At 37.9% G+C, this 144,179-nt stretch overlaps 2 protein-coding genes across 2 annotated transcripts; both read left to right on the top strand.

Moving 5' to 3' along the window:
• Positions 1-16,913: 16,913 nt before the first annotated feature.
• LOC149802212 (uncharacterized) lies at positions 16,914-31,395 on the top strand. Its single transcript, XM_089956625.1, has 3 exons — positions 16,914-18,493; positions 19,820-19,860; positions 30,637-31,395. The coding sequence occupies exons 1-3, from the start codon at positions 18,470-18,472 to the stop codon at positions 30,902-30,904; spliced, it is 333 nt and encodes a 110-aa protein (XP_089812751.1). The 5' UTR covers positions 16,914-18,469; the 3' UTR covers positions 30,905-31,395.
• Positions 31,396-57,056: 25,661 nt separating this feature from the next.
• LOC149802211 (uncharacterized) lies at positions 57,057-135,841 on the top strand. Its single transcript, XM_089954409.1, has 17 exons — positions 57,057-57,469; positions 64,590-64,669; positions 66,045-66,162; positions 69,553-69,627; positions 70,215-70,303; positions 96,392-96,465; positions 97,903-97,979; positions 98,729-98,812; positions 99,628-99,698; positions 100,721-100,798; positions 102,282-102,342; positions 103,829-103,889; positions 104,214-104,678; positions 105,976-106,097; positions 108,074-108,151; positions 109,310-109,444; positions 134,886-135,841. Exons 1-17 carry the CDS (start codon positions 57,281-57,283, stop codon positions 135,012-135,014), a joined length of 1,986 nt encoding a protein of 661 aa, XP_089810535.1. The 5' UTR covers positions 57,057-57,280; the 3' UTR covers positions 135,015-135,841.
• The last annotated feature ends 8,338 nt before the right edge of the window (positions 135,842-144,179 follow it).

The following is a 144,179-nucleotide window of genomic DNA, read 5'->3' as shown; positions in this document are numbered from 1 at the left end:
GTCACTAATTTTCGAACACTGGAGCCACTCGCAACAATATCGGTAGTACATCGTCCAGGGGTGTGCATATTCTCAGCCCAGAGGAGAGAGTGGTTATTTTCAAAGTAAAAATTCCCTGATTATATCACGTGGTCCTTTGACGTGATATCCTCAGGGTAGGTCCATTCAAATCATGTATTTGCCTGGTCTATTTTCAACCGAACATAGGCATTTTGCCAGCTTTCTAATAGGAAAAATGTGTTTATAGATTAATGCCAAAATACATAATGGCTTATCCCTATTCATTACGAACACCATAACCTTCTGTAAGGTCTGGTGATCATCTCAGCATACTTCAGTTCTTTATTTCTCTTCAGGATTACTTGCTTATCGAGAAAATTATCCAAAATAAACACTGGGCGCGACAGGTATTGTTAACCTGGGGAACAAGACTTACATAATTTTAGGACTAGACTTGTGTAACTGTGGTCCCAGTGTTAACTCCTATAAAAAATACAATGCAGACTAATTCACAAATAAAAAATTACACAGATTATTATTAGTTCATAATATCAGAAATATTAGAGATATTCGAGAATGTCGGGTTGACCGGTCTTGCTTTTGCAATTAAACTATTATTCTCCCTAATTAACTGTAAAATTTACAGAATATTAAAGATTTCAAATTTTTGCACATTTACATTTGGGCAAACACGATTTCAGCAAAGGACCCTACTAAGTGCAAAGAAAACCATGATGAGTGTAATTTACAAAGTACTGTACTGCCTTGCACATGTAGTATTTCGGTGCTCTTTACAAAGCACCATACTATCTGGTTAATATAGCATTTTCAGTGTACTTTACAAAGCACTGTACTGTCTTGTTAATGTAGCATTTTCAGTGTACTTTGCAAAGCACTGTACTGTCTTGTTAATATAACATTTTCACTGTGCTTTACAAAACACTGTACTGTCGTGTTGATATAGCATTTTCAGTGCACATTGCAAAGCACCATGCTGTCTTGTTAATATAGCATTTTCAGTGTACTTTACAAAGCACCATACTGTTTTGTTCATATAGCATTTTCAGTGTACTTTACAAAGCACCGTACTGTCTTGCTAATATAGCATTTTCAGTGTAGTTTACAAAGCACTGTGCTGTCTTGTTAATATAGCATTTCCACTGTACTTTTCAAAACACTGTACTGTCTTGTTAATATAGCATTTTCATTATGCTTTACAAATCACTGTATTGTCTGGTTAATATAGCATTTTCAGTGTACTTTACAAAGCAGTATCCTGTCTTGCCAAACTATTTTCAATGTACTTTACAAAGAACTGTACTGTCTTTCCAAAATAATATTTTCAGTGTACTTAACAAAGAACTGTAATGTCTTGTTAATATAGCATTTTCAATGTAGTTTGCAAAGCACCATACTGTTTCACTAATATTCTGTCTTGCCAGTTTAATATTTTCAGTGTAGTTTACAAATCACTATACTGTCTTGTCAATATAGCATTTTCAGCGTACTCTACAAAGCTATGTACTGTCTCGCCAATATGGTAGTTTCAGTGCAGTTTACAAAGCAATGTACTCTTTGGCCAATGTAGTATTTTCATTGTGGTTTACAAATCACTATACTCTCTTGCCAATGTAATATTTTCAGTGTACTTTACAAAACACTGTACTGTCTTGCCAATGTAGTATTTTCAATTAGTTTACAAAGTACTATACTGTCTTGCCAATGTAGTATTTTCAGTGTAGTTTATAAAGCACTATATTTTCTTGTCTGTGTAGTATTTTCAGTATAGTTTACGAGGCACTATACTGTCTTGCCAATGTAGTATTTTCATTGTGGTTTACAAAGCACTATACTGTCTTGCCAATGTATTATTTTCGTTGTAGCTTACAAAGCACTGTAGCGTGTTGCCAATGTAGCATTTTCATTGAAGTTTACGAAGCACTGTAGTGTAATTTGCAATGAACTGTATTGTTTTGCCAATTTAGCATTTTCAGTTAGTTTACAAAGCACTGTACTGTCTTGCCAATGTAGTATTTTCTGTGTTGTTTACAAAGCACTGTACTGTCTTGCCAATGTAGTATTTTCAGCGTAGTTTACAAAGCACTGTACTGTCTTGTCATTGTAGTATTTTCAGTATAGTTTACGAAGCACTATACTGTCTTGCCAATGTATTATCTTCATTGTGGTTTACAAAGCAGTATACTGTCTTGCTAATGTATTATTTTCATTGTAGCTTACAAAGCACTGTAGTGTCTTGCCAATCTGGTATTTTCAGTGTACTTTGCAAGGAACTGTACTGTCTTGCCAATTTAGCATTTTCAATTAGTTTACAAAGCACTGTACTGTCTTGCCAATGTAGTATTTTCAGAGTACTTTTTACAAGGCATTGTGCTATCATTGATGTGTAGCATTTTCTGGTGGTTTTAGTTATATTTCTTAGTCAGATATTGCTTTGCAGAAACTCTTAAACATTGACATCCAAGAATGTTCTTCGCCTCGAGATATTGGTTAATTCTGTAGGAACTAACTGAATGCATTCCAATTCATATCAATTACGTGATCGTTCTATAATATCGCCGGAAAACGACTCTAAACAAAAAACAGTGTATACTTGTTGAGGAATTACGACTGTTGCTATATTATATTATGTTGGCTCCGAAACGTTTATTGATTTATGTCATTTTTTTTTAATTCAAAACTTTTATAAACGATGAGTCACGGCTTGTCGAACACTAAAGCCGGTATAAATAATGTTGGTAGTATATCCTTCAAGGGTGAGCCAAATTCCCAGATTATGTCACGTGGCCCTTTGTTAGTCTTTCCTCGGGGCGTGTCCATTCAAATCATGCATAGCGTGGCCAATTTTCGACAAAAGAAAGGCATTTTACCAGCTTTATTCTTGATCCGAGAATTGTGTTTATAGATTAATACTAAAATACGTAAAAGCTTATCCCTGCTTATTAAGAACACTGTAATCTTGAGTAAGGCCTGACAATCATATTGTGCAATTCAGTATGGTTCAGTTCTATATTTCTCTTGGGGATTACTGGTTATTGAGAATAACTATTTAAATTCAGGTATTGCTAACCTGGGGACTAGACTTACGTAATTTTACGACCAGACTTACGTAAGTTAGGCCCCAGCGTTAACACAAATATAAGTACAATGCAGACTAAATTACAGATACGTAGACAGAAATTATAATAAAATATTAATATTAGAAATATAATCGTAGCATACATATAAGAGAATATGTCAGATTGAGGGAATACTTTTTAAATTTATATGTAGCATTTTCCTTAATAACAAAATGTTTACCTTTTGTATTTAAAAGTTTGACGGAAAATGAACATATTCATGTCTGAAAATTAAACCATTACTGAATATGGAAGATTGCAAACGTTTGCAAAACCATATATAACAAAAAACGTTTTAACAAACAAAAAGAGCAGGTACTATAAAAATCAAGACGACTGCTCTTTACAAATCACTACTTTCTTTGCCCATGTTGTTTTATCAGAGATATAAAGAAATACCAACAAATTTATTAATCTTTTTAACCGAATGCATGAAAAATTACAAAAACGTTCTTGATAGATAATATAATTAAAAACATACCCGAGAATCGATACTACACAACTGAATTTTTTTGCATATTTCTTGTCATAATTGGCGCAGCTTCAAACTGCGTCTCGACTAATATTTTTTGTCAGACATGTAACTTTAAACATTTGAAAAACGAAAAAAGTGTTGTTAATGTCGATATCAACATGTTCTTGTGTACAACTTTCGTTGAAATGAATAAATCACAGGGATGTGCTTTGGAAAAATATATTTTTATGGTTTTTAATTTTATTTCTTTGTCATCAACGGCCGGGATATAGACTGCAGAAAGCGAATTAAGTGACCATATTTTCGGTTGCAATAATCGCTAGATCGTGAAATGACCCGCAGCCATATTGGAATATGCACGATGGTAAATATTAATGTCCTACGTTTAATGGACCTATCCATAAATATATTAGTAATACAAACCAAACAGTGTTCTGGTTATCATAGGAATTAACAACTGTTGAGTTTGTTCTCTCTCTCTCTCTCTCTCTTGTACAGAAGGAAAGCGATTAAGATCGTAATGAAAATTATTAGTGTCCGCTGTTGCCTAAGGCAGCGTGTCCAGTTGACTAGCAGGGTGAAAACATTCGAAATTTCCCATAGACTTACTGGTCAGTCAAGTGTGAATTCGCCACGTCATAGGAGTGGAGCGGGGCGACCTATAAGTGTTAATTTTATGCGGGGAGGGGGTTGGGCCAAGCACCGCGCCCATGTCCTTAAAGAGTGGAGAAAGGATACAAGTTCAAAAGCAGCGCTTTTGTATCAGTGCCAGAAATGTCTACTTTCTACTATAATTCAATTTTGGGCAAATTCCACAGGCATTTGATGCTCGGATTTGTTTGTTTATTTATGTATTCAACAGCTGAGTAATGGTCAGCTGGTTGTCCGACGGCGTGGCCAAAGCGCAGGTCATAACTTGCGTCATATATTGACGGCAATAAATAGACAGTACTGCATTCATCTATTTCATTCTTGGATTGCGGCCATCCACGTCTGAGCGGAGAGGAAGAAAACAGCGATGGTTTGATTTCCAGACTAAAGGGAAATATGAAACTTCGAGTTCGAACAACCACGGATGATATTGTGTTTCTGTGAATGGCACTGTTTGAATTCACGGTGTAGCATTACTACCACCGTGAACTAACAGTGCTATACACGGAGACCTGATTGTACGCAATACTGGCATCCTTCAGGATAAAATAACCAATGTATTTCAAGGAGTGACGGACGGCTCAAACAGCTGCAAGATATGTTATTTTGTATTTCTTTGGGGTTTTCGACTTTTACCTGTTTCTGATTTGTACCTGCATTCGATTTGCCAGCTTGTACCGTTTCAAACTGACATTTGACTATAAAACGTGGAATCCTTCAAGAAATGAAATTATGCAATGCAGTTGTTGGGGCACATGTACTGCTATAGAAAGCATTCATAGATGGTCCTAATGACGTGCGTTTTGGAGCTTACTGAGGTTTAAAATCGTTCACCGGAAAATGCTTTGCTGGAAGATTAACAATTTCGCATATAAGAACCTCTTCAAAGAGGACGACCTGAGAAATTATTTAAATACTATTGAGCTTTATACGTTATTGTTATTTGTTTGTGACGATTGTTTTGAGTTTTCCAAGAAAAACATAGGTGGAAGATTAATTTGAAGCATTTAGAATTTAAAAACGGAATGTAGGATAAATTTTACAACAAATTGGAATCTGTTGGATTAAATTAAATAATTCAGCTTCGTGTGGAATGTTTTGTTCCTACTATAGTTTTGGCAACAGTAATGAACACTGTTGCTTCCATGTCTAAACGACTTCCATAGACTGTTTCAAATGATATATCAAAAGTGCTACGCGTGGTATGCGTGCTCGTTCTCGTTCTCTCTCTCTCTCTCTCTCTCTCATTGTTCAGTACATTGTTGCATTTTCATATAATTTCAGTAATCTATGTATGTCGATAAAACAAAATAATAGATTGTGTTCATGCTATTACCACCCCACCCCCGGTAGTAATTGATACATTTTGAAAAAGCTGTTGTAATTACTTCACCATTTTTTAAAGTTTAGTTAGTCATATTGTGAAATCTTAGCCTGTTCGTTAGTTTGTCGTTGAAGACATTCATCTATGATACAAAATTAAAACATGATTAGGAAGGACATGATATTTTAACACAGATAAAAAAAATGTAAACTGGTATTATGGAAGTTTCAGTGTTCACTATTTTAAGTCTATATGTTAAACTAGCTACTGAAAACGGCTTACTGCATTTAGGACAGGATTTTTCCAATGATTTTCAAAAGAATCTCTTCGAGACTGGACAATATCTATCTACAAAGACTTTTCAGAGTATGACACCCTCCCTCAATGGATCAAAAGAAATAATTGTTACAACGAGTATTAATCAGAACATTTTGACTTCACAATCAACGTTTAGTTTCATCTAACTGGAATTTGTTAGCTTTGATGGCGACTTATACTTTATGGGTTGGCCAAATCACCAAAGAGGAAATAGCTTCGTGACCATCAGAGTCCTTGCTCTCAACACTTCCGTAGATTGATAAATTTGATGATTTTGAAAACATGAAATGTCTAGTGTAACGTATTTAGCCGAAGTTACCAACTGTTCTTTGCATCAAAAATATTATAGAAAAATTAAAACATTTTAAAAGTACTTATTTGATCAGCGATAAATATTTATATAAAAAAAAGTAGAAAAGCGTCTCAAAATAATTTATTAAAAAAAAACAAAAAGTAACTGTAGTTGTAGCAAAACACCTAGGAAATACTGAGGAGCTTGGAAACTGTTACATCACAATCCTATGCTTTCAAATAGTACATTATACGCTAAATTGTGCATTATTACGAATATGAATTATAATGTAAGTACATGATAATTAACATTGGCATTCGTAACACATGTAGATAATAAATGCTATTATTACAGAAATACATGCTAATAACACGTACATACCTGACAACTATCACACACGTACATGATGGTAATTTGTACGTATTTCTTAATAACACAAAAGTTCATAATAACTATCGAGTATATGCAGGATAACATGTGCGTAGGTCACGTGTACTAAAATTGATCAGTTTTGCGATACATTCTCAGTGTAAGTTTATTGAGTCTTCAATTATGCAAATTTATTGTTTGTATTAACGTGGCCGCCAAACGCTATATGTAAATGTAGGGGTTGAGTGAATTAACTGAGTCACTGTTTTTGTTTTCATGGTTGGCTAGGTATGTAACTTAAAATCAATATAAACTATACTTTCGACATTATTTCATTAACAGCTGGTAAGTGTAGAGCATTGTTGTATTCTTTGTGTGAACCTGTGGTATACAAATAATGTGGTTCACTGTGATCTTTAGCTTAGGTCCATTGTACATGTTTAAAACATTCCAACTGTTTTTTTTTTTTTTTTTTTTTTTTTTTTTGTAAAAAGGTGGTTCGATAAGGTTTTTATTAATTCAAGTAAGTTTTGTTTGAGTCAATTAAAGTTTGTTCAAGAGGCAATTTAATTTTCCCGGTATATTAATGCCATTTGTTTAACAATCATGTAACCGTTAAACAAAGTGACCAAAACCCAAATCAGTTTGTATATGGCTCTCCACTCGTTTGAGCATCTTGAATTGTTGATTTATCAACAAACATGTTCCTGTTACGTATGTGATAGTTATCGTATAAGCTTGCCAGTGGGTTCCCGTGGGTCGGAGGTTCTTCCCTGGATGTTCCTAGGTTCTTCCTCCACCAGTTATATTATGTATAGCCTATCGTGTGATGAAAAATGGCATTAAATCCATCACAACATGTGTGTCTGTGTGATTTGGATTTTTTAACGTAGCTTTAACAATTTTTCAGTCATATCGCTACGATGTCTGCAGTGTGACAGTTTATAGTGATGTCTAGCACTGGGGCATCGTGCCGCAGACATGTAGCATGATGTCCCACCCAGTCACGTTATCTTGACAACAGGCCGACCGGTCCTAACACTGACCTCTTAATGCATAGTGCCAAGCGAGCAACTGTTAGTACCATTTTGTAAGTCGTTGGTATGACTCGGCCGGGGATCGAACCCACGACCTCCCGCATCAGAGGCGGACGCTCTAACCAATATGCCACCGGAGCGGTGTTTCTATTACGTACGCTTGTAATATTTATCGTCTACATGCCAGTTACTTCATGTGCGTGCATGATCTCGTTATCGTGTACATACTTGTTTCTACCATGTACGCAATGCCGGATTACCCATTAAGCAAACTAAGCATTTACTGGGGTGTGTGGGGGTGGGTTCCATCCCAACAAGGGTGCCAGAAAAATTTCAAATTAATTGTTGGTGATACAATTGATTGTTGTTGTTGTGGAGTTTAACACCATTTTTCAGCACACGATAGGCTGGCTATACATGGTATTAATGGTGGAGGAAGAACCGATACAATTGAATGATTTATATATGACCATTTCGACCAGCATGCACGAGTATTTCAATTTGGAATTATGGCATTTTCCCACCGTCTTAGCTTTTAATATTGGGGTTTGTTTCGTTTTCTTAAATCGTAATGGGGGTGGGGTGGGGTGGGGTGGGGGCACGATAGAATTTTCAGTGCTTAGGGCCCTGGAAGGCACGCATGAGATAGTTATCGTGTACATACTTGTGTCTCTCATATACGTATGTGAAAGATGTGATACTTATATAATGTGGGTCTGCGTGTGTGTAACGTGTTTACACAATAACAGTAACATGTGCGTACGTATTCCTGTCACGTACGGATGTTAAAGATAATAAGAAAATACATGCTTGGCCGAATGTTTTCGTGTTAAAATAATTATTCTTGTAAATACATAAATCTGACAGCCATATAAACTTGGTTATTCGTGTGTTTCCACGGTCTAAATTATCGTCATCATTACCTATATAGTATAAAATTTTGTTCCGTTTGATATTTTAACAGTTTCAAAATAAAGTTTATGGCAATAGTGAATCACTATACAGGTGTATCATAGAAATACAGACGATTCTTAGTGTCGTCACAACTATAAACAGACCAATGTATCATAAAAATACCAGATGAAACTTAGTGGTGTCACAACTATATGTTCGTAGACCAGAATATACACGCCAATATTTGCAAGTAATGGTCCATTTCAACACAGTTTATTTAATTTTACCTAAAGACTGGTATATATTTCCATTCTCTTAAACTATTCATTCAAGGCACAAGAACAATTAGTTCATTTAATTTTAAGATCTGTTGTGGAATTATTTTCTTTTTTATTTCTTGTCTTTTTATTGTGTGGAGGGGACGGTACATATCGAACAACGTCAGTAACTCAAGCGAGTTTCACCCATTCCAATTTTTCAAGGATTTAGACTACAAGTAAAAAGGATGTATTTTTCCTAGTAAACAGAATTAGCAGCAGCAACCGTATAGCAACAACAAAACAAAAACAAGAAAAAAACTTTGCAACGGGTTGGGGCATTTTATGTAGAATATACTATTTTATCTTTCTTTTACATATTAAAAAAACCTCGGCTTTTAGAAAGAAACAGTTTTTCAAACAAGAAGACTTTATCTAAATTTATTTTGTGCAGTACGATTTGAGAGTAAGAAGCAGAGTTAAATGTCGGAAAACAAGTCCTATGGAAGCAACTAGAAAATTGATGACAATTTCCATATTAACTATCAGATTTTACTGTCTTGAAATTGTTCTGTGTTTTAAAGTACTGCTGTTAATGGGGCCCCGGGTGGCCGAGTGGTCTAACACGCTCTCCGTTACGGATCACTGCTATCTCACCTCTGCGTGAGTTCGAGTCTCAGATTCAGCCAATGTGGGTATGTGAGAAAGCTTGCCAGTAGCTTCTCGTGGGTAGGTGGTTCATTCCGGGGGTTTCCCCGGGTTCTTCCTCCACTATTAATGCTGGCCGCCATGTATAGCCTATCATGTGCTGAAAAATGGCGTTAAACCCAACAACAACAACAACAACAACAACAATTGCTGTTAAACAAGGCAGTCAGCAAACAGGATACGACCCTGAGCCAGTAATGAGTGCAACTAAAATAGCTGCGTTAGAGTTACAATGATTATCGTTGATGCAGTGATTTTCTTTGGTTGAAATCAAAGATACCCAAAGTTAGTTCGACGTTCACATTTTATTACCCATTAAAATATGCTCTAAATACAAAATAACTAAATTAAGTGTACTGTCCATCAATTGCCTTTGTTTTCAAAAACATAATTACTAATGAGTTGGAACATTTATTTATTTATTAATTTATAAAATAAAAAGGATAAGGACGATTTTTATGGGATTTTGTCCCCAAAGCTTGTTTTTAAACCCCAACATTACATATGAGAAAAAACTCGATATATTTGGCACCAAAATACCTCTATCTTAAAAATATGAAAATATAAAATTAGTGATTTATTTTCAACTGATATAAAAAAAGACATGTTGTGTGATATTGTAATATATGGGGTGGGGGGTTCCCGACATTAAATAAATATTTACCCAAAATCGCAAGAGGTTACATCTATAAATTTTGCTCCAAAGAATCTTAGAAGAAAACGCTCCCATTTTGCTGATAAATCACTGAGATATTCGACTGCGCTCTATGCGAAATTTACCCTTTGGACATATTTTAAATTGTGAAATATATACTTTTGAACATGCTTTCAAAATGGTATATTTTCATGGTATGTATGTATGTATGTATGCGTACGCAATCACGTACGCACTAATTTAGCTAAAATGTACCAACACTTTTCTCATTAATTTTTCTTCAAGGACATTTACTAGTATTTGCAACTTTCTATTTACAGCTTTTCTCCGAAACTAATAGGTTACCATGCAGCTGGTATGCAGTGAATTCAGTAGCTGTGTGTTTTAATGGCATTTTGACCCGAGATTAAATATACATGAGGAACTTTCGTCCACTACTTGGCAGATAAGTATACGTAAAAGGTCTTAGTCTGTAATGAACTTTTGTGTCGTTGGCTTCTCTTTAGAATTTATTGTGCTATTTATGTCGCTATTGTCAAGGACACAATTTATATTGCCCTAGTTTGCTTTACGTTTATTTTCCCTCGGGTGGGTTTCGTCGATATCTCATTGTTCATTTAAACCCAAAGCAGAAAGCTTTGTCCGGAGTTATGTCATTGCTATTGATCAGCAAGAAATAGGTAGCCCAGAAGGCGATTTTTTTTTTCACCAGAAGAATACGGTCATCCGTATTTATTGGTATCGGAATCGGTATATAGCATGTAATACAACCGCGAAGAGCAGTGCCCCTGGTATGTTCTATCCTTTAGTAAAACAAACAGCGCAGATAAGGATCCACATGCGCATTATACAAAAGGCGTACGTGTATATGTATGTATGTATGTATGTATGTATGTATGTATGTATGTATGTATGTATGTATGTATGTATGTATGTATGTATGTATGTAAGTATGTATGTATGTGTGTGTATGTGTGTGTGTGCGTGCGTGCGTGCGTGCATGCATGCATGCATGCATGTATGTATGTATGTATGTAAGCATGCATGCATTCATGTGTGTATGATATATGTTTAAATTTTGCAGAATGTTTATAATATAACATAAAGGAAACGCGTGTAAAAATCGTGAAACCTGGTCTATATCTTTTTGATTTAATGTATGTATACCTTGTGATTAAGTGTATGTATGTCTTGTGCTTTAGTGCAGGTATGTCTTATGATGAAGAGTGTATATGTCTTGTGATTTAGAGTGTGTTTGTCTTATGATTTAGAGTATGTACGTCTTGTGAGTTAGAGTGTGTTTGTCTTATGACTTAGAGTATGTGCGTCATGTGATTTAGTGCAGGTATGTCCTATGATTTCGAGAACGTATGTCTTGTGATTTAGAGTGTGTATGTCTTATAATTTAAAGTGTGTTTCTCTTGTGACTTAGAGTATGTACGTCTTGTGAGATAGTGCAGGTTTGTCTTATGATTTCGACTATGTATGTCTTATGATTTAGAGTGTGTATGTCTTATGACTTAGAGTATATATGTCTTATGACTTAGAGTTTGTATGTCTTATGATTTCGACTATGTATGTCTTATGACTTAGAGTGTGTATATCTTATGACTTAGAGTGTGTATGTCTTATGACTTAGAGTATGTATGTCTTATGATTTAGAGTGTTTATGTCTTATGACTTAGAGTGTGTACGTCTTGTGATTTAGAGTGTGTTTGTCTTATGACTTAGAGTATGTATGTCTTATAATTTAGAGTGTGTTTGTCTTATGATTTCGACTATGCATGTCTTATGATTTAGAGTGTGTATGTCTTATGACTTAGAGTATGTACGTCTTGTGATTTAGTGCAGGTTAGTCTTATGATTTCGACTATGTTTGTCTTATGATTTAGAGTGTGTTTGTCTTATGACTTAGAGTATGTACGTCTTGTGATTTAGTGCAGGTATGTCCTATGATTTCGAGAACGTATGTCTTGTGATTTAGAGTGTGTATGTCTTATAATTTAAAGTGTGTTTCTCTTGTGACTTAGAGTATGTACGTCTTGTGATTTAGTGCAGGTTTGTCTTATGATTTCGACTATGTATGTCTTATGATTTACAATGTGTATGTCTTATGACTTAGAGTGTGTATGTCTTATGACTTAGAGTATATATGTCTTATGACTTAGAGTTTGTGTGTCTTATGATTTCAACTATGTATGTCTTATGATATAAAATGTGTTTGTCTTATGACTTAGAGTATGTACGTCTTGTGATTTAGTGCCGGTTAGTCTTATGATTTCCACTATGAATGTCTTATGATTTAGAGTGTGTATGTCTTATGACTTAGAGTATGTACGTCTTGTGATTTAGTGCAGGTTAGTCTTATGATTTCGACTATGTATGTCTTATGATTTAGAGTGTGTATGTCTTATGACTTAGAGTGTGTTTGTCTTATGACTTAGAGTATGTACGTCTTGTGATTTAGTGCAGGTATGTCCCATGATTTCGAGAACGTATGTCTTGTGATTTAGAGTGTGTATGTCTTATGATTTAGAGTGTGTTTGTCTTATGACTTAGAGTATGTACGTCTTGTGATTTAGTGCAGGTTAGTCTTGTGATTTCGACTATGTATGTCTTATGACTTAGAGTGTGTATATCTTATGACTTAGAGTGTGTATGTCTTATTACTTAGAGTATGTATGTCTTATGATTTCGACTATGTATGTCTTATGATTTAGAGTGTGTATGTCTTATGACTTAGAGTATGTATGTGTTATGATTTAGAGTATGTATGTCTTATGACTTAGAGTGTGTTTGTCTTATGACTTAGAGTATGTACATCTTGTGATTTAGTGCAGGTATGTCCTATGATTTCGAGAACGTATGTCTTGTGATTTAGAGTGTGTATGTCTTATGATTTAGAGTGTGTTTCTCTTATGACTTAGAGTATGTACGTCTTGTGATTTAGTGCAGGTTAGTCTTATCATTTCGACTATGTATGTCTTATGATTTAGAGTGTGTATGTCTTATGACTTAGAGTATGTATGTCTTATGATTTAGAGTGTGTTTGTCTTATGACTTAGAGTATGTACGTCTTGTGATTTAGTGCAGGTTAGTCTTATGATTTCGACTATGTATGTCTTATGATTTAGTGCAGGTATGTCTTATGACTTAGAGTATGCATGTCTTGTGATTTAGTGCAGGTATGTCTTATGACTTGGAGTGTGTTTGTCTTATGACTTAGATTATGTATGTCTTGTGATTTAGAGTGTGTTTGTCTTATGACTTAGAGTATGTATGTCTCGTGTTCTACAGTATGTATGTCTCGTGTTTTACAGCATATATGTCTTATGATTTAGAGTGTGTATGTCTTAAGATTTAGAAAGTATGTCTTGTGATTTAGTCTATGTATGTCTTGTGGCGTAATCTATGCATGCCTTGTGATTTAGTGCAAGTATGTTTTAGTCTTGTTTTTGTTTATGTAATTAATGTGTGCCCATTCTATCCATGCTTTTAATACTTTGTAAGAAGTTAATGGCAAATGAAAGATTTTAATTAAATATAATTATAGGCAAACCGTGACCATAGAGTACCGAAGCAGTAGATGATGCTACTCGCAGCATCGTGAGTTTCGGTCTCGTCCGCTTCAGAGACCATTGTATTGGTTATAGATGTCGTTTCGACCCTTCATTACATTAGTATTCCTTCATTACATTAGTATTCCTTCATGTCATTCGTAACTTCATTACATCAGTATTCCTTCATGTCATTCGTAACTTCGAGGTCATTCTTAAGCATTATACCTGTAATGTAGATATCTACCATTCGAATCACTTCGGCTGTGTGCGAAACAAGAATTGACCGAGAAGTAATTAATTATCAAACTATTGCTTGTTTATTTTTTGGTTATTTGTTTTCTTTTCACCGTAGCATCTCATTTGGTTTTACAGTCAATCCATTCGTAGAAATGGATGCGATGGTCCGAATGGATTAAGGAGATTTTTGTTGGGGTGATTTTTATAGTTATTTTTATTTTTGTTTTGGGACATATATTTCTGGTGAACACAATTTATGATTTTTCCGTAAATTACTGCGCCGACATACATCCGAGGCATATGTTTATCTCGCATGAATCACCGAGGTACTTCCAAATGCCATCAAATATGTAAATTATCTTCTTTGATCGTGCACAACAACTCGCCTAGCGACTAACCGCCCACCGGACAACTCGTCCAAGAGACATCCCCCATATAGACAAAAACTCGCCGATGGGACACTGTCCAGCAACAAACTCGCTGACCGTTGATACTACACCTTAGCCTAAAGCTATTTTTGAGGTCCGCCAGTTTTGTCGGTGATATGTTTTCCTTTGTCTGATAGCCTATGGTAGAGAAACTATACCACCGTTGCATATAGAGAGCCAATAAATGAAATAGATGATAAATAATTTATTGGTCACCCATAATGACCCATCACGCGTCAGATGATTGATATGTTTGCTCTGTTCTATTTTGTTTACATGTCATTCTTTGTCCATCGAGCACCCTTAATAGTAATAGAACGATGTTATCTTAGCCTTTTGGGCCAAATTGTCTTTGAGGTTACAATGAGATATTAAAAACAAAGCGGAAGAATTACGAATGCCATCAGTTTTCTTCTTGCACTAAATATTGTTCTTTATCTATTATTAATTTTGTTTGAATTGGATAATAACCAACATAACGGATTATAAAATATGCATGAACACACACACACACACACACACACACACACACACATCCATATATAAATATATATATATATATATATATATATATATATATATATATATATATATATATATATATATAAGTTAATGTAACAGAAGATAAGAAAAATATCCATGCTTTAATCTCCCAAGCGCTTTCGCATCATTTTTACGGATGCTCTTCAGGTGAATACATCATTCCTTTACACATCTATATACATACTTTATTCTTTTATAACTCTTTACACGATGAAACATTATTAATAAAGTGGAGTGTTAGGTAATTATTTTGCAATGAAGATGCAGCCTTACATTTTGCCATAATAACCACTACAACACGTCCGTTACAACTAGGAACTGATCTTTTCCGCGTTCATATATGTTATATAAGCATAGCCTTTACAAGATATAATTTGAAAGCGAAATTATTAAGTTTACGAAAAGCAATATGCTTGCAATTAATTTTTGCAATGTCCGAATTTACTTTGGGATACTAAAATACATGGAGTAATGTTGGGCTACTAAAATACATGGAGTAGTGCTTGGCTACTAAAATACATGGAGTAATGCTGGGCTACTAAAATACATGGAGTAATGCTTGGCTACTAAAATACATGGAGTAATGCTTGGCTACTAAAATACATGGAGTAATGCTGGGCTACTAAAATACATGGAGTAATGCTGGGCTACTAAAATACATGGAGTAATGCTGGGATACTAAAATACATGGAGTAATGCTGGGCTACTAAAATACATGGAGTAATGCTTGGCTACTAAAATACATGGAGTAATGCTTGGCTACTAAAATACATGGAGTAATGCTTGGCTACTAAAATACATGGAGTAATGCTGGGATACTAAAATACATGGAGTAATGCTTGGCTACTAAAATACATGGAGTAATGCTTGGCTACTAAAATACGTCGGAAAAAAAAGAATCGTCTTATGTCGGTTACATGCTTGACGATTTTAGATGCAGTTTGAACAACAGTTTTTGGGAGAGAAAAAATGATATTCGCAGCAAACAACACGTATCTGTGTTTTTCTATGACATAAGACATACCTCTGCTGTTTTTTTTCCCTATCGTTAGTACATGTATCAATTAACAAAAGAGCGACGCTACACCGTAGTTGGCATATTACCTTATCTTTCTTAAGATGCGTGCTTCATTTTTTTAATAGGGAATGGGATTAATTTTGTGTACGCTACCTTACGATACAATTTCAGGATTTTACAACAATACCCTTCATTGTCCTGGTATAATTCAATGTTGTTATATAACTTGTTTCTTTTTTGTTTTCCTTTTTTTGGACGAATGGATTGAAAGATTCTCGGAATAAAGAAAAAATATTTGCATGTTTGGGGGGAATGATAACTAAAATAGTAGATATCTATACATCATGAGAAAGTTTCGTCTAACCAGCAACCATGGCATACTTCAAAACAGGGCTCTAATCATCTGGTGAAGCTGATGTATTCAATTAAACAATCTTCTTTGACGGTTCGGTATTTTTTCGGTGGTGGTGTTCGCTTGACAGACTTACCAATTTAAAATTATTTGTAATTGGTTAATAAAACAAACTTATTTCATGATATTAATTAGAATCTAAATATCAAGAGAAATAACTTATTATTGCTTATGACAACACAAATGTTAATGGGTTTGTTGATTTTTGTAATCCAAATGTTGTTCTTTTACTGGAATCCAAATTCAGTATTTGCGCAACGCAAAGGGAGGCTATGGTAAAAAAAAAAAATATAACAACACCCCCACCCCAAATCAGACGCTTTTTCTATGCCCTAAAATATATAATTACATGTACGAGTTATAGTAAAAGGAAACCCTCATCTGATTTCAAAAGTATAGAATTATATATATGGAGAGAGAGAGAGAGAGAGAGGGAGGGAGGGAGGGAGGGGTCTGGACGCAGCAGATGGGGAATGGGGGAAAATGCTGGACAGTTTTCACAACTTTTGCTTCAGTTACTGAACACTGCTAATTTTAATTTCTTGTTACAGAGTAAGCTGAATCAATCAATACGAATGGAATCTCCAGTCTGGTACTTTCAGTCAGACTAATTAAGGCACGATTCTGGTGATAACAGTCATTCAAACGTTCATTCATTAGTAATATTCAGCACCCGTATTGGCAGTCAACTAACGGACTAATGCTGGCACGACTGGCAAGGTCATTCAAACATCCATACAGCAGCCATCCAGGAGTCTTATGAATCCTTTTTGACATTGTGTTATTGACAGGCAACTTGCATATTTTACTATTGATTATAATATATCTATATATATATGAAAATTTAAATAGTTGTTTTAAATAACAAAAATGTTATGTTAAGAACTATACATCAATAGAAAGAACATAAATTAAGCTTCTGTCATTCTCTGTTTGTTAGCAAAATGTGTACTATTTTTGTATCATTATGTCTTAATAAAAACCACAAATTTTTTAGTGCCCTATACTGGATCAGATTTTAGTGTGTCTATTATACAAGCAATGTGATGGACACTTAGGTGTAAAATGATACACGAGTGGCCAGACAGGTTTTTTTTCTTTTTTAATCCTCTGTTTATCCGTGGTTAGGTAATAAACACAGACAATTGGTAGAAATAGCACAAAAATCGAGATATTTATTAAACTCCGAGGTATTTTTCTGCAATTAAACCAGTCAATATGCAATATTTTTATATTCCTGAAATATTTTCAAATGAAAATAAAGCAGTAGACTCAAGAAGTCAGTTTAACAATAGAATTTTCGGTCTGAGAATTCGCATCTCTGTATTACCCGGAAACATAGCAGCAACTATGACGAACAGTCAGTGTAATACGGACTAGTCCTTAATATGGTCAGCATTCTGTGTCATAAGGGAAGAAATTGTTTGTAACATGTGATAGGTTAATAGGATGTATGCTGATCAGGTGATACTGCCATTCTTTACCTCATTTCCGTTGCTGTTAATCGTATATCCCTCAAATTTACCTGACAACCACTATTTTCAGTCTGACTATACAAAGCATTGTAACTGACTCTACTGCTGCATTAACCAGGAGCGTGTCATACACAAACGCTACCTCTCAGTACTCCGATCCTTTGTGTACCTCACAAAAGCGACGAGTGAAATATTTTCTTATTGAATAGCCGGTCTTGCCGGCGTGACAAATGCATCCCGCATATTGTCCATCGCACAGTACGGCACAAAATTACCTTCCACCAGACATAAATTTCCCTTATTTCGATAAGGAACTCTAGGGAAGCCATCTTGAAACTACCTGGCTCACCTGTCTCACTTTGGCGGGACATTTCCGCTACATCCCCAACATGGAAGAAATACATTTAATGGACGACCGACCCGATAAGCAAGATGATGTGAAAATCAACAAGAACGTGGTACCGGGAGTTGTAGGTGGAGCGATAATCAACTAGAAGGTGGTATAGTGTGTCGCAAATGATTGTGTCGCTGCAATTGGCACTGGTAGAATTCACTGATGCCTTGATTCATTTTTCTCAGTGAATTTTCAGTTCCAAACTCGGTGAGCAAAAGTCATCAAAAATCCAGCGCAATCGATTCATTATACTCCAGGGATCCCATTCGTTTACAGTAATAAAAGATGTCAGCAACGACCTCGGTACAGGTAAGTAGCCATGTCGGAACTTTGACTGCATATGATATATCGTCGTTGGGTTATTGAAAGAGGAATCTGATGTGTGGGACTATCATAGAGTGCATAATAAGTCCATGTTATGAAGTCACATCTAATGTTTTCTACATGTAATGACGGTTGCATGTTTCAGATTTTTATTTCAAGTTATCGATACAACAGTTCATTTTAATTTTATACCTGCGAAATGGGATATTTACCTATTCTAGTTTTTCATGACATCTGGGTGATTGCATTATAATGATCCACTTACTACTGTTATACGATTGTCTAGGCGAGACACAGACAGATCATTTGTTTGTATGTACTCTGATAAACCAATATTTAGCTGGGTCGCTCGCAGCAGGGCCAACCTTATGCCGATTGGATCGATATTACCCAATCTGGCCCCGCACTCACAGGGTTAGTAATTTTTACAAATATATCTTCAGAGAGAAAGTAATTTTAAAGCGATGGAAAACAATTTAAGTTCAATATCATATAAAACTTGTTTAATAGTTTATTTCCAAATGCCGTGCTCACAGGGAGGCCCGCGCGATAATCCAAGGGGCCCCGCCAAAACGATCCAAATCGGGCCCCGCGTTTGCTAAGGCCTGTACTGGCTCGCAGAATTTTTTTTTTTTGGGGGGGGGTGGGGGTGGAGGGGGCGAACATGTAGTGATCAGCTATTCATTTTTACGGATGTAGGCCAAAACATGTTTAGAGGTGAAATTGGGGCGCCCATCAATACAGTGAATAATGTTAAAACCTATTGACTCTTTGGAACTTCACACACATGCACACACACGCTCGCGCGCACGCACGAACGCACCCCCCCCCCCCATCCATACACTGTTAATTCCGATTTGAGGAACCATCCATGGAAAAGTATGTCTGCCGTGTTTTAGTTCAACTGTCAACAGCACTTCCTTACCAGTCATTAGTTTGTTCAGCTGTCAACAACACTCAGTTAACAACCATATTAATATTTTTACTTAAATTTAATTGATCTAGAAACCCACAATGTCTCTTCCATACGCACTGAATGTTGCCTTGGTGGACGTCTATACAGAGAAAATCTGTTCATAAAGAGAAACGTATATGAATCCTGTTTCAAACATTTGACTTGCATAACCTTTATATAAAGTAGTCGTGTCCATTAAGGATGAAAATGTGTGCTTTCCTGAGTGTCCTTTATAGACAGGTCACATCAATCTTTAGTATACATACATATCATCATTTCATGTTGTCGATATATTTTTATTCTTCAAAACATCTCAACTCTTTTTAATGCATTAATATGGTTTACATTATTTTTAGGAGGAGGATCCACAAAACGGCAGAGATTTATTTCAGGCAATGTAAGTATGAAAGCTGGAGTCAGCTCAATACGATTGTTTTGAAAGTTTATGAGATCTTCTCTTCACTTTCTATGATAAATATTTGGCGAAGCTGTTGTATGATATTTGGTCAAGTAGGTGGTAAGCCGGTTAAGCGAGTTGGAGAGAAACCTGTTTGGTACTGAACACATCTTATCCATCTGAAAATATTCGGTGCGAAAAGGCAACACGTAACCTCGGTAGGAATATGCTTTTGTACGTGTTTTTATTTAATTTGCATGGCCGTGTTTAATTTTTACTTAGAAGTGTAAGTTTAAGTTCTTTAAAGCGTAAACGTCTAATAGGAAGTTAGCGGTAGTCGGTGCTGAACAAACATTGTCAGAGCCGGATCAAATTATCAGATTACAAATAAAAACGTTAACAAGGAAATACATGCACAAACAGGTTACATTACAGAACTGGAGTTTAAGTCAATGCAAATATATAAGTGAGAAGAAAAAAAACAAAAACAACCTAGGAACAGCTGTGCTGTCAAAATGCATCCGGAAGAACTGACATGTACCATATATATTCGCGTGACAAAAGTAAGATTTATATGACTTATTCGTGTTCTGTACACTCTGATGCGTGCGACATAAAATCACATCTACTGTTGCATACTAAAATACATAATAGGTTGTACACTGATAGTTCTCTTTATGATCCCAATTATAAATAAACTCGGATCTGCCGATGCATAAAGCTGTGCTGTTCGTAGTTGGGAATTCTCGTTATACAAAGGCCAATGCGATACATGCATACGTCTACAAGGGAGGAAATTAATGGGGGAAAATTCATAGTTATAATTCTATAAGGAGTCATTCGTCTAAACCAGAGGTGGGCAAACTTTCCAGTGCAAGTGCCGCATACACAAATTTACACCTTGTCGCGGGCCGCATAGTTCATTAAGTAAAATAATTAATATTTGAAATAGCAAAAACAAAAGGTTTTTCTAAATAACATCTAATTCATTTTTAGTTGTTAATATGTTATTAATATTTGAAAACTTAAACTTCAAAAGAAGCACATTTATTTGATAAACAGAGTAACATAAACAGAGTCAGTGCGAATGATGACTTGTTCCTAGGCCGCATGAAAACCCTTGGCGGGCCGCATGAAAGCCTTTGGCAGGCCTAATGCGGCCCGCGGGCCGTAGTTTGCCCACCCCTGGTCTAAACCAAAACGACATACGTTTTCAATTTAATATATAAACAAATCTACCAGAGTCAAAATAAGCCCGTTCCTTTTCCTCAAAACTTGTAACAGATGAGATGCGGTACTGTTGGTTTGATACTGTTTTTTATTGCATCGCTTGCATAAGGGCATGGTGAATTGTCTCATCTGCATAAGCAAAGTAAGTTGTATAGCTGACATAAGCTTGGTAAATTGTCCCGCCTAAATAAGCATAGCGATTCGTATCGACTGCATACGCATTGTGAGTTGTATCGACTGTATATCCATGGTGAGTTGTATCGACTGCTTTAGCGTGGTGTGTTGTATAGACTATATAAGTATGTTAAATTGTATCGACTACATAAGCACGGTGAGTTGTATCAACTGTATAAACATGGTGAGTTGTATCGACTACATAAGCACGGTGAGTTGAATCAACTGAATAAGTATGCTGGGTTGTATCAACCGCAAAAGCAGGGTAAGTTGTATCGACTGCTTTAGCGTGGTGTGTTGTATCGACTATATAAGTATGTTAAATTGTATCGACTACATAAGCACGGTGAGTTGTATCGACTGTATGAGCATGGTGAGTTGTATCGACTGTATGAGCATGGTGAGTTTTAGCGACTGCATAAGCATGGTGAGTTGAATCAACTGAATAAGTATGCTGGGTTGTATCAACCGCAAAAGCAGGGTAAGTTGTATCGACTGCTTTAGCGTGGTGTGTTGTATCGACTATATAAGTATGTTAAATTGTATCGACTACATAAGCACGGTGAGTTGTATCAACTGTATAAACATGGTGAGTTGTATCGACTGCATAAGCATGGTGAGTTGAATCAACTGAATAAGCATGTTGGGTTGAATCAACTGAATAAGCATGATGAGTTTAATCAACTGAATAAGTATGCTGGGTTGTATCAACCGCAAAAGCAGGGTAAGTTGTATCGACTGCGATGTCATGGTAGGTTGTCCTGTGTTGACAACGTTGTTGTCGTGAAATGTCGATTTTTTTTGCATAAAAAAAACAATAAAGTTTTGGTGAGTCACATACGGGATAAGGGCTATATATGTGGATGGCAGGTCTTACCCAACTTAAATCTTTACAATCTAAATTCAAAAATAGAAATAATAATATCCTTCCTTTTGTTATTAAATATAATCCAAGTTTGCCTAATATAGGTAAGATTATCAGTAAATATTGGGATTTATTAAAATTATCATGTAAAGCAAGTGTTAAATCGCTACCCGAAAGCAAATCCACACTTGCCTATAAAAGGATTAAAAATCTTAAGGATTTCCTAATTAATTCTAAACTAGAAAAAAAATCAGATAAAAAGGGATCATCACCTAACTGTAATAGACCTAGATGTTAGCACTGTTCTTTTATTAATGAAGATACTTATTTCAGTAGCAATAATACGAAAGAAACGTTTAATATGCATCGTGATACTCATTGTTCATAATCAAATGTTATTTATTTGATCACATGCAAAAAATGTTACATCCAATATATTGGACAAAGCAGTCAACAAATATTTAAACGTATGAACCAATATAATCAGGCATAAAAAGTAATATCGATCAATCATTTTCATCTCATGTTGCCGCACATATTAACATGAGCTCCCATACTATGCAAGATTTCTCCTTTCAACCTATTGTTCTAGCTGATTCTGAGATCGAACGTATGCTAAAGGAAACCTATTGGATTCACCGTCTTAATGCGGTATATCCAAAAGGTCTAAATTCCAAAACTATATACGACATTCATTAATCAAACATTTTTTTCTTTAATTATGTTCCCTATTTACAATTAGTTAAGAATATTTTTGTATTATTCTAATTTACAGAATAACTTAACTAGTGAAAGTATGAACTAATATCATAAAAAATGTTTACTAATTCTTTAAAAATGAAAGGGGATTTTAAAATTAATTCTCAATATATTATGATTAATTATTTTTAAAATAATTATTTATTTTATGATTATAAGTAGTATGCACGCCATAATTTTTTATCATATAATTTGAGTTCTGATGAAATATTGAGCACTCGTCAATATATTATTTTGTAAAAATGTGCATTATACATAATATAGTTTCATGCTCTCTCATTTATCAGTGTTTGAATTTGCAGAGGGACACATTTCTGTTTCGCCAAAGTGAGCAGAGATGCCTTGTGCTTGTATGAACAATGTAAATAACTTCTCCTATGTTTGTGGTGAAGTGACGTTTGCATCACAAAAGCGCAGTATAACCAATATGGCTAAGAAAGCTTTTCACCTTTATTTGACTGTAAAACTGGAGATCAGGACAAGAGGTGGGACCAACACATATTTTGCAACACTTGTGCAACAAATCTTCGCCAGTGGTTGAACAGAAAAACGAAATCTCTGCCTTTTGCAATGCCCATGATTTGGAAGAAGCAAACAGATCACATCAGCTATTGTTTCTTCTGCATGGTGCCTCTAGTTGGGAAATTGTGAAAAGAAGAAAAAGTGGACTCTGCATTATCCAAACATTCAATCAGCTATATATCCAGTACCCCACCCAGAAGGATTGCCTGTTCCTAGTGCACCAAAATCATTCTCACTTGAGTCAAGCGAGGAAGAGGAAGAGGATGAAACTTCTAGTCCTGAACCATCAATGTCACATGACCCGCATTTTCTCCCGGGGCCCCGAGTGGCCGAGTGGTCTAAAGCGCTCTCCGTTACGGATCACTGCCATCTCACCTCTGCGTGGGTTCGAGTCTCGGATTCGGCTAATGTGGGTATGTGAGAAAGTTTGCCAGTAGCTTCTCGTGGGTCGGTGGTTCTTTCCGGGGTTTTCCCGGGTTCTTCCTCCACCATTAATACTGGCCGCCATGTATAGCCTATCGTGTGCTGAAAAATGGCGTTAAATCCTACAACAACAACAACAACAACATTTTGTCCCATCCTCCTCCTCTGAACCCCATCTCATAACACAAGGTGAACTGAATGACCGTATCAGGGATTTGGAACTATCCAAGAGTAAAGCAAAGTGTTTGGCTCTAGACTACAGCAGTGGAATCGCCTGGCAGGTGATGTTAGGGTTTCTATGTTCCGTGACCGTCAAAAGGATCTTGTCCCATTCTTCATAGAAGGTGATCTTGTAGCCAGCAACAACGTAGATGGTGTGATGGCAGCTCATAACATCGTTCATGATCCAGATGATGGAGACTGTTCGTTGATTCATCGAAGACTAGTCTTAAATCTGTTTTGCTGCATAATGGCAATGTTTTGTGCCATCAATTCCAATTGGTCATGCAGTTCATATGAAGGAAACATATGAAAATATGAAACAACTTTTGAGGTGCATAAACTATGACCAACATCAGTGGTAGCTTTGTGGCGATTTGAAGGTTCTTGCTCTCTTGCTTGGTCTGCAGAATGGATACACAAAGTACTGCTATTTTCTCTGCTAATGGAATAGTCATGCGAGAGATTCCCACTACATCAAGAGAGATTGGCCACTCCGACAGTCAGTGGAGCCTGGAAGGAAAAGTGTTCAGCATCCACCACTTGTTGAATCATGGAAGATTTTGTTACCACCCTTGCAGATCGAGCTGGGTCTGATGAAGACCTTTATCAAGATCATGGACAAAACTCAAGCAGCTTTCAAGTACCGCCGTGAAAAATTTCCAATGTTAAGTATAGCTAAGATAAAGGAATGTGTCTGTTTTGGTCCACAGATTTGCGAACTTTTCTGAGATGATAAATATGACCGTACACTGCTAGGCAAGCCCTCCAATTAGTGGTAACAGACTTTCTCCGAAAAACAAGACAAGAGAGTTGGTGGAAAACCTCCTCAAGGCATACAAATGCCTTGGTGCAACGTGTCACTAAAGATACATTTTTTGCACTCTCATCTAGATTTTTTTCCACCGAATTGTGGAGCAGTGAGCGACGAGCACGACAAGAGATGCTCCAATTAATGAATACAAGAGACAATCCAAGAAGCGCCGAGTATACACCGAATAATTACTAAACTATGTACTTATATATACATAATAGTACTTTTGCCTTTTGTTTCGTAATAAATTTTATTTATATAACCCTTTTGATGTTTTTAAAGTGTTACATAAATAGGACAGGTGAAATATTATCATGTAAGGCAACCGTAAACACATGAAAAGACCTAAGTTTACAATTTATGATTAAAACTCTACTATCTACACAATATATGTTAACGTAAAATGTTAAAACTAAAATATCTTGGAAATAGTAACCAATTAGTTGTTTTAATTGTCATTTTTGAATTAGCACATCAAAATCCATAATAAATAGTACATTTTATCTCTGAAGCAGACGACTTCTAAAACTTGAAGACCAGCATTATTATTATTACTAGACTGGTCACATGACAATATATTCCTTTAGGACTTGTACTTAGTGTGAAAATCTGGCAAGCTAAAGAACAAGTCAAACATTCGTCCACGGTGGCAGCGGAAATAGTTTTGTTGGTTAAAATTTTCTATTTTATTTTGTATTCTTCTGTTTCCTTAAATTCTACACTGATTATATTCATTGAAAGTTGCATTTGATATCAGTTTAGACAGATCGTCTGCGACACATTTGCTCATGCGCTTGACCTTCGGGAATGACGTAGGAGATGAAGGGTTCAAACAGCAGTAGGTTTTACAATTTATGCACTCAATTTGTTCGTTACACTATTTATTTTGTCCCAGTGATATAAAATGAGCATCGGTTTATATTTAATTTGTTCGATTTTACAGCATTTCTTTTAGTACATTAATTTATAATGTTTTATCTTTAGCAAAGTTTGGAACACAGATTTTGTTTTACATTGACTCAATACCTAAAAGAATTATTTAAGTCAACCACCAAAACAATGATACATTTTATTTCAACTTGTTTATCCTTGGCTTTCATCATGACTTTCAGACAATGTTGATTTCTCGTTCTCGTTAATTTTTATTTCAGCTGCGGCTATTTGTAAATTCATGTGTACGTTTTCCAAGTTATTCTCCAGGTTCATCTCTATACTCTCGGTATTTTTTTTTATTTGCAAAGTTATTTGTAAAGCAGTCTATTATTTCTTCTTTGTTTCTTTCATGGCAATCTTCTCTGCCACAAAACTACACACGCAAACAAGTAAATTTTAGGGGTACTTGCAAATAAAAAGAAGGTGGCCGAAACCATATTTTCTTTGTATTGACTTATTATCAGCTTGAATTACTGCTGCAAGAAAACAGAAGTATAATTTGACTATTACAAATGTATTTGAAAATAAATAGTACAAATACATGTAGTCAAGGAAGTGTTAAAATGATCATTGATCATTGCAAACATTCTCAAAGAACTAACGTAATTAACGGAGAAAGCAAAATAGAGAATACATAAATAAATATACCAACGAATACATAAAACAAAGGTTTCAGAATCAAGCGAATTTCAAACCAGTTCAAATTTTAGAATGTAGAATTTTACTTGGAATGAAAGAAAATATAAAACCATATACGACGCTGCGAATAATCGATGTACCAGCCATACACGTTTACAAAAGATGACTAAAATGTACAAAGCATGAAGATGATTGTCAAGATGAACTAGATATTGATTATTCAATGTCATGTTCATCTCTTGAGTTATCTAACTAAGCTCAACAATGAAAATATGGTGAATAGTCAAATGCAGAGAATACGAAAGTCACTGAAAATGGGTCATAAATCGACAAATACATTAAGGAGAAGAGATAGAAGAACAAAATCCAAAAATAAGGTTATTTAAGGTGGTCAGCTTAATCATTCGTGATAATCTAATTCAGATATGTTACTCACTTTCTTGTTGATTCCGTTGACTTCACTACTTCATACACCAGTTACATGTTATAATTTTGATTGTTGTCATAATACAAGTATCGAGCATAAAACACCCTAAAAAGGCAGCCGGTATAAAATCCCAGGGGAAACAGAAATGCATGTATTTCACCAGCAAGTAATAAATGTAGAAACTTTGCTTGATCGTTAACTAGCAAGTAAAAGAAGTAGAAACTATATTTTTGACTAGCAAATAATAGAAGTAGAACTTTGATTGATGTTTGACACAAAACATCTGAAAAATGGAGAGCTTCTTGCTGCAGAACGCAGATTACTTATACTGCAAGAAGAAAGAGAATTACGAGTACATAAAAACCTCAATAATTAGGTAATTATACTGAACTGGATTACAACATTTATCATCAGGTAATAGTCTTGAGCTGCATTAAAACCTTGATTATCAGTTAATGCTGTTCGGTTCGATTAAAACCTTGATTATCAGGTAATGTTGTTCGGTTCGATTAAAACCTTGATTATCAGTTAATGCTGTTCGGTTCGATTAAAACCTTGATTATCATGTAATGCTGTTCGGTTCGATTAAAACCTTGATTATCATGTAATGCTGCTCGGTTCGATTAAAACCTTGATTATCAGGTAATGTTGTTCGGTTCGATTAAAACCTTGATTATCATGTAATGCTGTTCGGTTCGATTAAAACCTTGATTATCAGGTAATGCTGTTCGGTTCGATTAAAACTTTGATTATTAGATAATGCTGTTCGGTTCGATTAAAACCTTGATTATCAGGTAATGTTGTTCGGTTCGATTAAAACTTTGATTATTAGATAATGCTGTTCGGTTCGATTAAAACCTTGATTATCATGTAATGCTGTTCGGTTTGATTAAAACCTTGATTATCAGGTAATGTTGTTCGGTTCGATTAAAACCTTGATTATCAGGTAATGCTGTTCGGTTCGATTAAAACTTTGATTATTAGATAATGCTGTTCGGTTCGATTAAAACTTTGATTATCAGGTAATGCTGTTCGGTTCGATTAAAACCTTGATTATCAGGTAATGCTGTTCGGTTCGATTAAAACCTTGATTATCATGTAATGCTGTTCGGTTCGATTAAAACCTTGATTATCAGGTAATGCTGTTCGGTTCGATTAAAACCTTGATTGTCATGTAATGCTGTTCGGTTCGATTAAAACCTTGATTATCAGGTAATGCTGTTCGGTTCGATTCATCATTGGCGACTCAAACTCGAGAGACCATGCGAATAGCGTCCTTGGGGTGTTGTCTGTCTCTGGGGTGTTGGCATCGTCTGATGTGGCTGTGCAGGCCTATACGCGAGTGACAGTCGGTTCGATTAAAACCTTGATTATCAGGTAATAGTAATGAGTTGCAATACAACATTAATCATGAGGTAGTAGTGTTGAGTTGCATTAAAACATGGATCAACAGTTAATTATATTCAGCTGAATTAAAACCGTGATCATGTAAAAATACTGAGTTGTCTTGAAACATTGTTAATTAGATAATAGTAGTACTGAGTCGGATTAAAACCCTGATCATCAGGTACTAGTACTGAGTCGGATTAAAACCGTGATCATCAGGTAATAGTATTGAGTTAGATTAAAGCCGTGATCATCAGGTACTAGTACTGAGTCGGATTAAAACATTGATCTCCAGGTAAAAGTATTGAGTTAGATTAAAACCATGATCATTAGGTACTAGTACTGAGTCGGATTAAAACCGTGATCATCAGGTAATAGTATTGAGTTACATTAAAACCGTGATCATCAGGTACTAGTACTGAGTCGGATTAAAACCATGATCATCAGGTAAAAGTATTGATTATGATTTAAACATCGATCTTCAGGTAAAAGTATTGAGTTCGATTACAACATTGATCATCAGATAATAGAGTTGAGTTGGTATGAGACATCGATCTTCAGGTAAAAGTATTGATTTGGATTGAAACATCGATCTTCAGGTAAAAGTACTGAGTTGGATTAAAACATTGATCATCAGATAATAGAGCTGAGTTGGATTAAAGCATTGCTGTTAAGGTAAAAGTATTGATTTGGATTAAAACATCGATCTTCAGGTAAAAGTATTGATTTTGATGAAAACATTGATCATCAGATAATAGAGTTGAGTATTCAGATGACAGTGTATGTGTCTGAAAGCAAATATGAAGCCTATATATTGATTTCAATCAAACTTTGTAATGATTTCCAGCGCAAAATCATTTGCTACTGCGCAATATATTTTTATTTCTGTACATTTGTGTGTAATGCTTTAGTACCTAGAGAAATAAACAGTCACTAGAAAACGATAAGTTGTAAATGGGCGGGGGGCGTTTGGGGGTTGAGGTTTTTTAAATATTAATTTCATTGTTTTCTTTATTTATTTCAAATTTTAAATGTTAAAATTGTCACAAACCAATTAAGCAGCTTAGCAGTCAGATAGCAGTAATATATGTATAGGAGTTCCAAAGCACAAATGAATGCAACGTAATAGGATCTATTGGCCATGCATAATTTGCTGTGCCAATGGTTCAATAAATTTGATAGATCAGCAAAATAAAAATGGTATAAAATATCTATTTGTGTTTTAGAACCCAGGTATCTATTCTTTCTAGTGATGCAAGTCGATGTTAACTTTTACTGGTACGATACCTTACCTCCCCCCCCCCCTTCGTCTTTGTGGTACGGCAATAAATGTCTTAATGGGACGGCGTACCTTACCCTGCCGGATAAAATTCATCACTAAATACTACTCGGTAAGTCATTTCAGGTCTGGTCTGGTATTTTAAGATAGACAGAAGAGTTTTGATTAACTTGGTTGATACAAAGTATGATGCCATAACATGTTTTGAACATGTCCAACGTACTCGTCAAAAGCCGCTAGGACTAGTTCCTACTACCAAAGTGGGATAGAGTACCTAAAAATACATTGCTTGGGCCATGTAAGGTAAAGCCTCCATGTATGGATATTTTCCCATTACATGACTGCCGTTATAACTGTGGGTAATCTGAGTATATTATTATTTGTCATAACAACTACCTGACAAAATAAATCTGGAACATAGCACTTTTCAAATTTTCGTCAAATTAAACATCGATACATATTTTAAAACATATATTGTACTTTTTGCCTCTATACTCACTGTGATCTATTACACTTCATTGCCTTTGTGCACCAAACATTGTAAGTTAGCATTTTCAGAGACTCAGGCTACCACTTTTCTTAAATATCATTCATTGGTTAACCTTGCTTTATGAAATTTGGCGTTTTGATATTTTAAAATTGTATGAAAATTAAATTGATTTGTCTCAAAGCTTTTTAATTTAAATTTTATTTCTATAATAGCTAAATTTATAAATTTTCTTTCTCTTTTTCTCCCACGTTGAACAGATTTTCAGACAGAAATCGTCTAATAAGGAAAAATCTTGACTGCTTTGAAAATTCCTATAACGAAGGAAGATATGAAAAGTTTAATCTTGTGGCTTTAAACATACCTGATCCAAATATTGTACTTGCTGAGCATCTACGTAACACAATTTCTGACAGATCTTAAACTCTTAATTCGCCACAAAAAATATTAATTAATCAGAGCTGAAATTCGCATGCACATATGCGAATTTGACCTAAATTAGACTCTAAAATTTTGACCTTGACCTAAATTAGGCACTAAAAATTTGACCTGATAGGAATCGCATCACAATTACTACTTTTGGGTCAGTACCCGCTAATGTAGTTCCTATCTATTTCAGAGTATATTTCCTGTATTTTCTGATGAAGATCACAAGCTTAGATGTAGGCATATTACAGTGTGTTTATGTGTGTATCTTGGCAACGGTGTACAGCGAAACATCAGATAGTAATGATGACCCGGAAGTAAAACATGTGAAACATACAGTTCACCTATCCCAAAAATCGAAAATAATTTATGACAAGAGCTTCTTTGTGGATTCGCGTATGAAGATACTTTTGGTTGAAATGATTTTGGGGATATGGAAAGACTGGAAATTTCAATACTGAACAGAAGTATAGAAAATGTAACGGAATATAATTGCGTACTTGTATAGAAACGCTTTGTGTCGATTTTAGCACTGATTACGAACGAAATCGCAATAAGGTACGATTATTATCGAATATTTAACCCTGAAACTATCAGATCTATCGCAGTAATAGTAAATGTATCATTATTTTCATCAAAATTTCATGGCTAAAGTAATACAAAGTGAAGCTGTCCCCGACGGTGAATGGTTTATGTAGTCAGTGCCGTTTTCAAAACGCCATGCCGGTATTGCATTCTAAAGGAATTTACTCAGATTGGTAAAGAATGAAACCCTTACAGGTTATCTCCCATGTACACTGGTGCTTAGAATTCTCAAGTGCGTACGTAAACAGTACGGTAGATCCCAGTAAATAACGTGTATGTGTGGGTGAATGCGTGTGGATATGTACCTCACTCACTTTAATTATCAAATCTACGGTGAAAAGTTCAGGTTTTCATCACCGGAAAACAAGATTCGATTTTTTGTTTTACCTTCCCCAGTTTGATGCCGGAGTGACTAGGGGTTAAAGATTCTTATCCAGAATGACACGCGTAGAGCAATTTACGTTTTGATACAGTAAATGAAAACTTCTACGTTCAGAATTATGATGCGGTCAAAACTAGAAAGAAAATCCATAGTAATAAAAGAAAATAACATCATGGCTAGAAAGGTAAGAGAAAAAACCTTTAGCTATGTCACGTGAACCTTGGTGGAATAAATGTATTTGCTATAGATTTAGAAAAGTATACATTTTGTAATTGTCTGCTTCACATTTATTTATTTATTTATTGTTTATTTATTTATCTATTTAGTCACATTTTAATGACAACCAATCAAGTGGCGATACAAGACTGTGATCTTCAGCTGATCAGAAACTCTAATCAATGTATAATGCCTACCTGAGAATAAAGCAACGATTGTTGTTAAAATAATACCTTAGTAAATACATTCGTGGTAGTTTTTGTGTATGTATTCAGAATGCATTCAAATCATATGCGGTAAATTGAACTCCAATACTTAAGAACCTGTTATGTGTGCAGAGGTTTCCAGCTGCTCCGCGTTTTATTCGCTTATAACGAATACCTTTTTTGCGAGAAACCACGTGAGTGAGGACACTTCTATATACTGTCACCATATGCGCTTAAGTTCATTGAGATCGTTATTCGTACTGTGTATACTTTCAGGTGAGCAATCAAAATATAGATCTGCCGGTGTATCACGTGACTAGACATCTGAATCTAACCTGTTCGAAGTTCAATATGCGTTATTCACACGATATTATGTTGTTGTTGTTTGATGTTAACGCCATTTTTCAATTCATGATAAGCTATGCAAAACGGCCAGTGTGACTGGTGGCTGAACCCCACCCCCCCCACCCCAGGAAGAGCCACCAACACAAGGGAAGCCACTGGCAAGCTTTCTCACAAGCCCACATTGGCTAAGCCCGAGACTCGAACCCACGCTGACAGAGGAGAGATGGCAGTGATCGGTGAAGTCGAGCGCGTGAGACCATTCGGCCTCCTGTGGCCAACACTATGTATTAATCGTAATTATATAACGACATATTGTAATAAGGATTCTTTGAAGTTTAAAGTACATGTTAGCCAGACAGGTTTGTTTCCGAACCGACCATAAATGGTTTACAGTGATGCTATGCCAGGCGAATTGATGCTAAGAAAAAAAGTGTGTGGGGGGAGGGGTTTACGTTACTTTTACATTATAACTGGGTACACTATATCCAGGAAATAAGTGCCTTTAACGAGGACACACTGACGCAGCTGACCAGAGCTCCACTTTGATTATGAATCTAACACACTACAAACTGAGCTGCCCTCTATGAAGAAAGTAAAATAATTCAGTTTGCCTACATTTATTTCATGCTTTCGGCACAGCCCCTATGAAGAAAGCAAAAGACTTTTGTTTGCCTAGACCTGTTTCATGCTTTAGTCACAGCCCCCTATGAATAAAGCATAATAATTTTGCCTAATTGTGTTTAAAATTTTTGGCACAGCCCCCATGAAGAAAGTAAAAGAATTTTGCTTGCCTATACGTGTTTAATGATTTCTGCAGAGCCCCCTATGAAGAAAGTAAAATAATTTTGTTTGCCTACACGTGTTTCATGCTTTCGGCACAGACCCCTATGAATAAAGCAAAAGAATTTTGTTTGCCTAATTGTGTTTCAAATTTCTGGCACAGCCCCCTATGAAGAAAGTAAAATAATTTTGATTGCCTACACGTGTTTTATGATTTCTACAGAGCCCCCTATGAAGAAAGTAAAATAATTTTGTTTGCCTACACATGTTTCAGGCTTTCGGCACAGCCCCTATGAAGAAAGTAAAATAAATTTTGTTTGCCTGCATCTCTTTCATTTTTTTCGGCACAGACCCCTAAAAAAGAAAGCAAAAGAATTTTGTTTGCCTAATTGTGTTTCAAACGTTTGGCACAGCCCCCCTAAAAAAGAAAGTAAAATAATTTTGATTGCCTACACGTGTTTCATGCTTTCGGCACAGACCCCTATGAAGAAAGCAAAAGACTTTTGTTTGCCTAGACGTGTTTCCTGCTTTCGACACAGCCCCCTTCGAAGAAAGCAAACGAATTTTGTTTGCCTTAATTGTGTTTCAAACATTTGGCACAGCTCCCTATGAAAAAGTAAAATAATTTTGTTTGCCCACACGTGTTTCATGCTTTCGGCACAGCCCCTATGAAGGAAGTAAAATAATTTTGTTTGCCCACACGTGTTTCATGCTTTCGGCACAGCCCCCTATGAAGAAAGCAAAAGACTTTTGTTTGCCTAAACGTGTTTCCTGCTTTCGGAACAGCCCCCTTTGAAGAAAGCAAAATAATTTTGTTTGCCTAATTGTGTTTCAAACGTTTGGCACAGCTCCCTATGAAGAAAGTAAACGAATTTTGTTTGCCTACACGTGTTTCATTCTTTCGGCACAGCCCCCTATTAAGATAGTATTTTTTTGTTGTTGTCTACATCTGTTTCATGCTTTCGGCACAGCTCCCTAGGAAGAAAGTAAAATAATTTTGTTTGCCTACACGTGCTTCATACTTTCGGCGCAGCCCCATTTGAAGAAAGCAAAAGAATTGTGTGTGCTTAATTGTGTTTCAAATGTTTGGCACAGTCCCCTATGAAGAATGTAAGATGATTTTGTTTGCCTACACGTGTTTCATGATTTATGTAGAGCCCCCTATGAAGAAAGTAAAATAATTTTGTTTGCCTACACGTGTTTCTTGCTTTCGGCACAGCCCCTATGAAGAAAGTAAAATAATTTTGTTTGCCTACACGTGTCTCATGATTTATTTAGAGCCCCCTATGAAGAAAGTAAAATAATTTTGTTTGCCCACACGTGTTTCATGCTTTCGGCACAGCCCCCTATGAAGAAAGCAAAAGAATTTGTTTGCCTGATTGTGTTTTAAACTTTCTGCACAGCTCCCTATGAAGAAAGTAAAAGAATTTTGTTTGCCTACACGTGTTTCATGATTTATGTAGAGCCCCCTATGAAGAAGTAAAATAATTTTGTTTGCCTACATGTGTTCATGCTTTCGGCACAGTCCCCTGTGAAGAAAGTGAAAGGATTTTGTTTGCCTACATCAGTTTCATGCTTTCGGCACAGCCCCTATGAAGGAAGTAAAAGAATTGTATGTCTACATCTGTTTCATGCATTCGGCACAGGAACAGAAGCAGGTTTGTAGAACCGATGCAATCGCATTTTAGGGCCTTACCTAGTGATAAATCACGGTAGCCAACCCCTGGGTGATCCGATGGTAGGATTAAGATTCACACGCTTTTCTTTAATTCCGGTCAACTAACCGTTGAGTATTTTTGATACTGCCTTTACTGGTAGCTTCGTACGACATGAAAGAGGGTTCATCGAATCTTCTCTACATCCCCGTGTAGACCATTGAGCATGTACACTGATATGTAAAAAAGTCATTGCTGGTGATACAAGGAATGAATAACACATTTTACAATTATGTTTAATATTATCATACCAACGGAGTGGACATTATTATATCACGTGTATTAACGGGGTTCTAGTATGCTGAGTTCTAAATATTGGTGACTGGTTATTTTATTACAGTCATTGTATGGAAATGAAAGTCAGAAATGTATTGTGCAGAGACAGACAAACAGAGAGTGAGACAGAGAGATGCATTATTCATATTATCTGGAAAAGAAGACATGAACGTGGAAATAAAATGCAATTTCTGTGAGAGAAATTTTGTGAACAGAAATGGCAATTTCTTAAGAAAAATGCCAGTATTCAAAATTTCAATGGCTTTAAACGTATTAGGTCTTGGGCAAGATGTTCTAGAAATACATTTTCATCTTTATTTCCACACAGTGGACAAAAAAGATAAAACGATATTCCGTATTTAAATCATAACAGAGTTTACATATTCTATTTTCATGTGGAATTGGTGGAATTATCCATTTTCCAATTTCATGACAAAATGCCTCATGCTCACCAATATGTCCTGAAAGGTCTAGTTCTACGTCGCTCGCAATTGGCGCGTGTCGTACACGAGAAAATGCGAAATTATCGGACATCGATTCTTTCCTTTCCGGTACACCGCAATGTCGTTGGATAAAAAGGAATAGCGCCCAAGATCTGGAGAATTAGCGGATTTAGTTTTAGCTACAGAAGAAGTCAGGATATCATTTTCATGACTGAAATAAAAAAGATAGGATGAAATTAAAGTAGCAATCAATGCTATCGTTTGACAATCTATCCCTGCGGTGAAAGGCACAAAGACATGATTGAAAAAATCGATGATGCTCTCTTAACTTCATGTCAACGATGGGTATTTTCAAAAATACGTTATAGATTAATATTAATCGCCTTTTTGAAGAAATTTTGATACCTGGAATTAATAAGAGGGAATGACAACAAAAATCACTAGAGATTCGTTTTTATAGCAGATGCTATATTAAAATCCGCATATAGTTCTAGCTGCAAAATGCGAAAACTCGAAAATATAGATAACACAACAAATTTCAATAATATATTTTAACAGCACGCCTTACATTTTTAAAAATTATACATTTGTGCTCCTTAAACTTGACATTTTTTTTTATTTTTTGGACTAATGTCAACTCTTTTTTTCAGATGTGGAATAAACACTTGTGCGAAACCCTTTGTTTAGATTAAACACTATATCTAAATTCTTGTTGGTATTCTTGATAATGTTATATGCAATATTTGGGAGGCCGCCGCTGTTATGCTGTCCTGCTTTTACGTGGCTCAATGGTTTGCTTGCTGGACTCGCGACCGAAAGTTGTGTTGGCACCCCATGACTCCGTTCCAGCAGATGATGGTGAAGAGTTGGAGGTGTCACCGTTTTTCGTTTCTAAAGGTCATCGTTTGTGATTTATGTATCCCCCGTCCTCCCAATTTTGGATTTCATATGGGTTTTTTTTGTTTGTTTTTTTTTAAATTTCCCTTTGTCAGGGTTGTTCTTTGTTTCGTTTCGCCATATTTTTCGAGTTGTCACTGCATGCGGGTTCTTAGTTGCACTTCATTTCAACTCGGTACGTAGGTCAGTTTCCATTCTCGGGTCATTACTTGAAAACACTAGTGCTTGTGATTGTATTCTTTCCTTGAACCTTACATGCATGAAACTTAGGATCGTACTCGTTTTCCCTTTGCGAAAGTTCAGGGTGAAAGTGTCCGCTCCCATCCCCATTTTGTTATCGTTATTATTTTGAAGTGACTTGCCATAGACATTAAAGAACGGTGTGGTCCTGTTTGTGTGTATTGTGTTGTAACTGTATGGTTTCCTGTATGGACTGGCACTATCTAGATCATATCTTAAGAGTTTTGGGTTAATTATCTAATTTTCAGTAGTCGCATGGTAGATTTGGTAAATACTCCCTGGGGAGTTGTATTGTCTGTAATTGGATAGTTGTGTAGTGGTTTTTCCGAAAGGTTCGGATTCGAATCCTATCATTAGACCGACCGGGGCTTCTGGTGGCAGTGTGTTCTAATGCGCTCGCCTTTACAGATCACTGACATCTTACCTCTGTTCGCGTGTGCTCTGACTGGGCCAGCGTGAGTATGTGAGAAAGCTTGCCAGTAGCTTTCCGATTAGCGGTTCTTACAAATGTTTTTCCTGGTTCTTCCTCCACCATATATACTGACTGATATGTATAGCCTATCATGTGCTGAAAAATGGTGCTAAGCCCACACAACAAATCGTCGGATCAGCCTGGCTTGGGGCGTCGTTGGACAAGGCATTTTACTCCAATGACCTCGGTATTAAATAATCTACCTGTATTGCTATGCCGTTAATCACCAGCCTAAATCTTTAGGACCATATGAGGATACATGTACCCTAGCTCTGGTCCGAAACCAAACGCGACATAATATGCCATGCGTGGCAATTATACATCTACCCTAGCTCTGGTCCGAAATCAAACACGACATTATATGCTATGCGTGGCAATTATACATTTACCCTACCTCTGGTCCGAAATCAAACATGACATTATATGCCATGCGTGGCAATTATACATCTACCCTAGCTCTGGTCCGAAATCAAACACGACATTATATGCCATGCGTGGCAATTATACATCTACCCTAGCTCTGGTCCGAAATCAAACGTGAGTAGTTAAGTGGGATACTATACGTACAATGGGAATTAGCATTACGGAGACCCCTGGGACAATATACGTACAATGGAAATTTAACATGGCGAAAAATCGTGGGTCAATATACGTACAATGGAAATTTAACATGGAGAAAAACGCTGGGCCACTTTAGGGACAATGGGAATTTAACATAGAGTTTGGGTCTGTCTAGGGACAAGGGAAATTAACATGGGGAATAGAGTTTGGGCTTTTGGGATTTTTTTTTTTTTTTTTTTTTTAAAGTTTTTTTAAATTTAAATTTAAATTTAAATTTAAATTTTAAAGAAAGGGGTAGGCAATGGAAAGGCTATCTCTTTTCGAGAAATATGGCTGGCCCTGAAAAGGGCCTTTGGGTTTATGTTAATGTATTCATTAACATAAATGGTACCGCATTGGTTTTCTTCTTGTCCTTAGGCTACGTCTCACTGTTGGTCCGTAAATCAGCACTCTTTTCAGGCATCCTTGTCTTTCTACGTAGATCCTACGTATCCACAGGCTGGTGTTTGTCCTGTGGACAACGGCCCACTTGGATCGGACATACATGGGTATGTCCGTCCGGAACATCATGGAAGACACAAGCGTAGAAGATTGCACATCGGTCCACATCCTGAAGCGACGAGAACAGGTGAATCAATGCACTGAACTGCGCTTATTTATAGGTAGAGGCAGGATTGAAACGGATTGAGTTCATTCACCAATCCAAACACGCGTTGCAAAATTCAGTCAGCCCGCATCCAATCCGAAGAGAGTAGTCTGTGACGTCAGTTGGTCTATATAGATTCGCTAGCGCTTGTGTGCAGTCAATCTATGCGACAGTGATTCAACAAGACGGAAACTCAGAAAACGATCCATTGGGGTGCACCAGCAGGGGAGACTGCCCAAGGGAACCCGGACTTACTTTCAGAAGAGGTACATTGGGATTTTGTGGATTTTCTTACCTCGCAAGAATTTGTTCCGGAACCTTCGTTACCTTCTTCATTACCGCAAGTGGAGAATTTTAGACAGAGACAGAAAGAAGAATTGGAGAAATTTATGCAACGACAAAAGGAAGCGGAACAAGCTTTTCTCCTACAGCAACAGCAACAGCAACAAGAAGAGGTAAGAAAAAAACAACAGCAACAACAGCAAGAAGAAGTAGCAGCAAAGAAACAAGAGGGTGAAAATCAAACGGCTACGGTACTGTTGGACATTTGAGCGGAGTTAAGAAGTCTGAAACAAATGTATCAGACTTCTTTATCACGACCGAAGAGAATACGACCTTCCCGAGCTAAACACGCCAACCCTGTGACTAAGCCTGTCGTACCATCCTTAGTGATTTCAACCCAATCATCAGAAGTAGGCCTTGGCCGTGGCTAAGGCTTAAGGCAGTTAAAGTTGATTGGTTAAACTCACTCCTACACCATAAAGAAAAAAGGCCCTTTTCAGGGCCACCCACATTTCTCGAAAAGAAATACAATTTCAATTTGCCAATAACTAAAATAAACCCACCCATTTTACCCTTATAGTACGTGTCTGTGTATGAGTGCGTGAGTGTAGCTTCTTATTTTAAAATCAAAACTCAAAGACACTTACCTTATATCATTCATGTATTCTGTTATCCATTTTTTACAATCCAATTCACAATTCACCACAGAACACTTTAAAAAGTTCGTACACTTCTTCTTTTTCATTATTTAGTCTCTCTGTTTTTTGAATTTCTTTACCGTTTTTTCCTCATTTTCTTCCCTTCTTCTTTTCTTCTCCTGTTTCTTTGCCTCTTTTAAATAGAATTGTCTTCTTTCTTCCTCTTCTTCCTCTGAAGAATCCCTCTCTTCTTTTGAAGAATCCTTCTTTTCTTCTGACTCCTCTTGTTTCTTTTTTGGGCAATCTGGAGACCAATGTCCTTTTTCTTTACAATAATAACAGGTATCTTGACTTTTGTCTTTTTTAGCCCCTGTTTTTGTTCTTTTTTGACGGTCTGGACACTCTGAAGACCAATGCCCTTTCTTCTGACAGATATAGCAAGTATCTTGACTTTTATCTCGAAAGGAAGGAGAGTAGTCTGTCGGCTGGTCTGAAGAGAATTTTCTAATGACCCCTCGCAAAGCTCTGACGAAACGTTCCATCTGGGTAGTCTCTTCCATCGTTGTGCTCAGCTTGAGAGTGAAATGAATAGTGAAAGGACAAGACACACACCCTTTTTATATACGCTGGTTTGCCAAGACTATAAATTAGTCTATGGTGTTTAAACTTGAGTCATTTGACGTTTTGCACTCAAGATGAAACGATCCCATTCATTCGAGAAGAAAGAAGAAGGAGAAGAAAGTAAGAGGCAGAAACGTGATCTATCGCCTCGTACCAGGGCTGAAATCTTGGCACAGATTAATGCCAGTGATTTTGAAGAGGACATGAGTGAACCAGAATTTGAAACCTCTAAACCAAGTTCGTCACCCTTAGTCAACCCTGAAAAATACTATTCCATTCGAGAGACGGAAAAGCGCTCCTCTAGAAAATTTAGAACCACGGCTTACACCTACACGGTGAAGTTTAAAGATTTCAAGGCCGACGTACCCTTGGAGAAAGCAGAAGGGTTCATCACCGAGATGTGGGATTCTTTGCTCACCTCACTCAAGCGACAATGTCAACCCAAAGACGATCGCTTGACACTATCCATAGATCACGACGGTTTGAAATCCCCTGTTTGGATCGAGTTTAGCAGACCCGCAGAACTGACCCCTTCCAAAGTCATGGACAAGATTCAACACGTACAACAATCTAATGACCAGTTTGACATCACCGATGGTAAAGCCACACTGAAAATGACCCACGTCTCTCTTCCTCAAGGGACAGGACGCAAAAAGATGTTATTGGTGAACGAGCTTCGCAGCATTAAGCGTAGTCTTGTCCAAATTCACAATCCTCATGACCAGATGTGTTTAGCCCGTGCCATCGTGGTGGGACGAACCTATGCCAACAAGAACGACACGAGAGAATGGAAAAGAACCTGGAACACTATTCAACGATCCGATCGAGCCAAACAACGAAACGAAGCAGAACTCCTGTTGCAACAAGCTGGCCTGTCCAAAGACACACCCTGTGGCATTCCTGAGATGCAAAAATTGCAAGATGCCCTAGCTCCACGCTACACCTTGAAAGTGCACCCTCAAGAAATGCGCGGGTCTCTGTTGTTTCGAGGCCAGGATTTTAAGGACGGAAAATACATTCATGTTTATCATCACGATGACCATTTCGATACCATTACCAGTATCACCGGATTCCTGGGATACGGTTATTATTGTGAGAAATGTGATTATGGTTATAACAATCGAGAGCAACACAAGCATTGTGGATTGAAATGCCCAGGATGTTTGGCCTCTCCACCCTGTCTGAGCGAAAAACCAGTGCCTTGTTCGACTTGTCTGCGCACGTTTGTCAGCCCTGCCTGTTACCAGCAACATTTGAAAACACAAGGTTCACAGAAGAAATGTGCTTGTCAACTCCTGAGATTGTGCCCTACGTGTGGACAAGGCATACTTACCAACAATGCCAAGGCACACGTATGTCGAGGAAAGAAAAAATGTCACATTTGTCACCACATCGTGGACTTGGAACACGAATGTTACGTGCAAAAATACCAACCCCCACCAGAGAAAGAGGACGGTCACAAGAAGAAAGGCAATTTCATCTTTTTCGATTTCGAATGCATGCAAGAGACTGGCATTCACATCCCTAATTTCTGCGTGGCTCATCGAGCGTGCGAGAAGTGCATTCAAGAACCTATCTTCAGTCATTGCCCTCAATGCAGCAAGATTCCTGGAGGACGTGAAAAAATCTTTCGGGGACCAAACACGTTAGCCGATTTTGCCCAATGGGTCTTAGACCCCATCGACAAGACGTGGAGCCAAGAGGACATCGAACGTTACGGAGATTGTCATCGTCATGCCACGGTGATGGCTCACAATTTCTCCGGATACGATGGACAGTTTCTTTTGAGGTACTATACGGAACATGGCACCGAACGTCCTAAAGTGATTTTGAACGGAGCCAAAATCATTTTCATGCAAGTGGGACAAGTACAGTTTAAAGATTCGATGACTTACTTGGCCATGCCTTTGAGCCGAATGCCTAAAACGTTTGGAATGACAGAAATGGCTAAAGGGTACTTTCCACACTTTTTCAATACGGAAGCCAATCAACATGCTGTTCTACCCCATTTGCCTGAGGCTCACTATTACGACCCCGACAACATGCGTACCGAACAACGAGAAGCTTTCTACGCTTGGCACCAAGCTCACGCCTCGGACCCTTTCGACTTTCAGGAAGAAATGTTAAAGTATTGTCGTTCCGACGTGGACATTTTACGGCGTTGCTGTGGAAAATTTCGAGAACTGTTCATGGAAAACGGAGGGGTCGATCCTTTGAAAGTAACTTGCACCATTGCCAAAGCGTGTTCCTTAGTGTACCGCCAAAGATTCATGCCTGAAAACACCGTGGCTGTCATCAGTCCTCAAACGACCCACTATGTCAAGCGTCAATACTCGGTCAAAGCCCTACGTTGGTTACATTACTTGTGCGACAAGGAAGACAAGTGGATTCAGCATGCCCGCAACGGAGGAGGCGAAAAGACCATCGGAACGTATTCGGTAGATGGCTGGGACTTAGAAAACCCCAAGATCGTGTACGAGTTTAACGGTTGCTTATTTCACGGATGTCCCGTCTGTTACCCTGACCGTGACACTAAAAATCAATTTTTGCAACGAACCATGGAAGACTTGTACCAGAACACTTGTCAGCGACGCCTAAAGTTAGAACAGCAAGGATACCAAGTGGTGGAAATGTGGGAACACGAGTACGATCACCGTTTGAAAACCGATCCCGAGTTTAAAAGCCTCGTGGAAACTTACCAGTTCATGGACCCGCTGAACCCGAGGGATAGTTTGTACGGAGGAAGGACCAATGCCACCTGTTTGCTGTACCAAGCCGACGAAGAGAAAGAAGAAGAAATCAAATACTTGGACGTGTGTTCGCTGTATCCCTACGTGTGCAAATATTGTCGCTTTCCTGTAGGGCACCCGCAATTGTTCACGGAACACATCGACCTGAAAAACATTCGACAATACGAAGGCTTGATCAAGTGTAAAGTTTTGCCTCCCACGAACCTATACCATCCCGTCTTACCTCACCATTGTCAAGGCAAACTGATGTTTCCATTGTGCCGTACTTGTGCCGAAACGTGCAACCAGGACCAACCTTGCCATCACAGCCAGGAAGAACGTGCCTATACGGGAACCTGGGTCAGCGTGGAATTGTTCAAAGCTCTGGACATGGGATACGAACTGTTAGAAGTGTACGAAATTTGCCACTTTCCCAAGACACAAGAGTACCACAAGGGTGACCCTACTCAGAAAGGCATTTTCGCCGACTACGTGGATGCCTTTTTGAAACTGAAACAAGAAGCCAGCGGCTATCCTTCCTGGTGTCACATTCCCGAAGACCAAATACAATTCAAAGAGAAATACTACGCACAAGAAGGCATCTCTTTAGACCACATCGAAAAAAACGAAGGCAGGCGATCGTTTGCCAAAGTGATGTTAAATTGCTTGTGGGGTAAAATGGCACAACGCCCGTCTTTACCCAAGACGGAATATTTGACAGAACCTTCCCGCTACTTCCAGATGATTCACGACAAAACCAAATACATGAAACACGTGGACGTCGTTCGAGAGGATTTGATCTTGGTCAATTACGAAGAAGATCTGGACTTTGTACAAGACGACCCTTTTGGAAATGTCATCATTGCGGCTTACGTGACAGCTCATGCTCGCTTAAAATTGTACGAAGCTTTAGAACTGTTAGAAGAACGCGTCCTGTACTTTGACACGGACAGTTGCATTTACATCCATCACCCGATTCAACAGCACCCTGACATCGAAGGAGACCGTTTAGGAGCCTGGACAGACGAGCATCCCGACGACATGATTCTAAGTTTCGTCAGTGGTGGTCCCAAAAATTACGGCTACGAATACCGGGACAAACAAGGAGAAGTGCACACGACGTGCAAAGTGAAAGGACTGACTCTGAATCATCGTACCAGTCGAGTGGTCAACTTTGGGGTATTGAAAGAAGCCTTGCAATCGGGAGAGGATGGAAACTTTAAAGTGACCACCTATCAACCGAACAAGATTGTACGTTTACCCACTCACCACATCGTCAGTCGACCCTTGGAAAAAGTCTATCAAATTGTATACCAGAAGCGAGTGCGACTTCCCAATCACTTCACCTTACCGTACGGTCACGTCGGTATTGGTCTGTCTATGAAAAGGAACCCTAGGCAAGATCGATAGTTCATTGTTCATTGAAGTAACTTACCATGTCGTTGACGAAGAAGAAACCAGATTGGTTAGGAGTCAAATGTTGGACATCACCGAGACCAGGGTTTTGAGGCTTGGACACAAGAGGTGGCCCAGTATGCACGAGAGTTATTTAAGGAAAAAAGTTACTTTGCAACCTGTGTTAGTGACGGTGCCAGAAGAACCCGTCACCCAGGACAGGACTGTCGTGGACAGGCCTGAAAGACCCTTTCGGGAGGACACTTGTTTGACCTTACCCCTACTATAGAACTGGTTAGAACTTTACCCAAAACATGTTGTACAGACACTTGTGTTTATTCCACGTTCATGGTTATCATGTGCCTTTTATTCTTGTACTTAAGCCTTTGGCTTTTATGCATTTTTGTCTTTCGTATTCATGTTTGAAACATTCAATAAACGTGTTCTGAAAAAGTATATAAACTCTTGTCTTGTTTGTTTTTCGTGTCACAAGTGACATTTCTCATACAATGGCTACCTCTGCTGTCTCTGCTCCCTCTTCCTCTACTGTCAAAGTCATCGACGAACACTTAGATCGTGCCAGTTGGGAGGCTTTGTATCTTCGCCATCCCTTTAACATGCTCATTGCTGGACCTAGCGGTTCAGGCAAAACCGAATTCGTCAAACGTTTGATCGAACATAAACATCATTTGATCGATCGACCCCCTCAACGAATCGTGTGGTGTTACAAAGAGTGGCAATCGGCGTACAGCCTCTTGCGAGAAAGTCAAGGCGATTCCATCGTGTTTGTGGAAGGTATTCCTAAAGAAGACGACGGCATCGTCTCTGACTCTCGTCAAACCCATTTGGTCATTTTCGACGACATGTTAGGAGAAGACGAAGAAGAAATTAAACTGTGGTTCACGCGCAAAGGGCATCACCGTAATGCCAGTGTCGTTTACATCACCCAAAATTTGTTTCAACAAAGTAAGGCCCATCGCACCATCAGTCTCAATGCGCATTACGTGGTCTTGTTTAAAAGCCCTCGAGATAAATCGCAAGTGCAAGTCTTAGCCAAACAGTTAGGAACGCCTTGGCTGACTCAGGCGTACGACGATGCCACTCAAACTCCACACGCCTATTTACTCGTCGATTTGAAACCTACGACTCCCGAGGATTTGCGATTTCGTACCCACTTGTTTCACCACTGGTGCCAAGACGGAGGGCCTGTCCTGTACACGTCTCCGTCCTCGACTTCATTTCACTCCCCATAAAAAAATCTATAAAAACCTCAGACCCTTTTTCGTCTGTCTCACTCTCAGTGCGAACATGACGTCCCTTCAGTCGCATCTTCCCGTCAAATTGATTCGTGCCTTGTATGGCATCAGTCGAGAAAAAGATCCACAAACACGAGCTCGTGTCTTAGAACCTAGTCTCAAAGAAGTCTTACGATGGTTCACGGTGACGGCACGTCAATTACTCCAAGGAATCATTCAGATTCCTCATCAAACCAAACGCTTTTTCGATCGAAACAAAGTCGCTTTGGTCCAACTGGCCGATCCCCGCATCGACACTCAAACCAAAAAACAAATCATTTTGAGACCTGGAGGGAGCGGTACTCTAGGAGGGGTCATCATTCGCTCACTCTTAAGATGGGATCCTAATGCCCCCAAAGTTATACCCAAGACAAAAGTCCAACGAAGCCCCAAGAAGAAAAAGACCAGGTCCCCAAGGAGAACTTCTCCAGTGGCAGGACCCTCCTCTGACCAGACACCACCCCGGAAAAAGAAAAGAAGCCCCCAGAAAAAGAAAAGTCCACAGAAAACTAGTCGCAAGAGAGGCACTTCGGCCAGGACGCAACCTTACACTCGAAAAACCACGACCTGCCACAGCGGTGACTGCGTCTCCGGCAGCTTCACGTTTGTCCACTTCTCCGTTAATGACACCCAGAACTGAACAGTACTTGGAGACGTTGATCACACCAAGAACTTCTCAGTTGATGACCCCCAAAAGAACTTCCCCAGTGGCAGGACCTTCCAATTTAGTGGCAGTGGCTGCTGCTCACAAAGTACCTTCTCCCAAAATCAAAGTTCAAGAAAGATCGGGCATGTTACAAAGTTTACTGGATTTGTCCAAGCAAGAACTGGCTCGATTTAGTCCGTTGCGTACCCCTGCACGACGTGTCATGCCTGTCCTCAAACTGATACGACGTAAAGACAATCAGTGGCGACGCGTTCCAGTATAAAAAAGGCCTGTGACCAAGTCGGGTATCAGTGTTTTTTCGGTGCTCCTGAAGACTCAAAGATGTCACCCTCCAGAAAACCCCAAGGAAAGAAAAGGAAAGGACTGCCACCACGTTTAGGCAAACATGGGGACATGTTATCTGTCCTGTCCAAAGCTTCTCCACCCCTACGAAAAAAACTCATTCAAACGGCCTCCAAAGAGGTCATCGATACCGTGTGCGAATGTTGTTTGAACGTTTTGAAAGGCACGATCCCTTTGTCCAAACACCAGAAACAATGCTTAAGCAAACATCGTCACGTTCTTCGCCAAATGGTTCGAAAGAAAATTCCCATTCGTCAAAAAAAGAAGATGTTAGTGCAACGTGGAGGTATTTTACCTCTCTTGTTAGGCCCCATACTGAAAGGAGTCTTGGGAACCATGTTGGGAGGACTGGTGGGAGCAAGATAAAAAGGCCTTCGGAAGTCCCAAGATCTCAGAATCGACCCCTGACAACCCCATGAAAGGACGAAAACTAGCTTTAGTGCCTTACAAACGATGGATGGAATACCATCGGTGGCAAGAACAACGCACCCCGCATTTACCTCCCAATCCCCATTTGAGCGAGATGTCCCAGTTACAACACGAATTGCAGTCCTTGATGGATCGCCAAGATTTGTCAGAAACAGAAAAATCGCAAAAGTACGGTCAACTCTTGCAACGACTGCAACTCTTTCACCAGAAAGCTTTAGACGAAACAGCTCTACCCACTCTGAAAGATTTTAAGACCTTGATGAAAAGTCCAGCACCATCACCAGTACCACCACCACTACCAGTGACCAAGACAGAAAAAGGAGAAGAAGAAGAAGAAGAAGAAGGGTTTCAAACTCCACCAGAAAAAGTACGCAAGTTAACAACACCACCTACCTCCAGAATTGGATGGATTAAAAAGATGATGGCCACCCCTTCTTCCTCACAAGAGAAAAAGAAAGTGAAGACAGAAGTGAAGACAGAAGTGAAACAAGAACCGATATCCCCCGCTCAGACATCCTTCTCCTCTTCGACGCCTATTGCTGGCCGCACACGCAAAGCATTGCAATCCAAGAAAATACCCCAAGAGAAAAAGAGTAGCATCCTCCAAGAGTGGGTGTCTTATTAACACACCAACCAACACAAAAAAATGGAAAAAGTCTTAGCCAGCATTTACTACGATCCCTCGCATCCTGCAGGTTACGCAGGAGTTCAAAAATTGTATCGTGCTGCCAAAACTCGACTGAAAAGTCTCCGTTTACCTCAAGTGAAACGATGGTTACAAGAACAAGCTACCTACACTTTACACAAACCCATTCGACGCAAGTTTGCCAGAAGTCGCACCCGAGTGGAAGGCATCGATCATCAATGGCAAGCCGATTTAGCCGATGTCTCTCATTTGGCCAGCTACAATCGTGGCTACAAATATTTGTTTTGTGTCATCGACGTCTTTTCCAAATTTGCCTGGGTCGTGCCCTTGACTTCCAAATCGAGCAGCGAGTTAGTGCGAGCCCTGCAACGAGTGTTGAAACAAAGCGGTCGTCACCCTCTTCGATGGCAAACGGACAAAGGTACCGAATTTCTGAACCAAGCTTTCCAAAAAGAATTAAAGAAACGTGACATTCATTTTTTTGCCACCGAGAATCCCGAAACCAAAGCCAGCATCGTGGAACGTTTTCAACGCACTTTGAAAGAACGCATGTGGAAATATTGTACGCATCACCACACTCTGAAGTACATCGACATCTTACCGCACCTGGTGCAAGCGTACAACCAATCTTACCATCGAAGCATCGGACGTGCCCCGCAAGACGTGACTCCCGAGAACGAAGTGTTGGTGTTTGAGCGCCTGTTTGGTGCATCCCCGACGAGGGCTGTCCCCAAGAAAAGTGGAGAGTTGGCCGTAGGAGATTGGGTGCGCATTGGCAAAACCAAACGCACTTTCGACAAAGGTTACTTACCTAACTGGACGACCGAATTGTTTCGCGTCACTGGACGAGTGCATGGCCGTCATCCTGCCGTCTATAAATTGGAAGACATGAACGGAGAAGTGCTCAAAGGAACGTTTTATTTGCCCGAGTTACAACGTGTGACCAAAAAAGAAGACGACGTGTACGACATCGAAAGCATTCTCGAACACAGAACCCGTAAAGTGGGCAAACGACGTGTCAAAGAAGTCAAAGTACGTTGGAAAGGATATCCACCCAGTTTTGATTCTTGGATCGACGCTTCGCAAGTCATCGACTATAAAAAGAAGTGACCATCATGCCTTTTCACACAGCAGACGCAGCTACGTCGACCACTCCTCCTTCCCCTAGTTCTTCTGTGCAAGATTTACAAAAACAACCCTTGTGGGTGTGGTGTGGAGAACGTGTGCCTAAAACGCAAATCGTCTTTTTCTGCCAAATCTTCGTGGTGTATTGTGTCATCGGGGCAGCCATCGCCAATTTGAGTTTGCAACAAGGAGACAAACAATTGTGGACCATTTTATTGAGCAGTTGCATCGGTTACCTACTTCCTAATCCCTCCCTGAAATTCACCTCGAACGGGAACCCCGGGAACCTTGTGTCCAGTGCCAGTGCCAGTCACCACTTCAATCACAACCAGAACCCCATTTTAGACGGAGACACGCCCCTGACGTCCAGTAACCCCTCGGACAGCCACAGAACTCTGGAATTATGAGTCACCAAAACCAATTTTACTTAACTTTACCCAGTGACAGTTCCATGGAGGTGTTTCCCAAGAACACGTTGTGCTGTTACACCGCCAAATTACCTCAGGCCATCCAGTTAGATCACAAAGCCCATTGGGAAGTGGCTTTAGTAGAAATGATTCACCCGACGCAAGTCCTCAATGTCCTTCCCAATCAAAATTTTTTTGATGTGGAAGTTCATGACGAGCAAATGCAACAGTGGATGGACAGCAATGTCAAATATGACAAGAAAACCCGTACACAAAAGTACACCACCTATCACTTGTTCATTCCCTCAGGCTATTATTTTAGTGGTCAACATTTGGTCAGCACCATAACCTCCAGGTTTAATGTCGTGTTTCTGAAAGCTTTGGAGCATGTCAACAAAAATGTCACCATGGAGTACCACAAAGCAGCTCGTCGCTTCTTGATGAAATTTGAATGAAGTAAAATCGTGTCCATTTTATTTTGTCCTGAATTGTTTGACATGTTGGGCGGAGACATGGACATGAGAAAGGCCATGCTCAAGAAAAACGAATTACCCATCGTTTACGACAACGAGTCTTTTAGCAAGTTATTACGTGCCCCGGTAGAACTGAACCAAGGGCTGAATTTGATGTTCGTGTATTCCGATGTGGTGGAGTACAACGTGGTGGGACACACCTCCGTACCGTTACTGCGTGTCATTCCTTTCAAAGTGGATTCTGCCACGAACACTGACGAGGAAGGTGGAAACACTTACCACGTCCACCGCGAATTTGTCCATCCTCACTATTTGCCTGTCAGTAAGTCGTATTTGGACACGGTCAACATTGCTATAAAAGGAGATCTGGGACAAAATATTCCATTCACCAAAGGAAAAGTCACGGTGAAACTCCATTTTCGAAAACGGTTCTCTCACGACTCGTAAGTAAGTCATGTATCCAGTGTACCGAGGGGTTGCTCGACAGCGAGGACACGGTTTAGTAGACATGTTAAAATCGGCCTTTCGTTCGGTGGCCCCGGTGTTGAAACCGATGGTGACACGCGGATTGCACGCCTTGAAAGATGCGGCACTGACGCAAGGCAAAGAATTTCTCCAAAATGTCATCATCGACAAACAAAACTCTAAAGAAGCCTTCATGAGGGCAGGCAAAAATGTCTTGCTGCAAACGGGCAAAGACATTTTAGGCCAACGAGAAACACCTATAAATGCCCTGCACGCTACCGAGTCAGGCATTCAGCAAGGACAAGGCAGAAAGAGACGACGAAGAAAACACCCTTTCACCAGACTTCAAGCGAGAAAGGCCAAGAAAAGAAGAACCGTTCGAGACTTAGACGTTTTCGATTATTGAGAAAAGAGACAAAAAAATGATGCACCGAGAATCTTGCGCTTGTTCCAAGACGGAACTGGATCTGTTTGCCATGCCCCCTACCATGATGACCATGCAAGAATCCCAGTGGGTGGAATTTCACCCCGTCTCCTCACTGACCGATTCCGCTCCCATCGAGTTTGAAATCAAAGGACAGCCCGAAGATTACATCGATCTGAATAGCAGTTACTTGTACCTGAAAGTCAAAATTCTAGATAAGACTGGAGGTGCTATAGACGATGAAGCAGTAGCTCCCGTCAACAATTTCATGCATTCCTTGTTCAGTGGAGTGGACTTGTACTTGAATAACAAACTGGTCAGTAGCAGCATGGATACTTACCCTTATCGTGCCTACCTGGAAAATCTCTTGATGCACGGAATAGATGCCAAGAACACTCATCTCAATGCCTGTGTGGTATGGGAAGCTGACGAACCTACCAAGTTTGAAATATTGGAAACTGATGAAAAGAAAGACAACAATGATGGATTTGTAGAACGAAGAAAGAGAATCACGGGAGCCGACACAAGTTTAGAACTGATGGATCGTTTGCATTTGGACATGTGGTTGCAAGAAAAGTATTTGCTGAACGGGGTGGATGTCCGCCTGAGACTGAATCGTAGCAGTGCCGCTTTCCATTTGATGGCTGATAGTGACGGTTACAAAACCAAAATCCTAGAAGCCAGACTCTACGTACGCCGTGTGGAAGTGTTACCTAAAGTGGGAAACGACATCAGTCAGACGTTGAGCAGAACGACCGCCAAGTATCCCATACGACGCGTGGAAGTGAAAACCTTCACCATTCCCAAGGGACAGCGATCCATGATCGAAGATCATCTGTTCCAAGGACAGTTACCCAAACGTTTGATCGTTGGTATCGTCGAGAATACAGCCTTCAACGGAGCTGCCGAAAAAAATCCTTTCTACTTTCAACACTTTGGCGTGTCCAAAATCGAAGTCAGTCGCGATGGCAAGACCTTGTGTACCCGACCTTTCGAACCTGACTTTACCAAGAAGAATTACTTGAGATCGTACTTGTCCCTGTACAAAGCCACCTGACAGTTAGGAACCAATACCAGCCACGGTATTACGTACGAGGATTATGCAGGAGGCTACGCTTTGTGGGCTTTCGATTTCACTCCAGACCAAGGCAGCGACGAGGGACATTTCCACCCTATAAAATCCGGCCAGATTCGTGTGGAAATTCAGTTTAAAGACCGAGACCCTGATGAAACGGTGAACGTCATCCTGTATGCAGAATTCGATAATACCATAGAAATCAACAGTTTGAGAGAAGTCATCCTAGATTACTAGAAACCATGGAAGACTGTTATCCCTCTTTACCTAGTGGATAAACTTTTAGTGTTGGATTATTGTTAAAAAATGTTAGAGTTCTTGTTGTTTAGTGTTAAGTGATTTTTGAACAAAAAATGTTGTGTTTTGAAAAAAATTGTTTGATGTTATATTGTTGGATTATTGTTAAAAATGTTAGAGTTGTTGTTTAGTGTTAAGTGATTTTTGAATAAAAAATGTTGTGTTTTGAAAAAAAAATGCCTTTGTCTTTTGTTTAGCTATAAGAATGTTGGATTGATGCTCTTTCATTTCTTACTATCCCTCTCATGACACTCACTAAACGTTGCGACTCAAAAACCGTGTGGGGGATGTTTTCCTTCACGTCCGCGCTTTAACTTTAAGAACCGGGTTGTTTCCAGTCTAACCATCCATTGTCGACTCATCCTCCTAAGACGATGTGCTCCAAACTAGCTAAACTCAACGAAGCCTACGTGAATTTGCATAGGGTCAGACACAGTCTGATACCGAAGCCAGAAGAAATAGAGAATGTGCGAATGTTAAAAATCGCTGAAGACCTGATAGAAGAGCTCTTCAGAGAAGAAATGAACAGGGAAAAAGAAGAATGGACAGAGAAGTACAGACTTCAGAGACAGCAGCAACAACAACAACAAGAGCAGCAGCAGCAGCAACCTGAACCTGACAGAGGCTTTGTCGATTGCCGTATCGACACCAAAGAGTTCTTCTTTTCTTTCCGAAGAAGCAGACCTATCGCCAGAAAGTCTATCCTCAGAGGACATCGCATTCTTAGAAACTAAAAAAAGAATGCCATAGCAAACAAAAAAAACCCAGCCCTTTTCAGGGCTACCCCAATACTCTAGAAAAGAAATAACGATCGATTTGCCAATGTGTGTAGGTAGAGTAGTGTGAAAATAAACACTAACTCTTTTTTAAAAAATGTGAGGGTATGTGTTTGTGTGTTAGTAAGTGCTTAAGTAAGTTGGTATGAATAGTATATTAAAATCATGTTTTTTTTGTGTTTGAGGTGTATATTTGGAGTTAGATTGGATTGCTTTGCGTATGTGGATAGTCTAATGAAGTGATTTATAAAAAATTTTAAAATAGTGATGGGTAGCATAAAAAAGTGAGTGAGTGTTTCTTTTAGGTCCGCGCGTTGTTGTTTTTGGTCATGATGTAGGTAACATCAATTTTATGTTTTTTAGGGGGATGTTTTCCTTCACGTCCGCGCTTTCACTATAAATTGAAACTCGCTGGGCAGTCTAGCTACCCTTGTTGATTGATCAACATCAAAAATGAACACGAGACTGTCTAAACTGTTGGAACTTCATGTGCATCTGGAATATGCCAGGCGCCTGTTGAATGAACTGGCCGCGGAAGCCATTGTGGAGGAGGGAAGGATAAGAGAGGAGGAGGAAAGAAGAAAAAAAGAAGAGGAGGAGAGAAGATATAAAGAAGAAGAAGAAGAGGAAAGAAGATACAAAGAGGAGGAGAGAAGAAACAAAGAAGAGGAGGAGGAGAAGGAAAAGAAGAGAAGAAGAATAAATTTCAGAATCCCAGAGAGCGAAAATTGGGATTCTGAAGCGACATATCCTGCCTCTGCTCTCTCCCCCAAAAAAGTAAAAAGTAACTGGGGGATAAGATGTGTATGTGGCGCCAGGCCTGGAAGGTGCCACCATTAACCAGGTGTCCATGAAGTTCCAAAAAAACAGCCCTTTTCAGGGCTACCCAATACTCTAGAAAAGAAATAACCATCAATTTGCCAATGTGTAGGTAGAGTAGTGTGAATATAAACACTAACTCTTTTCTAAGATAGTGTGAGGGTATGTGTTTGTGTGTTGGTGCTTGTAAGAGCTAAGGTATGTTTGTGTGAATAGTAGATTATGGGTTTCTTTATTGTTTCTTAGCGTATGTGGAGAGTATAGTTTGGGTTTTGTAACCGCTCACGTACGATTGTGTGGATAGTAGATTATGGATTTTGTTTATTGTTTCTTAGCGTATGTGGAGAGTATAGTTTGGGTTTTGTAACCGCTCACGTACGATTGTGTGGATAGTAGATTATGGATTTGTTTATTGTTTCTTAGCGTATGTGTTTGAGTGTTTGTGTTTGTGTGTTTGTGTTTGTACCCGCTCACGTACGATTGTGTGGATAGTAGATTATGGATTTGTTTATTGTTTCTTAGCGTATGTGAAGAGTATAGTTTGGGTTTTGTAAGCGCTCACGTACGATTGTGAGGATAGTAGATTATGGATTTTGTTTATTGTTTCTTAGCGTATGTGTTTGTGTGTTTGTGTTTGTGTGTTTGTGTTTGTACCCGCTCACGTACGATTGTGTGGATAGTAGATTATGGATTTGTTTATTGTTTCTTAGCGTATGTGGAGAGTATAGTTTGGGTTTTATTATATGAAATGAAAAAGTAGGGGATGTTTTTCTTCACGTCCGCGCGTTGTTTGGTCATGATCTAGGTAAGATCATATTTACGTTTTAGGGGGATGTTTTCCTTCACGTACGCGCTTTAAGTATAAGAACCCACAGTATTCGTCGTTCAAACCATTCTGCAAAGAATAAAAAAGAAGATGGCTTCTAACCAAATGGACAAAATACAAACATTACAAGACGTTTTAGACAACTTAGGAATGATGGAGCAGATGTTGATAAGACTGGTTGAAGACCATTATTCCTATAGTCCCCATCGTGTAAAGATGGAAATTAATAACTTAAAAAAGGTAAAGGACAAGATTAGTGGTGTCATGAAAGAGATAAAGGAGGAGAAGGAGGATGAAGAGGAAAGAATAAGAATAAGCAAATGGAACGAAAAGATTGAAAAAGAAGAAGAAAATGAGAAGAGGAAGAAAGAAGAGGAGGAAGAGAAGAAGAAAGAAGAGCAGGAGAAAAAAAAGAAAGAAAAGAAGAGAAAGAGTGTTGGAGATAAAATAAGAACTTGGTGGAGAAAAAGAAGAAACTAGAAGCAGAAGAAAACCCAAAGGCCCTTTTCAGGGCCAGCCATAAGAGATAGCCTTTCCATTGCCTACCCCTTTTTTTAAAATTTAAATTTAAATTTAAATTTAAATTTAAATTTAAAAAAACTTTTTAAAAAAAAAAAAAAAAAAAAATCCCAAAAGCCCAAACTCTATTCCCCATGTTAATTTCCCTTGTCCCTAGACAGACACAAACTCTATGTTAAATTCCCATTGTCCCTAAAGTGGCCCAGCGTTTTTCTCCATGTTAAATTTCCATTGTACGTATATTGTCCCACGATTTTTCTCCATGTTAAATCCCCTTGTACGTATATTGACCCACGATTTTTCGCCATGTTAAATTTCCATTGTACGTATATTGTCCCAGGGGTCTCCGTAATGCTAATTCCCATTGTACGTATAGTATCCCACTTAACTACTAACGTGACATTATATGCCATGCGTGGCAATTATACATCTACCCTAGCTCTGGTCCGAAATCAAACACGACATTATATGCCATGCGTGGCAATTATACATCTACCCTAGCTCTGGTCCGAAATCAAACACGACATTATATGCCATGCGTGGCAATTATACATCTACCCTAGCTCTGGTCCGAAATCAAACACGACATTATATGCCATGCGTGGCAATTATACATCTACCCTAGCTCTGGTCCGAAATCAAACACGACATTATATGCCATGCGTGGCAATTATACATCTACCCTAGCTCTGGTCCGAAATCAAACACGACATTATATGCCATGCGTGGCAATTATACATCTACCCTAGCTCTGGTCCGAAATCAAACACGACATTATATGCTATGCGTGGCAATTATACATTTACCCTAGCTCTGGTCCGAAATCAAACACGACATTATATGCCATGCGTGGCAATTATACATCTACCCTAGCTCTGGTCCGAAATAAAACGTGACATTATATGCCATGCGTGGCAATTATACATCTACCCTAGCTCTGGTCCGAAATAAAACGTGACATTATATGCCATGCGTGGCAATTATACATCTACCCTAGCTCTGGTCCGAAATCAAACGCGACATTATATGCCATGCGTGGCAATTATGGCGTATTCTTATTTTGTCTTAAAGGTTTTGATTAGATCGAAAGAAAACAGGTGTTTCAATTAAAACGTTATTGTATCAAAATACTTCGAAATGTATTGAAGGTAAAAACTATTTTTATATCCCATTATCCCATTTTAAAAAAAAACATATCCAAGTCGAACAAGAATAGCCATATCGCCCACATACCAAAATTAAATAAATTTGGGGATATCCAAACAATAATACATCAGCCGGCATTAAATTAAAGCTTTCAGAAATATTGAAAGAAGTTTTCTAGCGCAGGACGAAAAATATTGAAAACAATACTGAATTTAGAACCAGTACAAAAATGTCTGTTCAACACACATACTTCTCTTGCCCAAGGGTAGCTGGCTTAACGGATCGACTTTTTTCATCCATGGCCAAGTAAAATATATTGGGTCAATTAATCGTTCTATACAAAAAGTTCATATAGAGAGGTCCCAGGGCGATACTGAATCAAGCACCTTTTCTTTTCCATGGCCTATTTCTTGCTAATAAAGCTTTTTAATGGACTTTGAATTTCCTTAGCCCAATGAAGATTCGTAAATTGTTTTTTATAAAGAGGTACAATTTACGGCAAACGGTAATATTTCTTTTTCTTTAGTTTCAAATATGTCGCCTAATAAGAGAGAATCACAAAACATCTCACAAATTTGGAATTTTACTGTGATCACGGAAGACATATAATGATATAATGTTTTTACATTTTGTATGTACAAGATGTGACCCCTACACCAACTTTCGCTGGAATCTCGTGTATCTATCAGTTAATTCCATTTATTTTTAAACAGTGACGAATAGCAGATATTCCACGGATTTAGCAGTCTAATTTAAAATGACATCTCCAACATTACGGAGATCTGACACAATCCGATACAAAAGTTAATGTTCTGTTTTATAGCTGGAGTTCACTGTCCACTTGTTTGTAGCAGCCTATCAGATTATGCGTTCAATTTCTTGGTTTGGGAGAGTTGTATTGAGCAAAGATATGCTCCAAATAACGCTTTAACTGGAAGCACTCGAAAAAATACTGTCTTTTTATTGATGAATTAAAATATAAACAGAACATGATTTCGTGTTTGTAACAGCCATATCTACTTAAAACGGATCTTCGATTTTAATCAGACTGTCAGATTTAGTATCATTTGCTATGGAGCTGTATTTGTCTTCCATTTTATTCCCTTGTTAAGCACGCATTTCCCGATGTGTATATACACCCGATCAAAGAAAACTATGAACGTTGTATTGAACAATTCAGATAATGAAAAGTTAAAAATATCTTATTTCAAGTAACGTACTTCACCTTGAATACACTGGTAAAGGGACTAATTTGAGTTTCTTTTAATTCCACACTTATCGATACTTTCTAGTATTTGCTTATCTCCGGTGTAATCTGATCCACACACAGATAATAAGAATGGAAAGCTATCGAAAATTGTCCGGAGAAAACAGAACATATATTAGCAAGAAAGACAGCAGCCAAGCAAATCAAAAGCTATAGCAAGCAACGGAGAGAAGAAGAGTTTTCCTGTAACTAAATTCTACGGTTCCAAAGTTAGACCAACATCTCTTTACAGGCCACGTTCTCCAGATAGGGATCAACCAGTAGCCCACCAGAGACCTCGTCCGCAACTGGGGTCATGCGCAAGCGCAAAATCCAAAGATAGGATATCACTAGACCCTTTAGGGAGTTACAGCATCCAGGGACAGAAATATAGCTCAGTGGATTGGCTGCGGTCGCATAGGTTGTGGGCAATGATATTAGCAGGAAAGTTTGCTCCGAGGCTGTCTGCTTCATCATCCGCTGAAGACTCGCCAATCAAAAATCAACACCGGCTCGTGCACAGCACGACGACGAAAGACGTGGTGCAAAAAATGCAGAAATTGATGCAGAGGAAGAAGCATGTTATTCGAATACGGAAATTACAGGAAGACAAAACTAAGGTTAGTCCTTTGCCTCTCTCTCTCTCTCTCTCTCTCTTTCTCTCTCTCTCTCCAGTGTATTTAGAAAAATAACTAAATATAGCTATTAATATATCTGACGGGTACTGCATATTCAACAGAAAAATATAGCTATAAATATATCTAATGGGTACTGCATAATTCAACAGAAAACGCAACAAAATAGACACACATACATCTAATGGTTATTGCATAATTCAACCGAAAACATGATACAGACTCAAATCAAGTGACTGTAATTAAATGTTTGCACAATACATATACTTCACTTGTAATATTTGAAAGCATGTTATTGGCAATGTTGCTATTGATTTATTTTTAATTTTTCTAAATCCTGATAGTGTAATTCATTCATAGGGCTTCTTAAGTTTTGAATTGCATATTTTCATGCCGTTATGTATTGTATTGCATTTCTTCAAATTATCTTAAACTCTTCGGAAAACGGAGGAATACAATCAATCAATCAATCAATCAACAATGATAAAATATATTCTTCTACAGTTTCTTCTTGTTTATGTATGCATTTATTCATCAATAATATTCTGTCATTAAAAGTACTGCAACGTATCTTTTTCCCGTTTTTAACCAAGTAATACTGAAATTACTATGGTACAGAGTTATATAAATTACCATTTAACAGATTTACGGAAATTAATATGGAACATATTTATGTAAATTAATACTGTACAGATATGCGGAAATTACTATGGTACAGATTTATGTAAATTACCATTTAACAGATTTACGGAAATTACTATGGTACAATTTGACGTAAATTAATATTGTACAGATATGCGGAAATTACTATGGTACAGATTGATGTAAATTACTTTTGTACAGATCCAAGAAAATTACTGTAGTACGGATTGATGAAAATTATTATTGTACAGATTTGCGGAAATTACTCTGGTACAGATTTATATAAATTACTATAGTACATATTTGTTCCACGAGGCTGTAAATTAGTTCCAAACAGACCAGCTGTTTTCATTCATTTGCAGAATGTTGAAGTTAAACACCTATCGTCATTTTTGGTATGATGATGCTGGCAGACCGAGGTCAATGTAAATAATTTCAGGCATAATTTTGAACAGAGAATATTTTTATATTTTGCTCTAACCGTAGTTTATCCACTCTTTGTTCTCGGATCTGTGCTGTTATTATCGTGCCTCTATACCGCGTATTTTGTATTTTCCTTTTCTGGTTCATATCGTATTCTCGACGGTAGCTATGTATTCGTGCGTGCGCGTGTGTGTCTGTGTGCTACATGTATTGAGCACAGATCATATATTATTATTAGGGTGTGGGTATGTATCTACTACATATACTGAGCACAGGGACACAATCAAATGTAATGTAAGTGTTTTTGCTCTATCTTTCCGACATGGAAAAAAAATCTGACCATAACCTATTGAAGATAAAGAGGTCACACCCAATGACAAGCCTTTCATTTGAATTGTAACTGAGCAATTTGTCATGAATCAGCTCTTTATCGTAATGTATACTGTGCAATTCACTCTCCAATTTCACGACAGTATCAATCAAGCCTTGACATACACTACAGAGTATATATTCGCGTTTAAGTCACATTCAACTGTAAACGGCACCTACCTTGATTTGCCGTTGCATAATGCTCCAGCAGATCTGGACCTATGCAGATTGATCATACTGATTAGTAGAACAAATAACACAGACCGCCATCTGCTGGTGCATAGTACGGCGGCATATCAGGGTTTACGTTGATTGCAGTTGGATCTGACTGATGTCCGGGTATATACGATTTTTTTTCTGCCCACAGGTTGACCAATTTGTTTATTGCTGTGTCAGCAACACAAGTTGGCAATTGCGTTAACGTGCCTTGCCCTGATCTACTTTTGTCCGATGGTAGGATTCGAACCCGCACCCTTTCGATCGTCAGTTCGGTATGCTAACTAATGATCCACCGCGTCTTGTGTAACCAGTTTGTAGTGTACAGTGCGTGTTTTCAAAAGTGAAAATTGTTGTGTACAGTGCGTGTTTTCAAAAGTGAAAATTGTTGTGTACAGTGCGTGTTTTCAAAAGTGAAAATTGTTGTGTACAGTGCGTGTTTTCAAAAAGGTTAATATGGTACCTACTTCTATTTTACTGAAAATAAGAAAATTTGCATATAATACAAAGTTCACTATCAATAATATTCAAATTGAAAATTAAAACCATGTCACTTTTGAAATATGTGGTTTCCATCTGGTGATAATTTAATACAATTTTCCTCAAAGGTAAATAGTTTCGTAAACGTATTTATTTGCATAGTCGATTGGCATACTAGCAATACAAGGGACGTCGGTCAATACTTTTATGTTAAATAATCTTTTTTTGACATGTTTCCCAAATACTAATGACAATCACGATCGTTTGTCTTCTGAACTTTCAATAGCATATGTTTCTTGTCCTGACTTTCTCATGAGTGTGTTTAATATCTGAGGCTGCAGAACGTTAACCTACTTTATCTGTTTCTTATTATTTATTAACATTCTGAAATGGAACTACTCGCATATATTGCCCTTGTAAATTCCCGCACCTTCCCCACTCCTGATTCCGACCCCGACGACCCAATTCCGAAACACCCGGACTGTGGCACACGAGTTGTAACTCAAATTCAGTTATATATGTCCTGTGCCTTCCTGCTAAGAATGCTTGTACAAAGTTTGGTCAAATATATCTATAAAATGTAACTGTAATTGCATTCTTTCAAACAATATTTTACCCTAATTCCTTCACAGGATGACAAGGCGAATTTCCTCTCAGGGGTTTAGTAGGAGTCGCCTTTTGCGCGGGGGATAAAAGCAAATTACAATTTCTTCAATAGCTACGTGGTTTTGAATTAACTTTTTGTATTAATTCCATTAATATTGATTGGTCTTTACGTGATTTGGAAGAAAAAAAAGAAGAAAAAAAAAAAACAACAAGAAGCTGACATAAAAATGACTTGTAGACACGCATCTGATTGCAGCTTAGGGCATTTATGATTGGAAAGCAGGTTAGTAGAGGAGGGGCTTAAGATCAAGTGGAGCATTCCATAAATTCCAGATTCTTAACAATATGTCACAATGGCTTCATTAAAATTATGTAATTCAACACAATTCAATGAATATTTGAATTCGAGTTGTTAGTGTTGTCAGATTGACTGCATCTCTCTCTCTCTCTCTCTCTCTCTCTCTCAAACCCCCCCCCCACACACATTTTCTACAATTCAATAATCTTTTCGGCACAAGGGTATGGGGTCAGTGTCAATTGTAGTGTGCTTGTTTATGGTGTGTGATTGCATTCGGTGTGTTCAATCATTATCCTTAGCCCGATATGAAAATTCCCAACTTCATAGTTTCCTAAATATTTTCGTTTAAGCCTGGAGAATCTGAGACATAAGTATTTTCATACCTTATCAGGGCGAATATTTATCTGAAAAACGAAGGCGCTACTAAAGGTGTATATTGTCACAGAAGTTGAAGGTCTAAATGGATAAACGACGAATGAATGTCGTCAAAGAAATATATAACGACTTCTTATATGCTAATACCAGGTTCATAGACAGTGCAAAAATGCTAGGGGATCACGGTCGATGCCATATATAATGAATTTAAAAAGAAACTGATTATTAAACTAATTATTCATAATTCAAGCGAACTATACAAATAAAATAATTACTAGCGAATCAATGGTCAGATATTCCTAATTTACTTCAATCACTCCATGATTATTGTATTAATTATCTAAGTGAGGTGTTAGCTGTATCTGTATCGACTCTAAGAAAAAAAATGAAGGTCTAAAGAATTATAATTGATTAGCTCCGTTAGATTTGTTAATGTGTTTTATAATGTGTGCATGAGCGATACACTGACTCTCTAATAATTATGTTTCATCTTGTTGTTACATTTACAGTGTGTAAGACTAAACGGTGGAAATATGATTAACAGTACCTTATTGCGAATAGCTTCAAAGCTGATAATTCTATAACTTTTTGTTCATACGTAGCAATAAAATGATTTGTTTCGTTTTTGTTGGTTTTAACGGCACTTTTAAAACATCGTTTTCTATATCATGCCGACGAAATGGGAGCAAAGTACCATTCCCAAAAATATACCGAAGCAGTCAGCCTGGGCTCGTATTGAATTTGTGACCCTTGGACTACGAATCCTAATCTGTACCAAGTAATCTACCACAGCTCCAACCAATTAAACGGATATCGTGTTTATTGCAAAGATATGATAAATAATAACTCATAAACATGTTGAGTTACATTCATTGTGAACGCTTTAATAAATAATCCATTTTTTCTTCATAAATGAGGACCACAGATTCTATCTCCTTACCATCGTGTTTGCACAAAAGAAGACATAATGATTAATCTGTGTTTAAATGATTTTTAAAAAAGAGTTTCGCTTATCAAAATCAAATGCTTTAATAGCTCTTTATTCTAATGGAATGCAGTACAACCATCGTATCATCTTTATCTGTATGAACTGTTTGAAACTATTTCTTGAAACCATGTTGTAAACATTTTTAGAAAATGTCAATCTGTCATGTCATTCTGAATACATGAACATGCTTTTCCATAATCTGTAATTGCTCCAAATGCCTCGGTACTAAATGACCGAACTGTATTGACGTAAAGGAATAAAATGAATCTATAATACCGATTATAACCTTACATCTGTGCAATGCTGATTATTTGAAATAAAGCTTTAAGAATGGAAGGATTACATGTTAGATACGACGTATACTTCAAAAGAACAATTGAAGCATAATTGCTTTATTTAACCTTGAATTTAAACAAACCGATTGTCGAGCCATAATAATAAATACCGAATACAGTACACATCAAAATATCACGAATTAGTAAATATTGTACCACGGATGACGTCAATGACGAATAATTATTCCAATATTTTCTCCCGACATTCACTGCTTCTCAATGGGGAGCGGCAATTGCTGGCATTTGACACTCTTGTGAAACATTTAATCTGATTTTGTAATTAAAAAGCTGTTGCAATGATTTTCAAAATGTAAAAAAGTAAGATTAAGGCCGGCTAAGAGCTAAGGTGACGGCTCATTTTTGGATATTTTGGGGTGTAAACTAGTAGTTGACAAGCAACTCAGATAGCAACTCAGATAGCTTTAATCTCCACGTCGTGATTCCTTGGGAATTTAATGATCGATTAAATAATCAGTATTCCACAGCACATCAGTACATTAAAGTTATAAAGTGACGTGGCCTTTAGAAATTTGCCTTGCCTTCTACGGGCATGATTTGAACCCCCACCATTCTAGCCCGACACTCTAACCAATTATCTTTTATTTAACATCGGTTGTAAATTCCCATTTTACTTTAGCCCCGTGGCCAGTAGTGCTGCTCACTACAACATGGGGTCAGAAAATCTATTATGGTTTTTTACCTGAAAAAAAAAACCTGATTATAATATCATTCCGATTGTACTATGTAAATAAACACGTTCACCATCTTTACCCTTTTAAATTCAAGACACTGTATTGCGACGAGCAATGTCGTTTAATAAGTCAATTGCGAACATCGATAAGAAAGAAAGAAAGAAAGAAGATGGAAGAAAGATGAAACGTTAACAGAGAAGAACATTTCATAAGTCACGCCTCGATCATAAATTGATAGTCGTGTGTACACCATGAGGTGCAACGCTAACACACATCCATTGCAGGCAAAGGTTCTCTGACAAAGCTGACACACGCGCACTGCAGATAAAGTATAATCTGACAACTTTGACACACGCGCACTGCAGATAAAGTATAATCTGAGAACTTTGACACACGCGCACTGCAGATAAAGTATAAACTGACAACTTTGACACACGTGCATTGCAGATAAAGCGTGCTTTTGCTAGGCTGGTACACATACGTGTACCCTGACTGATGCCTCTTTTGGCAAAATTTAATTGATCTTACACACACCTTCCTGGGGTATGAATTCGCCGTGCTATGCGAGTGATAATATGGTTCCCGAACTGTACAACTTTAATTTCTGTTTGGGATACATACCTCCTGGAGTCTAGGTACTGACAGAGTTATTTCTCAATATCATCCTCTTGTTATATTTGACATATATACATCATGGGTTCTAGGCACTGGCTGAGTTCATTTCTTGCTATCACCTTTTATCGTACAGCTATATTGGTTTAACAACAAAATTCCTGTAAATGACGAAGGGATCAAACTGGACTCCGTATAGGAGACAACCCGCCTTGCAAGTATGTCAAGATAAGCCATACTCCTCATCTGACAGTTCAAATAGCTCAATACAACTGATTTGTTTCAAACACAAGTACACCAACTTGCATTATTTGACGCCAGCGAGGTGATTCTTTAAAGTTATTGTGTATTTTATGTGAAAGAGTGCTATTTATTTTGTGTTGTAAAATACCAACGTAAGAGTCCGGATTTCGAAGAAATAAAAAGTCACGTCATCTGAAAATTGTCTTTATATATATATATATATATATATATATATATATATATATATATATATATATATATATATATATATATATATATATATATATATATATATATATATATATATATATATATATATATGTATATGTATATATGTATATGTATATGTATATATATATATATATGTGTGTGTGTGTGTGTGTGTGTGTGTGTGTGATTAGGCCGAATGAATAGTTATCGTGGATAATTAAAAGATGAACATTAAAACCTTATCATAGTCATTAAAAAAAGTCTCAAAAATGTCTCCTCCATTTTTGACGGTTAGAGTGTATTATGAAACTGATACCACTTTCAGAACAGATGTTCTTCTGTTGTTAAAATAGTACAATGTCTGGGGTAGACGCTGGGCACTGTGTCGAAGAACAATTGTGCCCGTTCTGCACGTGTTAGGGTCATGTGGAAGGGGGCATAATATCCAGTTGAGTTTATGGTTAAATCCAAACGAGGTATTCGAAAGTGGGGTCCCATCACAACAGGAGACAACGGAAAAAAGCCTCTTTAACTTTGCTTCGTGTTCTACTTTTAACCAAGCTGTGGAAGAACTATTGGATATTAAAGGATTTACAAGAGCTCTGTCTCATTTCAGAAATATCTGTTCAAGAAGTTTCAAGTTGTGGCTAAAGTTGTCCTCTTCTGTATTAAGAATTTCAGAGAACATTGTCTAAGGTAAGAAATACACAGAGAAGTTTGATGTTTGATACATTTTATATTTTTTCGGTATCGTAATAGCGATGAGGACGGCCGAGTGTAATAGCGACGAGGACGGCTGTCATATCTGCTCATAGGTAATTATAACAAGCTAGAATGTTGCTTCCTAGTCGAATGGACTCGGCGTTTAACGACCCAGCATTGCACTGAAGAAATTCACGGGCTTTTATTGCTAAACGACACCGTGAATCTGATGCGTTGTCTCGTACATGAGGAAAGGGAACGCAAATTTACATTGGCATGGGATTCCCTCCTCTACTGGACTACGTGTACACTTTACTTTTCAGCACCAGTTAATAGATACATTTTCTTTGTGCGTATTTCGTTCCTATCATGTGTGTGAATGTGTGATTTGGACTTTTAACGTAGCTTTAACAATTATGCAGTCATATCGCTACGATGTCTGCAGTGTGATAGTTTATACTGATGTCTAGAACTGAAACATCATGGAGCATTATGTCCCACCCATTCACATTATCCTGACACCTGGCCGACCCGTCCTAACACTCAACTCTTAATGCTGAGCGCCAAGCGAGGCAGCTGCTTGTACCATTTTTAATAAGTCTTTGGTATGATTCGGCCGCGGTTCGAACCCGCGACATCCCGCATCCAAGGCAGACGCTCTAACCACTTAGGCCACCGGGGCGGTCGTTCTTCTTATAATTTCAAGCGAGCAGTCCAGCTCTGGCAGTTGATTATAAAACTCCGAGCTTGAATTTGAGGTCATGCTTTCACTCTCAACCAGTCAAAAGTGGAGTTACGAAAGTAAGACCCATTGTGATTGGCTAGCACAAAATCCCCAACTCAATGTTTGGAAACCCTCATCCCCAGTAAAACTTTATTCGACTTACAATTTAACTTAAAAATATTCTAACCAAGAAAAAGGTTGCCTTTGTCAATTTAGAGCAGCATTTGTAAATCTGGATTCATATTTCTTACTGGAATTGTTGAGTAAACTTTCACAACAGAGGGACTAGAAGTTGTATGATTTTCATGATTGCCCGGATGATAAAATTGCGATCTTGAGTTTCAATATAATCCAATCAAAAATAATTTTCACAAGATAAAGTACTTTCACATAATTCCACGCAACATCATAATCTCAAATTCTAGCTTTCATATTCGAGCACTTTAAGGATATTTTTTAAAAACTGTCATACTTAATGTGACCACCGTCATTGCATGGATGCAATGAGTATTCTTTTAAAAAAAATAAAATATTGTTTAACGCGAGCCGAATTTTTTTTTATTATAATAATTTATATGTTCCACAATTATTGAGTTCGTACTTATCATGTCTGTATCGCTATTATTATTATTATTATTATTACAGACTGAATGAGGAAGATGACGAACTATCGCCATTCATAAAGCAACTTCATTTCCATGACTACGGAAAGGAGATGCCCGACTTACTGTTTGATCCAACGCGGTACAAAGCCAACCGTCAGGTGGGGCTTGAAAGGTCTCATTATTTAGATCTTACTCACAGGGGATTAGGTTTCAACTTAGATATACAAGTGTAAATATAAATCTTTAATTTCACGGTCATTTGCCAGACGTCGATAGCTGCATCTCCATCTGTATTATTCGACGTGAATTTCAGTAAGGATTATTGCTCGTAAGTTTATGTTATGATGACAGGGAGTCATACTTGTGTGCGATTCTACTGGAATGGGGACAGACTGTTAGGAACATGAATACGGTCCCCTAAAATACGATAGCGAAAATTCATATATTTTCTGAAATGAGATTTCCTTAAAACCACAAATATCTCGCCGTTATATCTAAACAAACATAACAACAAAGTCAAGGGGAGTATTCGCGCCCTGGATATATCCCTTTCAAATGGACACGTTCATTTATTAAAAGTATCGATGTTTATTTGTTGTTTTTTTTCATTCAAATTTTGGAATGCAGTTTAGGGTCTTTTAGAGATCAAAATGTATACGTCATTTTAACATCTCTTATTCCTCACGCACCTTTCAGTTGTATGACCATCTCGCAGCTTTCTTTATATTTCTCTCTCTCTCTCTCTCTCTCTCTCTCTCTCTCTCTCTCTCTCTCTATATATATAAATATCAGTCGATCGGTTTTTGATTCAGACAGTTTACCGTATCTTTATTGAGTCTCCATTAATCTCATTTTTGTGAAAACATGATATTTTTGCTGACTTGAGATAAATATAAAGAAAATTATTTTAATGCTTTGTACGTAGTATTCCTTCCCCTCTACCTCATCTTCATCGCTGTTATCATCGTCATCATCATGTTTTCTGTTTATTCTGTCCATCATCATCGATGTGGTTTACGTCGTCTTTCATATTATAGTTTATGACATTCATGAAAATATCAAAAACATTCTTTGAAATTTTTACGTTGATCCACTTTTGTTATGTTTTGTTTGATATTCCTTTTTGTAAAGGATATTTAATTACAAGTATCAGTCCCGAAAAATTGCTGTTTTATTTTCATTGGTAACACTGGGGCCACGGGTGGTAACACTGGGGCCACGGGTGGTCTAAGGCGCTAGTCTTTGCAGATCACTGACCTCTCACCTCTGTCGGCGTGGGTTCGAGTCTCAGGATCGGCCAACATGGGTATGTGAGAAAGCTTGCTAGTGTCTTCCCGTGGGTCGGTGGTTCATCCCGGGTTCTTCATCGACCAGATACACTAGCCAGCGTGTCTAGCCTAACACGTGCTGAAAAATAGCGTTAAACCCAAAACAGCAGCTTCTTAGCGTTAAATTTTCTTGACAGCTGCTTCAAAAATGCGAATTTACGCGAGCCCTTTGTTTACAGCATGTTTTTCTTGTATGTCCCGATTCCCATTCCCCAGCGAACGTTTGTACTTGGTTTTGTAGCCATGATACCAGAACACCATGAAAATGAGGAAATGGTCGTCGGTCGGCAGAAAAGCAATTCAGAGTTAGAAATAATTTATTTGAATCGGTAAATGTGACTGAAGAAAGAGTTTGCTTGGTTTTGAAGCCATAACACCATTAAAATGTAAAATTATAGTGGAGGGAGAAGGTAAGAAAATTGAAAAGTTAGAAATATAAATTGGAAACGGCCAATGAATTTTCAATACAATATTGGTCAAATCCTAAATTAATTCTAAAATATATACTTGTAATACAGTTTTTTAATGTAAATTGTATATAAATCAAGGTGAACTAGACACATTTATTCATTTTAGCACAGCATAAGAGGGACGTGGGTTTCATTGTAGTTGTTGTTGAAAGAAACAATTAAGTGTATTTTTTATGTCCATTTCTATGAAACCGTTGTATGTTCAGTCTTTTTGATGAAATCTATTCACTCCAGCAAAAGTAGATTATGCTTTATTAATGTTCAGCCTTAATGTTCACCACAATATTTTATTTTATTTAGCCCCATTTTAAAGGCATAGTTCTTTTTACATAGATGCATGACCACGAATAATATATCACGAACACAAAATTAATGTATCTGTGTCTTTTTCTTTCTGGTTGCATTTTTAAGATTTCAGATAATGTACTGGACAGTCGGAGAAACATTGCATTCCGAAGAATTCGTGTTGTCTGGCACAGTTCTTTAAAAACAAAAAATTTAAAAAACAAATCAACGAGAGAGACTTTTTCGGTAAAAATTAGAAGAAAAAAATTCTACAACTTTTAAAACGAGATTTCTATGAAAATTAAACAACGATCATGACATGCGTGAATTGCGATCCAATTACGTTCTTAATTTTTTTTTATTTTTAATTCAAATTTATCATTTGTCAATATGTTGTCTCCCCTACCAAATCTTCCTGGGATATGTGTGCGTGATTCGTTGTTCCAAATGGAAAAAGATTAGATGGAATTGGTTAAAAGGACAGTGGCAACTGTTGTTTTAACTGCGAGTTATGCTTCTCTTTCGCTTTTATTTTCTTCAGTGATCGTGTATTAATTATGACTACTGAGGTTAGGAAGCAATTTAGTTTTGATATTGTAGCTTCATGAACCTGAACGTAGTTGTATATTCTGTTTTCTTTGGATTTTAATGAGGACATTATATCCGATTGTTAAAAAGATTCGTCAGATTCGTCATGCAAGTGTCTCGAGTTAGGTACCCGCCCATGTCAGCGCGGGTCGGATACCTCGGTGTCTCCTTGGTAAAGGCATTTAGCTCCCATTTCCTTGGCATGGTAATGCATTTTACTGCCAACTTCACGCTGTATTCCAGTCGGTAGTACTAATGACCAAACACTGGTGCAAAATTAAGGTAAGACGCACCAACAGGAGTGGGGAAAAAAGGGAAAAAATGAGCGTACAATTTAAACTTTAGAAAATAGAATCGAAGCTGTTGTTTCTTTACTGCTGTTACAAGAAAGAATGTTTAGATATATCTTTTTGTTTCTCAAACGATCTGACTGAAAATCAGATGTAATCAGAGCGAATTTGAATTACTTATAGTTTTAAAATTTAAATAAATATAATCTTGTTAGTGTAGTTATACTTTCGAAAATATTACGCATGATAAAGGGTAAGAAAGTAACGACATGTATTTAAGAGTAAGTTTTGAGTGAACGCTTCACTTATAAATTTGACAAAGGTAAATGTTGACAAGCAATGTACGTTTTAACTTCATGAACACAGAAGCTAATATCTAGGTTTCATCTATACTGATAAATATAGGTTTGATCATGAGCACTCAACAATTTTAAGTTATTGAACTTTTAATATCGTGGTGTTTGCATAGGTTTACTATGGGAACTGAATTAGTACCGTGAGTCCTTAAGAAAGGTGGATTCTTGTTTTTTACTTGATTCACGCATACACTATGGCTTATTTGTTTTGCTATTTATTTACCTTTGTAGATTCGGATGCCAGATGATACAAAAAGAATCTTAAGCAAGCGTCCAAGTGAAAGAACTCCGCAAGAATTATACACCGTAAAGAGAGAGAGAGAGAGAGAGAGAGAACGTGTGTCTGTATGTTTGCACATTTATAAGTTATGCTTTTTTATTCATTCGACATAATTTTGGATTTTGAATATCATTAAACCTGATCTATAAAACTAATTAAGGTTTATACAGTTTGTACATTCCTTTCCTTTGTATGTCTTATCATCAGTACAGTTTGTGCTGACAACCTTGTCACACTTCCGGTGATCGTGATAATGGCTTGTTCATTTAGACAGCTACCAGCCACGCTCCAATTTTTGCGATAAAGAAGTTTAGCAATCCAGTTAAAATAAAAAATTTAAAACAGCTGGATATTTAATAGTAGATGACTTCTCATCAACAGAAGTGATACTGTAATTTCCATATAATTAAATCTAAAATTAAATTTGTTACTCACAGATTCTCACTTCTTTTGCACGTTAATGGCGGACTGTTTACCAACAGAAATGATCAAATCATTTCTGCACAACTTAATGAAAAATGTATTTCTTTTTTTTACTCATATTTAATGTAGTCTTGCGACTGTTATCAATACTTTTCCATGTGTTTTTATTACCTGTACTCGCTCTATCCAGGCAGAAATAACTCTGAGGAACATCAAGGCCATATCGGAATACCCTGTCCGCATGCAGAGAAAGATAGCTGAAGTTGGACAGTACGAAACGTAAGTAGCTGCGAATTTTGCTTGATAATTAAACTCAGTAGCAAAGTCATAATGATATATACGTAGCGGAAAGGTCACTATGAATATCTGACATCAGGCTTTTTGGTAAATACATGTACCTTTTGAAACACAGGAAGTTTGAAAATATGTGAGAGACAGAGGTACTGAAGTCTCAACTCTGGACGATACGTTATAGACAGAAAATACAACATGTACTGTTATTTTGCAGCTTTGACTTTATAACATTTTTGTAGAAAAAAAAAACAAAAAAATACAAACAAGCAAAACGTGTCAGGTATTGGTAACACAAAAATTCATGTTGCTGATTTTTATCTTCGACTGGCATTTAGTGTTCGACTTCTTTACATGTACAATCATACAGCTTGATTCCACTCATCAGTTTTAAATGTACCAGTACCTCTTTGACATTCTCCTTTATTCTTTGGAGACGTTTTATGAAATGTCTTAAGCAACAGGTGTGTTTTAATTAGTGTTAGTGCACAGTCTTATTTGCTTACGTGATTTGCTAAGCTCACTTTGAGCGTGGAAAAAATGTAACTGTCTGCCTGTAAATTTGATATTTGATTAAGTGTCTAGTGTAATTCCCATATGTAAACGAGGAATACGTTTAGTTATTCGTAATAATATAGAGCTTAATTCAGGTAGTGATCACAAACAAGCTGATATCTAGGAATGGAAAGCGTACCGGTAATGATGCTTTAGATAAAGTTGTGAGATATATCGGCATGTGATGTTTGAATTTTTATATCAACCGATAATAACAATTAAAGGTTTGATCACATATTCAAAAGAAATTTCTTTTTTTATTGAAAATTTGAAATATGTGGTATTTCATGATATGCGATTTCTGCGGTGCTTTATTTAAAAAGAACCAAAACAAAACGAAACAAAATAAAACAAAAGAAACAAACAACAAAACATTATCTGCTAGTGACTAGTTATTTCTACTAATTATTCGATTTGCGGGGGCTGGTCTGGGGTTAGTTGGAGATGTACACAATTTATGTCTCCTTTGTTGAAAGAAAATATTTTGTACTCTGATCTTACTCCACGACCATCACCTCTCCAATCTCTATGCTATCCACACGTCCCATAACGATAAGATGAGCATACTTCCAATTATACTGGACACATAAAACTCACACAAAAAACATCCTGACTTCCGACAAATGGCGTGTGCTTACCATTGGATTTAAATACAGGTAGTTTTGTCTATAGTGCACTAGGTACATTCCTTTGCGGTGATGTACACTGTGTACGTGAATGAGTATGCCCAGAATGTATGTTATACATATTTTGTGCGAATAGGTGCGGTTGAAGGATATAATACAACAATTCAAGTCTTGGTTTGGCTCCATTTTGTACCCCCTCCAACCCCCAACCCCCACCCAATTATAACGATGTCACTCAGATCAGGTTGTTATTGTAACAATGTTATCTGTATATGTATTATTTTTTTTTTAAAACCAAAATTTGAGAAAGTCCTGGCAGTGCTTTTAAAATATGTGACTGAGAGACGCTTTATTCTGTTGTTAGCTTTATTTTGTTTTGTTTTGTTTTGTTTGTAAGAACCTAGTACTAATATTAGTACCCTTACTCGTACCTCGCGGACAGGGTACTAACATGAGCATATACGTGTTAATGGAGCAAGCCGGGTGTGAATCACACCCGGCGCTCTTTTAGCCTAATAATAACACTTTAAACACATTCCTTGCATATAATCCAATAAATAGAGTAGTCCTCTTTTTAATACCGAAGTATCGAAAATCATTGTAGAAATAGTTGTAAAATCTCGTTTACTTTTTATCAACCGATATTTTCGTTTAGATCGTCCGCCATGTTATTTCAAATAATGATTACTTCCGTTCTCAGCCTCGTTTGTTTGTGTGCCATATTAGGACATTAACGCCTTATTTGGAAATGTAAACAAATCGTAGTAAAAATTTGGCGCCGTTTGGGTCAGAAAATCTGCGCATTAAAAGTAAATACGGTTTATCGGCAACTTTGAAATTCAACCAAGAAGCGATTATTCGCACTTGATTGATAATAATATTGCGTAGAATATCCAAAATATGTTCTGGCAAGCCTTACGTAGAAAAGGGGTCACGGTGAGAGTCTCGCGTTGTCTGTCATGGTGGACACGATAAGGTTAGAGTAACCATACCAATTTATTTTATCGTGTAAGGGCTTAATAAAGTCAAAATAAGCCAAACTTCTTTCACAACATGATTATACTTATGTAGTTGATTTCTACACTGTTTGTTTTTCTGACTTTAGTAATGATTTTTTTTGCTCCATTACATGATATGGGATCAGTTCGTAGCCTCAACCACAACAAATCAAGTTGAGGCTACGACATCGTAGCTAGTAAGAACCTTGTCTGTGGCATTAGGCTTTATCTAATCTTCCACTGAACGTAGACATTGAATGTAATTTTTCAACATAAAAACTCGTGATTTGACGGTGACATAGATTGTACCATTTTTAAATGTTCTGATGCCCAATTAGATCTCAAAGTGTGATTTGAGTGGAAAGTGAAATGTACTCAAAATACTTAGGAAATTCAATTATCCATAAATGTACTTGATATAAGGTCGGTGTAATTATGTGTCGTGTTCTGCTCAATTGAAATGCTCCAACGACCGCAATAAACAACGCAGACCCAGACCCCAACAGTTTATAGTAAGTCGGCAGACAAATGTCTGTGCTGTTGATTTTGCTTAGAATTGAAACAATCAGCGTAGACCGTTATTAGAAAAATCATTTTACGACTATCGATCTTAGTCCATGCAGATTGCCTTTACGTGCCATTATGCATCTGTAAATACGGTCAAATAATCATCGCTTTAATTGCTGTTACTTTCAAGAGTTTTCCACGACGATTGCCCTTGAGTTGTTACTGTTGTACTGGGATAATCATTTTTTGATACAAATACGATGTTTTCTTTGAGAAGAACATGGTCTACTTCGAAAGAATACGTGAATCATTTGCCAAAACCTTTCACATTGTAACAGAGACAGTTATAATTACCAGTTATAATAATGTTCAAGTAAATATGTCGATTTTATTCTTTACTTAAATGACCTGAGCAGAAAAAAGCCCATATAAATCTACAGATATTACACGGGCACATTTTGTTTTGTCATGTGTTTTAAGTGGAAAAGTTTCCTTCAAATATTAATTACAGTGTTCCATTAATTTGCTAGAGAATTTGCAAAGAAAATTTACCAGTGGTTGTTATTACTATTAACAATATGATTGAATCTATATAAAGTGGTAGGTAAATCATTTAAATAAATGTGTAGTTCAAAATGTCAGAACTAAGTAAATGATCACGCCATGCAGAAATATATTAGTCTCTCATTCGGTGAAAAACATCCTTGATTATTTCAAATCTTTTCAAGTTGCTGAAACAAAAGGGTAGTAATCTGCTGGATACGCATACTGCTTTAGACGCAGATGTCCGTATTGATACATGAATTAATATAAGAAACAAACAATACATGTATTAAAACAAACAATACATGTATCAAAACAAACAATACATGTATCAAAACAAAATGATGCAATCACCCATTGGAAATATAATAGAAGACGTAAAGAAATAAACGTTAGAGAAAGAAAACGCTAAGCTAGATTCCGTACACTCTTTCATCCGTACATTGCGCAAACTCTAGATGAACTAGAAATATTTACGACTGATTTAGACTCAGAAACATTCGTACACTAGTTTAAGGAATAACATCAGTCGAGTCTCTTAAAATGTTGAATTTTACTTTTAGTCGATTTGCAGGTATTTTTTCTACATATTGCTTCAATATGTATGACCTTGTGTGACTTGTTACCATAGAATTTAGATGCAATATGTATGACCTTGTGTGACTTGTTACCACATTATTTAAATGCAAATTATATGATCTTATGTGACTTGTTACCATAGAATTTAGATGCAAAATGTATGACCTTGTTTCAGTTGTTGCCATGGAATTTAAATGCAAGAAGTATGGCCTTGTTGGACTTGTTACCATAAAATTTAGATGCAAAATATATAACTTTGTGTAACTTGTTAATAAGGAATTTATTTCTGAAGAAGTTAAAGGTTACAGGAAATCTGTAACTTCACTTTAGTGGTATCAGTAGTGTATAGGGGCGACTCAGCGTCAAGGGGACGTGCCATTAAAAACAGTGTCCCGGCACTTTGGCGTCTATGTAAATTTAACATGGGGAAAACTGTCCCGGCCCTTTGGCGTCAAGGGGAATTTAACATGGGAGATACAGGCCCGGCACTTTTGGCGTCAAGGGGAATTGAACATGGGAGATACAGGCCCGGCACTTTGGCGTCAAGGGGAATTGAACATGGGAGATACAGGCCCGGCACTTTGGCGTCAAGGGGAATTGAACATGGGAATAAATCGTGGGCCTGTTTAGCGTCAAGGGGAATTGAACAGGGTCGGGACCCTATTTTAATACGGTCCCGACCTTATGGGTCTATGGAAATTGAACATGGGAAAATTTAAACAGGGAGGGTCTCTATTTTTTTTTTTAAAATACAAAAAAGGGGTAGGCATGAAAGTCAAGGTCATTTCGAGGCCTATGAAGGGGCCCTGAAAAAAGGCCTTTGGTTTTCATCTTCTTCTTCTAATTTCTTCTATTCTTCCACCAGCTTCTTATTTTCTTTCCTACACTTTTTCTCTTATTTTCTTTCTTTTCTTCCTCCTTTTTCTTCTTTTTCTCCTCTTTCTGCTTCTCCTCCTCTTCTTTCTTCCTCTTCTCATTTTCTTCTTCCTTTTCAGTTTTTTCGTTCCATGCTCTCATCCTTATCCTTTCCTCTTCATCCTCCTTCTCCTCCTTTATTTCTTTCAACAGATCACTGATGATTTCCTTTAGTTTTCTTAATTGTTGATCTCCATCTTTATTCTATGTGGACTATAAGAATAGCGGTCCTCGTCCAATCTTACTAACATCTGCTCCATTATTCCTAAATTGTCCAAAACGTCTTGCAATTTTTTCATTTTGTCAAGGTGGTTCGAAGCCATCTTCTTTTTTATTCTTTGTAGAATGGTGCGAACGACCGATGTTGTGGGTTCTTATATAAAAAGCGCGGACGTGAAGGAAAACATCCCCCTAAGACCCAAAACTTATATTACCTAGATCATCACTTAAAACGCGCGGATGTAAAGGAAAACATCCTCTACTTTTCTCTTCTCCTATTATCTACTATTCACACAGTAATGACTCGACAAATAACATAACCATAATCTACTATCCACACACACACACGCAAAGCAGCCAAATCAAACCCAAACTATACTATCCACACACGCCAAGCAGCAAGAACATATCCATAATCTACTATCCACACAAACCTACTTGAGCACCTACAAAACCCAATAATCTAATATCCACACAAACGTACGTGAGCGCTTACAAACACAAACACATACACTCACACTAGGAAAATAGAGTCAGTGTTTATATTCACACTACTCTACATACACACATTGGCAAATCAATTACTATTTCTTTTCTAGAGTATGGGGTAGCCCTGAAAAGGGCTGTTTTTATTCAACTCCACAGACATCTGTTAGTGGTTGCACCTCCCCGGCCTGGCACCGCAAACGCATCTCCTGCTCCAGTCTCCTTTCACTCTTTTCGCTGGGAGTGCAGAGGCGGGATGAGTGGCTTCAGAATGCCAATCTTCTGTCTCTGGGATTCTGAAATTTGCTTGTTGTGGCTGTGGTACAGCCATTCCTCTCTCCTTTTCCTCCTCTTCTTTTTTTCTTCTCTCCTCCTCTTTCATCCTTCCTTCTTCCACTATAGCCTCTGCGGTCAGCTCATTCACTATGAGCCTGGCATATTCCAGGTGTACATGAAGTTCAAGAAGTTTCGCTTGCCTTCTGCTCATTTTATAGTGTTGATCAATCAACAATGGTAGCTAGATTGCCGAGCGATTTTCAATTTATACGAAAAGCGCGGACGTGAAGGAAAACATCCCCTAAGACAAAACTGATATTACCTAGATCATGACCAAACAACGCGCGGCCGTGAAGGAAAACATGCTCCTAAGACAAAACTTATATTACCTAGATCATGACCTAACAATGTGCGGACCTAAAAGAAACACTCACTCACTTTTTTATACTACCCATCACTATTCTAAAACATGTTGACAAGCCACGTAAAGAAAATACTTACACACACACACACACACACACACACACACACACACACTTTCTAAACAAGATAAAGAATTCATATGCTTATACACCCACTTCTATTTTTTAAACTTATTATAGGCAATCGATTGTTATTTCTTTTCTAAAGGTTGGGGTAGCCCTGAAAAGGGCTGTTTTTTGTGTGTGAACTTGAAGCTATGGCCATCTTTTAGGTTCTAAGACTGCGGCCTCCTCTGACGATAGGCTTTCTCCCAGGATAAGGTCTGCTTCTTCGGAAAGAGAAGTAGAACTTTTTGGTATCGATACGACAATCGACAAAGCCTCTGTCAGGTTCAGGTTGCTGCTGCTACTGTTGTTGCTGTTGCTGCTCTCTGCTGTTTCTGAAGTCTGTACTTCTCGGTCCATTCTTCTTTCTCCTTGTTAATTTCTTCTCTGAAGGGCTCTTCTCTCAGGTCTTCAGTGACTTTTAAGATTCTCACATTCTCTATCTCTTCTGGCTTCGGTATCAGACTGTGTCTGACCCTATGCAAATTCACGTAGGCTTCGTTTAGCTTAGCTAGTTTGGAGCACATCTTCGTAGGAGGATGAGTCGACAGTGGATGGTTAGACTGGAGACTTCCCCCGGTTTTATGGTCAAAGCGCGGACGTGAAGGAAAACATCCCTACACGTTTTTCGAGTCGGAACGTTCAATGAGCGTCATGAGAGGGATAGTAAGAAGTCAAAGAGCATGAATCAAGATTCCCATAGCAAAACAAACCACAAAGACATTTTTTCTTCAAAGCACAACATTTTTATTCAAAATCACTTAACACTAACAAGTAACTATAACATTTTTAACAATAACTATTCAATTTATCATCAAACATTTTTTCAAATCACAAACATTTTTTTCAACTAACACATTATTTTGGACAGGGCTGACAACGTTCTGAATGAAATTGTGATTTCCACTGTTGGAAGTCATTAGGCCATTGATGGACACTACGTTTCCTAGCTTGAGACAAAAGATAAGCATAATGGTCACAAAACCATCGATCTACCTTCACATCGTTTCTAGAAGAAGAACGGGGATCAAAATGAGTCACTAAATGTTCTAAGGAATAGCCTAGGCTGCGATGATGCAGAAAATACACACAATATTGTCCACACACCAAAGAATCTGTGCCTTGTAATTTCACATTATTGAATCGGGTGGTCTGAGCATTTCTTCTCATAAAGTCAATGATATCATCTTCCAAAGGAGGCAATCCATACGAATCGAAATATTCCACACATCCTTCTTGAGGAAAGTAGACGGCTACCCAGTGAGTTGCTGAGAGATGACTGTCGTCCGTGTTGATCACATAAGCTTGATGGTCTTGAGGTTTGCGATGAGGGAGTTCATCTTTAGCACAGACGACAGGATTCCAAGAAGCAGTATACGAACTGTGGTTCAAAAGGTAATAAAGTTCCCAGGTATCCATTTATTTGTGTGGTTTTCTTCTTCTTCTTCTTCTTCTTCTTCACAGGTAATGATAAGTGATCAATTTGATCCTGACTTTTTGCTTGAAAATGTCTGACAAGTTAAAGGCGTTTAGCTCCGACTTCTTACTCTGGTCAAAGAGAGATTCGATGCGACGGCACTCCAGAGAGGTTAATGGAGGAGAAGAATGTTTATCCAAGCCTTTATACCACTCATTCAACACGAATTCTATCTCGATGAAACCCCAAGCTTTGTCCAGATATTCGTCCAGTTTTTCTTCTTGACTTAACATCAGACATTTTGTCGTGTTGAATTTGACTGGGATGATCGTTGTGACATCCATAGCACTCTTCCTTGATCAATTCCTTCATTTTATCTGCCAGGACTGTAGCAAAACAGGAGACTAAATTGGCTTCTTGTTCTGGCCATCTGGACTTCATCATGAGGACTTCTTCGTCTTGGGATTCTTCTTCTTCTTCCACAGTCTCCTCACATTCCATGTCTAAAGTTTCTCCACTAGGTAAAGAGGGATAACAGTCTTCCATAGCTTCTAATAGTCTAGAATGACTTCTCTCAAACTGTTGATTTCTATCGTTTTGTCAAATTCTGCATACAGGATGATGTTTATTGTCTCTGGCAGTTCTTCTGCAAACTGAAGTTCCACACGAACCTGACCAGATTTTATAGGGTGGAAATGTCCCTCGTCACTGCCTTGGTCAGGGGTGAAATCAAAAGCCCACAAAGCATAGCCTCCTGCGTAATCTTCGTACGTAATGCCGTGACTGGTGTTGGTTCCTAACTGGCCGGTAGCTTCGTACAAGGACAAGTACGATCTCAAGTAATTCTTCTTGTCAAAGTTAGGTTCGAAAAGTCTGGTACAGAAGGTCTTGCCATCGCGACTGACTTCGATTTTCTTCACCTTAAAGTGTTGAAAGTTGAAAGGATTTTCAGTGAAGGCTCCGTTGAAGGCTGAATTCTCGACCATACCAAGGATTAAATGCTTGGTTAACTGTCCTTGAAACAGATGATCTTCGATCATGGAATGATGGTAAGCGGGAATGGTGAACGTTTTCACTTCCACACGTCGTATTGGATACTTGGCGGTCGTTCTGCTCAAAGTGTTACTGATGTCATTTCACTTTAGGTAACACTTCCACGCGTCGTACGTAGAGTTTGGCCTCCTCGATCTTGCTTTTGGGGTTGACGGCAGCACTATCAGCCAACAAATGGAAAGCGGTACTGCTGCGATTCAGTCTCAAGCGGACATTTACACCGTTCAGCAAATATTTCTCTTGTAATGACATGTCCAAATGCAAACGATCCATCAGTTCTAGACTCTGTCCATTTAATATTTTCTCTCTTCGTTCTACAAATCCCTCATTGTGTTTTGCGGATGAATCCGTTTCGGTTTCGTTAAACTCGCCCGCATCATCAGGTTCCTCCCTTATCTAGAATTTTGACTTTCAAGTACAAGTAACTGTTATTCAGATTGATGTAATCTTCGGGCTGTCCTTTGATTTCAAACTCGATGGGAGCGGAATCTGTCAATGAGGAGACGGGATGAAATTCCACCTATTGGGATTTTTGTATCGTCATCATGGTAGGTGGCATGGCAAACAGATCCAGTTCCGACTTGGAACAAACACAAGGCTCTCGGTGCATCATTTTTTTCTCTTTCTCAATAATCTCCTTTTATAGCAATGTTGACGTGTCCAAATAAGACTAGCTGACAGGCAAATAGTGAGGATGTACAAATTCGCGGTGTACGTGATAGGTGTTTCCACCTTCCTCGTCAGCGTTCGTGGCAGAATTCACTTTGAAAGGAATGACACGCAGTAACGGTACGGAGGTGTGTCCCATCACGTTATACTCCACCACATCGGAGTACACAAAGATCAAATTCAGTCCCTGGTTCAGTTCTACCGGGAAACGAAAATACCTCGCAAAATGCCCGTTGTTGTCAATGTCTGCGATGTGAATCCTTTTGGTCTGCTTATCCGTGACCATATTGAGGTCTCCACCCAAAATGTCATACAATTCAGGGCAAAATTTAATGCGTATACTTTTTTCCTCACTTTCAAATTTAATTAGTAGACGATGAGACAGTTTATGGTACTCAATCGTGACACGTTTTTTTAGTGCGGTTAGAACTTTGTCAAATGCTGCATGGAATTAGTCAGCGATTGCCTCCACCAGATGTTGACCACTAAAATAATGGCTTGAGTTAATTTTAAAGTGATAAATGTAAAAAGAAGGAGAAGTGTCACTGCTGCTGCGGGGTACTGTGTCCTTCGGAAGTGATTTACGTTGATTACACTGGTCAACAGTGAAATCATTACTGACTTGAAAAGGCCCTAATCTGTAGTATTTTGGTGTGCCGAACACGAATATAACCGTGAAAAATTTGTATTGGCTCTCGTTTTGAAGATATTCATATACCTCATTTTCTATGTTTCACTGTGTAAATTTCTCCAGTAGGACTGCAGCAACATCCGGAATAATGATGTAACATTGCATAATACCATCATGCTCACATCATCCACAGTTGATTGCATCATTTTCTGATGCAATGCAATACTAATGCCATGCGGCTGCTGAAGTAAGTTGACGTCAGCAGTGTACTATACATGTGTAGGCCTATTATACTAATGCCAGGCGGCTGCTGAAGCTGACGTAAGCAGTGTACTATATAAAGCCCAATCAGATAGGTTCAGCATTTAAAATATTTTAGACGTTGTGCGAGACAGTTCAAGCTACTGTTACATAAATCTTATTATTTTATCCATTTACGTACAATAAAGAACAGTAATGCCTCGAAAGTGTGTTAATACCGCGGACAATTTTTGCTATATTTGTGGGGAAGTGACATTTGCCAACCAGAAGAAAAGTATCAATTCTCAAGTGAAGAAGGCATATCATCTTTACTTCGGATGCAAGGTTGGTGACCAAGACAAGCCTTGGGCTCCGCATATATGCTGTGCTACATGTACAACACAGCTTTCACAGTGGTTGAATTGCAAAAGGTCATCAATGCCGTTTGCAGTCCCAATGGTGTGGAGAGAGCCAAGCAACCACCTAAATGACTGTTACTTCTGCTTGGTTCCTCCTCTTTCCGGCGGAATAACAAAGCGAAAGAAGTCGAGAATAGTCTACCCAAACATTCCGTCTGCATTGAGACCAGTTCCACATGGTGAGGGACTTCCTATTCCAGAACCTCCAGCAGAATATTCTCTTGATTCATCTGACGAAGACAAAGGTGAGTCGACCTGTTCTTCTCCTGGTCCATCAGCATGCAGTGATCCAGATTTTCACTGTGGTGCATCATCAACCCCACACAGAATAACACAGGAAGAACTAAATGACCTGATTCGTGATTTGGACTTATCAAAGAACAAGGCAGAATTGCTAGGATCAAGACTCCAACAATGGAATCTTCTAGAAGAAGATGTCACAATTACTGCATATCGAAAGCGCCACCAGCAATTGGAGCCTTTCTTCAGAAAGGAAAGTAATCTGATATTCTGTTCCGATATTGAGGGCCTCATGAATGCTTTAAAAATCACTCATGACCCACAAGAATGGAGACTATTTGTGGACTCTTCGAAACTGAGTCTCAAGGCTGTGCTTTTGCACAATGGAAACATTCTTCCATCTATTCCAGTAGCGTATGCTGTCCACATGAAAGAGACATACGATAACTTAAGGCAGCTACTGAATTCCATTGAGTATAACAAGTACAGCTGGCACCTCTGTGGTGATTTGAAGGTAGTTGCCCTTTTAATGGGACTGCAGCAAGGATATACAAAATACATGTGTTTCTTATGCGAGTGGGATAGCCGAGCAAGGGAAATGCACTACATGAGGAAGGAATGGACTCACAGGCAGAATGTAGCCATTGGAGAGAAGAATATCCAACACCCAGCTCTGGTTGAGGCTCAGAAAATCTTGCTACCACCCCTTCACATCAAACTAGGTTTGATGAAGAACTTCGTGAAAGCCATTGACCGGACTTTGCCAGCATTCCGATACCTGCATGAAAAATTCCCTCGACTCAGCGAAGCAAAGATTAAAGAGGGAGTTTTTGTGGGTCCTCAGATTCGAGAGCTTTTCAAAGATGACCGGTTCAACAACTTGCTGGAAGGTGACGCGAAACAATCGCCTAGTTTCTACAAACTTCCTCGGAAATGTTTGGGCAGAAAACTATAAGGAACTAGTAGAAGACATGTTGATGAAGTATAAGAAACTTGGCTGCAATATGTCTCTAAAGATTCACTTCCTTCATTCCCATTTGGATTTCTTTCCTAGCAACTGTGGTATTGTTAGTGATGAACACGGCGAACGTTTTCATCAAGATATCGCAACAATGGAACAAAGATACCAGGGAAAATGGTCCACTACAATGCTGGCTGACTACTGCTGGACACTCCTCAGAGATGCTCCCGAACAGCTGTACAAGAGACAGGCGAAGAAATCTAAGATGTAGTCAATGACTTGATTTTTTATAGGTAGGCTATTACAGTTGACCTTTTACTATTGGAATGCATTTCGTTATGTAAACATTAATTTCTTGCAGATTACAAAAAAACTAGAGCCAATTTTGCAATTTGACTGTCATATTCGTGTTCAGCACATAACAATTGATAAGAATTGACTAATTTTATTTCAGTAACATGACTTTTGTAAAAATTTGTTGTCCAGTGTTAGTGGTAATCATGGTTTGCTGCACTGTTCGGTCCAGAATTTCGACGTCAAAAGTGTTTTGAGTTTCAGTGATGTTTTTGATTTGTGTTGGGTAAATCATTTCTACCAAAGCCACTTCCCAATGGGATTCGTGATCTATTTGGATGGCCTGATGTAATTTGGCCGTGTAACAGCACAAAGTGTTGTTGGGAAACACCTCAATAGAACTGTCACCGGGTAAGATTAAGTAAAATTGGTTTTGGTGACTCATAATTCCAGAGTTCTGTGGCTGTCCGAGGGGTTACTGGACGTCAGAGGAGTGTCTCCGCCTAAAATGGGGTTGTTGTTGTTGTTGTTGTTGTTGTTGTTGTTGTTGTTGTTGTTGTTGGAGTGGTGGCTGACACTGACACTGGACATAAGGTTCCCGTTGTTCCTGTTCGAAGAGAATTTCAGGGAGGGATTGGGAAGCAGGTAACCGATGCAACTGCTCAATAAAATGGTCCACAATTGTTTGTCTCCTTGTTGCAAACTCAAATTGGCGATGGCTGCACCGATGACACAATACACCACGAAGATTTGGCAAAAAAAGACGATTTGCCTTTTAGGCACACGTTCTCCACACCACACCCACAAGGGTTGTTTCTGTAAATCTTGCACAGAAGAACTGGGTGAAAGAGTGGTTGCAGTAGCTGAGTCTGTGTGAAAGGGCATGATGGTCATTTCTTTTTATAGTCGATGACTTGCGAAGCGTCGATCCAAGAATCAAAACTGGGTGGATATCCTTTCCAACGTACTTTGACTTCTTTGACACGTCGTTTGCCCACTTTACGGGTTCTGCGTTCGAGAATGCTTTCGATGTCGTACACGTCATCTTCTTTTTTGGTGACACGTTGTAACTCGGGCAAATAAAACGTTCCTTTGAGCACTTCTCCGTTCATGTCTTCCAATTTATAGACGGCAGGATGACGGCCATGCACTCGTCCAGTGACACGAAACAATTCGGTCGTCCAGTTAGGTAAGTAATCTTTGTCGAAAGTGCGTTTGGTTTTGCCAATGCGCACCCAATCTCCTACGTCCAACACTCCACTTTTCTTGGGGACAACCCTCGTCGGGGACGTACCAAACAGGCGCTCAAACACCAGCACTTCGTTCTCGGGAGTCACCTCTTGTGGGGCACGTCCAATGCTTCGATGGTAAGATTGGTTGTACGCTTGTACCAGGTGCGGTAAGATGCCGATGTACTTCAGAGTGTGGTGATGTGTAAAATATTTCCACATGCGTTCTTTCAAAGTGCGTTGGAAACGTTCCACGATGCTGGCTTTGGTTTCAGGAGTCTCGGTGGTATAAAAATGAATGTCATGTTTTTTTAATTCTTTTTTGGAAAGCTTGGTTCAGCAATTCGGTACATTTTCCCATCGAAGATGGTGACGACCGCTTTGTTTCAACACTCTTTGCAGGGCTCGCACTAACTCACTGCTCGATTAGGAAGTCAAGGGCACAACCCAGACAAATTTGGAAAAGACGTCGATGACACAAAACAAATATTTGTAGCCGCGATTGTAGCTGGCCAAATGAGAGACATCGGCTAAATCGGCTTACCATTAATGATCGATGCCTTCCACTCGGGTGCGACTTCTGGAAAACTTGCGTCGAATGGGTTTGTGTAAAGTGTAAGTAGCTTGTTCGTGTAACCATCGTTGCACTTGAGATAAACAGAGACTTTTCAGTCGCGTTTTGGCAGCACGATACAATTTTTGAACTCCTGCATCACTTGCAGGATGGGAGGGATCGTAGTAAATGCTGGCTAACACTTTTTCCATTTTTTGTTTGTTTGTTAATAAGGCACCCACTCTTCAAGGATGCTACTCTTTTTCTCTTGGGGTATTTTCTTGGATTGCAATGCTTTGCGTGTGCGACCGGCAATAGGTGTGGCAGAGGAGGATGTCTGAACAGGGGATGTCTTTTCTTGTTTCATTTCTGTCTTCACCTTCTTTTTCTCTTCTGATGAAGAAGGGGTGGTCATCATCTTTTTAATCCATCCAATTCTGGAGGTAGGTGGTGTTGTTAACTTGCGAACTTTTTCTGGTGGAGTTTGAAACCCTTCTTCTTCTTCTTCTCCTTTTTCTGTCTTGGTCACTGGTAGTGGTGGTGGTAGTAGTGATGGTGCTGGACTTTTCATCAAGGTCTTAAAATCTTTCAGAGTGGGAAGAGCTGTTTCGTCTGAGGCTTTCTGGTGAAAGAGTTGCAGTCGTTGCAAGAGTTGACCGTACTTTTGCGATTTTTCTGTTTCTGACAAATCTTGGCGATCCATCAAGGACTGCAATTCGTGTTGTAAATGAGACATCTCGCTCAAATTGGGATTGGTTGGGAGGTAAATGCGGGGTGCGTTGTTTTTGCCAACGATGGTATTCCATCCATCGTTTATAAGGCACTAAAGCTAGTTTTCGTCCTTCCATGGGATGTCAGGGGTCTATTCTGAGATCTTGGGACTCCAGAGGGCCTTTTTATCTTGTCCCACCAGTCCTCCCAACACGGTTCCCAAGACTCCTTTCAGTAATGGGCCTAGCAAGAGGGGTAAAAGTCCTCCACGTTGGACCAACATCTTCTTCTTTTGACGAATGGGAATTTTCTTTTGAACCATTGGGCGAAGAACGTGACGATGTTTGCCTAAGCATTGTTTCTGGTGTTTAGACAAAGGGATCGTGCCTTTCAAGACGTTCAAACAACATTCGCACACGGTATCGATGACCTCTTTGGAGGCTGATTGAATGAGTTTTTGGACAGGACAGATAACATGTCCCCATGTTTGACTAAACGTGGAGGCAGTCCTTTCCTTTTCTTTCCTTGAGGTTTAGAAGAGGAATGTTTTCTGGAGGGTGACATCTTTGCTTGTGGGTTCTGGGACATTCACCAAACATACACTAACGTCGATGACTTAACAAACGCCCTTTTATCTTTTTTTTGGACTATCGCTTTGTCATAAAGGTGACAATGTTTTTTCCAAAATCGCCAAGGAATCCTCCTCTTTGTTGACGCCTCTTTTTCTTTGAACGGCTGTATCTTTTCTTAGGGTAACGTCGATGCTTGGCTAAGCTTGACGAGTTTGCCTTTGTCTCTTTCTTTTTTGACGATAGTGACGGTGTGCTCTTCTTTGAGGTGACATCTTTTGGAAGTTCACTGATACCCCCACTTTGTCGCAGGCCTTTTATATACTGGAACGCATCGCCACTGATTGTCTTTACGGAGTATCAACTTGAGGACAGGCATGACACGTCGTGCAGGGGTACGCAACGGACTAAATAGAACCAGTTCTTGCTTGGACAAATCCAGTAAACTTTGTAACATGCCCGATCTCTCTTGGACTTTGATTTTGGGAGAAGGTACTTTGTGAGCAGCGGCCACTGCCGCTAAATTGGAGGATCCTGCCACTGGGGAAGTTTTTGGGGTCATTAACGGAGAAATTCTTGGTGTGATCAACGTCTCCAAGTACTTTTCAGTTCTTGGTGTCGTCAACGGAGAAGTGAATGAACCTGAGGCTACCGGAGACGCGGTCACCGTCTTTGCAGGTCGTGGTTTGCGAGTGTAAGGTTGCGTCCTGGCCGAAGTGCCTCTCTTGCGACTAGTTTTTTTTTTGTGGGCTTTACTTTGTTGAAACAAATTTTGAGTGATGTAAACGACACTGGCATTACGATGATGCCCTTTGCGCGTAAACCACAGTTTAATTTCTTCTTCGTCTTCTCCTAACATGTCGTCGAAAATGACCAAGTGGGTTTGACGGGAGTCAGAGACGATTCCGTCATCTTCATTAGGAATGCCTTCCAGAAACACGATGGAATCGCCTTGACTTTCTCGCAAGAGGCTGTACGCCGATTGCCACTCTTTGAAACACCACACGATGCGCTGAGGTGGTCGATCGATCAAATGATGTTTATGTTCGATCAAACGTTTGACAAATTCGGTTTTGCCTGAACCGCTAGGTCCAGCAATGAGCATGTTAAAAGGATGGCGAAGATACAAAGCCTCCCAACTGGCACGATCTAAGTGTTCGTCGATGACTTTGACATTGGAGGAAGAGGGAGCAGAGACAGCAGAGATAGCCATAGTGTTAGGAATGTCACTTGTGACACGAAAACAGACAAGACAAGAGTTTATATACTTATAGGACACGTTTTTTTGAATGTTTTAAACATGAACACGAAAGACAAAAATACATAAAAGCCAAAGGCTTAAGTACAACGATAAAAGGCACATGAAAACCATCAACGTGGAATAGAAACAAGTGTCTATACAACATGTTTTGGGTAATGTTCTGACCAGTTCAACAGGGGGTAAGGTCACACAAGTGTCCTCCCGAAAGGGTCTTTCAGGCATGCCCAAGACAGTCCTGTCCTGGGTGACGGGTTCTTCTTCTGGCACTGTCACTAACACAGGTTGAAAAGTAACTTTTTTCCTTGAACAACTCTCGTGCATACTGGGCCACTTCTTGGGTCCAAGCCTCAAAACCCCATTTTTTCCAGGCACGGACATCTGCCCAGTGGTGGTGTAAGTCACAAGCTACACACCCATCGTCATACACGTCTTGGGTAGCTAAAAGTTGACGAATCTTTTTTTCCCGTAGAGGTCGAGAAGTATCCAGATGAAACCGCAAGGCTTTGAGCAAAAGGAGTCTTTCGTGACCATTTAAGTCCATTCGGATGGTAAGTATTGTTCGTAAAGAGTCCACAAGGAATCGGCTGGTAAACGAAATCCCAGAAAACAAGTCACTAACACACACATTATGCGTCGTCCCAAATTGATTGGATACAGTTCTTGTAATGATTGATGGTAATGATCCACGGTTTGAATATGGTCATTGAGTTCCTTCCACGGAATCTGTTCAATCACTTGTGACATAAACCGTAGCATGGATTCCTGATTTTATAGCCTCTTTATTTCGGAAACAATAAAGGTACTTTCTAACTAGAGATCTTCGTTTTCCAGTGGGGAATCTAAATCTTGCATACTGTAACCTACACTTCAGAGTTCGTTTAGAAGTTTCCTCTTCCGCTAAGCAGATTCCACGCAATAGACCTTTATAATCCTTTAACTCGTCTTCCTCAATGCGTTGCTCCAGGTAAATCTCGAAGTAACCAAAATTATGAACATGTCGATCATTGGCGACCTCAAAGTGTTGAACAATGTCTGACCACTGAAACAATTTCTGATGAATCAGTTCTCTTATAGCATTCAGGTACAGTGGTTCAACCACCGGTGACGTAACGGATGCAATTGTTCTTTACGTTTCACTTGTATTTTGACCAGTTTTCGGTAAATGCGTTCTCTCAACTCCACAGGCAAAGCACGAATGTTCTCTTGTAAAGTATCCATGAATAGGTCATACTAAAAAACTTTTTTGTTGTCGTAGACAATAAGTGTACTGCCTGGTCAGAGATGGTTTTATTCCAGTAGCAAATCTAAATGGTTTAGTCACTAACTTGCACTTTACAGTTCGTTTAGAAGTTTCCTCTTCCACTAAGGTGACATTCTGTAAAAGATGTTGGTATTCCTTTAACTCTTCTTCCTCTGAAATTTGTTGCAGTAGGTCTACCTGGTAGCAAATAGAATCATCAGTAACAAAACATTTCTTTGAGCGACGGGATAGTTGATAAAGGTCTGACCAATGAAACACTTTCAGACGAATCAGTCCTTTTATAGCATTCAGGTACCAGTGGTTCAACCACCGGTGACGTAACGGATGCAATTGTTCTTTACGTTTCACTTGTATTTTGACCAGTTCTCGGTAAATGCGTTCTCTCAACTCCACAGGCAAAGCACGAATGTTCTCTTGTAAAGTATCCATGAATAGGTCAGTCCGTACAATTCACAATCTTCTCCTAGAGCAAAAGTAGTCCACATAGTGAGTAATTTCTGACCACTGCCACTCAGGGTAACGTCCAAGAATCTCACTGAAATCTTTTGATGTAAACGGTCTAAAGCGGTATAATAGGATGAATGCACCCTTGACCCAGAGCAATCTAACACACTGGTTGACTCTTTTCACTTTCTTCTTGTGAATTTCTCGGCACAAAAGTTCTACAGTTACCCATTGAGATTTTACTCTGGCAAGTCCCTGCCAAACTTCCTTGTAAATCTTCTCTTGCAGCTCTTTAGGCAATGATTCAATATCGTTTTTGAAATGAAGTTTAAATACTGGTCTCGGTGATGTCCAACATTTGACTCCTAGCTAATCTGGTTTCTTCTTCAACGACATGATAAGTTACTTCAATGTCTCGGTCCCACTAAAGGTAAGTAATGACAATTCGGTGACCATCGAGCATGTTCTACGTAGGCCGAATCTTGCGGTTCCCAGTGGTAAAGTGACACACCGCAACTGAAGCACTTGACTTTATCCACTTCGCCCAAGTAGAAAAATCCGGCTCTGGCTAATACTTCGGGGGTCGGTCCTCCCATATACTTAGGCCATTTTCCTTAGAACGATTGAAGACGATTTTCAAAGTCACAGTATTCCGACAAACGCACAGGAAACGAATATTCGTCTTTCACAGGTTCGTTTCGATGAGGGTAGGGTGACATGGACAGGAGTTTACTCAGAGTTGGATGGCATCCGTAGGGGGGGGGGTAGACGTGAAGGTTGACATCCACCTTTAAAATGAAACCCAGTAAAGTGTCCAAGAGGACGAGTGGCATCGCTTTCGCATCCCTCAGATCTGACACGCACAGCATCACTTTCCATGATAGGGGTAGTGAGAACAAAGTTTCCATGATGCTTTACGGCATCGCTAAGGTCACAACGTACAGCATCGTTCCCATTGCAAGGCTCACAATCGCACTCGTCTGCAAACTCCGTTACGCAATTACAATGGTAACCGCATGGACAATTGCAGACTCCTTCCGGACAATTTCCGTCGCAATGCATGGGTCTTATCCATCCAATATGAGTCACACTAGGGGAAGATAGAACTTTTTTACAATCCCCAAACTGGAATGTTGTCTCTTTCAAAGGATTCATCTTGTTGTCTTGGTCTTGGTAGTCACAATGAACTATCGATCTTGGACATTGTCCCTTTTTATATACAGACCAATACCAACATGTCCATACGGTAAGGTGAAGTGATTGGGAAGTCGCACTCGCTTCTGGTACACGATTTGATAGACTTTTTCCAAGGGTCGACTGACTATGTGGTGAGTGGATAAACGTACAATCTTGTTGGGTTGATATGTGGTCACTTTAAAGTGGTCATCTTTTCCAGAGTGTAAGGCTTCTTTCAATACCCTAATGTTTACCACTCGACTGGTACGATAATTCAGAGTGAATCCTTTCACTTTACACTTCGTGTGCACTTCTTCCTGTTTGTCCCGGTATTGATAGCCGTAATTTTTAGGACCGCCACTTGCGAAACTTAGAATCTTGTCGTCGGGGTGCTCGTCTGTCCAGGTTCCTAAACGGTCTCCTTCGATGTCAGGGTGCTGTTGACTCGGGTGATCGATGTAAATGCAACTGTCCGTGTCAAAGTACAGGACACGTTCCACTAACAGTTCTAAAGCTTCGTACAGTTTTAAGCGAGCATGAAATGTCACGTAAGCCGCAATGATGACATTTCCAAAGGGGTCAGCTTCTACAAAGTCCAGATCTTCTTCGTAATTGACTAAGATCAAATCCTCGCGAACGACGTCCCCGTGTTTCATGAATATGGTTTTGTCGTGAATCATCTGAAAGTAGCGGGAAGGTTCTGTCAAATACTCCGGCTTGGGTAAACACGGTCGTTGTGCCATTTTCCCCCACAAGCAATTTAACATCACTTTGGCAAACGATCGCCTGCCTTCGTTTTTCTCGGTGTGGTCTAAAGTGATGCCTTCTTGTTCCCGGTATTTCTCTTTGAATTTTATTTGGTCTTCGGGAGTGTGACACCAGGAAGGATAGCCGCTGGCTTCTTGCTTCAGTTTCAAAAAGGCATCCACGTAGTCAGCATAAATGCCTTTCTGAGTGGGGTCACCCTTGTGGTATTGTTGTCTCTTGGGAAAGTGGCAAATTTCGTACGCTTCTAACAGTTTATATCCCATGTCCATAGCTTTGAACAATTTTACGTTGACCCAGGTCCCCGTCAAGGCACGTTCTTCCTGGGTGTGCTGACAAGGTTGGTCTTGGTTGCACGTTTCGGCACAAGTACGGCACAAAGGAAACATCATCTTGACAATGGTGAGGTACCACGGGATGGTACAAGTCGGTGGGGGGGGGGGCAAAACTTTACATTTGATCAAGCCTTCGTATTGTCGAATGTTGGCCAGGTCGATGTGTTCCGTCAACAATTGCGGGTGACCTGAAGGAAAACGACAATATTTGCGCACGTAGGGATACAGCGAACACACGTCCAAGTATTTGATTTCTTCTCCTTTCTCTTCGTCAGCTTGGTACAGCAAACAGGTGGCATTGGTCCTTCCTCCGTACAAACTATCCCTGGGATTCAGGGGGTCCATGAACTGTTAGCTTTCCACGGTGCGTTTAAATTCGGGATCGGTTTTCAAACTGTGATCCTATTTGTGTTCCCACATTTCCACCACTTGGTATCCTTGCTGTTCTAACTTCAAGCGTCGCTGACAAGTGTCCTGGTACAAGTCTTCCATGGTTCGATGTAAAAACTGATTTTTAGTGTCACGGTCAGGGTAACAGACGGGACATCCGTGAAATAAGCAACCGTTAAACTCGTACACGATCTTGGGGTTTTCTAAGTCTCAGCCATCGACCGAATGCGTTCCGATGGTCTTTTCGCCTCCTCCGTTGCGGGCATGCTGAATCCATTTGTTTTCCTTGTCGCACAAGTAATGTAACCAGCGTAGGGCTTTAACCGACTATTTGTCGTTTGAGGACTGATGACAGCCACGGCGTTTTCAGGCATGAATCGTTGCCGGTACACTAAGGAACACGCTTTGGCAATGGTGCAAGCTTCTTTCAAAGGATCGTCTCCTCCGTGTTCCATGAACAGTTCTCGAAATTTGCCACAGCAAAGCCGTAAAATGTCCACGTCAGAACGACAATACTTTAACATTTCTTCCTGAAAGTCAAAAGGGTCAGAGGCATGAGCCTGGTACCAAGCGTAGAAAGCTTCTCGTTGTTCGGTACGCATGTTGTCAGGGTCGTAATAGTGAGCCTCAGGCAAATGGGGTAAAACGGCGTGTTGATTGGCTTCGGTATTGAAAAAGTATGGAAAGTACCCTTTAGCCAATTCTGTCATTCCAAACGTTTTAGGCATTCGACTCAAAGGCATGCCCAAGTAACTCATCGAATCTTTAAACTGTACTTGTCCCACTTGCATGGAAATGATTTTAGCTCCGTTCAAAGTCACTTTGGGACGTTCGGTACCATGTTCGGTATAGTATCTAAAAAAAAACTGTCTATCGTATCCTGAGAAATTGTGGACCATCACCTTGGCATGGCGATGACAATCTCGGTAACGTTCGAAGTCCTCTTGGCTCCATGTCTTGTCGATGGGGTCTAAGACCCATTTGGCAAAATCGTCTAGCGTGTTTGGTCCTCGAAAGATTTTTTCACGCCCTCCAGGAATTTTGCTGCAGTGAGGGCAATGACTGAAGATAGGTTCTTGAATACACTTCTCGTACGCTCGATGAACCACGCAGAAATTAGGAATGTGAATGCCAGTCTCTTGCATGCATTCGAAATCGAAAAAGGTGAAATTGCCTTTCTTTTTGTGACCATCCTCTTTCTCTGGTTGGGGTTGGTATTTTTGCATGTAGCATTGATGCTCCAAGTCCACGATGTGGTGACAAATGTGACATTTTTTCTTTCTTCGACATACGTGTGCCTTGGCACTGTTGGTACATATGCCTTGTCCACACGTAGGGTACAATCTCAGGAGTTGACAAGCACATTTCTGCTGAGAACCTTGCGTCTTCAGATGTTGTTGGTAACAAGCAGGGCTGACAAACGTGCGCAGACAAGCAGTACAATGCACTCGTTCTTGCCCTTCGTTCAGACAGGGTGGAGAGGCCAAACATCCTGAGCATTTCGATCCACAATGCTTGTGTTGCTCTCGATTGTTATAGCGATAGTCACATTTCTCACAGTAATAACTGTATCCCAGGAATCCGGTGATGGCGGTAATGGCATCGAAATGTTCATCGCGATGATAAAGGTGAATGTATTTTCCATCCTTAAATTCTTGGCCTCAAAACAACAGAGGCCCGCGCACTTCTTGAGGGTGCACTTTCAAGGTGTAGAGTGGAGCTAGGATATCTTGCAATTTTTGCATCTCAGGAATGCCACAGGGTGTGTCTTTGGACAGGCCAGCTTGTTGCAACAGAAGTTCTGCTTCGTTTCGTTGTTTGGCTCGGTCCGATTGTTGAATAGTTTTCCAGGCTCTTTTCCATTCTGCCGTGTCGTTCTTGTTGGCATAGGTTCGTCCCACCACGATGGCTCGGGCTAAGCACAACTGGTCTTGAGGGTTGTTAATTTGGACGAGACTCTTTTTGGTACTGTGAAGACCGTTCACCAATAAGGCCTTTTTTGCGCTGTCCGGTCCCTTGAGGAGGAGAAACGTGGGTCATGTCCAGTGTGGCTTTTCCATCGGTGATGTCAAACTGGTCATTGGATTGTTGTACGTGTTGAATCTTGTCCATGACTTTGGAAGCGGTCAATTCTGCAGGGCTGCTAAACTCGATCCAAACAGGGGATTTCAAGCCGTCGTGTTGTATGGAAAGTCTCAAGCGATCGTCTTCTTTGGGTTGACATTGTCGCTTGAGTGTGGTGAGCAAAGAATCCCACATCTCGGTGATGAACCCTTCTGCTTTCTCTAACGGTACTTCGGACTTGAAATCTTTAAACTTCACCGTGTATTTGTAAGCCGTGGTTCTAAATTTTCTAGAGGGACGCTTTTCCGTCTCTTGAATAGAATAGTACTTTTCAAGGTTGACTAAGGGTGGTGAACTTTGTTTAGAGGAAATCTCTCTGGGTTTGGATTCTGATTCACTCATGTCCTCTTCAAAATCACTGGCATGAATTTGTGCCAAGACTTCAGCCCTGGTACGAGGCGATAGATCACGTTTCTGCCTCTTAACTTCTTCTTCTTTCTTCTTGAATGAATTGGATCGTTTCATCTTGATAGCAAAACGTCAAATGACAAAAATTTAAACACAGTGGGTTACTTTATAGTCATGACAGACCAGCGTATATAAAGGGTGTGTGTCTTGTCCTTTCACTATTCATTTCACTCTCAAACCGAACACAGCGATGGACGAGACTACACAAATCGAACTTTTCATCAGAGCTTTGCGAGGGGTCATCCGAAAATTTTCTTCAGAACTGCCGAGGGACTACTCACCCTCCTATCGAGATAAAAGTCAAGATACTTGCTATATCTGTCAGAAGAAAGGGCATTGGTCTTCAGAGTGTCCAGACCGTCAAAAAAGAAAAAAAGGGTCTAGAAGAGACAAAAGTCAAGATACCTGTTATTATTGTCATGAAAAAGGACATTGATCTCCAGATTGCCCTAAGAAACAAGAGGAATCAGAAGAAGAGAAGTATTCTGGAGAGGAAGAAGAAGAAGAGGAAGAAAGCAAACAGGTGAAGAAAAAGAAACAGGAGAAGAAAAGAAGAAAGGAAGAAAGTGAAAATGAAGAGGAGGAAAAGACTGCGACTGTGAAGAAATTCAAAAAACAGAGAGAGTGAACAATGAAACAGAAGAAGTCTATGAACTTTTTAAAGTGTTATGTTGTGAATTGTGAATTGGATTGTAAATATTTATAAAAGAATAAATTAGGTATAAAAGGTAAGTGTCTTTGGGTTTTGATTTTAAAATAAGAGCCTACACTCACGCACTCATACAGAGACACGTACTATAGGGGTAAAATGGGTTGGTTTTTTTTTATTTGAGTTTGAATGGATGTGGCAATTGAAAGACTATCTCTTTTCGAGAGACATGGGTGGCCCTGAAAAGGGCCTTTTTGGTGTATGGGTGAGTTTAAACAATCAACTTTAACTGCCTTAAGCCTTTGCCACGGCCAAGGCCTACTTCTGGACTGCGTACTGTTGATGATGATGATTTGGTTGAAATCACTAAGGGTGGTACGGTAGGCTTAGTCACAGAGTTGGAGTGTTTAGCTCGGGAAGGTCGTATTCTCTTCGGTCGTAATAAAGAAGTCTGATACATTTGTTTCAGACTTCTTAACTCCGCTAAAATGTCTAACAGTACCGTGACCGTTTGATTTTCACACCCTTGTTTCTTTGCTGCTGCTGCTTCTTCTTCTTGTTTTTTTCTTACCTCTTCTTTTTGCTGCTGTTGCTGTAGGAGAAAAGCTTGTTCTGCTTTCTTTTGCTGTTGTATAAATTTCTCCAATTGTTCTTTCTGACTCTGTCTAAAATTCTCCACGTGTGGTAATGAAGGAGAAGGTGACGAAGGTTCCGGAACAAATTCTTGCGAGGTAAGAAAATCCACAAAATCCCAATTCACCTCTTCTGGAAGTAAGTCCGGGTTTCCTTGGGTAGTCTCCACAGCTGGTGCACCCCAATTTATCGTTTTCTGAGTTTCCGTCATGTTGAAAAACTGTCACATGGATTGATTGCGCACAGGCGCTAGCGAATCTATATAGGACATGTGACGTCACAGACTGCTCTCTTCGGATTGGACGTGGGTTGACTGAATTTTGTAACGCGTATTTGGATTGGTCAATGAACTCAATCCGTTTCAATCCTCTCTTTCCTTATAAAAAAGCGCAGTTCACTGCATTCCTTCACCTGTTCTCGGCACCCCAACATGTGGACCGACGTGCAATCCATCAACTCTTGTCTCTTCCATGATGTTCCGGACCGACATACCGATATATGTCCGATCCAAGTGGACTATTGTTAGGATGACAGAAACAAGCCTGTGGATGAGAAGGATTTATGTGGAGAGGCAAGGATGCCTAAAGAGGGTTCTCATTTACGGCCCTGAAATCAGACGTAGTTTGAGGACAAGAAGAAGACCAATGCGGTGCCCTCTGTGTTAACAATATGGTATGTTAACATAAACCCAAAGGCCCTTTTCAGGGCCCCTTCATAGGCCTCGAAAAGACCTTGACTTTCATGCCTACCCCTTTTTTATTTTTAAAAATAAAAATAAAAATAGAGACCCTCCCTGTTTAAATTTTCCCATGTTCAATTTCCATAGACCCATAAGGTCGGGACCATATTAAAATAGGGTTCCGACCCTGTTCAATTCCCCTTGACGCTAAACAGGCCCACGATTTATTCCCATGTTCAATTCCCCTTGACGCCAAAGTGCCGGGACAGTTTTCCCCATGTTAAATTTACATAGACGCGAAAGTGCCGGGACACTGTTTTTAATGGTAAGTCCCCTTGACGCTGAATCGCCCCTATACACTACTGGTATCTTTCCGACTAGAACGAAATGCAACATTATTCCAAAAGACTTTGATAAAAGATTTGATTTATTCAAATTTTAAGGTTGAGCTTCAACGTTGCCGATATGCTTTTACTATGTGGAATATTTGATAGCCATGAAAGAGTTCGATAATTGTTACAGAAAAATTATAACGTTTTACGATGTAAGACTTCCCTAACATATATACACTTTGTGTTATATTATTTATGCGTGGGTATTATTCAAGGCTATGATCAAACATGAAGTATAGAGGTTATGCTTATTTTCTACGTAATGTTACTACCAAATTGTAAGGATTTTAACACATTTTTGTTTTAAATTTCAATTTAGATTATTTCTGATTGTACTTCTAGTTATGAATCTAAGAGGGTAATCGTGAGACAAGGTCATCCAGCGTCAGCGTTCTACTTCATTTTGTCAGGAGCAGGTAATCATTCACCGACCATAGGCAGCAAGAGTAGTCTATTTTCGCTTGAAATTTGAAATATATATATATATATATATATATATATATATATATATATATATATATATATATATATATATATATATATATATATATATATATATATATATATATAGAGAGAGAGAGAGAGAGAGAGAGAGAGAGAGAGAGAGAGAGAGAGAGAGAGAGAAATTATAAATATACATCAGATAGTACGGAAAGTGCTATCCCTAGATTATATAGAAGAATACTTGATAATAGTAGGCAGAATTAATATTTAATAGAAATAATACTATAATACAGGTTAGAGAGTTTTAATTCGTACTCTACGTTTCCGTTCTGTCTGGTGTATATTTATAATTCTCTATAATTAATTCTATATACCTTGATTTCTTCCATAGGAATCCGGAATGACTGTAGATAGATGAGAATTAATTACTAGGTCATCATGCGAGTGTGTCTGCTACACACGAGTGCATATAACACCGACTTTTTAGTTATGTTTGCTTAGTCGTGAGGGAATATGGGATTGTGTGTGCAGGCAAGGCGATGGTTGCCGTTTACCCGCGGACCTTGTTCGAATCTCCGTAGAGTACGAATTAAAATTTTCTAACCTGTATGATAGTATTATTTGTATATGTCCAATAAAGTGATAACAAACAGAAAAAGACTAGTTTCTAACTAGCCGAAGCATTTCAACTCTAAATGAGTCTTTTTCAAAGGCAAATACAAAACAGAGACAAGAAGAAAAAAAAAACAACAGAAAAACAGAAGAGTAATGTTCTACAACTAGACTTGTGTACATCTTCTTTGCCATCCAATCAGATCTGTGAAGATTAGTCCTTTTGTGTAATTTGTCATGTTCTCCGACATACTGAAGGCTGCTGTTCTTGCATGTGATTATATATAATACAATCTCTGTTTTGCATATTCTTTTTTGACCATGTATGTTCAGTTTTTCGCCTATCGCTTTGCTGGAAATTGTACTGGTCTCTGAACTATGTTGACATGTTTTGAACTTTTCATCACCACATGATTCATATTTACTAGGGTGGCCTTGGCTAATGATTAGCATTATCTTCGCCCTGATTATGATGTACTGGAGTGTAGTTTTGGTCTCCGGTGGGCTATTACAGGCTTGTTCATTAGAATCGAAAACGCTTAGGCTAGTTAGAAACTAGTTTTGCACTGTTCGCTGTCAGTTCATGGCATGTATCTTAATCCCCGGCACAATCGATCCCTTGTGGGATCAAGTGTGTGTGTGTGTGTGTGTGTGTGTGTGTGTGTGTGTGTGTGATCTTAAAAGCATTAGATCCATAAATCTGGTACAGTAAAGATTATTATAGCATGACGATTGTCCTGATCTTTTCAGAAATGGCATCTTATTTGTTTCATTTTTTTTACATACATTCGGAACAGTTGTCGTGATGGTGATGGACACAGAAAGCAAATACGCTCGAACTGTTGCTCATCTGTACAAAGGTCAAGCTTTTGGGGTAAGTAGCTTGGACATATTTTTTGCTTCATGATAATCTGAAATACTTATTACAATATGACTTGTCACCCAGTCTGATTAAGGTCCATATTTATTTATGCTAAGCAGATCTGACAGGCGGCGACAATGATTCGTGTTTTGGTGACATTTGGAATCCTCGCAACACTTTTATTTAGCAACCTATCAAATAAAGGATTGAATATCAAGTTAGGAGAGTTGTCGTTTGAAGCGTGATGATATGCCGACTGACATTTGTTATTTTCAATGACGTGATATCAGTAATTTAATTAGAGAAGCCAAAACGTCAAAGAACGTTACCCGTATTGGATTCCTCCAAATCACTGTAATCTGTAATGTTGGAATCAGGAATTCCAGGAGGATCGGGAATTCCAAAGGTCACCAAACCAGCAGACTTGCCTCTCATCTAACCAAGAAGGTTAACAATGCACAGGATTTATATATATATATATATATATATATATATATATATATATATATATATATATATATATATATATATATATATATATATATATATATATATATATATATGCACGCACACAAACACACGAACACACATACACATTCTTGGGTAGGAATGTCGAAGGGATGGGTAGTTCTTGATATCAGAAATTACTGACTTTCAAACTATTATTTTTGTATCACTAACAATTTCAGAGATTTTGTTTTCTTATATTAAAGTTTATTTGTGTAGAAGTTTCAAATTATTTACTATTTACAATATTACAGGAACTGGCAATAATCAATGGTACACATCGCCAATCAACTATCATTGCGAAAGAAACATGTGAATTGCTCAGTATATCCGTCAGGGTAAGTTTTCTCATTCAACCAATCACAATTACAAAGAATACTTCAATTTCTAGGAAAAATCCCCAAATGCAGACATTCATCCATTTCCTTAAGAAAAGTGCCATCATTTGGTGCTGACCATGTTTCGTTTGGGATCCAGTGATCACTATTTTTATAAAAACGAACTTGCTCTACAAACAAAATTGTAACTTCAGCAAAAGCATGTTTATACGATATCGCGGCACGAAGTTGACAAAGATAATATTAAAAAATTTGTTTGAAACATATGCCTAACACAAGGTAGTCAGTCATGCAGGCTTCTTATATTTTGGTTAATTTAAATCTTTCAGTTGGGAAAAACAGACCATTCGGAAACAAAGTTGTGCATAGTAATTACAAACGTTCTGCTAAGGGTTCTTCAGGGGTTTCTGGCAGCATTTACTTTGTATGTACGCACATATTTGTACGTGCGGTTTTGTTCACATAATATTTATTTTTTTTAAAAAACGAAAAACCCTTATCAAACGCAAAGCATCTAGCATTTACTGGCCGTCCAGAAATTCTGTTTTTTGAATATGCAGGATCATAAACGTGCTATCGGATTAAACATGTCTTTTCATCCTGTTATAACATGCTTTGGTCTGTAAAAATCGCAACGACGAGTGTTTTAAATAAACTGAATACTTAGGACCTCCAAAATAACCTGTGGTTTAAAGTTTTCAATTGTACAATAAGCTTTACCATATACTCATTCTTGCATGGAAAATACAATTGGTTTTATACTCAAGCTACGAAGATGAACTGTTTGATATTTATAGAAATTCTTTTCGTTTCAGGATTATCAGAAAATCTTCATGGCGGGAGGAGTGAAGAACATAGACGATCCAGATCAAGAACTGTTCCTGCGGTGAATATATACGCTAATTTTTGTTACATATTTTATCGCTAATTTCAGTTATCTGTGCCCACTTTTATTTTCAACACTAATATTTCATCCTTTGACAGACGTTTCACGAACATAATCATAGTTGATGGACTGTATTGATGATATCAAGAAAAATATAAAAATACATGAAATTATGTGGTACCATTCGAACAAGGATCTGAAGGCCAAAACCAAACTATGAAAGTGGGCAATCTTGAACTGGGCACAATCCAAGCTTGGCTGTCATAGGGGAAAGTTTATCTTCAGTGGGATCTGATAGGCGATTTTAATTTTTTGATCCTTTCTGTTTCTTTTCCGACTAGGTTGATTTTTATGTGTAGGGCGAAACCAACACGGCTGAGTTTTTGACTGTCATTTTTCGTTCTCAGTATGAGGGGACACACACTTGAAGCATTCCAGATATTGGTGCTCTAATTGTACTACTAACATATTTATTTTACATTTATTCTAAGAACACTTTATTCTGCATCTCTGCACCTTTCCAGTAAACTTTACGTATCATTTGCCAAGCCTGGTACTTGCATTCCAACAAGGACCCCGATGTTCGGAGTACAGGAGAGTATATTAACAGCAATAGAGCTGGCTGTTCACGAATCAATCAACCTGACTGTAACTTTGTTTGCTCGTAAAATCCCATATACTTACCTATACTATTAACCCACCCAACCCCATGACAATTTGTTTTCAGCGATTAAATATAAACGCTTGAAGGGCAAATTCGATATCACTGCACGTCAAACTTCTTTTAAAACCATATATTAAAAATGGTATCGACTGTTATTTGGTTTTCGGTGCTAGACATAGTAGCAGCACATATAAGGGACATTAGACTTTTAACAGGTATGAGATTATTATATAATGGTTTTAATTAAATCATTTTAATGCATCACAATAATTATTTTAATTAATGCTGAAAATATGTAAGATAAAACTAATGGTGTGTCATCAGAATCAATTAAAATCTAGCTATTGAACATTTTTAGGAGTCTAAGTTGTTTAAGTGACTGGCCAATCGAACTCCTACGGAACAATCCTAAAAAATGTCAATTCCATTACTTCAGGTATGTATTGTATATCCTTTTTTTGCTACTGAAACCTTTTATTAAGTTAATTAGATTTCCATTTACTCTTATTGTCATTTTCCTAAAGTCATATCCAATTTAAAAAATGGATTATGTAAAATATTTTCAAAGTATGCAGATAAAGAAATTGAGATTGTCATAATCTGGTTTCTTTCTGCTAAAAGATGATTTGCAGGTGGTAAATGTATGTCCTTTACAAAACGACAACCCATGTGTTTTGAATTTGAAATAATCAATGGCTCTCCGCGATTGACATGCTACTTTATACGGTGGCAACCCAGGTGTGTTGAACTTTAAATAATATCTGGCACTCATCGATTATTTTCCTATTTACACGATGGTAACCCAGGTGTTTTGAAATCGAATTAATATCTGGGATTCTGCGATTACTATCCTATTTACACGATGACAATCCATGTGTATTAAAGTTGAATTAATCTCGTGAACTCAGCGATTACTATCCTATTTACACGATGGCAATCCAGGTGTTTTGAAATCGAATTAATCTCTAGAACTCAGCAATTAATATCCTATTTACACGATGGCAATCCAGGTTTTTTGAAATCGAATTAATCTCTAGAACTCAGGAATTACTATCATATTGACACGATGATAATCCAGGTGTTTTGAAATGGAATTAGTCTATCGAACTCAGCAATTACTACCCTATTTACACGATGGCAATCCAGGTGTTTTGAAATCGAATTAATCTCTAAAACTCAGCAATTACTATCATATTAACACGATAGCAATCCAGTTGTTTTGAATTCGAACTAATCTATAAAACTCAGCAATTACTATCCTATTTATACATTGGCAATCCAAGTGTATCTAATTTGAATTAATCTCTTGAACTCGGCGATTACTATCCTATTTACACGATTGCAACCCAAGTGTACTGACTTGGAATTAATCTCTAGAACTCAGCAATTACCATCCTATTTACACGATGGCAACCCGAGTGCTTTGAATTTGAATCAATCTCTGGAACTCAACGATTAACATCTTATTTGATCTTATATAAGATATGGCAAATATTTGAGCGATAAAATTAATTGAAGAAAAGGCAAAATTAAATGAATAGACATCAGGTTTTGTAATGGTATTTGTTGGGATTATATTAATAAATAAAGATTATATCAATAAATAAATGCCAGAGAAATCATATCGTTATAATGGTTAGTCAGAGATGCTATTTATTAGGGTCTATTCACTGACAACATTCTTCTTGTGACTTTCGAATCAATAAATCAGAAAGGACAAGACTATCACGTGACTGTAGTTTCATAACACTGTAAGTAATGAAGGGGAAAGAACTCAAAATATGAATGGAAATGCATGCCGTTGACCAAATAGCTTTTGTATCTTTTATTCAATTACTTTCATTTTTTCATGTCATAAGATACTAGTATTTATTCATATTTTTTTAAATAATAATAATAATTTGTGAAAATCTTTGCAGACTTGGTGAAGTTCTTGTCAAAGAGACGCACTTCTCTGATTGGATAATCATAGTGAAATCGGTAAGCCAACGCTCAATCCGTTGTTGTTTTTGTTTTAGTCTGAAAATTCCCAGGAGAAAACAAATAGCATAGTTTCAGACAATGCGTATCATCTTGCCTCTTTTATTTACAGTCTAATCTTACAGAGATTTTGACAATCTGGGTGGAGGAGGGGTGGATTGTTGGGGGAAGGGGACGGGAGCTATACATATGACTAGGAGAAAACATCCTTGAACACAATCATATAACCATGCCGCGTTCAAGGGTCCGTTGTAACAAATATATTATCCCCGACTTTCAACTTCCATTGCCTAGATTCGTCAAACATTGATCCATCCTTGCCGCTCAGTAACTTCATGATTTTCTCATCAAAGTTGATACCTTTATTTTTTTGCGAAGACCTTACCAGCACCATAAGGTGCCCGCTTTAAGTACCGTCCACAGCTACTCTCATCGATCCCTCATAGAGTCAAAGAGTATCTTGACGTTTATTCGTCCCTTTGCTCTCATTGATGTAAAATAATAACATTGCAAAATACATTTTTATGACTGACACATCCCTTTCAAACTTTGGCTGCAATCATTCGTGGATTAATGACTAATTTCAATATTGTCAAGCAAAGCCTTGCATTCAAATGGAAGTGACAGTGGGATACGTTAATGTTGGATTATTGTGTCAAGACTGTGTTGTATTATTAGTAATTATCACATCCAAATGTTACGGACTTCAAAGTATACTGTGATTTAATAATTTTAAACAATGGTGTTCTGACATGCAGATGTAAGACAAGATCTATTAGCATATAATTGTGAGACATGATGTACTAACATACAGTTGTGAGATATGATGGAATGACATACAGCTGTGAGACATGATGTAATGCAATACATATGTGAGACAAAATGTACTGACATACAGTTGTGAGACATGATGCACTGATATACATTTGTGAGACATGATGTACTGGCATACAGTTGTGAGACATGATGTACTGGCATACATGTGTGAGACAATGTACTGGCATACATTTGTGAGGCATGATGTACTGGCATACATGTGCGAGACATAATTTACTGGCATACATTTGTGAGACATGATGTACTGGCATATATTTTTGATACATAATGAACTGACACACAGTTGTGAGACAATTATATTATTTGAAATTTTCATATCGTTTTACATACTGTTATTTCATTACTTACAGTACCAAGGTAATTTCCTGCAGTTATTCGACATATTAACAACTGTTTTTCTTAATGAATGTTGACTTTGTAAATCACACAAGGTTTTATGATGAATGTCAACATATTAAGAACACAACCATCTCTGCTTATGTTACTGTCCTCCACATGCAATATATATATATATATATATATATATATATATATATATATATATATATATATATATATATATATATATATATATATATAAAGTCTTTGTCTTTAAGTTCAAGCAATATGTACGTAACATTTTTTATATGACTTTATTCAAACCTTTCAGGGAAGTGTTGGAGTTTTAAAGAAACTTAAACGAGTCAGTCAGAATCAGAAAAGAGAAAAGAGTAAGTCAGATTCACGTAGCAGTACTTCAATATTTTAAAAGCATTTAAAACTGTTAATTCTATGAAAACGAGTCAACTTGTATATGTATTTTACTTTTTGTTGATAACAAAGTTACTATCCATGACGTCAGCTTTCACGAAGACGAGGACTATTGCTTCGATTATCCACCTTATAACATCTTCGTTTATTAATAACCTCATGTCATTACCATACAAAAAGTGATTTTAATTAGCAACATTAATGTCAAAAAATAAATAATCGAAAGTTCAAACATAAATCATGTTTCTGTGTTAATAGATTGTACATGTATCTTTTATGTATAGAAAAAAAGATGGCCTTGACTGCAAAACAGTTTAAGGAAAGAGAAGACGCACGACAAAAATGGCGGAAGTTGATTTTACCCGAAGTGAGAATCCCTTTGTTACCTTCTATAGCAACGGAAATCAAAGAACTTCCTTCCGGTAGACCCATGCCTTTTAAGCATCCACAGAGCGTGTCGTCATCTCCGCGTGAAAGTGAGGTCATGAAAATAGACAAAAAGAGCATGTGTCAAAATGACAGACAGTCTTCAGATAAATCATTTTCAAAAATTGAAAAGCACGTGCTCGGTCCTGTATATTTACCAGAGACATCCCACGCATACCCACAAACCAATGAAAGTGAGCAGATAATTGGTGAGGAAGAAGAAGATGAACTGAAATACATACCTGGAAAGAACATCACCTTTCTTGGGTCTTCAAGAAGACCAAAGAGACCTCAATCGCCAAGAAATAGAATATTTCGCCGTGGTATGTACAGTTATAATTGCGATAAACAGATAACGAAAAGAAGCTGTTTGTGCCGTTTGCATTGATTTCCATTCTAAAATGTATCTGATCCAAGTGCATTTTGCCAGCTGAGATTTCAGTCTATTCATCTTGCAACTCAAGAATATAAAACGAAATGTGCCTAATTTGTGTTGGTGCGGTTGGACGACAGATGCAAAGAAAATCCCTAACTAGGCATCAAAGTATACAGGACATCGTTATTGATGTTTCTAAATTTCAGTTCTGTATTCAGTTGAATAGCCGTATGTTTGTTTTTACTGCCTAGATAGGCTGTTGATGTAGCTTTAACTTTCTAACTAAAGTCTCCAGTTCTGCTTGAAAACCCGTTGGCAGTTCTTTATAATACACCAGAACTAATGCAAATACGAGTTTCCTGATTTTCTAGCAACCTCTTGACTGACGCAGCTACTCTTACAGGTCTAGCAGAACAACGTCCTGAAATTTTCAATAGGAGTCAACAACGTTTGCTCGTAAAATTTAAAATAAAACATATCTACAGGTTTAACTGAATATTGTATTCACATTTCTTACTGGATTGTAGTAAGACCTTAGCTTGGGACATATCCATACACCTCTGGGGCAAATGCTACCTTCTTCCGCGGAACAAGTTTAATCGTCAAAACCTGTCGTACCACTATTTCTTTAATATCTTAGAATTAAATTAAATAGTCTCAGTTTGCGACGATATCAACGGCACAAAAATCCAAGGGTCGTAGGAACACTACATTTTAAATATACTTTCATCCCAGTTATGTCCTTGGTACCATTGCATTGTAATAAGTACGAAACCATGGCTTGAAAACGCATCTGGTCTGATTTAATTACTAGTAAACTATTGATACCGATACGAATGAATAACATTATCGTGTTGGTTAGGTAATTGTTTATTCGTACGAATAAAAAATTCTTTAACCAGGATGATAATATTATTTTATTCGTATTTCTAAAATTCTGTTAATATTATCAAGCATTCTCATGTAGAATGGATACTAGCATTTTCCGTTCTGTTTGGTGTATATGTGTGTGTGTGTTTCTCTCTCTCTCTCTCTCTCTCTCTCTCTCTCTCTCTCTCTCTCTATATATATATATATATATATATATATATATATATATATATATATATATATATATATATATATATATATATTTCTCCTTCAGATGAACATTCGATTATTCTTTTTTTGGTACTGCCGTGTAACATGGTTTCTTCCATCTATTGCTGAAATAGAGAGTTTCAAACATTGCCTATTTAATGCAGCGAACATGCCACGTCGACTGAGAAGTATGAGTCTGATAGCAGAAGAAGAAAAGGAATTGATGGGATTTAGACCATACATTCGAACCATCACAGAAGACATTAACGAGGGACTAAAACAAAAGGTAATCGCTTCTCTCAGAATGTACGTCGGGGATAAACGCCACATTGAACATACCTTAAAGAGTCATGCGGAACCCTGACTTAAATGCAGTGTCCCACTTGAGCACAGTAAGCATTTGGAGCGACTCAGATATTAACATCGTAGCCTCCGTTATTTAACGATTCGATATTTAGCTCTCCCGTAAAATTGTTGACAGGATACAATAATTTATTTAGCTTGTAAGGTAGTCATTAAAGTACTACTCATGTGCTTCGAGTTGCATGACCCATGATGGAGACTTTATGAATACATCACGAGCAACTGGATACTCTCTCAGATTGCATACTGGTTAGCGAAAACTTTTTAAATTGGCTAAAGGCACTTGAATGAAAGTCGAGATTTATTATTAATTTAAAATTTAGATAGAATAAATTTATTTCATGATTGTTGGTAATCTTTTCGGAATAGAAAGCCAAACATCGGTCTCGTATATGCAATATGTTTAATCCAAGATGTCTCTGCAAGTATATATTGACCTGACGTAAGATATAAATTGTCCAAGGAGTTCGAAGCTTTGTATCAGAAAACAAACTTCCTTTCCAAAATGAAAGACCGATGAATATTATTTAATAGCTAAGAACTCGGCATCAGTGAGAATTGCATCTTTTCTACCCAAAATTCTCTATCTACACATTGGCGGATCTATCAGATAGTTCTGTGCTTCGGGTCTATGAATTTCACTGGATGCGGCGACAAGCCACCGCATCCAATCAAAATCAAGTTGTTCAGATTTGAAAATTGTTCCTACATGATCGAGTCAAGGGGAGCAAACAAGTGGAAGGGACTCGTAAATAAGCAATTTTCCACTGCCGGTCCGTGTACTAGCTTCTCTCTGGTACGTAATCATACTTTCAGTGTTACACTTACGAAGTATCCATTTGAAGTCAGTTGCCTCCACCATGTTCAGACTATGTACAATGCACCTCTATTACACGCGAATGCTTAGTTGGTATTGTATACTAAGGGAGGCAACTCGTGAAATCCAATCTATGTCGCTAGGACAATACACTGAAATACCTGATCGATCGGCCAGTGTGTAGATAGGATTAACATATCAGATCCTTGGCTAGCTAGGATGTGAGAGTTGTTTCTCATAAGAATAATTTCACTTTGACAAGAACAAAATACAGAAATAGGTATTTTAATTTATCAAATCACTACCTTGAGGGGAGCCTCGAGTGGCCGATTGGTCTAAAGCGCTCACCGTTCCTGATCACTGCCATCTCACCTCTGTCTGCGTTGGTTCGAGTACAAGGCGCGGCTAGCGGGGGTACGTGGGAAAGCCTGCCAGTAGCTTCTCGTGGGTCGGTGGTTCTTCCCTGGATTTTCTAGGGTTCTTCCTCCACCAGTTATACTGACCGCCATGTATAGCCTATCTTGTGCTGAAAAATGGCGTTAAACCCTACAACAACAACAACACTACCTTGAGGTTTCAAGTTATTTAGCAAAATGGAGCCACCGCTTCGTTGGCCTAGTGGTTAGAGCGTCCACCTCTAATGCGGATGTCGCTGTTTCGAACCTACGCCGAGTCATACCAAAGACGTATAAAAATGGTACTAACAGCTGCCTCGATCGGCGCTCAGCATTAAGAGGTTAGTGTTAAGACTGGTCGGCCTGGTGCCAGGATAATGTGACTTGGTGGGACATCATGCTGTATGTCTGCGGCATGATGCCCTAGTGCTGGACACCACTATATAAACTGCCACGCTGCAGACATCGTAGCCATATGAATGACAAATTGTTAAAGGTACGTTAAAAATCCAAATATCTCTCTCTCTCTCTCTCTCTCACACACACACACACACACACACACAATTTTAATATAATTTTTAAGAAGCAATGAGAAACAGTTTAGACAATATTCTCAATCAATGTAAACCATCGCAATATGCAAGATGCTTTTTTTGCTTTAAAAAACCCCAAACAATATTATTCCAGGATCCCGCTGATATAACTGATGCAGACCTCCATCCTGAATTCGTACAAGTGCAGACTCTTACAAAAGGAATGATTTTTGTAAGTTTGACTTTTGTGTCCTTGCAATGAAGGTGTTCGAGAGAAATTGTCCAGTAAGGTGTTAGAGAGAAATTGTCCAGTACAAGTTCTGGAAAGAGAAATTCTTATATTTGCTGTCAATAGCTTGCTCACTTAAAGTGTTTAGTTTAAGTTCTACATTTATTGAATGTTTTGTTTATTGATATTCTTAAAATAATAAAAGAAAACCTAATGTTGAGGTACTTAACAAAAATGTCATCGATATGATCGTATTCTGATGTTACAAGCTCCTTCAATAACGTAAATATTTTGCATGTCGTAAATCCATCTTCTAGCAAGGTACGTATATATGTGGAGTTACGTAATGTGCATAATCAGGGTCTACACCGCTTATTCCAGTTACGATTGGTCAGATTGCTGTTCGTTATAAATAATACATGATGGTATTTGTAAATCAAACGATTTATTGGGACATAAACTCTGCATCAGTTGCTGTATTCAAAAGCTTTACTTCATTGTAATAGAACAACAAAATTTAAGCTGTATATTACGTTATGTTCAGGACTTGTGTCAGTTAAGTTTGTAAGGATGGAAAGTAAGGAATTTGTGTAAACATTTTTAGTTGAGGTTTTGTCTTAAAGTTTTTCAAAGTGTCGCGACTTCTAGATTTCTCTGAAAACATAGCATGTACAGTCCTCAGACATAACAAGTTCGTTTCTCACGAGGAATGCTACAGAAAGCTACAAAATAGGTCAACTTGACTAACTGTTCATGCACCGTTGTCCACATTAACTAAATACAGTTAGTGCCAGATTTTGTCTTACATTGTTGAACGTATATTAATGAACTTGAAACATGTGTTCATCTTTAACTAATACTTTTAGTTCCTTAGTAATGGAGTCCACATTGACACAATTCAGTTTTTGTATCACCTGAGTTTGCAAATGGAGAGACATAGGTTTTACTTTTCCGCCAGGTTTGGTTGCAGAGTTATGATTCACTATTAAAGTGTGTGTGTCCATTTTACATAACATGAGAGTAATTCCGTCATGCTCCTTCGTTCTAGTACTACTTGTATTGTCTGCTTTATGGCATTTCGGGAACAACGACATTGCCAGTAATTTCATTGGTTCACTTGTACACTAAACAATACAAGTTTCTATTAAATGCTTATTCCAGGGCCTTGCTGACCTTATTCTTGGAGAGCAGCCGAATTTTTGTCTTGTCAGTAATGGCGCAGATTGTATCCTCATTAATAAACATTTCTATATGGACCATGCGTCAGAAAAACTTCTGAGGGATATGAAACAAGAGGTATGTGAATTTTCTACGTTTCCAAGAACCCCAGTGCTCATGAGCGTAAGCTGTGAGTGAACTATGTGTTTAGGTTTCTTGTTCAGAAAACAATGGTCATCTTTACTGGGGCGAAATGTTATAAGTCAGTCTTAAGCAGAAGGTCTATCAATGTTCATATCATTTTACTGGTGTATATGTTTGACTTCTTTCTTTGTGAAAAATAGCAAAGGGACATAGATTGAAATCTAATGTAGTTTCTTCTAACAACAACAACTATAACAGCACACACACATACACACACGCACATACACAAGCAGATACACATACACACGCGTACACATACATACACAGATACACACACGTACGCACATACACTGTGTGTCATGAGTCTTTAAAGTACCTTTACATTAAAAAGAATTGGCTAATCACAGCTGTATTTACTCTTTCGATCGAGTGGCTTACAAGTCTTTCAGCTTAAGAACTCGGTATTTTTAGATTGGTTGTTGTTTTGGGTTTAACGCCTTTTTTTCAGCACACTGTAGGTTATATATAGCGGTCAGTTTATTTTGTGGAGCAGCAAACCGTGAAAACCCCGAAAAGAACCACCGACTCGCTGGAAGCTACTGGCAAGCTTTCTCACATACCCACATTGTCCGAGCACGAAACTCGAACCCACGCGGACAGATTTGAGATAGCATCATGGTAGTGATCAGGAAAGACGAGTGCATTTGACCACTTGGCCACCCGGGGTCTTGAGTCTGTGAATTATTTTCCCCGGACCAAAACATATCTATATAAACTTCAATTTAGATTTATTTCCCCTGGATTAGAACCGATCTATACAAACAACACATTAGAGTTATTTACCCTGGACTAGAACTGCTCTATGGTGGCTGGGGACAGTCATGTAAATTGGCTCCTGGGAAATTTCTTAACTAAAAGCTATAGGGTCACCTTTTGTGCTATTATTTTATAATAATTAAAGATATGGATATATGTGTGAATTTTGTCTTGCCGGCTTGTACTATTCTTGAAATTGATGTGATTCATGTACACCTCATTTAGTCACTGCACAGTATGTAGCTAATGAAATACTACTAGTCGGTTAGGGGGGCCCCGAGTGGCCGAGTGGTCTAAAGCGCTCTCCGTTACGGATCACTGCCATCTCACCTCTGTCTGCGGCGGTTCGAGTCTAGGATTCAGCCAATGTGGGTATGTGAGAAAGCTTGCCAGTAGCTTCTCGTGGGTCGGTGGTTCTTTCCGGGGTTTTCCCGGGTTCTTCCTCCACCATTAATACTGGCCGCCATGTATAGCCTATCGTGTGCTGAAAAATGGCGTTAAGCCCCAAAACAACAACAACAACTAGTCGGTTAGGAAGCAGAGCTAGCCACTTATAGCCAAGACACGTTGGTTCGAAGCAAGTAAAATATCTCAAAAACTGCCTTGATGACAACTATTTTGAACTGCATCAAGCTATTAAGTACACCTTGTTTTTCAAAATTATCACCCATTGAAACGGCTTGTGTTTGCACTGTGGGCATCACGTTGTTCTAGAATCTGGCCTTCGGACAAGAAAAATGCATCTACAAAGTGTGTGTGTGTGTGTGTGTGTGTGTGTGTGTGTGTGCAACAACTTTTTATTCTTTGAATTGCCACTGACTTGTCAGATCAAGTGGGTGATATTTTTTTGTTTCGCTTTATCATACCTGTCCAAAACTATGGACCATTCTGAACCCACGTGTTTTAATTTTATAAATTTTTATATTAGGCAGGTGTATGCAATATTTAATTTGTGCATAAAAACTGCACCTTGCACCGTATATAAAAGACACCGTTACATTTATTTCCCCTGGAATGGAACAGATCTATAGAACACACGGTACTAATGATATGGAAAAATGGGAACCAGCCTGGAAATGAGTGAACATAAAATAGAGTATATATGGGTTTGGCTGACTAGGATTGGTTAATAATGTAAGTTATGTTTTTGAAAAAGAATCTTTTGAGAGCTTATCCTAGTTGTAAGTGAAAAAAATAGAGGTATTGTTTTATTGATGCAATTTCAGGTCTTTAACAGTCTTGAGTTTGGAACACTTTGTGCGGAATTTGAAAGCACGTGTTTCAAACACATGCAGGTCCAGAAAATGCCGCGACTCATATCCTTTCTTCTATACAGAAGCTGACATCCGGGTTTCATCTATATTGATAAATATAGGTTTGATCATGAGCACTCAGAAATTTTAAGTTATTGAATTTTTATTATCATGGTGAATGCATAGGTTTTCTATGGGAACTGAATTAGCACCGTGAGTCCTATATAAACGGCACCTTAGATTTATTTCCCCTGCACTATGAGTCCTATATAAACGGCACCTTAGATTTATTTCCCTTGCACTAAAACTAATTTATATAAACGACACATTATCATCGTCATCATCATACATAAGGATGATATGAACATAGTTGTATGACATTGCGAGTGAAATGATAAATAATCTGCCTGTGTTTATCTGTATATTTTAACCTCGTTTATACGTAATATTTGGGAGATTTTAGAGTCTCACTATCCGATTCAAATCAGCTCTATTTATTAACTGGGAATATAATTGCGGTTGCATAAAACGCAGGTAGATCAAAATCAACCATTCATTATTCTTATTATTTCAAGCGAACAGCGTACACCTCAGTTTTTAGTACATTATATTTTTCGACGTTAGATCAGTGTATATGTACTTCACAGATAGATGAGCTGGTATTCGGTTTAATCTGCATAAAAGTTCATGCTCACGTTCGCAGTTTACTCTTATTTCGCATCGTAGTTGCTCACGTGTCCCTATCACATTCGGTGACCGGCGTCCTAGCTCTACTATACTACTGCGACAGTGTATCACGTTACAAATGTACTGCATGTGCTTCATAGGTCACCCGCAATGAACTGAAAACTACTCCGGCTGTTGTCCCGTAAAAAAGAATGCACAGGGATATCTCAGTTTACTCATAATTACCATATCCGTTGTGGTATCAGAGGCAATAAAATACTCAGGAATTTTAGAGACACGACTGCGATGACATATGCAGAAAAGTAGAAGCACAAAATTAGTGATGAATTTCCCCACCAGTAACAACTTTTACCCGATCGCTATTTATTCGAAAAGAACGCTATAATATGGGTGGGAGGCCAGGTTGGAGACTGAGATTTTTTTTGAATTTCTGATCTATAGATGGAGCGAAAAACGATTATTGACTGAAAATTTTTACAGCCTCCGAAAATGAAATGGTTAGAATATAACTAGCATTCAAAGGTTAAGTTGAGCGACCTCACGTTAAGATATATCCCGTTCTTTTCGTTGCAAATACCCAACTCCTATCCGCCCTCGAAAATGAAATTATTGGTGCCTAACTAGCTTTCGAAAACTGCATTTAGAGGTTTCATATTAACTTATAATGCCTGTCCATTTCTTCATTAATAACCTGTTTGTTTTCTGCGTTTTCATTAAATATTAGATATAAACGGCGATGTTTTCGAATCATGTTTAATTATCATACTTTTCATGGACAATCGGGTAAAGTGTCGCTTTGAACATTGTACAGTAGATTATTTACGGAAGAAAAACTTATAAATGACCATTTGGATAAAGCTTGATGTCCCAGGTTCCATCCTGTCTTCCACATGGCGGGCCATCGTCTCTCAAAAACCTGGGACGTCAATAGTACTAGCTGCAATTAATATACGTTATTCGTACGTTTACAATGAATTTTAAAAGATAACGTGTAAACAGGATTGAATGGCCGTTATTTGACGTTAGCAAGATATAAAATTCGATATGAATGTACTTCTACGTTGTTAATTGGAAATATATGGTAGCAACTAAAGACAAAGGTGCCCTCTTTCAGCATTAGCTTCATTTTGCAGGAGCAAATTAACGTCGTTAAACATGCAGGAACAACTGCTGATAAACATTTTGTTGTGGAATTAATTTTATTTTCATGGCAGGCGCATGAAAATATTCCTCTGCAAATGCAATACATCACGCTCTGCATGGCACTCTACAAATCACAGATGACACATTAAATTAAAGTCCGTAGAGATGTGTACATTTCTCTTGCCACAATCAACGTCACGCGGAAACGTATACCCATGTAACGCTTACAGTTTAGAACAGCCCACGCCCCGGCCTGGCTTTGTACCCGTTTTCAAATTTGCAAGATAATTAGGCTGACCCTGGAGCGACCCAGGGCCGGCCAAATTACTAGAAACTGGGCGGTGGTCGAGGGCTAGTATAATAATAATAATAATAATAATAATAACAACACCAATAATAATGATGATGATACTACTACTAATACTACTACTAATACTAATACTACTACTACTATTAATAATAATAATAATAATAATAATAATAATCCCAACTAACAATCAACGTTGCAACAATGTCGCAGCAACATTGCACTACGGTTGTGACAGCGTTGTCATATAATGTTGTGGCAACGTGATTTGGTGAGCTTGTTGCAATGTGGCCACAAAGTTGTTATTTGACATCACAAGGTAACATTCCTACAACATTCAAACCTATACTGAAACTGAAGAATTAATGCAGCTTGTGTTTCTGAAAACCCTTATGTCCCACTACTGGCAAGGGAGTGCAAAATTACAATTAAACAGTACAAAAATGTCAACATTAAAATCCATCTTGGAGTAGTAGAGATAGCAGGATTTTCAAGAAGGCTGCCATTGTCACCAAAGTGGATACCATGTCTGCACAATGCTCATTTGGAACATCACCAGTCATTTGACCATAATTGAAGGAGTAAATTTAAGATGACAGGGCACACGAGTGCAGAAATCACACAAACTTTGTACAAATTTGCGCACTTTAATCCGTGATGCGTAATGATTCCTACAAATTAGCTCAAAGTCGCACATATAAAATGCACTCTGCACTGTACATAATTTTTATTTAACTGTTAAGACAAACTGAATAAGAATCTAAAATGTTTAAATAGTAAAGATACTTAATTAGGGGAGACAATTGGGTATGACAAAAAAATTCAACATAAATTTTACCATCAATTTATTTTCATGACGATTTTCTGGATTTTATTCAGATTAAAAATAGCAACCAGTATCCTACAGACCAAAGTCCGTCTGTGTCTTTTTCTGCTTAGGCTCCTGCGAATTAAAAATTTTTTTATTGCTTGAACAAAGTCATGTCTCATCTCAGCACTGCTAACATATGTAGAAGTCAAGTTAATGTAATCAAACAAACACAGTTTGGGAAAGAGATTAATTTTAAGTCAACTTTAAAATCCACCGTTACTTTAACCATATTGCTTGCGCCTCGTTACTTTCATTCTGGAGCTTCAACTTTTTATTTTTTTCATGAAGAAAAACCATGCACACAATAATCATTCGAAAATATAAAAGAAATTTAACACAAAAAAATCAGTGTTGTGGCCTGCACAAATAATGCACACATTTAAGCACATATGCTTGAATATTCCACGCACTTCTATAGAAATTTTGGTGTATCCCGCAATCACGCATTTTGACCCACACCCATACCCACCCCATACTAAACATGATCTTTCAGGCCTAGACTATCCACGTTATTACTTAGCAATACACTGTATAAATGATAGCATATGTTGTTCCTATGTGCTGTGTTTATTACTCACAAAATCCTCGTGTACATAAAAAATCGCTTAAACAATGACATTATTAAATTGTTTACAACCAACAAAATAATAATAATAATAATAATAATAATACATATTAATTAATTTATGTAATTGATTAATGTACATACTTTAATTACTGAAAATAGCGGAACATTCATCGTTTCAGCCACCAACGTTCTTCTGCTAGCAACATGAAGAGCTACAAATTTCGGTTTGTATATTCGTAAAAAGATACGATAGCACGTCCTGCCTGTAATTTAAAAGCTGACGAATAAAGTATGTTTTCCAACACAATTTGTAAAGTTCATTCAGTTCTTTTTCGAAATATAAATAAAAAAAAACTCCGAACAGTGAATGTTCCCCCTGATAATGTAAAGTTAAACAGAACATTGATGCAACGTTGTAAAAACGTTACATATTATCTTTGTATAAATGACACTATTTGTTGTACATGCTGTTATGATCAATACAAATGCCATTTTGCAATTTTTTAATATTTTTTTTATATCTGCGGACTATTCATGCCTATTGTTTTAGCAACGTTGCTACAGCATTATTTCCCCAAGTAACCAAATCACAACCTTACAACAACATTGTGAAAACGTTGTGTGTTATCTGGGATAAGAAGAAGATGATGATGATGATGATGACGACGACGACAACGACGACGATGATGATGATGACATGTATATGATGTACAATTTTCTCAGCAATCCATCTTAGACTAGATAAAGGATCTGCTACTACTTTTCAGCATGTACAAGGCTTGACAGATTTCTACATTGCACAGCATTCACAGGGTCGGATCGGGGGTGGTGCAGAGTTGGCATTCCCTCCCCACCTACCACCATCACAAAAAAGAGTGCAAAACAGTTGGTACATTTTCTAGATTAAGTTTCCTTCACAGTTAGGTATTTAAGAGTATGCCCTGGGAACCCTTAAAAGGCAGGACCTTCCGAGGGTTTCTCTCCGTAGGATTCCGTCCAACGGAATCTTCGCCTATTTGTTTACACACCTACCCACTCCACGATATTTCATGATCTGTGCCTAGCATTCATGTAAAGAATAATGGTAGAGGTGTATAAATCACAACATATAAGTAAGTGAAAATATGTTGTTCTGGAGTAAGTAGTACTGAATTACACAGAATCATATCAATGCTTGTTTACGTTTACTAAAATGCTGATAAGCCCTTGAATGAATCAGTTGACCGTATATAGCATGAAATTGAGTTCTGTGGTTAGGCTCATGAAAACGTAAAACTCCTCTCATAAGATTCAGAAGTTGATTTAGGTAAATATAAACTCTTGGTTGGGACGGATCTTAGTTATACGTATGTACATTTTTTTTTACAAATTTAGAATTACTCGCAAAGTAATCGCGAACTAACCTATCAAAGGGTGTATATACTAGTAATAATTTTTAGTTCACTGCTGAAGTGGAAGCCACTAAAGGGTCTCAGAATGATTGGTTGATGGCATAGATACATCGACATCAATAATAAGCATAGCAGCTCTCTTTTCAAATTTCAGTAGTCTATCCTCATGTACTACCTCACCGGATACCGACACCCACCCACCCTTTCCGGACAAAATCCTTTTCACCCCCACGGACACTCCTCTCCCCCCCCCCACTGAAAGATAGAAATAATCCTAAACCCCAGTATAAGCTGATCCTTTTTAAACTTTTAAAACCATCACAAATATACAACTTTGCATATCCGCTGGAGCCATTGGAAGCTTTGTGTCTTCTTCCCTTGAGTAGATAGATGACATATGCAGATTAAGATGCCTAATTAACATTTTTTAATCTAAAGACTAATTGCAATGGCATGTGTTTTGTCAGCACGCTTTTAATAAGCATCACTGCACACGTTTTTAATCCATGGTATTAATTCCTTTCTCGATGTTTTTAACACTTGCATTTTAATTGTATATTGTACCCGTTGGAAATACAGCATTACTAACATAAAGACGAAATAAGTACTGAGTTTACTGTATTTAACAATTATCTAGTGAAATGCATCAAATCTAAGCCATATTTTTATTGTATAAACACGAAATTCCATAATTAAATTAAATATTGATAACATTTAAGATTTCTTCTTTTCTCCTATCCCATTTCAGAATCGAGTACAGTATATGTGACGATTGAAAAGTTATATATATATATATATATATATATATATATATATATATATATATATATATATATATATATATATATATATATATATATATATCATACTGGGGGAGGGGAGTATGTCCTATCTTTCATTTGGGGGAAGTCCTGGTGGAGTTTGTCTGGAGGGATTTTTTCCTAAACCCAATACTTCACAGTTACACAACAGAAATAATATAGGTATTGTAGCATATCCTTCACTCGACTTGAGAGAGATTGGATTTTATTATTCAAGAAATAATATAGGTATTGTAGCATATCTTTCACTCGACTTGAGAGAGATTGGATTTTATTATTCAAGAAATAATATAGGTATTGTAGCATATCCTTCACTCGACTTGAGAGAGATCGGATTTTATTATTCAAGAAATAATATAGGTATTGTAGCATATCCTTCACTCGACTTGAGAGAGATTGGATTTTATTATTCAAGAAATAATATAGGTATTGTAGCATATCCTTCACTCGACTTGAGAGAGATTGGATTTTATTATTCAAGAAATAATATAGGTATTGTAGCATATCCTTCACTCGACTTGAGAGAGATCGGATTTTATTATTCAAGAAATAATATAGGTATTGTAGCATATCCTTCACTCGACTTGAGAGAGATCGGATTTTATTATTCAAGAAATAATATAGGTATTGTAGCATATCCTTCACTCGACTTGAGAGAGATCGGATTTTATTATTCAAGAATTAATATAGGTATTGTAGCATATCCTTCACTCGACTTGAGAGAGATCGGATTTTATTATTCAAGAATTAATATAGGTATTGTAGCATATCCTTCACTCGACTTGAGAGAGATTGGATTTTATTATTCAAGAAATAATATAGGTATTGTAGCATATCCTTCACTCGACTTGAGAGAGATTGGATTTTATTATTCAAGAAATAATATAGGTATTGTAGCATATCCTTCACTCGACTTGAGAGAGATTGGATTTTATTATTCAAGAAATAATATAGGTATTGTAGCATATCCTTCACTCGACTTGAGAGAGATCGGATTTTATTATTCAAGAAATAATATAGGTATTGTAGCATATCCTTCACTCGACTTGAGAGAGATTGGATTTTATTATTCAAGAAATAATATAGGTATTGTAGCATATCCTTCACTCGACTTGAGAGAGATTGGATTTTATTATTCAAGAAATAATATAGGTATTGTAGCATATCCTTCACTCGACTTGAGAGAGATCGGATTTTATTATTCAAGAAATAATATAGGTATTGTAGCATATCCTTCACTCGACTTGAGAGAGATTGGATTTTATTATTCAAGAAATAATATAGGTATTGTAGCATATCCTTCACTCGACTTGAGAGAGATCGGATTTTATTATTCAAGAATTAAAGAAGTGATGACCATATCAACTTGCATTTTCCGGCACGTGATGCTGTCAGTCATTATGCTAAGCGGTTTACCATTTTTAGACTGTTCTATATCTACTTATTCAATCATTACTTGGACATTTTCTTACTCGTTATTTTACTTTGGCTCGGCTACATGTGATTCTAGTAATTGCTTTTGACGTGGCTACACATAGCGTCATATTGAATGACGTGCTCGCATCGGTTGTTTATATTAACAAAGTCCGTATTTAATAAAGTGCTAAACTCTAGGTCTCAGCTGAGTATGTGTTACATAATATCGGGTAGCCTGCGAGCACGATAACAGGTGCTAACATAATGTATATGGTAGGTCATTGATGTAGAGTAGAAAGAATAATAAACGGTCAAATAAAAATAATGGCCAGACAACTAGTCCTTGTCGAACACCTGGCAAGTTTTTAAGCGTTTCTGTTAAATTTAGGTCGCTCTCAAGAGAGGTATATTTCTGATCCCGTATGAAAAGTACATTAGTCTTGCTTTCGATATAACATTATCCATAGATTTAAATATGTTTCTCCTGTTAACATTGTTGCAGCCAAACTTCTATAATTTACCGTTAAAATCAAAGAATGATATTTTTGCAACTTACTGACAATATTACCCCCTCGTGACTAAGGCTTGGTTTGCTGTTATATTTGACGTCATTCTATAACGATCCGCCTAGTCACAAATGTGTGTAGACTGCATGATCATTTTAAATGATAAGAAAATGGACTTTGTACGGTATACGGTCACAAACTGAGATTAAAAACAGTAAAATGGATGCTGTTTTCTTCATTTTTTTTCTAAACCATGAATGGCGCGGAAAACAAGGATCTGCTGATTAAACTGTGTCAAAGCGGCAGTATTATACAAATATTTACGCTACCGTACGACATGTTATTCTATTTTTCAAAGCAGACAACAAGTCAGAAACCAGTCTAAGTGTATTTAAAAAGGATTTAAACATTTTAAAACTACGTCGTCGCCTTTCGAATGGTGTGGACATCTGTATTGCAAACAGTTTTGTCCTTAAATCTTTACTGTATAGATTTAAGATGGAAAGCCAAGCTGAGTAAATGTCACTATCAGGTTGAACGTGACGAATTGTTTTAAGGGGGAGTGACCTCCCTATATACCTTTTTCAGAGAACTGCAACTACTTTTAGAAGAGATATCGTCAATGCTTTTGACTGAAATAGGGATCTGGTGTATTCATTTTCTTAATGTTTTTCATATAATATTCAGTTTAGAAAATACGCTAAGTTCTCGCGTCAGCGTTCGAATGCATTCTTTTTATTTATTTTATATGTGACTGTTCACATTGAACGGTGCATAGCATTTCTTAAATTTCAGCAAGATAACTGCTCATTTTATAAATAATTACATATTCCCTACACTATAATCTCTGCGTAACGGGTTGTTCGTTTTGCTGATGCGCCATTTTGGCATAAATATCAGGGACAAGTAACATCAACGCCACTTCTGTTAAGATCGTGCTTATAACTGCAATTATTCGTACAAATAGACAATTGTAACAACAATGAATATGGGTTTTCAGGTATGGAACTGTGAACAATAAGCCTAAACTGAAGTAACCCCCATATTTGATCTTGATGTCGTAGTAATTTGTGAAGAAGATAAACATTCATAAATAGAGTGACTTCTTTTTCACGATAACTGTTTCTAGTAATGTGAAAAGTTTGACATTGTTTTAAACTACCAAATATTACAAAATTTTACATGAATAAACTCATTTTGACACGTCACCTTTTTCCACAGAAAAAAAAAATCAGATTTCACAATAAATGGATCTTTTCCATAACTTTTCTTAAAAGATTGCATCGAGGAGTAAAAAAATCTTGTAGAAAGCAGGGTGTCAAGTCGATAGTGATGCCACACTATAGGAATACTTGAGTATTTTCTGTGGGAATCCCACCCAACTCCCCCTTCCCAAAGTCCCAACAAACTGTAACTTGAACACGGCTGGTATACCACGTCATAACCATGATAGCCCCCACAGAATTTCAGGGAAAGTCTTTGCTTCTAGTTTCCTCATTTTCTACACATCTTGAATAGGGATATGACTACAGAACCTGGCAAATTGCCAAGGAATCTGTACGCATTGATCTTATTGTCAGAGACTCTTTGATTTCTGCAAACATTCGCGCACAGTGACAATTTCGGTTAAAATTGGGATATTTTAAATCAACGGTATTGCGTGATAACATAAAGAGAAATAACGTGGATTTATTAACTTTCAACATGTACACAAGCAAGCAGAATTGCATTTGACCTCGTATGCTGACACCATAGGTTGATAGAAATAACATGTTTGTGACTGGATTATAAAAATTCCTCTGAAAACCCGTTGCATGGTTGCATTAGAACAGTGAAAACTGTAGGCATGTAGCTAACAAAATTTGAGCAATTAATTGTTGAAGGATAAAAGTTACAAGCATTCTAAAACTGAAACATCTTGCAGGGCCTACACCAAAAGGGGAGATTCAAAACATATAAAGCTGTTTTAGTTATCCAGCATGGTCGATTCAAGTTATTCCAAAATGAATCATTTTATCAGAATATATCACTAACCTATGGTACAGTGATTAAAATTAATGTTCAAAAACTGGATATTTTTCGAAGTACTGTATGTAGACCATTTACACATTTAGACGGAAGGATTATTTTAAATTCCAAAAAGTTTGCTTGAAATTGGTTCTACAAGACAAAAGAAGAGAAATCACATCTCAATAATGTACAAATATTATGTAAAGGTTTGAGTGAATAAATGTACCAAAACCATAATGGAAAGGTAGTAAACAATCATACTAAAGCGACCATAAGAGAAAGACAAATGTGAAGACGATATCTGGAAACAAACATATGAACCCAAGACATTACATATTCAGCTGTGTAATAACAAGGATTATATAAACGCGCATATTGACGTTCATACCACAGGATCAAAGTGTTGATATTACCCGGTTAATAAAGGGGTGGGGTGGGGTTGAGGACATAACTCAGAGTGATAGCGTTGGGTTCACGCATCATCAGCACCGTTTATATTCGCTTATAAGACGATACCAACTGAAACTTCACAGAACCAGATCTACCGTCGCATAATGCGCCGGTATATCCGGATATATGCATTTTTGTTAGGAGTAATCAGTACGGCAAACAACATAAACCCTAACATGCATTCGCATTATGTTGGTGCGATTAACAAGAATAACGTGACTTATTTTGCAATATACCCAAGTGAGCAGTCGAGTCGGTTTCAGAAATGACTGAATCACCAATTCTCAGGGATAACCCTTAGTCTGAGCTTTTTCTCTTCCCAAGTGCAACAATACGAGATTTTTGAGTATTAATTTCGTATCGCCATTTTTGTAAGTATATATCTTATAGTGGCAATTTCTAAGTATTTAGGCATGACTTCAACAGCTTAGTCAAGATACCATGAGAGTTTTCAAGACAGATTAGGTCACCTGCAAGTGTTGAACAACAGCTTTGCAAGCTAACAATTTACAAATTAGATCGCTCCTGACTAGTTTAGTGGCAACTCATTTATGAATACCGGGGCCCCGAGTGGCCGAGTGGTCTAAAGCGCTCTTCGTTACGGATCACTGCCATCTCACCTCTGTCTGCGGCGGTTCGAGTCTAAGATTCAGCCAATGTGGGCATGTGAGAAAGCCTGCCAGTAGCTTCTCGTGGGTCGGTGGTTCTTTCCGGGGTTTTCCGGGTTCTTCCTCCACCATTAATACTGGCCGCCATGTATAGCCTATCGTGCTGAAAAATGGCGTTAAACCCCACAACAACAACAACAACATTTATGAATACCAGAAGAAAAGGAGGAAAAGACGTCACCATGTCTGACACCTTGTCTGAGCTCAAACTGCTTTGATTGATACTTGCTAGCTACAGTCGTACTTTGTACATTCTTGTACATACCCCTTATTATTCCCGGACTTTCCCTTTGATTCCAATATTGAAGAGTTTTAAGAGAATTGCTTTATGCCAAACAGCGATAAACACCTTGCTGGTATCGAGGAAGGCAGCACTATGACTTTTGGTCTGTAATAGACAAACTCTTAAAGACCGAAAACAGTTGTTAGGCAACGTAACTATTTTTGAAATCCTTGAGGTTGGGATTCCTGGAATATAATTTCATTTATTTCAGATAACTCTTTATTTTTTATTGCACACGTTTCTTTTCTTCAGATAGTTTATACATCACTGTCAAATAGGGATATTGGTCGGTAACTACAATGATCAGCTTTACCTTTCCAGTTTCCGTTATACGTGGACGCGATGAGACATTTCCTACATGCACCAGATAGAAATTTATATTTCAGTATAAATCGAAGAAATGCAACGTTTAATGTGACGATAGCAATTCAATATACAGGCCATAGTTATTAATACAGGACGATAGTAGAATGAAACATAAACTAAATTATATAAGATGTCCAAACATTTTCTTGCCATCGTTTGTATCTCTTTGGACGAAGTAATCAAAAATGTCGCTTACAAACATATTTGCAGTCTCGCGGCACCGATTAAATAAACCAGATTAACTGTTACACGCATTCTTTTTAAATTCAGATAAATATTAGTATATCACTAGATAGCGATTATTAATTCTTCAATGTATTTTGGAAAAATAATATTCTATATGACGTCTTGATTCTTTCTGGTAATTGTTTGTTCCATCTGAGTATTGTTTGAATTTGTAAGCGTACCAACCACTACTACAAATTATCAACATAACGTCCCTAAAATGATACCAGGTTCAGTTTATATACCCAACACTCCACTCCACCTCAAATTTAAATATATGAAAGTTCTTACATGTGACTTGTATTTATCACAAACCAGAATTAAATCATGAAAGCACAATTCGCATCCTTTAACTGTCCATTTTCACACAGAAAGATATCCAAGGACAGACAAATTCAAAACAAGGCCAAATATGATATGCAGGTGCCGAGCAACTTCTTTATACGCGCACATGTTTCAGATAGAAAATGACAATTTTCGTAAATATGGTTACCTTGGGGCAAAGACCTTTGCTATCGACTGTCTACGTAATAAAAATAATTTTTTAAATATTTTTATATTTTTAGAACACAAAGTAATTCCTTCCTTAGATCAAACTTTGCAACCTCAGATAAAATCTTACGGAATGCATTCTACTTTTAGCTTGAAAACTACTGTACGGAAACTCACTCTAAAAAGTTTTTGTTTCACGTGTTCATTCCGGAGCTCTAAGCCTAAATCTTCCGCATTATTTTGCATTCGTAGCGTTAACAAACTGCATAATACAGAACAGCTTAAGTCTGGTACAGGTGTATTTTGTAATATGTGTCACAATAGTTTTTCAAAATAACAATTTAGAGCTTAAAGATTTGTTTTTGTTAAATGCTTGTTGAATCTATTATCACAAAGGCAAGTTTGATTGATTAAACCGTCCGACTTTATATGTGTTGCCAACCTGTGTAAATACTTGAATGACCTTCACCGTTCTAAGACAATGATCGACTGTTTTGAGTCGAATAAGGTGTATAAATCAACATACGTAAAAGCACGCACAAACGAAAATAAAAATGACAATGAAATAATCTTTTCAAGGCTCAGTGTCAGTGTTCCAGTGTTTCAAGGATGGATTTAGGGAATCGTTAAAGCGTTTTCCCGATCACCTTGAGATCGCTTTACCTGTTTCAGCTGGCTGAAGTAGATTTTATTTGGTATCCGATCTTTTAAGTGGTGTAACAAGAAAAACGGTTGGATTTCGGATTTACAGCAGAACACTTTTGATGATGATACCAATACTATGGTTAATGACGAATAACTCGAATGGGAAAATAATTATAATTAATATTTGCGTGTATAAGATCCAAAATTTAGACAAATTAATATAATCTGCACGAACCTAATAATGCAACAAATACAAAATACAAAAAAAATTTTTAAAAAATGGCGCGTTTTACTGAAATAGTAAAAAATGTGGTACTTTACTCATATAGTAAAATGTAGTTACTCAGATAGTTAAAAAATTAAGTATTTTACTCAAATAGTAAAATGATGAAAACAACTGGACAAATATACCAAATATCTTTACAGTCCCAAAACACTGGCTATTACTAACCCCAGAATTAGCCCACGGCTAAAAGATTACATGTATGGAGTTACTCCGTCACCAGCATACTTGTCCACCATTCACACTGGTCAATCAAGCAGTCAGTATTCCAGGTAGTCACCGACCACCACTCAATTCCTTGGTCAATCAAGCAATCAGCGCCCACCAATCTGTCAGCAACGCCCCATCACCTGCTACTCGACCAACAACACTGTTAACTCAGCTCTACGGCTGCTATGGTTCAACTTTACAGCTGTTGTGGTCAGCTTATATGGTTAGCTCTACAGCTGCTTCCACGTCGACTCCGACCAGCTCTACAGCTACGACTTCTATCAGCTATGCAGCTGTGACTCCGATCAACTGAAAATACATCTACCACCGTGTATTATGCATGACACGGGCATATACGATAAAAAGTAATGACGTTGTATGCGGTAAGTTATACAGATTACATTATCGGTACAATACTTACAAAAAATACACAGGTTCAGAAGTAAACCTATCCGTGCCCGATAAGGAAACTACAGTACTAAACGTTTTTAAAAAAATGCAACTTTATCTTCAAATATAAATCTCTTGCTAAGTCACAAACAAAAATAAGAAAATAGTTGCATTATACTACGTAAGCCGAAGCTACGTAGAAAATATATAGAAAATAAACGTGGCAGTACAATAGTTATAACTTATACACAAGAAATTAATAAATAACTCGCATACCTCTACAGCTGAAGATGTGCAAGACCTTAAGGTAGACCGCTCACTGACAAGACGTTCCGTAATCTGTAGATTTGTTCGCCATACATCGTCTGTGCGCTGGAAGTATTCGGTTATTCTCATCGAAAGTGTTTTGCACGTGTGGCATATGATGAACCGAACTCAGTGTTGAGAAATATTATACAATATACGTAAATTATCATCGGTTATCGTCGTACATAAAAAGAAACTCGAATATACGTATTTAATAAATAAAAGGATTTAAACAATTCCGTGACACTTGGCCTGTCCATTTCATATGTGATTTCATCAGCTGACATGCATGGAATGCTGGCTACTGTGAGAACAACCCCAGTGTCCTGCCATCTTATCCTCATAATTTCATCAGGAAACCGATGAGAAAATGGTTCATCTTATTTGCGTGGCATCTGTACATCGTCCATATATCGCAATCATATCGTAACGTCAGCAACACAACGGTTTCGTAGATCTTTAAGCTTGTTTGCAGACTGAGGCCTCTGCGCTCCCGCACGTTCGAGCTCAGTCTGCCAAAAACCAAACATGCTTTAGAAATTTTAGAATTGTCTTTATCATCGATGTGGACTGCACGTGACAGTTGCTGCCCAGATATGTTCAGTTTTCCGATTTACGCAAAGCCTTCCTGATGAAGGTTGGCACACCAGTTATTTCCTCTTGATAGTGGTTGTGAAACCTAACGTTTTACAAGCTGAAGAGAAATGGTACATATTCTGCTGCATGTTAGACTCAGATTCGGAATCCAAAAGAACTGTCCTCAGCAAATAGGAGATCACAAACTGTCACTTACTGTAATTGTTTCTTCGCCATTAGTCTGCTCAGAATGAATATATTTCCGTCAGTCCGGTACCTGCTGTCGATTCTGGTGATATAGTCACGGAATGTGTCATAATGCATCTCAGTAAGAGAAACTTCATTCCGAATATGGTTGGGACCAACAAACAACATCGCTTGACTGAAGTGGTGACTGCAAATGGTTCAGATTATTCGCCGTTGTGCACGTTCCTAGCGAGCACGCATAATGGCATTACTGAACCATCATGAACAATTCCTCTGGGCAACAAAATTTCTTCATGATCTTTTAAGGATCTCATCGGCTGACTGTGTCAAATACTTTTTTCTCTGGTCGATGAATGTCGCTGTACAGGTTGAAGTGTTTATTCTTGGCATTTCTCCTGGAGCTGCAAACACCATGTCTGTGTTTCCTCATTCTTTCCCAAAGCCATCTAGATTGGAACCCTTAATTGATGTGACGCACAAGGCGAATCATCAGAATTAAGGCGACCAAGGAGATGTGTGACTTTTGTAGCATCATTGGCTGTTGCCTTTCCGCTTGTGCAGGTGGAGCATGGATGTTTCCGTATACTCCTGAGGTATAAATCCTTGAGTCCTCGTTGTTTTGAAGAGTTCAGTTAGCCATTTGACAGCAGGTCAATTGCTTTCACAGTTTCGGTCAGCGCTTGATAATCAGACAGCGATATGTTAATTTCCATATGGGGTAGTCGATCATTTGCCTCTAATTGACTGTTGATTGAGGATGCTGTTGAAGTGTTCTGCCCATATTTGACTTTTTATTATTTGTTAGTGAGCAGTGTGGCGCTGACAGCATTCAGTATTGTAAATGTTCGTCATGACTGGGGCCTGTAGATTATCTTCAAAACATCGCATATATTCTTCATATCATTTCTGTCTGCAAAGAACTGAATCGCATCTACCTTTGTGCTCAGCCGCTTGTCGTTGTTGAAGAACGTCTTCTTAGATTATGAAGTACTATATTCTAAACAGGCCTAAACAGAGGTATGCATAGCAGCATCGTTTGCATAAACAAGTCGCAATATATACGTGTTGTTGGATCGAATGTTTTGGATGCTTTTGAGTACACAGAGTGTCTGAAAAATGAATAGTTTTCTCGACAGTCTCAAAGTTTATATCGATTGTATCTTTTTGGCTGCACCGTCATTCGGCTAACGCATGTTTCATATTCTTCTGTTTCAGTTTTGGAGACTTTAGGATTTATGGTAGTCTGCTAGGCTGAATCTGGATATTGACCTTGGATGTTATGAGACTGTGGTCGAGTCAGCATTCGGTACTTTTCGTATCCTTAGTCACTGGGCCATCCTGCCTGTCTGTCTTGTCCAGATAATTGCATAGTCAATAAACATTCCAGTTCTTGGAGCGTGGGTGAATCCAAGACGTCTTGCGTGGCAGCTAGAAGACGGTTTGATGATTAGGGCGTCGTTTTCAACACATTTCCAAAGTAAGAGGAGTCCATTGCTGTTGCATTTTCCAAAGCCAATATTGCCAATGATACCTGGCCGTGTATGGTGATCTGCGACAAGTACAGGATTGTAGTCACCAAGGATGATGAGCTTGTCTGCCTTTGGTACTTATGCAATAAGAGATTCCGTGAAACAATTTGTCCTTGATCTCATCTGGGTTGGTCAAGGTCACTTCATAGTCGCTGAATGTTTCCAAACAGTAGGAGTCTCGCTTGCATTAGTCTGTCATTCATGCCCTTTGTGACCGCTCTAGTAACCTAGTGGTTAGAGGATCCGCCTCGGATGCGGGAGGTCGTGGGTTCGATCCCCGTTTGAATCATACCAAAGACTTACACAAATGGTACTAGCAGCTGCCTCGCTTGGCGCTCAGCATTAAGAGATTAGTGTTAGGACTGGTCGGCCTGATGTCAGGATAATGTGACTGGGTGGGACATCGTGCTACATGTCTGCGGCATGATGCCCCAGTGCTAGACATCACTATAAACCGTCACACTGCAGACATCGTAGCGATATGACTGAAAATGGTTAAAGCTACATTAACAATGCAAATCACACACACATCACACATGCTCTTTGTGAGATAACTAGCTGTGATTTAATGGCAAACCCAACTCTACAGCTTCACGTCGCTCTTCTTTATTTCAGCTCTCCAAGAAAAGTTGTAGCAGGCTCCTCCTTCAAAGAGATGTCTTTCAACGGCTAGAGTTTCGTTCAGGGCTGCTGTGTGGATGTTGCGTATGGTCAGCTCTCTACCAACTAGAGCTGTTTTACTTTGCTGTACTTTCCATTAGTGTGCGTACGTTCTCGGCAGCGATAGTGAGTTGCGTCGCTTTTTTGTGAGGGAAAGTTGCGTAGAATTACATGCACTCTCTCAACCAGGTTCTCTGAACCTAGTGGCACGACAATGTCGAGACATCTAGAGACAAGTCTGGATGCAATGGTTCCTTGCGCTGTCCACACAGTTCTTACCATTTACCTTCACAGCCGAGGGATGAAGGAAGCTCGGCCGCCTGATCCACCAGAAAGGACTTTACTGAGGGAGCCAGGTACAGATCTCCTGTGCCAACATTAGGTTTTCGACCGCTCATATGGGATACCCGTTAACTGTGGTATGCTGGCCGGTGTAAAGGTGAAACAGCAATAATTAAGGCACCTTTTCTAGCCCCTTCCTCCTGCAACGGATGTGAGCAGTGTAATCCTAAACTTAGGACTGCTCCGTCACTCAAGGGGATGAAAAGCTCCACTGCTGCTTCAGACCACTGAAATACCGACCTATGACCTGAGCTGGCTGCATGCAGGTCTGTAGTTTAAACTCTCAGTGTATCAACAACAGCTGCTTTACTGCTCGCCCATCGCCAAGAGCCTTGAAGGTAATTGGTTGGAGGTGAGTAATATCATGACTTGTGCATGAACTGGATTTGTGAGGGAGCGTTGCGCAAAGTCACAATCACTCTCCCACCCAGGTTATCTGAATCTAGTGGCACGACAATGTCGAGACGGCTGGAGACAAGTCTGGATGCAGTGTGCCTTGCACCATCCACACAGCTCTTGCCATTTATCTTCACAGCCGAGGGATGAAGGTATCTGTTCGGCCGCCTGATCTACCAGAAAGGACTTTACAGAGGGAGCCAAGTACAGATATCCTGGGTCAACACTCGCATATTGTTCTGTCTACTGTTACTTACAGTAGCAAGCCTAGGCTCAACTGACCTTTCGAAATTACACTTGAATTGAATGGATTGGTTATTGATAAAAACGGCAGGTTATTGCTTTAACCTCGAAATGACGAATTCCGTAAGATCTTTTGAAAACTTTGTATGAAACGTGTTTAAGATGTATTCAACAGTTTGCATCTATTTGACAGAGTTAACAATCTCGAGCGCAACATATTATAATATGATTTGCAGATATGTAGATAATCCACCTAAATATTTGTCCGTCATATCTCGCATCATTCCTGAGTACAGACAGGGCTTCCTCTCTCTCTCTCTTTTGAAACCGGCTTATTATGGTGTGGTTATTACTGGACATTTCCAAGACAAAGCGTAATAGACAAATTATATGCAAAGATGTGAAAAGAAAATGTTATCGTTTATATGACAGGACGTTTCAGTGTATACAAAATTAGGCGCGTAGTTAGTTTTAACATCCATTTTCACTTATAGACAGGTTTCGTTCTAAACCAGGGTGTGTATATTTTTATATATTTCCTTTTTCCAGTCTGCTGTCAAACCATCTTCAGAAAAGAAAATTTGTTTACTTACGATTCATTGTCACTACTCACACTCCATATTACTTTTCATACAACCAATCCAGCGTCACTGCTCATACGGGTCTTTACACGCTATATTATTTTGTTCGCTTCCCATCCAACGTCACGGCTCATATGAGTCATTATTATATGCTCATTTGTTCTCAGTTAACTCTACATTGTCAGAATCGTTCAGCATTTTACGATATTGCACACCTTCATATTGGATTCACGTGCATAAAGAAACTACTTTCTATTGTAAACAAACAATAGACGCAAACGCCAGCACTTTTGATTTGTAAACAAATCATGTACACTCGCGTAGTAGGCGCTTACTGTTTCGGTGGATTAAATTTGTTTCTGAATGAAGTAAAGCAGATGTTTCGTGGACTGCCACATATCAGCTGCTTTGGCATTTTCCGCGTTAACCTTTTTGATACAATGTTTCGGATTTATGCTTGCTATGCAGTAGACACAAAAAAAAGAGTCCTTACAAATAACACACAAGTGACAAGGCATAAACTTTCTTCTTTAGCTAGTAATACGAATGGCAAAAAATATACTTATTGTTTTACATCCTGTAATAAGAATGGCTAAAAATATACTTAGTTAAATATCCTGAATTTCCTCAAAATGTACTTTCTAAGTTCTGCAAATCCGAATTACATGAGCCATAACATAAGTTCTCAATCTTGATTACACATTCCGAAATTGTACCGTAATTTCGAATATAAGTACAATGACATCCTCCTTACTGCACTCAAAATGAAAAGAACATTAAATTGAATAGCGTCTCATTGATAATTGCAAATGAAAGACTTCATATTTTCCCCACATTATGATTTCAAACATTCAATAACAGAAACAGAAACACGTTTGCAGATGTCAACACGCTTCTCTCTCGCTTCATCAACCCGATGTATTTCATGTGGAATTGTCACACATAAATCCAGTCCATAATCACGAAATGTCGTAGAATCGAAACAAATACAAAAATCTATTCATTCCAGATCAAATGGAAAACTTGTAGCCATGCGCATTCATTCACAATATGACTCCAAATTTCAATTTTAAGTAGACAAAAGCGCCATTTTCTTTCAAAACTTATGTCTAACGCGCGACTAAGTTCAAATTTATCTGGGCGGAGTTATGTGCGCATTAATAATGTTTTTATTTGTGTATTTAGTTAGGAATACGGCATATATTCATTTACTTTGTTTCTTGTAGTGTATTTTGTTTATATAATTAAGCCTTAGGTAGAATAAGAAAATGAGCATATATTAAAAAGGTTACTGCATTTGTATGGGAAAATATGAACTCGTTTTGTCGGATGGATATACTGCACTCCCAAGGTCGTGCAGTATTAAATCCGAAAAACTCGTTCATATTTTCCCATACAAATGCAGTAACCCATAATTACACTCCGTATCACTATTCATACTACCCATCCAGCGTCACTGCTCATTCGGGTCTTTAATTGCCATATTACTTTGTTTGCTTCCCGTCTAACGTCACAGATCATAAGGGTTATTACAACCCATTTATTTTGTTTACTTCACATCCAGCATCACAGGTCGTAGGGTAATTACACTCCATATTACTTTGTGTGCTACTGTCAAGGCCGAATTAAAGGCAGAACGAATATAGGAATTGCCACAGTATCCCTGCGTAGTGGGGGCACAACGTGGTGAAATGGTGGGAAGGAAAGAGGCGTTTTCTAACATTTTAGCAGTGGTTCCTACCGTCTTAATCCGATACTGACTATTCGTAAGTAACCTTACCACAAATTCCAATGGTATTTCTAGCACAAAGGAAATTTCATACAATGTGTGCATTTTCAGAAAACTAAGTCGTCTTGCTGTTTTCAAAACCATGTTTTTTTAAATGACAAAAACCTTTCTAAATTTCGTTATTTCTGAGAAAATTAGTCCCAGAAACAAAGATCTGCAACTTATACGGTATATCGTTCTAGTATATTTTTTATTAAATTTCCTTCTGTCAGTCCTGTGGCAGGCAAGACAAAAGTTTTACCTCAGTACTGAAGCAGCAAGGTATAAGAAAACATACAAGATATTTCTCTGTCAAGTCAATTCAAGTAAAATGCATCTACAGTCAGATTATATGACAGTAGCTTGGAGCCTACATACATTATTAAAAAAAAACATAAAACATGCAGAAAATTAAAATGCAAGCCACGCATACAAACATTAAAACGAATATCACATGCTAGGACGTACGCAACATTTATAATTGACAAATTACATAAATAATAAAATGTAGCGCACATAACGGTAAAACCTGACAAAATATCTTACACATATAATAATGATAGGTATGAGATGATGTTGTTTATTATGAACACGATCATGTAAATGGTTTGGTTTTTTATGTGACATTAAAAATCTCTTGTGCATTTACCCTTTGATTTTTCCAGAAATTGTGTGTAATTTTGTACGAACGTGTTCAGTCATTGTAAATGAACGTAACAGCTCTCCCCTGGATGTTTTCGTTTCCAATATATTAATGTCACCAAGGATATCATTCTAAAGGACAATAGTTAAAGTCTGACATTTTTTCATAAGTATTAGGTTGTTAGCTTTCTTAATATATTTAGTTACTTGCCTATTAGTTATAGTACCCCGAGTTGTTTTGATGCCTTTGTACATATATCAGATATGTAAAGAATAAATCCGAGCTATATAAAAGCCACTATAATCTCTAAGAGTTTAACGTATGTTGTACATTTGATGGCAATGCCTTTAAGGTCAAAAGAGAGATTTTGCTAGGGTGTCGTCTTGGAGGCAATAAAGAATGCTTGAAACTTTTCTGATTTTCTCTTGATTTAGTTATTCGTAAAGCATTTAGTAAAATATGTACTATCCTTTATAGCACTGGATCGCATTTTTAAATATGTTCATCAGCAAAGACAGCTATAGTTGCATAAAATAGAAAGTAACATTTGCAAATATATTAAATAAAAATAGCCCAACTATCTATCCTTGCTGAATCCCTTTGTATGTATCTTAAAATTATGCTGACGGTTGTACGATATTTTAAAATATGCTTCCTACATGTTTATTAGCTTTCTATAGAACTTAAAGCTTCGTTTTGGAACTCACACTTTTCTAGCTTCAAGTAGCAGCAAATGTTGCGAACACACTGTCACAAGGTTTTAAAAAAACCATTACATTTGCAGTTTCGTGCGTCTAGTTGGAGCGAGAGAGGTGGAATTTTTTCCCAGGCACGATACTTATTTTCATTACTTCGAAATATTTTTTGCAACTTATGCCAAGTATAGGATTTAATTTTTTCTACAGATTAGACCAAAAATTATTATTTAAAGCGATTTTGAGCATGAAATCTGACCTAAAACATATTAGCCCCTCCACCAATCCGGATAATTAAAAGATATATCCCTAAAAACATTTTGGTTGACAATATTATTGTTGTCTAATTATCGAATCATGTAAAATCACAATATGTTTCTAGCGGGAGAAACTATAATACCCCCCCCCCCCGTTCCTTGAAAATGTTTTAAAGCTTCCTTAGATCTTATTGATGTTGGCCAAGTTATTTTGCAGATATGCAAGAAAGTCATAGGCTAATAAGTTTGGACAGAAATATAAAAGTATGCATGGTTCGACATAAACTATGTAGAGATATGCCATAAATTATTACTTCTTATGCGTTATCAGGGTTATCATGGAAATATATAAAAATATTATAATGGGTTGAGGACATGGGAACTCCATCATCACTTTTCGTAATCAGCAAACACGTGACTACAGAATGATAAAGGTTTTGTTTTAACATTGGTAGGGATATTCTGAAACATCGTTATCAGCAGACACAGGACTACAACGTGTTACGGGCCATAATTTATTATATACTAGGTAGGGATTTTCGGAAACAGTGTTATCAAGAGACATAAGACTACAATATGTTACAGCCTATATTATATTCTATGTGGGGCTATTCGGAAACAATAATTATGTAAGATAAAATGAGTCAGCTGGACATCCCCACCCCCACAATCCGCTAACATAATGGATATCTAAAATTTATTGATGTTCGTTTACTGACCGTCTTCAGATGGTGAGTACTAACCCTCGGACAAGCCACTTAGATTAGCAAATTAGATCTGACAGGTAAATACAAATTTAGTGTTTGCATACATGCATGTTGATAGTGTTTGGTTACATAACCATGATGCTGGCACAGATAGTTTTAAAAGCATTGGAAAATCCTAATGAAAAGTGGTGCTTCTTCTTGTCAGAAATGTGTGATGATCATGAAAAATGTCACTTTCTTCACGAAAATGTGCCTTCACACCGTGACGTACAAAAAGTTACCGCTGTAAACAAAATAACATTTTCACAAAGATTTTTATTGTTTTCGTGAAACGTCACTTCACGAAACGTCACTTTTTTTTACCCTTTTGTGACAAATCTAACTTTGGACAAAAGTGCAAACGATTAAGGGAAAATACCACCGTTTAAGTAGATACAAATCTTTCACAGAAAGATTTATTTTTTCCTGGAAAAGATATAAATATGATTTATTTCACGCATGAATAAGCAGTCTTCATGAAAATGTTACTTTTTCGTGAATTAAAAAGACTGATCTGAGGGAATTTCCTATGAAAAATCCTTATGCCCTTTCGAGGTGCAAAAGTGGTGTGTTTTTCGTCCAGGTTATGCAAGTAGAAGTTGAAATGTATTTTGAAAGTTACCCATCGATTGAACCCATATTCTATTTGTAATAGTAACGGATCGTCATTCTGTTTCATATTTAGCTGTGCCCATATCCAAGTGATGAGGAGATGCAGAGGGGACTTCAAATCAGCGTTGACTGGAAGCTTTTCCGGAAATTAACTCTGTCCTCGACCCTTCAGAGAGTGGAGGAGAGAAAACGCATGCGCTAAAATGGTTGGAAAGTTCAAGAGGCGTATTAAGCCCTTTGCCTGAAAGCTAATCAAGAACAAGACCGTACCTGATTTCTGCAACAATATTCATGTTCGTACTCAAGTTCAAAATCGAGTTATCCGATTGGATAAAAATTTAATACATCTCCAAATTGACCGATAGATATTACTGGATAAAGTCTGAGTACAGTTCACAAGTGAGGAATCGAATTTCAGTAGTTAAAACTAACATTTCTACAACTTACTGAAGTTAAGCAAACACTGACGTGTTTATTTGTCTCTGTCTCGTTTAGCAGACCATACAATAATTTATATTTGAGAAAAAAACTATTCATAACAATTTCAATTATGCAAAATGTATACGAATGGAGGGAAGAATATATTTGTGATATCTATTCGCTAACTATGCTATCTAATAGTTTCAGTCTCTTTGCAATTCTGGGCCCAAATAGACCAAAACGATACAGAAAGTCCCCCATAAAATGTTTAATGATTAATAAACGATACAGAAAGTCCCCTATAAAATGTTTAATGATTAATAAACGATACAGAAAGTCCCCTATAAAATGTTTAATGATTAATAAAAGAAACTGTATTCTGATTACTAATTTGTTATCCTTTGTATCAGTTGTAAAATGGAATTTATCATTTTGTTTGATTTGTAAAATGGTATTTGGTATACCTTGGTTTCACTTGGAATTTATCATTTGATTTCATTTGTACAACGGAATTTGTCATCCCTTGGTAACGTTTGTAATGACATGTAAAATGGAATTTGTTATCCTTTGGTATCACTTGCAAAATAAAATTTATTTCTATATTCTTGACATAGTCTGAGCTAAAATTGAGTCTCATATACTCGGCATCGATTTAGAAAATTGTATTTTACTCAACGGATGAAGGGATTTCAACTAAACACACATCAAGTTATTACAAATCTGACACGTTCCCCGCGTTAACTCTTTGTTAAGATTTGTAACATATTTAAGGAATTCACCAACTTGGAAATAAAACTCGTCCGATAATTTTTGCAAACGACATTGTTTCATTCGCCATCCTTCTTGATCTCGGTACTGAGTAACAAAAACGAAAACAGATTCGAAAGAATATCGACAATAATGACGATGACACACAAGAACCGGTACCGTCATCCTTATTAACAGCAGCGACGACGAGAGAAATATCAACAATCAGAACAGTAAGTAAAAACAAATAAGGTCATCTAAAATTGGGTGAAAACGTCAATATCATCAACACAAAGGAATACTAATCATATGCAGTATGTTTATAACGTGTACCGGCAATATACTGTGTCAAAAGCTTCAGAAACGTAGGCTTTTTGATGGATTACTGTTATTTGGACGAAGACAAAACCCTATGATATCTAAAGTTTACAACAGCAAGAAAGACAGATTGGAGGTCATTGGAATACCAGTATCTTACAACTATTTTATCATCGCCATCTCACTTGGGGAACTGTTCTGTTTTAGTGTTATTTGATGGAGTATGGTTCCCAAACCAAAGATGAGGACTCAATATTTTATTTTGGTGAGGTATACTGAGCGTGCCGAAAGTTAAGACCTTATATTCGTGTTTGATAGTGTATAATGCACGAACCGAAGACAAGGACCCAATAGGGTATTTGTAGTAGGATGTAGGCCCGGGCCAAAAACAAGAATGATGTAGCATTGTTTGCGAGGATATGTTGCCTGGGACGAAGACGATGTCCTTGTATATAGGTGTATAGTTCTCGAGCCGAAGACGACCTCACTATGATCCACTAGACAACACTGTAGAAGGACAGTTCCCAAATGTGGATTACAGTAATATATTTAATACATCACATGTCTACTACCCTCATCCCACCCCCAACAATCTTATGAAGTTAGACAATTGTAACTTTAGAACGTAACATATGACGTGCAAGTCTTAGTCTGATCTTAGGTTGAAATTTATTCACTCGAGCATTAGCACGCTTCTTGTGAGATAACGTTAGCATAACAGGTAATAACATAATCACGTCTTAACACATTTATTGTGGCTATAATTTTAACTAACATGTAATGACATATTCACGTAATAACACGTTCCTTGTGACGATAACATTAATCTAACATGTAACACAATATTCACTCAAGCATTAACCCAGCCTGTAATAACATGATCAGGTTCCATTTATGATTCTGTTTTTACTCGTCGTTATTACATGCTGCTCAAGTACAACAGGCAAATAAAACGTGAACATGAAATGGTATGTACACAATTAGATATTGAACATAAATTAAAGTTCAAATTGGACACACAACAATCTATGAAACTTTGCACTCTCTTTCTTTGACAGAGATTAACTTCATAAACACGGAAAATGTACATGAGGTTAGGAAATTAGCCATGCTTGTGGAATCCTTTTAGTTCTGCCTTTTGAAGACCTAGCATATCTACCATATGTTCGGCATTGCCATATTCCGGAGGTAAAATGTGTGTATCATCAAAGCATCAGAGGATATCCGAATGGTCCGCTTGCGTCACAATGACGATTTATGTTAAATTCACTGCTACTGGCATACATTTAACCAAAGTGCATATCGAGTTCAATCCGTTTGTAGCAATAATTTAGCAAGAAAATTTATCTCAGTATCCTGGAAATTGTTATGTCATAGACTGTCAACAAGCACATTCGTGTTGCTTATCTTCCCACTGCAACTTGAGCCTAGATAATTATGTTGATTGAACCTAAATAACTATGTTTGCTTGGATAAAGCACACATGTTAAATTCATTAAAATTACTTACTTCTAGTCCTTTTTTAAAACAGCAACAATACTCTTAAGACAATTACTTAAGTAGCTAGGCTTTTTACTGCAATCAGCATTGGACTGATTTTCAGTTTAGTTGTACATAGCGTTATAGCACACCTTCTTTGTGGTTTTCGTGTCCTTGGAGCCCACCTGTAATAAATACACTGCAGCCAAAAATATTGTTCAAGTGAAATATTACTATAAAATAAATTAAATTAACTGGACTAACATTCTAGCCCTGTGTGATTTAATCCAACCGAGCTGTTCCTCCCACCCCTCCCATTTTTAATATTCTTTGGCCAAAGAGGGTTTAAGTTTGGGCGACGACTTCTGACCTCATTAAATGGAAAAACTACCACGCACAAATTGCTAGTAATGAGAAACCTCGAGTTCTCTGGCTGTGGATTTCACCACAACCAGAATACTTACAGCCCAAATTCTCCGTATCGTCACAATATGTACGAATTTTGTCAGGAAGCTGTCCACGTTACGGAGAAATCTTCAGTCCCGAGGTAGGTTAAATGAAAATGTATTATTTCTTGCTATCCGTTTTCTTACAATAGCACTGCTTTATATACTGGATGTTTCAGAATTTATTCTAAACTTGTGCACATAATGACCGACTATCAGAGTGGCTAGTCTGCTTTAAGTTAGCCATTTATCTAACCGACGAGACAGGTTGGATTCAGTTATGTAATGTCCATTGAACGATGAGTAATGTTCTAGTTCTTATATTCTCTTTACCCTCATTTGCGCTTCAGAGACCCCCAAATTTTTAATTTGACCCCCCAGTTTTGATACCAAAGTTTGTTTTTACTCAGTTTGACCCCCCAGTTTTGACACCAAGGAGAGTTTTGACTCTCAATCTTGCACCCTAGGGGATACACTGATTCTTGTTGGACACAGATTCATGTACGAACATTGTTATAATAATAATAATAATAATAATAATAATAATAATAATAATAATTGTAGTAGTTCTGATTAAATAATTTTATATGTAACGAAGCCAAGTCATACGCTTGCTTGCTTAATCTATATCATTATATTCGTACTTAACCGTGTCGCATGTACTACACGGCTCAGTCATTGTATTCGTTTTGCAGTCGTAGAAATTCGTGATGTTTCGTTTAACCCAGATAATATGGTCGATGGTGCCGTTGGATCAGAGAACGGTATCTTTTTTTTACTCGCACTGAGGGGCCAAAGGTTCGAGACCATAGAGTCTGCGAGGAAACAAGTTTCTTAAGGGACCATTCGACAGACTGAGAGGTTCGGACCATTCGCGGTTGCTCTTTAACCATTCGACGAAAGCTGTGAAACCTGAAATGTCTCTGGACGCCACGAGATACATAACATCATTTGTTCCCCTTTTTGTATCGATATAACTTAATATCCCTTTACGGAGAAAGTTTATTTCAGCATCGTTACATGGATACAATCAATTATATATGCATCGTACTTGTCGATGAACCATACATTGTTTAAATTTGTTTATAAATTGTATACATTGATGATAACTGGAGACATGGCTCTTATGTCAAATTTTATTTATTTACACATTTCCGTACATCGATTCTTGTTGATTACTTGTTGGAGTTCCATATTCTGATTAGTTCCATGTAGGAACGATATCATTTTCTTGTATCAGTTGTTGAACTTTGTGCGCATCATCCGGTTAAAACCATTGTTGGACTTAATGCGTAAGAGCAAGGTGTCAGATTCATTCAGTGTTCAGTTACATTATAAATGAACATCTCATTCACGAACTGCTTTCAGTGTCTTCACAAATACAATTTCAGCCAAGTGGGGCCCCAAAATTCCCAACAAATAACTTATGGTGGAGTGGGGATTCCCATTATTAACTTTTTGGGGAAATGAAGCATACTTTCTAACTATGCTGCTATACACATCAGAATATATCTCAATGTAAGCAACGAACATAACATATGACATAGTTTTGTACCTTCTACAAATTCAGATCAATTTTAAATACATGGGCACCTACATTGAATACATACATGATACATTCGGTAAGCAATAAGGACTTTAATCAGCTGTACGTTATTTAATGTATGCGCATGCGCATCACTGTCCTGGTTACGACCCATGCTTTCATTTCGTCATTTTTCCCTATCATTTGAGGCTAACTTACACACGGTATATTCAAGTACTGCTCTTACACCCGCCTAGTCGTTTGGTCGCGATGCATGATAAGTAAAGTGCTTAACCTTTTGTAACAGATACCCCACCACAAACAGCATACAACCATGGTATGCCGATACATTGAGCCTAAAGAAATGGAGTCGACGATAGTATTGTCTTTTGATTTTGTTTGTTTCTTCTGTCTTGGACGGTGGTGCGTGTAATACCTGCGTAAATACGACGATATCTCGCTTTGAATGACACTTGTTCTTGTACTTTAACGTTTCGTCATGGTAGCCTGACCTTCACCCAACTTTTCAGACAAAGGTCATTGTCTGACAGTTTAAAAATGAAAATCAAATTACCATCAAGCAATATCCGGTTACTTGTAGAGCTTAATACTTTGACCGGATCAAGCTGGTGGAACCGGCAACATGATCTTAGCAACTTGTTTGTGTGACAAATGAGCTGGCTGAAACGGAGAACTGGAGTTTTTGGCATCGTTCTATTCGTTTTGATTTCTGTATACAAATGTTAATCGCAATAAATTTCTATCTTGATTTTGGGATATATTTCATTTTGTTATTTCTATTCTCAGAGAAACGCTCAGTACAAGGAATCGGTTGCTCTGTAACTCGTGTGTCTGCATCAGATAAAACCTTTGTTTTCTCTTTCTCTGACATAAAATCAGTCGCATCGATGCACGTCAGTGTTGTTAGTTAGAGGCTGACCTGAACAAAAAAGTTTAAATGCAGTAATTATTTTGTCTCAGTTTTGTATAATCAGGATCTTTCATTCATCAATAGGTTTCATAACTTATTGTTTTTTGATGTCAACCATATTGCTGAGAATGTTTATGAAATATCATCTATGTTATGTACCGATGTTCAACAAGATTACCACAAACTGAATGCGCCAAACATCTTCCATAAATGAAATAATAAACGGATACAATTTTCAGCAAAAGAACATCAGCCTTGACCTTTTCTCCTTACCCAGATGCAGTCTGCTAAGTTCAGCTAGTTCGTTCTGAAAATGATGATGATGAATGACATGGGACATAATCCATGTTGCATAGCCTTTTTTGAACTGATATGGCAGTTAAGGAACGAACGAGATAATTAAATTCAGCAAAAAATCAGAACAGTTTAAGAGTTCTCGAAATGATGAACTATATTGCTTTGTACGTTCTGGATGAGACACAATTCACTGACAAACGATTTACACTGTCCGTACTCTTGCCATTGGCCCGCCATTTTAGACTTTGTACCTGTGAAGATGAGATAGTAATGTGGAATAAAAACATACAAAGTTTGTAGTATAAAATCATTTAACAAATGACTTCGTTGGCATGAGTTGTCTTTTGTGCAACATCCTCCTTAATTTAGGGCTGTGAGAGACTGCGGTCTGTATGGAATTATTATGGTTTAATAACAGGTCACAATCTCACCATCCGTTGTCACGGGCATTTGGATCATTTCGGACTTTTCGGTATTAGCTGAGGTAGTCGAAACAATTGGTCGAAGACTTCGAATAAAGCAGGCCAGTTTGAATAAATAGCTGCCGCTTTAGTGTAGTTTGGTGCGCCACTTCATTTTTACAGAGTATTAAATGCTTTAAAGACGGCGTCGTCTGGCTCATAGAACGGTTTTGCTGGCAATTCGACTTTTAATCAATTTTTGGCAAAAACGATTATACGCACAAAAGGCAGAGATGATAGCTATTTATCCCTGCTTCCTTTATTGTCTGAGTGGAACTGATGTCTTCAAACAATTTGCACGATTAATGCAACTCTGTGCCACATGAAGCCACACCAGAAGAACCGAATTATTCCGCTTGTTAATGACGTTGGATGTCGATATGTTGGTCAGTTAAATTAAATATAATGCGAAACAGCTGCTGCTATGTTTTCCATGACAACGAAAGGCATAAGCACCTTTCCCATCTGACCTTAAAGCAGTATCAGGTCAAGGTCAAGTGGATGAGTTCTGAGGAGTGCATTTATGTGTGCATATAGTTTGTCAACGGGTAAAAGTCATGGTGAAGTGGATAAATATACAGTGCGCGTTAGCGTGTGCATACAGCTTGTCTAAGTGACCAAGTCAGGGTCAAGTGGATTAGGATACCGTGTACATTCAAGCGTGTGTAGACTTGCCAAAGTATACAGGTCAAGGTTACGTGGACATCTCCGCTTTGTGCGTTCATGTGTGTATACAGTGTGTCCAGGTATCAAGGCCAAGTGTCTAGTGGACAAGTCTGCCGTGTACATTCACGTGTGTATAGAGTTTGTCCAAGTATTCAAGTCAAGGTCAAGTGGACCCTTATACCCGTGTATTATTGCACCTCAGCGCAAAAGTGGTTCTGCGGTGCAATCCTTTACAGGCGATATGAAAGCATCATATATATTTGTGATGGTGAAATACAGATCCGCTTACTGAATTCGAAACAGTTGTGCGAAATGTAAACAAAACAACAACAAACCCAAATCAAAAACAGTCTGATTAAGACGAAACAATTTCAAGATCACTTAAAAAGGTATCCAGACTTTAATTTGCATAGGTCAAAGGATATCAGAGCAATCGCGCTAACGAGGTTTTCAAGAATGTTTACAGCATAGGCAATCCACACCCAGTGGTAACAATATATAATTGCTTACATTGTATCAAAACTTAATCAGGTCATCTACATGCTTATTTCGCCCTGAGTCGAGATTTTTCTGCGTAATTTTATAATCATTTTTCATTTTAGAAAGCTTAAATCCCGATTGCCTTTGCAACACAAATCACATGAATAGTGTGAAAATCTGTTAGGGTTGTCTAAATGTGTATGGAATGATATCAATTTGATTTACATTTGTCAGTGTCAAGTATATATATGTGAGTGTGGTAATCGTTAAAAATTAGGTGAAAACGATGGACAGGAAAACACATTGATACTTCTGCTGTATATTCAGTGTGGGTATAACAAAATAACAGCTGTTTATATCATGGTTGTCCATATTGGCATATGATACGGTAATCCCGTCGACCTAAACCTTGAAAACCTAGCATTCGAAATAAGTACTTTTCTCTGACCCATTCAACATCGCCACCCTAGGTAGACCAGATACTGCAACTTGATACCAAATGGAGCAATGTACGCTACGGAACATTCACCATGAACAACTACGTCTGAGGGTGAATATTTTTGTTAGCTAAATAACAGAAAAATGAACATTAAAGGATACACGATACTATGTAGATTGATGTACTTTTCTCATTACACATCACCTAGACCGACAAATATACCCTCGTCTTTTGGTTAATGTTCTGCTGAAAAGATGTACTTCTACATGTGTATAAAGCTGTCCACTTCTTGATACCAGTATATCCGCTTTTACTGTAAGGAGTGGACATCTGGAGTCCAGAAAGTAAAAATAACCGAGCGGAGCAAGTATTTGTTTTGGAATAGGTGCACATCTAAGACCAAGCTGTATAGTCTATAACCCATGTGACACCCATCAATCATACACCAAAATGAAGGGAATTAAAGGTTCTTTGAACAATGGCTAAGTTGTACAAGGTTATTTTTTTTTTGTACAGTAGCCAGTATCGCCAGTAGGGACAACCGGAAAAATTCTTTTTATTTTAAAATCCGACCCAATGTAAAATACGAAACTGTAGAGCACCTCCTTAAAGCAAATTTGAAAATTTGTGCAATTTTCATATGATCATGATGATATTTTAACAAAACTGAGCATTAACGTTGATGCTATGCATGCAAATAAGCTAATTATGCTAATTTTTCTCCTGCTTACACAATATATCTTGAGGCGGTATTGAGTGTGTGTGTGTGTGTGTGTGTGTTGACTTTAATTAAGGGGAACACAGGAGTGAAGAAGCCTTAAATTCAAAACTGTTGCATTAAATGAAAGAAATCGATAGTGAGAATGTCCCTTTTCGTTCACTTGTAATAAAATTAAGAAATAAGTGATAACAAAGCAAATTCTCATTTTTCCCTATTATAGTGTTCGAACAATAAGCAAACATTTTAACCTTTGAATTTTGACCTCCCTGAACCTCAACTGTTCCATCTCTGTTTTAACTGTAAATTAATTAAAGACATCTCAGGAATAATTGTGGCAAATTTCATGTTCCTGTCGTTCAGCATAACTTTGGTAGCTATATTGAGAAAATGAAGTGTGCATTTTTAAATGGCTCCTTTTTCATCATCAGGGGTGGGGC

This window comes from Sinohyriopsis cumingii, chromosome 4 (genome assembly GCF_028554795.1).
Source record: "Sinohyriopsis cumingii isolate HCF-2022 chromosome 4, ASM2855479v2, whole genome shotgun sequence".
Taxonomy (NCBI): Eukaryota; Metazoa; Mollusca; class Bivalvia; order Unionida; family Unionidae; genus Sinohyriopsis; species Sinohyriopsis cumingii.
This window is presented reverse-complemented; position numbering and strand designations above follow the sequence as displayed.

Bases quoted from the DNA above. Each gene is read 5' to 3' on its own strand.
- LOC149802211 (XM_089954409.1), top strand. From the start codon at position 57,281: ATGATATTAGCAGGAAAGTTTGCTCCGAGGCTGTCTGCTTCATCATCC. The intron at 70,304-96,391 runs GTAAGTAGCTGC...TTGTACTTCTAG, and splicing joins GAAGTTGGACAGTACGAAAC to TTATGAATCTAAGAGGGTAA. The intron at 104,679-105,975 runs GTATGTACAGTT...TATTTAATGCAG, and splicing joins AAATAGAATATTTCGCCGTG to CGAACATGCCACGTCGACTG.
- LOC149802212 (XM_089956625.1), top strand. From the start codon at position 18,470: ATGTCAGCAACGACCTCGGTACAG. The intron at 18,494-19,819 runs GTAAGTAGCCAT...CATTATTTTTAG, and splicing joins CAGCAACGACCTCGGTACAG to GAGGAGGATCCACAAAACGG. The intron at 19,861-30,636 runs GTAAGTATGAAA...TATCTATTTCAG, and splicing joins AGAGATTTATTTCAGGCAAT to AGTATATTTCCTGTATTTTC.